The 114387-nt window shown below is 40.5% G+C and overlaps 3 protein-coding genes across 3 annotated transcripts; 2 read left to right on the top strand and 1 right to left on the bottom strand.

The window, feature by feature from the left end:
- The first annotated feature begins 21530 nt into the window (after positions 1 to 21530).
- Positions 21531 to 68277, top strand: arrb1 (arrestin, beta 1). The gene is made up of 16 exons (XM_041805717.1): positions 21531 to 21618; positions 41535 to 41565; positions 42073 to 42133; positions 42748 to 42792; positions 46942 to 47138; positions 47960 to 48019; positions 52123 to 52190; positions 52515 to 52650; positions 54024 to 54108; positions 54785 to 54857; positions 54976 to 55113; positions 57769 to 57852; positions 59722 to 59745; positions 59876 to 59946; positions 63223 to 63271; positions 67552 to 68277. Exons 1-16 carry the CDS (start codon positions 21599 to 21601, stop codon positions 67661 to 67663), a joined length of 1254 nt encoding a protein of 417 aa, XP_041661651.1. The 5' UTR covers positions 21531 to 21598; the 3' UTR covers positions 67664 to 68277.
- A 9273-nt stretch (positions 68278 to 77550) lies between these two features.
- On the bottom strand, positions 77551 to 78540 carry or55e1 (odorant receptor, family 55, subfamily E, member 1). Its single transcript, XM_041798896.1, has one exon. The coding sequence runs from the start codon at positions 78538 to 78540 to the stop codon at positions 77551 to 77553; it is 990 nt and encodes a 329-aa protein (XP_041654830.1).
- Positions 78541 to 80713: 2173 nt separating this feature from the next.
- Positions 80714 to 109030, top strand: LOC121517249 (NLR family CARD domain-containing protein 3-like). Its single transcript, XM_041798883.1, has 8 exons — positions 80714 to 80774; positions 94157 to 95960; positions 98343 to 98516; positions 98604 to 98777; positions 98860 to 99033; positions 103887 to 104057; positions 104167 to 104213; positions 108492 to 109030. Exons 1-8 carry the CDS (start codon positions 80714 to 80716, stop codon positions 109028 to 109030), a joined length of 3144 nt encoding a protein of 1047 aa, XP_041654817.1.
- The last annotated feature ends 5357 nt before the right edge of the window (positions 109031 to 114387 follow it).

Below are 114387 nucleotides of genomic sequence, written 5' to 3'. Positions count from 1 at the left end.
GAGGGGGGATTTTTCTGATTCTTGGAGGGATTGTGGACAGGCCAGGGACACATATTTTTGTTACAAAAGCCTGAAAAAGGGATTTTTGCGTAATATGTGACCTTTAATAGGATGTGAACTTTGTGTTGAAGTCTTCTAGAGAGCTCAGGGTGACTGGTATATGTTGGAAGCTCAGTGGTGGAGGACTAGAGTCATCTGTGGTTTAGCCTGGTGGTTCCCAGCCTTTTCTCCTTAGGGCCCCCTCTAGTGCCTAAGAACAGCTAAGCTCCCCAGGACCCACTTGGGAAAATTAAATAGCCACAGAGTTCATTTTCAGTAATAATCCAAAAAGTTGTGGAAAGACAAACCTTTAGGCCAGGGATGTTAAACTCAGTCACAACAGGGGCCAGATTTTGACTTTGGGTCAACCTGAGGGCCTAGCAGGGTCAGTGTTTAACCATGAAGTGTCAACCTCGTTTTCACCAGAAATGAATTATGGGGGGGAACTTAGCACTGATTATAAATGATTTTGATATTAAAAAAAATCAACATGATAAGTCTAAAGGCTCAAAACCTGAGATGAAAAAGTAAAACTTATTGGTTCAAAAGGTAAAAACATGACATTTAAAGTCAAAATAATGTATTTAAAGGACAAAAATATGAGTAGAAAGTTGATATCATGATTTTTAATGGTGAAAATATGAGATAATGGTCAAAATCATGAGTTTAAAAGGTCAAATATGGGATAAAATTTAAAATTGTCAGTTTTAAAGGTCAAAATAGCATAAAAGTCAAAGTTAGGAGTTGAAAATGTCAAAATTTTAGATAAATGTCAAAATCATGGGTTTTGAAGTTCAAACTTTTGCTTGAAATTTTAAATTGTTGATCTGAAAGGTCAAAAAATAAGAGAAAAAGTTAAAAATCTGAGATGAAAAGGTCAAAATATGAGATAAAATTCAAAATCACAACTTTTATTGGTCAAAATGTGAGATGAAATAAACAAATATGAGTTTGAAGGATCAAACTTTTACTTAAAATTTAAAATTTTGATTGTAAAAGGTCAAAATATAAGACCAAAAGTTAAAACCATCGCTTTGAGTCATAATTGTAAGATACAACATTGAAAATATGAAATTAAAACAAATTTCTTTTCCACATTCTTGATTTTTTAATCAAATAATTTCTACTCTTTACCATTTATCATTTTTATGACTCGTTGGGGATATTGTAAATCATCATGGTTAAGTCTACATTTTTGTACTGGAGGAAAGCTGCAGACCTCATACTGGTTGGGCCAGTTATAATAAAAATATGATATGATCTGGCGGGCCAGTATAACTGCACCACTGGCCGAATTTGGCCCCTGGGCCATGAGTTTGACACCCCTGCCTTAAGCCTGATTTATGCTTCTGGGTACGCTGTTGACAAGATGCCGTTGTTGACCATTCGAAGTTCTGCGTCGAGGGAACACATCGCTCTGCAATTCCCCACCATGCCGCTAGGGGTGTGTGGCTGTGTGTGTGTGTGTGTGTGTGTGGTTTCAGAGGGGTCACATCTAAATCCTTGTTTATCTTCCAGTCACAGTAAACAATGGCAACTGAGGTGGAGCGGGTGTGTTTGGAGTTGGAGCTCATCAATATGGACAAACAAATTCTTTTTTTTTTTTTTTTGCAAATGTTGAAGCGCAGGCGACAAGGAAGATGTTTGTGGAGGTGGTCTGTACGACTACTAAATGAGTCAAGGCTGACCAGAAAAAGCAACTGCCCAAAACGACGTTTTGAGCAGACCAATCAAAGCCCTTGTGGTCTGCGTCGCTGCAATGCATAGTTAGGATTTTTTGGGGGTGTGCACCAGGCTACAGCGTAGGGGTCTGCGTCGATGCAGAGGGCTACGCGTAGCTACGCCGTCGACGCGACGTAGAAGCATAAATCAGGCTTTAGGCTTTTGGTTAAAACTTTAAAAATGTCGTCATCCCTGCAGCTCTCTACAGGTGATCCAGGTATGTCAAACTGGTTAAAGCATTTACCCAACCATCAGTGTAACGTCACCTTCCAATATGACCACGCCCCCATTTGTGCCAAACAAGCCCTCAGATTGTATGATTAGCTAACGCTGGTAATTTAAAGCCATTTTGTTGTGTTTTGTGCCTTAAACGATCAAAAAGCCATCATTTAAGGCCTGTTTTGTTTTTGTCAGATGGTAAAAGAGTGTCAAAGAAGGGTTCTGTGCCTGTTGTCTGAAACTCAAGAGGACTAAAGCGGGCTAATGTTGGACCGGTGCTGTTCTTGATGACTTTAAGCTAGCGATGGCCCTGTGGCAGTAGGAGCTGAAGTCTGTAAACAGCTTTTTTCAGGCGTAAAAACCCAACACACAGATAGTGATGTCGGTTAGTGAGATCTCCAGTCATAAGATGGGACTGGTGTCCAGTTTGACAGAGGGAGCCTGAGCACACCCTCATGTACATCTATGATTTAGTTTATTATAAGTTTATCTGACTGGCTGTTAGATTTTTGCTCCTAATAACCATTTAACTGTACAGTTTTCATACTTTAAGTTTTAAAATCCCTAATGATCCAATCTTTCCCAGTGACTGCCGTTCATTTTTAAGGAATGTTTTCCCCCTGAAGGGGCAGGGCTGGCAATGTTTGGTCGAAGTACCCAGATGGGTTGCTCTTGTCTATGGTGACACCACACTACCCAGACGTTTAGAGCCAGGGTTAAAAAGAGGTAGTGAAAGTGACAAATAGGATCCTGATTTGCCGGTGTGTTTAAAAACCAATGAGAGGATAACAGTGAAGGCCTAAACACTGAACACGTCCTCTAAATCAGGACCGCAGAAGAAGAATGAGGAGAAAAACCTTTTTTCTCTTGGTTGCTTAAGTGTGTCTCCTCTTTGGCTCTGGGCGGTGGATTTTCATTTAAATGGCGTCGCAGTAATCCTCCGCTCGGCCTCGGGGCTTTGAAGAGTGAAGTCAGCAGCTTCAAAGAGAAGAGTCGACAGCTCCAGGCTCTGATGTCTCGTGCAGACGTGAAACCCACTGATGTCCATCCATGTCCATCAGCTGACCCATCACCTTCATATACTGGGGCTCTCCGTCCCTCTTTAGCCTTTTAACATCGCCTTTCTGCCTCAGAGGCGTGATGCCATCACAGCGCCTTCATAATGAATCTACAGCGGTGTGATCCAGGTGGTTCCACACAGCAGCGGTTCATAAGGAAGGTCCGACATGGAGACCAACGTTCCTAAGGCTCATTTATGCTCTAAATAAATGAACTGAACTCAGAGTTCAGCCAGAGAGCTCTGTTAGTCTGTACACTCTCTCAGACTAAATGTTATAATGGCACCGATAAACATGGGGGCAGTACTGAGCAATGAAGCTGACAGTTTAGGCTGGAGAAGCCAATCACAACAAATAAGAAGAATTACATCAGGGACTGTACTGGCACTTTCTATGGAGGTATTTTTTAATCATGTGAGTTGTTAAACTTTCAATGGTGATGGATCCACCCTGCATAGTTTTAGTCCAGAGTGTTGGTTCCTGGTCTGAGAATGGACAGACCAATCAGCATCATTTAAGGAGAACCAGGAGGCAGCTGTGTCCATGGTTTACTTTTATTATAAGCAACCAATCAGTGGCTGCTGGTGGAGAGATCCAAACACAAAGTGGACTCTGGACTAAATCTCTCCCTCTTTTGTCAGTCTCTACAGTTCCACTGTGGTCCGTCCTCACTGTTTAGTAACTCTGCTTTACTTTCCTCGAGATAAACACCAGGTTTGTCTTCAGCAGAGGCGGTGATCCATGTAGAACAGATTCAAACAGGAAGAAGAACGTGCAAATTATTGTCTTCAAAATAAAACCCAGCTTTAACAACATCCCGTCTCATCCTGTGGCAGAAGCTGCCGGTCAGCAGTCAGTTAATACAGTTGTTCCACATCTTCTTTCTTAGGACACCCCTACTCATATCTAAGAAAAGCAAAACCTCCCCCTAACCCACTCACAAAAATTAAACATCCATTTTTATTGTTTTCAGTGACAAAACCCCAACATAACATGCCCTAATTCACGAGATACATGTATAAACCATTTAACTACGATGCATCAGGGCCACTCATAACAAATAAAAAAAGTGTGTATATATATATATATATATATATATATATATATATATATATATACTTCTAAAGTTTTAAATGTACATAAACCAAAATGTAGAATTTCAGAAACTGTAAGGTTTTAGCTTGGTTCCTTGGAAAGTTTTTCTTTACAGTCTGGTACATCTACAGTTTTACAAGCTTTTTAAAATATGACATTTGTGAGTTTCTAATGTCAAATATAAAACTTCTTAAACTTAGAAATTTCAAGTTTTTCTTGTCAATTTCCAACTTTTTAAACTCTGAGATGTTCAGTTTGATTTCTTTTAAATATATAGCATTATAATCTCCATTTTTCCCCCCAAAATTTTGAATTTTTTACACAAAAATGAACAGATTCTCTTTTTTCTTTGAGGTCCACCCTAATATATTATGTTTTTAAATCATGGTTTTAAAAGATATATATACGGTACTGTGCAGAAATTTTAGGCATGTTTGTGCCGAAATTTGAGGCTGAAGTAAGGTGTGTAATGACGAGTGTATGCCCACCTGAGGGCCCCATCGGGCAGGAAGGAGGATTGACAAAACCCAGGTCATGCTCTGGATGTCTTTGTACATTACCAAGGGCATGGGAAAATAATCTGATTAAAACAAAACAAAAACCACAGCTATAGGGTGGAGTTATGGGTAGATGTGGCGCTTAAACATAGCCTAGGGTACTGTTAGGGCGGGTAGGAGGGTTGCCACAACCCCCTGGTTGTCGTGTGTATGTTCTAATAACCTGAAACCTGTTGGTGGTTGCTGGGCATATTACCAGGGGTGCAAAGGCCCGGACTAAAAAAATGCTGTTAAGCTCAACCTTGGCTGCTGAGTGACACATGTACATGTCAAATGTGTCAACGCTGACTCTGGGCCTGGGGTTGTGGAACATCAGGACCTGTGAAGAACCATTAGCGCTGTACATGCCTAAAACTTCTGCACAGTACTTTATGTACATCTAACTTTGACAACCTCAGAGCAGACAGGGTCCCACGCCCCTCCCAAGATCTTTGGCTGCCCCCAGGGGTGCCTGGACCCCAGGTTGGGAACCACTGGGTTAGTGGGTCACTGGGCTCAGAGAAGATGAGACTAGCTGCTGTCTACATGTTTCTCCGTTGGTCAGAGCTTTGGCTGTGCACTCTGAAGGCAGTGCTGGCGGAGTATGTGGGATTTGAGGGTCACTGATGTCTTTGACACTCATATTTCTGTTTTAATATAAGGAATGTTTGATTTTATTTTGAAATTACAGAAATTTAAACGTTTGGTTGAAGGGAACGTTTGACACCAACTCTCCACCTGTTTATGTGTTCTTTCAATGTTTTATTTGACAACTTTAGGTTTTGGACTGCTCGTGACTTTTTTACCTTCAGGGATCTTTAAAGGAAATGAGGGAAGAAACTTGAAAATGTTGAGTTTGTATCTTTAGCCTAAAAGTCGATTAAAACCAGATAGAATATAGAGACAGAATTAAACATATCTGATTGGCTAGCATCACTCTGCTCAGGGTTTAGATAGATTTAACGTTTCCTCTCAGTTTTTAGTTATTTATAAGTGAAAGCTCTTTTCCACCCATGTTTAACAGATATGCTCCAGTTTGGACTTGAAATGGAATAAAATAATTCAAGAGATCAGACAAAATAAACATGTTTGAAAAGGGTGCCACTGCATTCAGACATTTGATTAACTTCCTTATGCAGAGACAGAAGGGGAATTTGATCATTTTTATAAGCTATAAGTAAGACCGTTAACATTTGTCTTTGAAAACCAGCTTTGTTATCCTGAGTTTAGGAGGTACAGCTGCCACCAAAATCATTCAACCCTCACTGTAAATCAGGTTTACTGTCAAACAAAAGGAGCAGAAACAGCTCAACACAGCCAATGCTTCAAGTGTTTCCCCCTAATCCAGCTAAAAATGCAGCTTATAAAGACGTCTCCAGTCTCAGAATGATTTAACCCCTTCATGTCAGCATCTTTGGTCCTTAGTAGAGACCTTCTGCTCCAATGACCTGCTGCATAGAGATGCATATCCAGACTCCAGCTTCTGGCAGCATTCCTGAGGAATCTGAGCCCATTCCTTGTGTGCAAACCTCCAGTTCAGTCACATTCTTGGGTCTGCATGCTGCAACCGCCTTCTTCAAATCCACCAGAGATTTTCTCTGGGGTTTAGGTCAGGAGACTGTGATGGCAATGCTAGAGTCTTCCAGATCATCTTCTGCAGCCAAGCCTTGGTGGAGTCTGAGGTCTGCTTGGGATCATGGTCCCGTTGGAAGGTCCAGTGATGCCCAAGCTTCAGTTTCCTCACAGACAGCATGACGTTTCCTCCTAGGATTTCCTGGTCCTTCAGTAAATCAATCTGTCCTACCACGCTGCAGGTTTCCAGTGTCAGAGGATGCAGAGCAGCATCAGCGAGCATCAGCGAGCCACTGCCACACTGAACCATGGGCTCAGTGTTCTTCTCAGCATCTTCGTCATTCTTCTTCTTTCAGACAGACCGCTGATCCATCAGGACAAAAAGTTTCAGTTTAGTTTCATGGCTCCACAGAACAGAATCCCTAAACCTCTGTGGCTTTTTTGTATGACTGTGAGCAGACTGGAGATGACTTTGCTTTTGGGTCAGTAGTGGTGAAGGTCTAGGAGTTCTGGCTATGATCAGTACTCCTTACTGGACTCACTGAAACCTCAGTCCCTGTTACCACCATGGAGGTCTTCTGCAGTCACTCGAGGGTTTTTCTCAGATATCTGGTAGCAGCCATTGCTGGCTTCCTGTTTCTGCCCCGTCCAGGTAGTGGAACCACAGTTCCTTGAACTCTGAACTCTGCTTCCAGCAGTGTCTCTAGAACATTCAGGGCCTTTGCTATCTTTCTGGATCCTTGGTTGTGAAGGCTAATGATCTCTTCTCTGAACTTTCTGGAGTGTTCCTTTGATTCTGCCATATTTCTAACATGCAATCAAACTAACATTCAGCAAACTCTCACAGTTCAGGGATTTCAGATTCCAGCTCAAACAGACCTGCTGACACTCTGGTTCACATATCTAAGCTGCTGTGAGGATTCTGTTCAGAGGTAGAATCATTCTGAGACTGCAGAAGTCTTTAGAAGCTGCATTTTCAGTTGAATCAAGGAAACCACTAGAAGCATTTGCTGTGTTGAGCTATTTCAGTTCCTTTTCTTTGATCTGTTCTGTACAAGCAGCTGACAGTCTGTAAATGTTCCAATAAACCTGATTAACAGTAGGGGTTGAATAATTTTGATAGTAACTGTAAATAAGATCAAATCTGGAGAAAATAACAGAAATGTACTCGTTATCATAGCAAACTTAAATGGAAAATATGGATGTATGTTCGCTTAAGGCTACCATACATCACATTTTTACACCTTTTTTTCCCCCCATGCAGGTACTGGGGACCCACTTTTGGGTCTAGACCCACCAGTTGAGAACCACTACTCTTCAGTGTTCAAACTACCAACAAATCTTTATGTTGGTTTCACTTTCCTCCAGACTGATCCCCACATTTATTTTTGAATGAATCAGTGACATCTCAGTAGACCAGGGAGGGAAATTACATTTGTTTTTGGAAACCAGGCGTAAGCCTTGATTAGGGTTTTATGCAGGGTTGCCAGGTCTGTGTGGCAAAACCAGCCCAGTGGTCGATCAGAATAGCCCAAAATAAGCCCAATGCTGACATTCAAAGTAAGCCAGTTAAACCTCTGCCACACCACCTATATATCGTGCACAGGCATGCTTCTCCTCTGCTGGTTGATTTAGTTGTATTTTAGTGTAAATAAAATGGTTTGTTCTGCTATGGAAATTAAATAATCATAAACAAGACATAAAAATGGGTCTGCTCAACCCGCAAACAAAAAACTCTACCTGTGGCAGTATGTAAAAAGTAGTCTAATTCTAGAGGAAAACCACAGACCTGGCAACCCTGTTTTTTTGTTTGTTTTTGTTTTTTACCTCATTACATGATGGTGCTTGTTAAAATAAAGTGATTGGCTGGTAGGGTTTGAATCCACCAGTCACAGTGACAGGAAGGAGAAAAAGTTAATGTCCAACCCTCGGTAGAGCCGCTGGTATTCATTAAAATCATTAAAGCAGACATCTCTGAAGGTAGAGTCCTGTTCATGTTTGCTCCTGCCATGAAGTCTGAAGAGTTGGTCTCTGAGCTTTTAGACTCACTGTTTTTCTAACTTTGTATTTTCTAAGTTCGTGTTTTTCTAACTTTGTATTTTTCTAACTTTGTATTTGTCTGATGTAATATTTGCCTGATGTTATATTTGTCTGATGCGCCCTAGACGGCAGAGGATGGCGTGTTTTGATATGTCGCTGCTCTAACTGATGAACAAACGTGTTTAAATAAACATTTTCTGACGTCTGTCCTTCACGTGTCCTCTCGTCTCTGTCTTAATTGCTGACGTGATGATCTTAATCACAGCTTTCTATGAAATCTAGTTTTAGTTTTAAAAATAGGAGGTGATGAAGAGGCTGCAGGCTGTTTCACACCGAGGTCATTAACGGGGAAACAGGAAGCAGCTGTGTCCGACTGACTCGCAGAAACTTCATCAAAATAAATGTTATCCAAACAAACCCCGTGTTAGTTCCACACGGTGGGCTCTGAAAGACTAAAGAAAGATAGTTGTAAAAAAGGAACACATCATCTGCATAATAGTTGAGTTTGAATTAGCTCAGAGTGAAACTGTCTCACTGCCATTCAATGGCTTGAGAATTTTTAACTTCTCAATCCATTTTTGATACGTTGAATGAATATAGCTCAAATTTGCCAGAGGATATTCATTTTTTAAAATTTATCTTAAAGTGAAAAAGAAATCATTATGTAATATTGTTACAGCTGATTTTAGGAAGCTGACATTTTTTTGTCATTAGGACCATTAGTGGGTTTTTTTTAAATATAATTTGACCCTATAGAGAAAATAATGATGCATCAGAATTATAGTAGCTTCCAATCATTGACCCATCTCAGGGTCTGATAATAATAATAATCAAATACTCCTTGAAATGTTTTTTTATGGATTTTTTAGTTTGTATAGGAGTTATGTAAACATTCTGGCCTTTAAAGGGTTAAAACCCTCCAAATATTATTTAAATTTCATATGTACAGTTGAAATTAGAAGTTTACATACACTATATAAAAAGGCACATAAACTTTTTTTCTCACCGTCTAACATTAAATCAGATTAAACTTTTCCTATTTTTGGTCAATTAGGATTACCAAAATTATTTCTATTTGCTAAATGCCAGAATAATGAGAAAAATCATTTTTTAGACAATTTTTTTTTTATTTTCTTCAAAGTCAGAAGTTTACATACACTAAGATTACTATGCCTTTAAACAATTTGGGAAAGCCCAGATGACGATGTCATGTCTTTGGAAGCCTCTGATAGGTTTATTGACAACATTTGAGTTAATTAGAAGCACACCTGTGGATGTATTTTAAGGCACACCTGAAACACACTGCTTCTTTGTGTAACATCATGGGAAAATCAAAAGAAATCAGCCAAGATATCAGGAAGAGAATTGTGGACTTGCACAAGTCTGGTTCATCCTTGGGCGCAATTTCCAGATGCCAGATGCCACGTTCATCTGTTCAAACAATTATACGCAGGTATAAACACCATGGGAATGTCCAGCCATCATACCGCTCAGGAAGGAGACGGGTTCTGTGTCCCAGAGATGAATGTGCTTTGGTCCGAAAAGTGCATCTCAACCCAAGAACAAAAGCAAAAGACCTTGTGAAGATGCTGGCTGAAGCTGGTAAGAGAATTACATTTGAAGAAAAAAGGGGGAAGCTTGCAAGCCCAAGAACACCATCCCAACTGTGACACATGGAGGTGGTAGCATCATGTTGTGGGGTTGTTTTGCTGCAGGAGGGACTGGTGTACTTCACAAAATAGATGGCATCATGAGGAAAGAACATTATGTGGAAATACTGAAGCAACACCTCAAGACATCAGCCAGGAAGTTAAAGCTTGGGCGCAAATGGGTTTTCCAAATGGACAATGACCCTAAGCATACAGCCAAACTGGTTACAAAGTGGCTTAAGGATAACAAAGTCAGTGTTTTGGAGTGGCCATCACAAAGCCCTGATCTCAATCCCATTGAAAATTTATGGGCAGAGCTGAAAAGGCATGTGTGAGCAAGGCGGCCTACAAACTTGGCTCAGTTACACCAGTTCTGCCAGGAGGAATGGGCCAAAATTCCTGCAAACTATTGTGAGAAGCTTGTGGAAGCATATCCAAAACGTTTGACCCAAGTCATACAGTTTAAAGGCAATGCTACCAAATACTAATGAAATGTATGTAAACTTCTGACCCTCAAGAAAATAATAAAAAATTGTCTAAATAATGATTTCTCTCATTATTCTGACATTTAGCAAATAGAAGTAATTTTGGTAATCCTAATTGACCAGAAACAGGAAAAGTTTAATCTGATTTAATGGCAGACGGTGAGAATAAAAAGTTTATGTGCCTTTTTATATAGTGTATGTAAACTTCTGGTTTCAACTGTATATTCAGGCTGAAGTAGTTTTAAAAGACAAAAAATCTGAATATATATTATTTTACATTTTTTCTAATACAAACACATTTATTTATTTATCATGAAGAACACTGAATTAATCTTCCAGTTCACTGCAGACCTGGTCTCTTATCCTACCTTGAAACTTTTCAAACAGGAGAGACTCAGTACAAGTTCAATAATGATTTAATTTACAGGTGTTTGGTAGATGGGCTCCACTGTAATGTCTTTTTAAACATTAGGGGCAGTGATGTAGGATCAGATATCCCGTATGGAGTCTAGACACTGGTGGTGGTGGAAGGATAAGATGAGGGATGCAGGAGAAGAAGTTGGACCTGGACACAGATGAGACAAATTGGAAGTGGCTGGGGTGGAGGAGGGTTGTAGTGGTTGCACTACAACTACTGACTGAAGGAGAGGAGAACGGAATAAAACTATGACAGCAGCAAGATGATTGGATCGGGACGGGTCAAGGCAGAAAGGGATGGTTCAGAGCTTAAGTGAGTATACACCCATACCATCGGATTACCAGAGCAGGAAACAGAAGCAAGCGAGTAATTATTATTGAAAAGAACTGACTTACTAGCTAACTGATTGACTAACTAGCTAACTGACTGACTACCTAGCTAACTAACTAGCTCACAAACTAACTGACTAACTAGCTAACTGACTAGCTAACTGACTGACTGACTAACAAGCTAATTAATTAGCTAACTCACTAACTAACTGACTGACTAAAAAGCGAGATGACTAACTAGCTAACTAACTAACTGACTACCTAACTAACGGACCAACTAACTAACTAACTGACTACCTAACTAGCTAACTGACTGACTGACTAGCTGCCTAACTAACTAACTGACTGACTAGCTACCTAACTAACTAATTAACTAACTAACTGACTGACTAACTAACAAGCTAGCTGCTTAACTAGCTAACTAACTGACCAACTAGCTAACTGACTACCTAACTAACTGACCAGCTAACTAATTGTTTAACTAACTACAGACTACCTGACTGACTAGGTAACTAACCACCTCACTAACTGACTGACTGTCTTACTAACTAGTGAACTAACTAACTTACTAACTAACTGACTGACTGACTAACTAACTGACAAACTGATTAATTGACGAAGTTACTATCTGACCTACTGACTAACCAACTAAGTGACAAACTGACTGACTGACTGACTGACTGACTAACTAACTAACTAACTAACTAACTGACTACCTAACTAGTTGACCAACTAAATAACTACCTGGCTGACTAACCGACAAACATTTTACCAACTAACTAGCTAGCTAGCTATCTGACTGACTGACTAACTACCTAACTGACTAACTAATTAACTAACTAACTGACTGACTTACAAATTAACTACCTACCTACCTAACTAACTACCTAACTGACTAACTAACTAACTAACTATTATAGAACGAGCTAACTAACTGACTACCTAACGAACTGACGAACAAACTAACTGACTACCTAACTAGCTAACTGACTGACTGACTACCTAACTGACTGACTGACTAACTAACTAACTGACTAACTACCTAACTAACTTACTGACTAACTGATTAACTAACTAACTGACTGACTAGCTAACTGACTAACTAACTGACTGACTGACTAATGAACTGACTAACTTGTTGACTAACTGACTGACTAACCGATTAATTGACCAAGTTACTATCTGACCTACTGACTAACCAACTAACTGACGAACTGACTGACTGACTGACTAACTATCTAACTGACTAACTAACTGACTAACTAACTAACTAACTACCTGTCTGACTAACTTACTTACTAGCTGACTGACTTACAAATTAACTACCTAACTACTTAACTAACTATTGACTAACTAGCTAACTGATTAACTGACTACCTAACTAACTGACCAACTAACTAACTAACTGACTGACTGACTACCTGACAAACTAGCTAACTCACACACTAACTTACTAACTAACTAGCTGACTCATTAAGTAACTAACTAACTGAATGACTGACTGACTGACTAACTAGCTAACTGACTTCCTAACTGACTGACTAACTAGCTAGCTAACTAACTATCTAACTAACTGACAACTAACTAACTACTCACTAGCTAGCTAGCTAACTGACGACTGACTGACTAGCCAAATGACTCACTAACTGACAACCTAACTGACTACCTAATTAACTGACTAATTAGCTAACTGACTGACTAACTAGCTGACTACCTGACTAAGTGGCCAACTAACTAACTACTTAACTACTGACTAACTAACTGCTAGCTAGCTAACTGACTTACTTATTAACTAGCTAACTGAATGACAAAAAGACTACCTAACTATCTAACTGACTAACTAACTGAGTGACTAACTGACTACCTGACGAACTAGCTAACTCACACACTAACTTACTGACCAACTAACTAGCTGACTAATTAAGTAACTAACTGACTGACTGACTGATTGATTGACTGAGTTACTAGCTAACTGACTTCCTAACTGACAAACTAGCTAACTGACTAACTAACTAACTGACTAACTAGCTACCCAACTAACTAACAAACTAACTAATTAACTACTGATTAACTGGCTAGCTAGCTATCTGACTTACTTGTTAACTAGCTAACTGAATAACAAACTGACTGACTGACTGACTGACTAACTAACTAACTAACTGACTACCTAACTGACTAACTAACTAACTGACTGACTAGCTAACTGACTAACTAACTGACTAACTAAATAACTGACTAGCTAACTGACTAGCTAACTGACTAACTGACTGACTGACTAACTAACTAACTAACTGACTACCTAACTAACTAACTAACTGACTGACTACCTAACTAACTAACTGACTGACTAGCTACCTAACTAACTAATTAACTAACTAACTGACTGACTAACTAACTGACTGACTAACTAACAAGCTAGCTGGCTAACTAGCTAACTAACTGACCAACTAGCTAACTGACTACCTAACCAACAGACCAGCTAACTAATTGTTTAACTAACTTCAGACTACCTGACTACCTAACTAACTAACCACCTCACTAACTGACTGACTGTCTTACTAACTAGTGAACTAACTAACTTACTAACTAACTGACTGACTGACTAATGAACTGACTAACTTACTGACTAACTAACTGACAAACTGATTAATTGACGAAGTTACTATCTGACCTACTGACTAACCAACTAAGTGACAAACTGACTGACTGGCTGACTGACTAACTGACTGACTGACTAACTAACTAACTAACTAACTAACTAACTGACTACCTAACTAGTTGACCAACTAAATAACTAACTGGCTGACTAACCGACAAACATTTTACCAACTAACTAGCTAGCTAGCTATCTGACTGACTGACTTACAAATTAACTAACTACCTACCTACCTAACTAACTACCTAACTGACTAACTAACTATTATAGAACGAGCTAACTAACTGACTAACTAACTAACTGACTACCTAACTAACTGACCAACAAACTTACTGACTACCTAACTAGCTAATTGACTGACTGACTATCTAACTGACTGACTGACTAACTAACTAACTGACTAACTACCTAACTAACTTACTGACTAACTGATTAACTAACTAACTGACTGACTAGCTAACTGACTAACTAACTGACTAACTGACTAATGAACTGACTAACTTGTTGACTAACTGACTGACTAACCAATTAATTGACCAAGTTACTATCTGACCTACTGACTAACCAACTAACTGATGAACTGACTGACTGACTGACTAACTGACTGACTGACTAACTAACTAACTGATTACCTAACTAGTTGACCAACTAAATAACTAGCTGGCTAGTTAACTAACTCTCTTACTAACTAACTAGCTAGCTAGCTGTCTGACTGACTGACTAACTATCTAACTGACTAACTAACTAACTACCTGTCTGACTAACTTATTTACTAGCTGACTGACTTACAAATTAACTACCTAACTACTTAACTAACTATTGACTAACTAGCTAACTGATTAACTGACTACCTAACTAACTGACCAACTAACTAACTAACTGACTTACTTACTACCTGACTACCTAGCTAACTAACTAACTGACTGACTAACTAACTGACTGACTGACTACCTGACAAACTAGCTAACTCACACACTAACTTACTGACTAACTAGCTGACTCATTAAGTAACTAACTAACTGAATGACTGATTGACTGACTGACTAACTAGCTAATTGACTTCCTAACTGACTGACTAACTAGCTAGCTAACTAACTATCTAACTAACCACTAACTAGCTAGCTAGCTAACTGACGACTGACTGACTAGCCAACTGACTCACTAACTGACAACCTAACTGACTACCTAATTAACTGACTAATTAGCTAACTGACTGACTAACTAGCTGACTACCTGACTAAGTAGCCAACTAACTAACTACTTAACTACTGACTATCTAACTGGCTAGCTAGCTAACTGACTTACTTATTAACTAGCTAACTGAATGACAAAAAGACTACCTAACTATCTAACTGACTAACTAACTGAGTGACTAACTGACTACCTGACGAACTAGCTAACTCACACACTAACTTACTGACCAACTAACTAGCTGACTAATTAAGTATCTAACTAACTGACTGATTGATTGACTGAGTTACTAGCTAACTGACTTCCTAACTGACAAACTAGCTAACTGACTAACTAACTAACTGACTAACTAGCTAGCCAACTAACTGACAAACTAACTAATTAACTACTGATTAACTGGCTAGCTAGCTATCTGACTTACTTGTTAACTAGCTAACTGAATAACAAACTGACTAACTGACTGACTGACTAACAAACTAACTAACTAACTAACTAACTGACTACCTAACTGACTAACTAACTAACTGACTGACTAACTAACTGACTAACTAAATAACTGACTAGCTAACTGTCTAGCTAACTGACTAACTGACTGACTGACTAACTAACTAACTAACTGACTACCTAACTAACTGACTGACTAGCTAACTGACTAACTAACTGACTGACTAAATAACTGACTGACTAGCTAACTGACTACCTAACTGACTGACTGACTGACTAACTAACTAACTGACTACCTAACTGACCAACTACCTGACTAACTGGCTAACTGACTAACTAACTAGCTAACTGACTAACTAACTTACTGACTAACTAACTAACTGATTGGCTGACTGACTGACTCACTAACTTACTAACAAACTCATTGACTACCTAACTGACTGACCAACTAACTATCTAACTGACTACCTAACTGACTAACTAACTAACTGACTGACTAGCTAACTGACTACCTAACTACTGACTAACTGACTAACTAACTAGCTAACTAACTGACTGACTAACTAGCTAACTGACTAACTCACTAGCCAACTGTCTAACTGACTGACTAGCTAACTGACTACCTAACTAACTACTGACTAACTAGCGAGCTTGCTAGCTAACTAACTGACTGACTAACTAGCTAACTGACTAACTAACTAGCTAACTGTCTAACTAACTAACTGACTAACTAACTAACTGACTACCTGACTAGCTAACTGACTACCTAATTAACTGACTAACTACCTAACTGACTGACCACCTAACTGACTAACTAGCTGACTGACTAACTACCTAACTGACTGACTAGCTAACTGACTACCTAACTGACTAACTAGCTGACTGACTAACTAACTTACTTACTAACCTACTAACTGACTAACTAACAGACTGATTGGCTGACTGACTGACTGACTAACTAACTAACTAACAAACTAACTGACTACCCAACTGACTGACCAACTAACTATCTAACTGACTAACTAACTAACTAATTAACTAACTAACTAACTACTGACTATCTAACTAACTAACTAACTACTGACTACCTAGCTAGCTAGCTAGCTAACTTACTGACTAACTAACGGACTGACTAACTAACAAAGTAGCTGGCGAAATAGCTAACTAACTGGCTAACTAGCTAACTGACTACCTAACTAACTGACCAGCTAACTAACTGTTTAACTAACTAACTACAGACTACCTGACTACCTAACTAACTAACCACCTCACTTACTGACTTACTGACTATCTTACTAACTAGTTAACTAACTAACTGACTAACTGACTGACTGACTAATGAACTGACTAACTTACTGACTAACTGACTGACTAACTGATTGATTAACAAAGTTACTATCTGACCTACTGACTAACCAACTAACTGACGAACTGACTGACTGACTAACTAAATGACTACCTAACTAGTTGACCAACTAACTAACTAGCTAGCTAGCTGTCTGACTGACTAACTATCTAACTGACTAACTAACTGACTAACTGACAACCTGACAAACTAGCTAACTCTCACACTAACTTACTGACTAACTAACTAGCTGACTAATTAAGTAACTAATAAACTGACTGACTGACTGATTAATTGACTGACTGACTATCTAGCGAACTGACTTCCTAACTGACTAACTAGCTAACTGACTGACTGACTAACTAACTAACTAACTAACTGACTACCTAACTGACTAACTACCTGACTAACTAGCTAACTGACTAACTAACTAGCTAACTGACTAACTAACTTACTGACAACCTAACTAACTGATTGGCTGACTGACTGACTGACTGACTAACTTACTAACAAACTCATTGACTACCTAACTGACTGACTAACTATCTAACTGACTACCTAACTAGTTGACCAACTAACTAACTAGCTAGCTAGCTGTCTGACTGACTGACTATCTAACTGACTAACCAGCTAACTAACTAACCACTGTCTGACTAACTTACTTACTAGCTGACTGACTTACAAATTAACTAACTACCTAACTACTTAACTAACTATTGCCTAACTAGCTAACTGATTAACTGACTGACTGACTAAATAACTAACTGACTTACTTACTACCTGACTACATAGCTAACTAACTAGCTAACTGACTAACTAACTGACTGACTAACTGACTACCTGACAAACTAGCTAACTCTCACACTAACTTACTGACTAACTAACTAGCTGACTAATTAAGTAACTAATTAACTGACTGACTGACTGATTGATTGACTGACTGACTATCTAGCGAACTGACTTCCTAACTGACTAACTAGCTAACTGACTAACTGACTGACTGACTAACTAACTAACTGACTACCTAACTGACTAACTACCTGACTAACTAGCTAACTGACTAACTAACTAGCTAACTGACTAACTAACTTACTGACTACCTAACTAACTGATTGGCTGACTGACTGACTGACTGACTAACTTACTAACAAACTCATTGACTACCTAACTGACTGACCAACTAACTATCTAACTGACTACCTAACTGACTAACTAACTAACTGACTGACTAGCTAACTGACTACCTAACTAACTACTGACTAACTAGCGAGCTTGCTAACTAACTAACTGACTGACTAACTAGCTAACTGACTACCTAACTAGCTAACTGTCTAACTGACTGACTAGCTAACTGACTACCTAGCTAACTGTCTAACTAACTAACTAACTGACTGACTACCTGACTAGCTAACTGACTACCTAATTAACTGACTAACTACCTAACTGACTGACCACCTAACTGACTTACTAGCTGACTGACTAACTACCTAACTGACTGACTAGCTAACTGACTACCTAACTGACTAACTAGCTGACTGACTAACTAACTTACTTACTAACCTACTAACTGAGTAACTAACAGACTGATTGGCTGACTGACTGACTGACTGACTGACTTACTAACTAACTAACAAACTAACTGACTACCCAACTGACTGACCAACTAACTATCTAACTGACTAACTAACTAACTAACTAACTTACTAACTAACTAACTAATTAACTAACTAACTACTGACTATCTAACTAACTAGCTAACTGCTGACTAACTAGCTAGCTAGCTAGCTAACTTACTGACTAACTAACTGACTGACTAACTAACAAGCTAGCTGGCTAACTAGCTAACTAACTGACTAACTAGCTAACTGACTACCTAACTAACTGACCAGCTAACTAACTGTTTAACTAACTAACTACAGACTACCTGACTACCTAACTAACCACCTCACTTACTGACTATCTTACTAATTAGTTAACTAACTAGTCACTGACTAATTAACTGACTAACTTACTGACTAACTGACTGACTAACTGATTTATTGACGAAGTTACTACCTGACCTACTGACTAACTAACTAGCTAGCTAGCTGTCTGACTGACTGACTATCTAACTGACTAACTAACTGACTAACTAGCTAACTAACTAACCACTGTCTGACTAACTTACTTACTAGCTGACTGACTTACAAATTAACTAACTACCTAACTACTTAACTAACTATTGCCTAACTAGCTAACTGATTAACTGACTGACTGACTAAATAACTGACTTACTTACTACCTGACTACTTAGCTAACTAACTAGCTAACTGACTAACTAACTGACTGACTAACTGACTACCTGACAAACTAGCTAACTCTCACTCTAACTTACTGACTAACTAACTAGCTGACTAATTAAGTAACTAATTAACTGACTGACTGACTGATTGATTGACTGACTGACTAACTAGCGAACTGACTTCCTAACTGACTAACTAGCTAACTGACTAACTAACTGACTGACTAACTAGCTAGCTAACTAACTAACTAACTGACAAACTAACTAACAACTAACTAGCTAGCTAGCTAACTGAAGACTGACTGACTAGCCAACTGACTCACTAACTGACTACCTAACTGACTACCTAATTAACTGACTAATTAGCTAACTGACTGACTAACTAACTGACTACCTGACTAAGTAGCCAACTAACTAACTAACTAACTAACTAATTAACTACTGACTAACTAACTGGCTAGCTAGCTAACTGACTTACTTATTAGCTAGCTAACTGAATAACAAAAAGACTACCTAACTAACTAACTAGCTAACTGACCAACTAACTGACTGACTAACTGACCTCCTGACAAACTAGCTAACTCACACACTAACTCACTGACTAACTAACTAGCTGACTAATTAATGAACTAACTAACTAACTGACTGACTGATTAACTGACTGAGTTACTAGCTAACTGACTTCCTAAATGACTAACTAGCTAACTGACTGACTAGCTAGCCAACTAACTAACGAACTAACTAATTAACTACTGATAAACTGGCTAGCTAGCAAACTGACTTACTTGTTAACTAGCTAACTGAATAACAAACTGACTAACTGACTGACTGACTAACTAACTAACTAACTAACTAACTGACTGACTAACTAACTGACTAACTAACTAACTGACTGACTAGCTAACTGACTGACTGACTAACTGACTAACTAAATAACTGACTGACCACCTAACTGACTAACTTGCTGACTGACTAACTGACTGACTTACTAACTAACTGACTACCTGACTAACGAGCTAACTGACTAACTAACTGACTAACTAGCTAACTGACTAACTAACTGACTGATTGGCTGACTGACTGACTGACTAACTTACTAACAAACTAATTGACTTCCTAACTACCTAACTGACTGACCAACTATCTAACTGACTACCTAGCTGACTAACTAACTGACTGACTAGCTAACTGACTCACTAACTAACTAACTACTGACTAACTAGCGTGCCTGCTAGCTAACTAACTAACTGACTGACTAACTAGCTAACTGACTACCCAACTGACTAACTGAATGACTAGCTAACTGACTACCTAACTGACTAACTAGCTAACTGTCTAACTAACTAACTAACTGACTGACTGACTAACTGACTACCTGACTAGCTAACTGACTACCTAATTAACTGACTAACTACCTAACTGACTGACTACCTAACTGACTAACTAGCTGATTGACTAACTACCTAACTGACTGACTACCTAACTGACTACCTAACTGACTAACTAGCTGACTGACTAACTAACTAACTGACTAACTTACTAACTGACTAACTTACAGACTGATTGGCTGACTGACTGACTGACTAACTAACTTACTAAGTAACTTACTAACTGACTACCCAACTGACTGACCAACTAACTGACTAACTAACTAACTAACTACTGACTATCTAACTAACTACTGACTAACTAGCTAGCTAGCTAGCTAGCTAGCTGACTGACTAACTAGCTGACTGACTAACTAACTGACTAACTAGCTAACTGACTAACTAACTAACTGACTGACTAACTAACTGACTACCTGACGAACTAGCAAACTGACTAACTGACTGACTAGCTGACTGGCTGACTGACTATCTAACTAACTGACTGACTGACTATCTAACTAACTGACTGACTGACTACCTAACTGACTGACTGACTGACTAACTAACTAACTAGCTAACCTACTTACTTTCAGACTGACTGACTGACTTTCTGATTTACTAACTAATTCCCTAAGTGTCTTGACAGTATAACAGGATCAAATCTTTAACCAAAATAATCATTCTGGTTTTAAAATCTCATTTGTGATTCTGGAGAGTTTAACGTTAATTATGGATTGAGTCTAATGTAAACATGAAGATGATGAATTAGTGATGTTGCTGTAATAATGAACTGATGGATGGATGGAGCAATGATGGAGGTCGGAGTCCAGCCATGAGTCTGTTGTTAATGTCACTCTAAAATTATCCTATCCTCGGGGTGTTTTCAGGTTTTCACACATTTTACGGCTAATGAGACCGACAGGGAAGGAGGGGAAGCGTGTTGGATCCAGACCTCAGGAGGTTTTTTCTTCTTGCTGAGGAGAATCTGACGGCATGACGACCACTTCCTGAGAAAGAGAGAGCAAGAGAGAGAGAGAGAGAGAGAGAGAGAGACATCCTCCCCTCAGTTTCCACGGTGACGGCATCCCTCCATCCTCCTCCTCCTCCATCATCTCTGTGTCCGGCTGCTGTTGGCTCGTTGCTGCTGTCAGGATGGGAGATAAAGGAACCAGGTAGGAGCTTTGTGTCTTTATGGTGCCGCTGATGATCCTCAGAGAGGCTGTGCATGCACACAGGAGGCAGTCTGTGTCAGCGTCAGTGTGAGTGTGTCTGTGAGTGTGTAGTGAGTGTGTCTGTGTGGTCTCTGACAGTGGAGCCGAGCGCTGTGTTGTTGGAACGTTACATAACGTCCTGTCAGAACCCCGGCTGGCTGACGTCTGTGTGAGCAGAACCCTGCTGCTTGTATTTCTCACTTACGTCTTCATTCAGAGATAGACGGGGCAGATGGCGGTGCAGTGATGCGCCGTCTCTTTAAGGGTTGGTGACATCACTATTTTAATGTAATAAGATTGGTTAATGAGCTCTGGGGACAAGTCCACGGTTCATCCTGATGCTGATTTGTCTTTAAAGTCAGAACCTGTGTCTAAAACTGCAACTGTGAACTGTCTCTGTACTAAAGGTGAGCTGTTTTGAGTTTGTTTAGATCAGCGGTGTCCAAACTTTTTCACTAAGGGCCTCATACAGAAAATACCAGCATGACGGGGCCCCTTTGATGGCTTACCTCTTTAGTGTATTATAATTAGTCTGACCAGTTTAATGAAGATCTGATTAAAGGAGAAAACAGCCTAGAGCACAACTTTACATTTATGACTGACAACAGCCTATCATTGGCTAGGAGTTTGGGGTGGCTCTGGTTGGCCCCTGCTTCCCGTGGCTACGCCCCTGGTCAGGATGAACTGATGTAAAGAAGTGGGAGCTTAGCTGGAGAAAAGAGCTCTCACTTTACTGATAGATCGTTGTTCCAACCCTCAGCTGTGGTCATGGACTCTGGTAGCGACCCAAAGAATGAGAGCGGTTTGAACTGAAATTCCTCAGCAGGGCTTCTGGGCTCAGCCTCATGTTACCTTCATCCATCACCTGTTCCACATATCTAGGGGAGTTTCCTTAACCATTGTTTTTAAACTTGCTCAAATAACGTACTTCAAATCCGATGTATCAGAGTGCCTTTAAAACACAAGGGGGAGGGGCTTCCTTCTCCAACATCTTGCATTTCAGTCAGTTGTCAACAAAGATGGCTGAGCTTGACCACATTGAGAGGATTTTTGCTTTTTATCTGCTGTGGCAAACAGACAAAAAAAGGTTTTCACAATATACCCAGCAGTCCGACCTCCTCACTCCCTTTCCTCCAGGCCAGCTCCTCTTTATTCATGTTCCGTAGAACAGGCATGTAGCCTGGGATAGCCATGTCACCAGAGGATCTATTTCACATACGTCCGATAGATAATAATAATAATAATAATATCTTGAATTTATATAGCGCCTTTCAAGAAACCCAAAGACGCTTTACAGGAACACAGATACATGGACAAACTATGTGAGGGGTAGGATGAGTGTAAAAGGTGGTTTAGTGAAGACTGTAGGCTGTGGTGAACAGGTGGTGCTTGGATGGATGGATGGCTGGATGGATTGATGGATGGATGCATGGATGCATGAATGGACGTTACCCTGCTGTTTGTTTGCACCATTCTTGGTCTGCAGAGGCCTTACAGCACAGCTCCATGTTCTAATAAAGGCCAGATTAGTTTATGATTTCATAATTGTCTGCTGGCTGATTAAAAGTGATGCATCTGGATGCCAAGCTGTAGTTTGGACACCCTGGTTTCCATCAGCACATGTATCCAGTGACTGGGGAGAATCCGGACACCGCTGTAATCAAAAATCCTTTTCCTGATAAAACCTTGTTATCATGATTCTGATTTTCTTGCTATAGGTACATGACCTCAAAACTCAAACTTTCTCTTCTCAAAACCCACCAGCTGCCTCAGGTCCAGGTAGAAGAAGAAGACAGGAAGAGGAAGACTTCCTGTTTCCATCCAGGCGTGGATGTTGGTCAGGGCGTTACTACTGACTGTTTATGTTGGTCCGCTCTGAAACATGTAGAGTAGAGCTCTCTCTCTATCTGTGTTGTCTCTATGATCAGTTTCAGTCTCAGCTCCATTCTTCCTCCCCCTCAGACTAAAACCCTGAGCTCGGTGGATGTGCATCTGAAGCAGTTTCATTCATTTATGTCCTCCTACTTAGGAGGACTTCTTGTTCTTCTTTGAACCATGGAGGTGTATTTACTCACAAAACTGAAGAACCCAGATTAAACTCTTAATTCTACATGCACTGAGTAATCTGATCATTGACCCAAAGCATGGTGTTAGTCTGAGTTTTAGATCCAATTTTGGCCTTAAAGAATATAAATCTATAAAAAATATTCATGTCATGCAGAGACAGACCAGCATCATGTTGGCATCATGGCCCATTTTTCCCAACACCAATCACATACCTGCCATGCCCCAACCATGTACCTGCCATGTTCTCGCCATGTCCCTACCATGTCCCTACCATATCCCTGCCATGTCCCTACCATGTCCCTGTCATGTCCTTGCCATGTCCCTACCATATCCCTGCCATGTTCTTGCCATGTCATGTCCCTACCATATCCCTGCCATGTCTCTGCCATGTCTCTATCATATCCCTACATGTCCCTACCATATCCCTGCCATATCCCTACCATATCCTTACCATGTCCCTACCATGTCCCTGCCATGTCCTTGCCATGTCCCTTTCATGTCCCTGTCATGTTACTGTCATGTCCCTACCATATCCCTGCCATATCCCTGCCATGTCCCTACCATATCCCTACCATGTCCCTACCATATCCCTGCTATGTCCCTGCCATGTCCCTACCATGTCCCTGCCGTGTCCCTACCATGTCCCTGCCATGTCCTTGCCATGTCCCTCTTTGTCCCTGTCATGTCAACATTCTGGAGCGGGGGGAAAATGTTGTTTCAATCCTGTCCCAAAAACTTGGACCAAGTCTTGACTTGTTTACCTTTGTTGGTTTGTGTCTTTGGGGTGTATGAAGCTTCAGTGACCTCTGACATCAGTGTTAAAGAACAAAATTTGGGGTGGGGATACTGGCTGTGATGATTCTCCATGTCTACAGAGTAGAAAGATGGAAAAGTTCTGAAATCGGTTCTTCATTGTCCAAGAATTTCCATGAAAATAATCAGCTCAGCCAAAGGACTCAAATACTTTAACACCCAGAATGCACTGGGCTCATTGCCTTCCAAGGCCACTCCCAGGTTGTTTCCTATTTGCTGGCTCTGCAGGTGGGTGGTTGAATGTAAACCAAACGTGTTGACCTTTCAAGGCGGGAGAAGTAGCCCAGAGTCTGTTTATTCTAACCAGAGGCCTGGGACTGATGTAGATCTGATTTAGGATCAGTGAAAGCTACAAGATTCTGATCTCATTAATGTTCCTAAGCCTGTGTTTTATGGTTCTGGAGGATTTCTTTTTTGTACCATAATTGCTTCAATTATATTTAGGAAAAACCTCACTGCTGACAGGAAAACGAGCTTAGTAGGCGGGCCGTTAGCTTGATCCAACATTTGGTTGAGACCGCGATTTCAATATGGAAGCCTCTGCGGATTGGCTTCAAAAGTAGTTTGAGTCCGCCTATTGTAATCACGCCACACAGGGTTTGTCCAATTCTTTCTACAGTCTTTGGTTAACGCATAATAAAAACACAGATAAAGCATCCTGAAAGGAAATACTTTATTTATTAAACTACAGTGGACTGGAGCTCATTTAAAGAGGAGAGATGAAACAGAAATGAAAAGATGATGGAAACGCTGCGGACAGGGAACATTCTTCCCTGTGCTCTGTGATATTTATCAGTCAATCATTACTTTTTGTGAACTTGATCAGAGATGATTATTGTGCTTCTGAGCAGCCCTAAAATAACAGAATAAGACATGGAGAACAGACAGACAGTTTCAGTGTTTGGACGCAGTGTTCTGCTGCTGGTCCTGGTCTAAACATTACTCGATGTCTAAAACTAAACTCCACTTTGCACATTTAACCCCAACAGCACAGGGAGCAAAGTCCTCCCTGTTGTTCAACTGTAACATTTTGCTCTTCATTCCCATGCTGTTGTCCGTTAGTCCTAATCATGGCACTTATCAGCAGCTCTGTGTCTGTGTCTTTAAAAAACTATTTTTACCCACCTCGCTCTCTGCTGTGTTTGATCCTCATGGTCAGCAGGCAATCTCAGCGTGTACTGATGTAGCCCCGCCCTTCTCCAGACTCCACCCTCCGTGGGCTGGCACAGAGAAAATGTAGAAGAGCAGGCTGTAGTCTAACAGACGTCTACAGACATCTGAGCCAGTCTGGAGATTTGGAGGGTTCGTGAGAGGAGAGTTCTCCTTACAGTTTAAAGTGAAAGCAGTACCACACTGGTCATTGAGCATACACATTTACTATCGATGCTCTGCTGGTTTAAAATCAGTGGATTTGTCCTTTAAAATCAAGGATGGAATGTTTTTAATGCTTTAAAGGTTGTCGTCATCTTTACAGACAGAATGTTGGTGAAGCTGGGGATGTTGGGGACTTTGCCAAATAGTTTCTTAGCCATAGTTGTCAACTTTGGAAAAGTGGGTGGAGCAGACCAGGGGAGGAGGGCTCCCCCTGTTTGTCAGGAGGCTGAAGACCCACCTCAGCTCCACCTTAGCTCCACCTCTTTCACAGTTTGTGTCTCTGGAGCAGCAGTGACCTCTGTGGTCCATGATAGGCCTTTCAGACTGGCAGGGCTCCATGCCGGTTCCAGTTCATCATCAGTGGGTGTATCCCATTCTAGTTTGTGAAGAAGAGCAGAAAATGTAGAAAAAGTGGTCTGTTGGGGAGGCAAAATGTTTGATCGGGCATCAACAGGATTTCAGGTGAAGCTGGAGAGTACAACGAGTAGGGGCAAGTTATATGCTGAACTTGTGGAGGAGAAGGCTGGCTTCACCTGAACACCAGACCAGTTAATTAATTAATTAATTAATTAACTCAAGAAACTGAAGAAGGAATACCGGGACAGCAGGAAAGACTTGGGCCGAAGTGGAGCTGGATGTGGTGATACATGTCTATCATGTCCTCCTACTTTGGTTCTGCTTAAACTGGAGTGAACACGGGCTGGTTCACCAGGAAGCACCAAGGTTCTGAGACTCCAGAACCGAACTAGAGCCAGAACCGTGTGTGTCTGAAAACACCTCTCTGTTCATCAACATAGAGGGAGAGACACTGGCTGGCTGCGTGTGTGGGTGTGTGTGTGTGTTATCAAAGTTTTTCTCTAAATTTCAGCTGTTAGTGAGTCAGTTTCCACGTCAATAGAAATGTCAGAGGGAAGCTAAACACAGCACGATTATGCTTCTGCTTTGTGCTTTTCAAAATAAAAGCCTTCTTTAGCATTTCTGTGGAGAAGCTACTCTCGAATGCTTTTATTCTGAATGTCTCTGGCTCAGTTCTACAATGATTTAGGTCATATCTGGAGAGATTCACTGAGGTAAAACTGATGGAGAAAGTCAGGACTGCAACAGCACGAAGCAGCCATCACGTAGCATACGTTCGGTCTGAATGCTGTGACAGCTGACGTGAGTGGTGCTGAAAATAGTCTTTTCCATGATGCATGGTGATGCAGACGTGAACGATTCTGCATCGAGGCAGAGACAGCTCATGATCATTGCAGACAGACCCTAAGCCTGATGGAAGAGAGTTCCAAAGAGTCTGAGTGATGACCTTAAACATGTTTAAGGTCTGGAGGGTGGAACAGCCAACAGACCCTGATCAGAGGACCAAAGATTCCTGCTGGGGTTGACCAGAGGACCGAGGATTCCTGCTGGGGTTGATCAGAGGACTGAAGAGTCCTACTGGGACTCCAAGGCTAAGGTTCAGAGAGGTAGGTGCCTGTCCATGCAGGGCATCACAGGTAAAAACAGGAATGTTGAAATAGATTCTGGAACGTTTGGGAGGTCAGTGGAGAGAGAACAGATTCAGAGTTATGTGTGACCTTCCTAAAGACTTGGTCAGTAATCTGGCTGCAGCGTTTTGAGCTAATACTGGATGACTGAAGCATGTTTTACTGAGACAGATGAAAGGTGAGTGACAGTGGTCCAAACAGAAGAAATGGACAAACAGAGGTGGAAAAGTCCCAGACTGTTATACTCCAGTAAAAGTACAGTTATTCTGGTACAAATGTACTTTAATAGAAGTAAAAGTACTGCTCTATAAATATATACTCAAGTAGAAGTAAACACTAAGTCATTCAAAATTTACTCAGAGTACTGAGTATCTACTTTTGATGTCCACAGGGCTTTCAGAGTGAATGACCGGTCTTTAGTGTTCAATAACAACAAGAAAGTGGAGCAGCAGGCAGCACTGAAGGACCCTCGCACCCCAGCACATATTAGGTTGTCAAGACTCATCAGCCAAGGCTGAAAGGTGTGTGAAGGTAGAATGTTCAAAGGGGTATGAAAGGACTAAATCAAAACTCAGAGGATGAACTCATCAGTTAGCAAAAGGGGGCGCTGTGCTGTAGTGATGATTGATGCATACATGTATTCAGAGTCAAAGAGTGGTCATCCCTGTTAAGTTTGGTGATGACCGACATAAGCACTGTAGAGTTAAGTAGAATCAAAATAGTTGAAACACTTCCAAAGAAATTGGAAGATAGGTTTTCCAACTTTCAGCCCCATTCACAGCCCCGCCCTATAATGAAAACTCACAGTTTGCACAACTTGGAGACAATCTGATGAACTCTGTAGGTGGACACCCTTCAGATGTGACAGCAGTGATGCTGCTAAAAACAGCCTAAATATGACCTTTACCTGTTTGTGGTGTGTTTCCTGTACATATTAGAGGATGGTCTCAGGGAACTTTATTTTGTCTAGATCTGATACATATGTGAGCTGATTTTCATGCATGTTGCTCTTATGTCCCCTATGCCACAATGTGTAATTGACCTACACGATTCCACCACAAAAACTTACCCTTGAGAACAATTTTCTGGAAGGTTTTTGTCAGTTTTTGTCAAATGGAAACTTTAAAGGTCGAAATGGCTTAAATGTGACCAAAATTAAAAGTTAAGTTTTTTTTTTTAAGATTTACTTTTGGGCATTTTTGTGCCTTTATTAGATAGAGGAGGACAGTGGATAGATTCGGAAACAGGGTCAAGAGTGGGGGAGAGACATGCGGTAAGGGGCCTCAGGCCAGATTCGAACCTGGGCCACCCGCGCACATGGGGAGCGCCTTTAACCACTAGGCCACCTGCTCCCCAAATCAAAAGGTTTTTGATCTAAAGACAAAGACTGAGACTAAAATTAAAAACAGCTGTCAGAATGAACACTGCTGGAGTGTTTATGGAGCAGTAGTCTGATGTTTGAAAAAGTTGGAGCACGTGCTGATTCGGCACTCAGCCGTGTCAACCTTGGCACCGTAGTCCTGACCTGTCACCAATAGAAAACATTTAGAGCATCACTACAGAAGACCCAGCTCTGCTGAGTGGCTAGAATCCTACATCAGACAAAAATGGGACAACATTCCTCTCCCTAAACTCCTGTCATCTGGTCTCCTCACCTCCCAGACATTGACAGACTGTGTTAAAAGAAGAGGGGATGCTACAAAATGGTAAACATGACCTTGTCCCTACTTTTTTGAGACACCATCAAATCTAAAATGAGCTAATATTTCCTGAAATGGTAAAATGTCTCAGTGTAACATCTGATCTGTTGTTCCTGTTTTGTAGTGGATAATATGGGTTTACACAATTTAACAATCACTGACTTCTGTTGTTAGCTACGATTCACACAGCGACCCAACTTTTTAGGGACTGGGGTTATAACCCCAGCTTTCAGAGCTGATAACAGAACCTGTAGGGGTCCTGCAGGTCTCAGTGTCAGTGATGTGTACAGATGAGGTCAGTGTGTGGTGTGAGGTGAGCGCGGCGTCCGTCCGATGATTCGTTCAGAAACTGAGAGTGTCCTCCCTCCGTGTTCAGCCTGAGCTGATGCTGCAATCACAGCCGTGAGTGTGTTTGGGCTGAATGATGCCAGTGTGTCACCTCAGAGGAATATGAATGAGCTCGGTGTGATCCGTCCCACATACAGAGCAGCTTCTCTAAATAAAACGCCACGTTTCCTGTCTGATGCTGTTTCCTCCTGCAGGTCATCCCCGCTTCTCTCATGATTAATATTCCTTACACAATCATCCAGTTCACATGTGACACACCAAACCTCCCTGTTTCTCTATATCCCCTGTTGGTCAGCGTGAAAACAGAAACAAAAAAAGGTTTTCTTCATGTCTCCTCAGAAAAAGGCGTTTCTGGTCAGTATGGTTGTTTCATGCTCCACCATAGAGGTGACTGAGGTGTTAATGTTCGACTGCCTTAGTTATGATGCTGACAATCAAAAACAGACAAAAATAAAGACTAGGTTTTGTTAAGGAGACTAGACAGGGATTAAAACGTTGGTGCTGGACCGTTGGATTTTCCAAGTCCATGATATTTCACCCCTCTGTATACAAGGTATAGTAGTGCTTTACTGCTGACATGATTGTGTTTATTCTATTAGTTCTAACCAATCAGAGACAGCTGTATGTAAGAGCTGAGGACCTCAGGATGAAGCTGACCTCAACCTCTGTTCATCTATAATGACCTTGAATGAACTTTGACCCTGCTGGGCTGAAACAGCTGAGGACTGGTTGGCACCTTAGCACCACCAGCAACGTCCGACCTACCTGACCTACCTTCACCCTGCCGCCATCATGTGACGTGCAGCTCGTCTAAAGCTGCAGCGTCAGGAGTACTACCCTGCATGGATCTTTAGGTGTTTCTATGCTTTGTAGTTTAAGGGCATGGGGATGCAAACCCTGCACCCTGAGCAGCATTAATTTTGTTGACTAATTATTTTTGTTATAGTTTTCGTTAATAGCCTTTTTTCCCCTTACGAAAATGAGACAGTAACTAAAAAAAGCAAGTGCACATGGACAAAAACCAAAATGAAATTAATTGACACTTTAGTCAACAAATAAAAACAAGATGAAAATGTTTGACAGTGACTCTATCCAATCAGACCTAATTTCGTCATGTAGAAAGTAGGGGCAAGTTAGGCATATATCCAATCACAGCTACTTTGGCTGTGTGGAAAGGTGGGATGAGATACGGGGCAGATCCTATCACAACTGCTTTTGCTGCGTGGTGGCGGGGTAAGTTGGGGAGAGATCCAATCAGTCGACTAAATTTACTGTAAATTTCGTTGACTAAAATGTGGGAAGTTTCGTCAACTAAAACTAGACTAAAACCAAAACAGTTTAGATGACTAAATTATGACTAAAAATAAATTAAAAAGTGCTGTCAAAATTAACTCATTGAGTGCCATTGACGTATATATACGTCAAAGTGGTTTTATCGGTGGCTGGCACCAGGGGGCTCTCTCACGCTCCTTGTGAGTAATTTTGGGGCTTCTGGGATATGTAGTTGGAACACGGAAGAGATGCTAAATCAAAGTGACTGAGATCAGAGCAGGAAGTGGAGATGCCGGGATGGAGGTAATCTAAGCTAAAAGTTCTAAAATATTCAGTACTGGCACAAAATGCCCCCCCAAAAAACTGAGTGAGTCAAGTGGCCAGCTTCGCCAGCGGATGCTGGAAGAAACTTTAAACTTTTACATGAGAAATCGGTTACTCACTGAAACCGACAGCGAATCCAGGGATCAGCATGTTCATTCATCTGCCTCGGCCGGCCAAGAGGCTAAAGAATGCCGCCAGGTCTCCCCCGTGTGTCGGAGGAAAAAGGCAGCCGCAGTCTAGCTGGATGCACACAGCGACGACACTTCAGAGACTGACTTTTCCGACCCAGACTCGGAGGAATGGCTGCTGAGTGAGCGGATCTTGTTCTCCGTCCCAGAGCGATGGAGGTAAGTCACTGTTAGGAAACCATTGATTATTTAGCCAAATTTATCGAATGAAACCATCACTCGTGCTCTTGTGATTTCAGAAGCAGACTTGAGAGAAGAGCAAGCCCCATGCAGTTCTACAACACCATCTGATGGCAGAAAAAGAGGCAAGAACAAAAAAATTCTATATTATAGATTATATATCATATAAATAATATATATAACATATTATATATTATATTTACTTCTATAATTTACAGGTAGTGCCAGGGGACACACAAGCAGGAGAGGACCTGGGCATATCGGGGGGGTTCTGTGACAGCTGTCCAGTTGTATTGTGCTGTATTTTGTATTTATTTTACAATGAAATAATATTCGTGTAGAAAAATCCCTGTTCCCTTCAAGGACTGCAGCTCCCAGCATCCCTTGCAGGTCACATGACACTCTTCACCTCACTTCTGTGGTAAAAGGGCAAGATGGCAGCAGCTCATCCAGGCTGAGTTCACACCCATATTTTCTGACTTATTCCAATGCTAATAGCTGTTAGCTTGGTGGCTAATGCTAACAGCACATGTTCTGGGTATTAGTGTTGATGTTATCCTAAGCTAAACTAATAGCTTATGTGTATTACTATGCTGTGTATTACCTTCATTTGCCTTAACGTCATATTTAGTTGCCCTTTAACCTGGCTGGTTGTTCTTGAATCATTACTGACTGCTATTTAGTAAATGCAGAGACCCCTGCTTGACGTTTTGGCTGGGAATTAATGCTGTTAACTATTTGTTTATGCTAAAAGGACAGTGCTAATGTTATCGGGTGGCATTTATTTCTATTATCAAAGCCCCATCTAGTGGTGTAATTTGGTACTGCAGCTAAATAATTAATACTACTCTGTTCAGTCAAGCTTAGGTTAGTAAGCTTATTACAGCTAATAGAATTGAATGACTGCACTGTCATTTGTGTTCTGTTTATGGATATTTGTATATTTGCTAATGTTATATCATGCTCTGTGATTACAGAACCACACCCACACAAATACAAGTCTCCATAGTCTTATGTTACCTCATTCATCCTCACCTACTTGCTCCAACCTATTTCAACCACTCTGAAGTCTACTGTACCATCCTGGTGATTACAGAATTAAAGAACTAGTTACGTTACTCTCTGGACTAGCGTGTATTCCTTCAGACAGAGGAAGAACTCAGTTTTTTGCACTGACCTACCAGCTATCAGACGCAACCTGTGCTTTACAATTCATAATACAATTTTCAGATGTCTTTTATGTCATTAAAGGCAAAATTCTAACATTCTAATCACTGTTTTGCTTGACAGACTCTCTTTCACCAAAATGCATTTTTCTCCGCTTAATAGAAAAAAAGTGGTCTTTTTTTTGGTGAAACTAGCCTCTATTCAACTATCTCTATTCATACTACAACTATTCTGTGGGTCTTGAAAGAAGAATCAAAATGGCCAAAAATGCTGGCACAAGCCACTTTCTATTTTATAAAAGGGCTGGCACTCAATGAGTTAACACTGACCCCGAGGCTCCAAAGGCAAGGAAAGCTGTCCCCCTTGTCAGCTGCATTAGTAACTATCGTACCCAGCGGTGCTGCAACGGATCCTTGTTTGTTTGTCGTTGGGCTGATGGAGCTGTGGATTGTGTCTGATGTGTTTGTATTTGAATCACCAAAACCAGAACTTTCCAGTGACTTATGGCATCGTACATAATCGTGGCAGTTTTGTAAATAATGGTGAAAATGAGCAGAGAGCATGTATGAAGTAACACCTCTGTTAACCAAAGAAAGGTGAGGTTTCAGCCAGATCCTTGAGGAGTTTTTTCAAGTCAACAGAAAATTCAAGTCACATCCCGTATGAAGAAACACTCCAAACACCTTCTCTGGCCCTGGAGCTTTTATTGTGAAATACTGCTAAACCAACATGAACAAATGTATTTGACTGAATAGTGTGCTGATCATTTCTTTAATTTGGTCTAAATCAGACATGTAGGTTAGGGATGAACATCTGTTTCAGGTTGTAAATCATCGTCCTCTTGAATAAAACATGATGTCAGACTTCAGAATAATCCACTGGCGTATTTCACTTTTGCTTCCTTTCAATCCTAAGATGAAGTGGTTTCAGAGTTAGATTTCCTCTGTAAACTGTGAAATGAATCAATATTCTATTTAATTTCCTGTCTCCTCCTCGTGGGGGTGGAAAACCCAGCTGCCAGTGTGTACATGAGGTGACACTGTGACATGGTAGAAAACGTTAGCCGTCTCTGTGGTCGTCATGCTGCAGCGCTAACGTGACTTTTGTGTGTCAGCGCTGAGGCTCTGCAGCAGTCCTGGTGTCGGGGGAGTCTTCAGGCAGTGAGCTGACACAACAGTCACGTATTGATCGGTCAGTTAGTGTTGTTTCTCTGTGGGAGAGTCCGAATCAATCGGAGGAGCAGAGCTTCATTCACAGAGAGGATTGACACATTTTATTTTATTTAACCTTTATTTAAGCAGGAAAACCTCTGGGAGATAAAAACAGCTTTATCAAGAGTCTGGACAAGACAGGGAGAATACCAGTGAGAAGTTAATGATAGCGACAGACTAAACAGAACATAGCCATAAGTTTACAGCCTCCCCTTAAAGACCCTGTAAATTGAAGATGAATCTGTGTTTAGGTTTATTGGTATGACAGGCCGCTGTGTTCTGAACCACCAGATCACATCTGAGTCGTGAAAAACATCTCTAAGTTTATGAAATCAAGCTTTAAAATTTATGAAAAATGAGGGAGTTGATCTGCTCTAGGATAGTGTGGGCGTGTCCAATAAATGAGCTGAAGCCCTGCCCATTCAGGAGAAATAAGATCCCCAGAATTTAGAAAAAAGCTTCTGATGAGAGCTCAGCTGCCTGGCACTGTGTCAGAGCACAGACAGAAGTTGAGGATCATATTTACTGTTTTCTGGTACAAATCTGTTATGATGCTTCAGTGACCCTTAATCCACTGTGGCCGATAGATTTGAGTATTTTACCTAACAGTGAACAAAAACACAGCATTTAACTGCCTGTTGAGTTTCAGTAAAGGCAGTAACATCAGCTAACAAGAGTCTGGACTGAGATGAACTGTGATTTTATATTACCGTAGTGTTAGGGGGGCTGGGTTATTCCCCATCAAGACTGGTGATGTCATAGGCCCACATAGATCTCAGTGCTTTCTCATTTACAGCGACTTATTCCAACATATCGAGTTTAGACACAAAGTTTGGATTTCACTTTAAAGGATCTTCAAGGAGCATAAAGCCTGTTTTATGCTTGAGGCATCCGCGAGGTCGCGAGTGTCTGTACGTTGAATGTGATGTCAAATATTAAGACACACCCCTTCGCGGGTGTCCTGTGCAGCCAATTTTCATCTGGCTGCGCACATCCCTGAAATTTCTACAGATGCGGCTGCGGCAGACGCCAAATAGCTGTTTGAGGAGCTCTTGGTGACAGAAGTCAGAAAATATAAACACCTGTATGATTCTTCTTTGAAAGATCACAGAGACTGCCAGATGATCTAAAATTCCTGGATAGAAATATCAAAAACAGGAAACAGGAAAAAAAAGAAGAATGGTGTCAGAAGTCATGGAAAAATCTGAGAGAAAGATTTGTCAAAGCAAAACAGAAAAAAGGATGAAGTGGTGACCCTGGAGTAGACAGGCGAGTCCCTCCTATAGTGGAAGAACTCTTGTACAAGAATATTGTACTCCCCCTCGTCCTTCCTCTCTTGATTGAGTGGCCGGATGGACCATCTCCTCTCTCTTTTATGCTCTAACAACAGTAAACACTGCAGCTCCTTTTTGTGGTTCTCCATGATGTAAACAACAAATCTTCCTCTATGACTTGCATTAAACACGCTACAGACGTGATTCTTGAAGACACTGCCCCCTAACTTTTTGGAGAATATCAGTTTGCTGTGAAGAGGAAGCCAGCGCTAGGTATAAATGCACCAGAGGTTTCCGCATCATGATTCCGCATTGATTTTTTTTCTGTGCAGCCGTCTGCGTGGAAAGCATAACTGAGCCTTAAGGAATACTGGATCCCTCCCAAATAATAAAATAATAAGATAATAGGATTTCCAGAAATTTTATTTAACAGACATCTTAAACATTTCTGATCATCTCTGCCTCACCTTTAAAGAAACTCTGGGGATTTCTGACGGCTTTTTTTGTTTTAATCATCACCTTCTCTATAAAATCAGCCTGTTACTTTTGGAAACAAACTATTAAACTGCCCCATGTTTTATTTATCCATTTTTTTTTTTTTTTTTTTTTTTTTTTTTTTAGCATTTTGCCTTTATTACGAGAGGACAGGACAGTGGTTAATGTAAGGAATCATGGAAAGAGAGCAGGAAAGACGTGGGAAAGGAGCCACAGTTTGGATTGCCACTGTTATGCTTGAAAGACCGGCCTCAAAACACGAAGAATTCACCAGGGATGAGTATTGAAACATATCTGATACCTACCAGACTGAATTACAACACGGATTACAGATTACCACCCAATGAAAGACAAATCATGCATGAAGGAATCTGTGTGACTTACAGTCATGGATGAAAATACTGGCACCCCTGGAATTTTTCCAGAAAATACACCATTTCTCTCAGAAATTGTTCCAGTCAACAAATGTTTTTGGTATACATGTGTTTATTGCCTTTATGTGCATTGGAACAACACAACAAATCTGAAGAAAAAAGCCAAGATTGACATTATTTTAAACAAAACTCAGAAAATAGGCCAGACAAAATTATTGGCACCCTCCACTTAATATTTGGTTGCACACCCTTGGGAAAAAATAACTGAAACCAATCTGTTCCTATAACCATCAGCAAGCTTCTTACACCTCTCAACTGGAATTTTGGACCACTCTTCTTTTGCAAACTGCTCCCGGTCTCAGATTTGAAGGCTGTTTCTTGCAACAGCAGTTTTGAGATCTCTCCATAGGTGTTCAATGGGATTTAGATCTGGGCTCATTGCTGGCCACTTCAGAACTCTCCAGCGCTTTGTCTCCAACTAATTCTTGGTGCTTTTTGAGGTATGTTTGGAGTCATTGTTCTGCTGGAACACCCATGACCTCTTACCCAGACCCAGCTTTCTGACACTAGGCCCTACATTGTAGCCCAAAATCTTTTGATAGTCTCCAGATTTCATGATTCCTTGCACACAGTCAAGGCACCCAGTGCCAGAGGCAGCAAAACAACCCCAAAACATCCTTGAACCTCCGCCATGTTTGACTGTAGGTACTGTGTTCTTTTCTTTGTAGGCCTCATTCTGTTTTCTGTAAACAGTAGAATGACGTGCTTTTCCAAAAAGCTCTACCTTAGTCTCATCTGTCCACTAAATGTTCTCCCAGAAGGATTGAGGCTTACTCAGGTACATTTTTGCACACTCCAGTCTGGCTTTTTTATGTCTCTTTGTCAGCAGTGGGGTTCTCCTCGGTCTCCTGCCATAGCGCTTCATCTCATTCAGATGACCATGTATGGTCCCAGCTGACACTTTTGCACCCTGAGTCTGCAGGACAGCCTGAATTTGTGTGGAAGTTGACTGAGGATGTTTATCCACCATTCCAACTATCCTGCGTTGCATTCTTTTGTCAATTTTTCTCTTCCGTCCACGTCCAGGGAGATTAGCCACAGCTCCATGGTTATAAACTTCTTGATTATATTACGCACAGTGGACAACAATTTCAAGATCTCTGGAGATGGTCTTGTAATCTTGAGATTGTTCATATTTTTCCACAATTTAGCTTCCTAAGTCCTCAGACAATTCTGGGCTCTTCTTTCTCTTCTCCATGCTTGGTGTGACACACACAGGCGCACAACACAAAGGTTGAGTCAACTTTTAGACATTCGAACTGGCTTCAGGTGTGATTTCTAGATTGCCAGCGCCTGTTACTGCCACAGGTGAGTTTAAATGAGCATCACATGCTGGAAATAAAATGATTTATCCACGGTTTTAAAAGGGTGCCAATAATTTTGTCTGGCCCATTTTTTTAGTTTTGTGTAAAATTATGTCAATTTTGCCTTTTTTCTTCAGATTTTTTTGTTGTTCCAATGCACATAAAGGAAATAAACATGTGTGCACTAAAACATTTGTAATTGGAACAATTTCTGGGAGAAATGGTGTATTTTCTGGAAAAATTCCAGGGGTGCCAATATTTTCGTCCATCACTACTACTACTTCTACTAATCATTTATAATACTTTTACAAGACAGAGTAATTCTCCCGCTCACTGTCAACACAAGTTTTTTCAGGAACTGCTTTGAATAATGACTCATATTCAGCCAATTTAAAAAGACACATGGACTTTTTTGTTGTAAAAATGTAATTATTTTGAAGTCTTGATGTCACATTTAGTGTTAAATGACCTGCTTTTTATCATAAATACAATGAAAATATACTATCAGATATGTATATTTTGCCATATTTAGTCATTATAGCATGACCAAAAAAAATCTAAGATCAGAGATGCTTTCAGAAAGTTAGAGGATGAGGATTAGAGGATGGACTTAAGTGACCCTGACCTTTGACCTGCTTCTTAAACCATCTTTTTGGAGATGTTATGCTTACCAGGGATGAATGGACAGCCACTGGTTTAGCAAGGAACGTGTCAGACTTAGGTCATGTGGACTCTGGAGAGCAGGTTTTGGTCTGCTCCGGTCTGTGGCTGTGTTGTTGAGTCCTTGTGCCTGTTTGTTCTTCTCTGATAAATCTTTAATCATGTTTGCATGTTCTTCCTCCTCCTCTCTCTCTGTTGTTGGACTAACGATGCTGAGTGCTCTCATCATGAGGCGTTCAGGGCCCTTTTAACAACAGCTTTAAAATGGGGCTAAAACTGTGCTATCCTACAGGATCAACTTTAGTATCTATTCTATAAAGCTCTCTTTAAACATTAGATACTGAGGAGATAATCCCCTCAGACATTCCTCTGTGAGCTCTGCTCCTGTTGTCTTCAATCACTCGATGTTTTAACTCTGATTTGGGACCTGGGATCTCACAGCGCTCACATTTAATTGGACTAATTGCTCAGAGATGATGGCGAGCAGCTAATTGGCTGCTGAGCGAGCTCCCACGAGTCCCGGCGGTTTCTGGTAATATGGCGCCTTGATGCTGCTGATTGATGAAGGTCCATTCAGGAGGAAGCTGAAAGCTAATGGAGCCACAGCGGCTAATTTATGACAACATTAACACAGGAGGGGGGGTTTAATAATGCCAGAGAGCATTAGACAGAGGCTCAGAGACAGGAAGCTGCGGCTGCTGCTGCTGCTGAGGATGATGATGAGGATGATGATGATGAGGGTGGTGATGATAGTGAGGACTGGGTCTTTTCCAACACGGCATGTTTTCACCAAAAATAGCTGGTTCAGGTCGATCCAAACATCAGACGGTCATATCATTTTGAACGTCTCCATTATTTCATAAACGTAGTCGTCTGCTGTCGGTGGTGTGGCTTTGACACCGCGGCTGTCTCACCAGAACAGCGTAGAGATTTACAAAACTAGTTCACACATCAGCCTTCGGCTAAAAAGGAGCCAGTTAAACAGTTTAGTACTGTTCCAAACCAGGAGGGCTTCTTGGACCTGGGAACATTGGGGGCTGAGCCCAACTGACCGTTGCAACATTATTAGCATTAAAGTGTCATTTACTGGGGGAAACTGGCTCAATTATATAGTTTTAATTATGAAAAACAATAGATGTTACTTAAAAGTTAAAATTGAGTCAATTTCTCCTATCTGGATAATTGGATTTTATGCCTGTATGCAATTATTTGTGTATATCGTAAATATAGAATGAAAACATAATAAAAAAGTTTTATATTCCCAAGTAAAACCATGGAAATGCAAAGACATCAGATAAGTCGCTCAAATATATGGTAGTTAAGCATTCAAAGTAAATTAACAAACCAAATTTTGCAACATTTATAACAAGTAGCCTAATCTTAATCTACAATCACACTGATCAGTCTCTACATGAATAACTGCATACATGAATTACAGCAGTCTTTGCATTAAGTTTACTTACGCTATGATTTTATTTGCTTTGTGTTTGTTTATTTAGTTGAGCTCTAATTGCACCAACACTATAATTACATCTATATTTTATTACAGCACAACACAGTGTGTACCTGCTGTTCTTTTTTTTATGCCTTTGTCTGGTCACTTTAAATGTTGCTGAATCTTCATGTACTTCTAATGAGATAAATCAGCTGTAATTGAATCATTTAATGTTATGGGCTTGTGCTTTCTGTATCTCACCTTAATTGTGGCTGAGCTGTGTATTTAAACCAATGACTTCGAAAGTAGTAAAACATGCAAAGTTAGGTTATTTGTACTGTATTAACTTATTACATATTTTAAAAAATATGGATTGCTAGACAAAATTGTATTGTTTTCTTACTGAAGTAGTATACTGTTATTTTTATAAGATCAGATAAAAAAGATGAAGCAAAAAAGGACAGCCAAGTGTACTTTGCAGGTTTAAAATGATAGGCTGCTGGTAGCAGATCAGTGAGATCACTGCACTCACAACCAAAATATGCAAAGGTGCCAGAAAAAAAAGACGTTAGACTTGTGTAATAAAGATCCAAGTGTGCAGACAGATACTCTTTCTTACACAGGTTTAAAATTAAAAATACGGTTGAACAAAAGTAAAACTGTTGTTTTAATGCAAATGTGTACGACACAGGAAAAGAGCAAAGCTAATGGTTTAGTTAACAGTTTAGCTCACTTAATGGTCGAAGTATCATGCACTGTCATAATTGATCTGCATATGTTCACATAATTTTGGAGACATACGGGATTTAAATGACTTTGTTTACCTGTTTCATGTGGTGGCTCAGATCCTTGACGCCTGGCCACCACAACCGCAGAAATGTCTCCCTTTTTCCTTGCAAAAAAAAAAAAGGTCTGATGTCGTCCGTGTTTCCGTCATTCTGATGACTCAGAACCGCTCAGAACACTATAGTTCGAATTTTACCTTCTTTACCTGGCTGTCAGCCAGTAAAACATGGAGGATTCCCTGCTTCCATACAACTCCTCTCTGAATGGTCATGGCGTCGTGCCTGTGTTGCATTCACTGAAGCCGGGAAATTACATAACTACCTTCTCCTTTAGTGTCATAGGGCGGCTCCATTAATGTACACTTCTCTTTCATTCCTTCTAAGGTTAAAAAACACCCGGGGCTAAATAAGACATGTTTGGGGCTAGAGCCCAAAATGCCCAGGCCAGGTGACGCCACTGTTCCAAACAGCTGAGCAGGCCTAGCCACAGGATTGGCTGTGCCCCTGATAAACCCAGAGCATGTTTCCTCCCAGCTGTGATTTATTGATACCAATGAATATGTGTTGGATTAGCAGCGTTGGTGCTAGCATCCTGGCTGACAGTTACTTCATTTTGGAGCTAAAGAGTGTACCAAACTTATTCTTGCCGCTTTTTAAACCTTTCCATCACTTTTCCTATGTTTGCCTTTCTTTATCCATTTTGTCAACTTTTGCCTATTTTCTTTTCACAATCATGTCACTATTTTTCATTTCAATTTGTCTCAGTTGCTTTGCCTTTGTTCTCTGGCACCCTGATGTTAATGCAGATCATGAGTTGGTTATGACGTTGAACATTATTTAATGAATGGTTTTGTCAGTGTACACATCCACTTTGTTAGCATTAGCTAAAAAAAAGTTTATTCTGTTTGCAGATAAAAGGTGTACATTTTGAAAAATTCTATAAGCATAAATAAATAAAATTCATTTTTGTTTCTTTGATCAGAGTGATTATTATTCAAGTTAAATATTCTATACAGTACATGAGGATGGCAGGACAGCCATAAACATAACTCTGGTCTGAGCTATCACTAGGATGAGGAATAATAAACTTATTATTAATATCACACTTACACTTATCTTTAACTCTATATCCTCATCTATAAACTGATCCAGTGTGATCTGCAGGATAAATCCGAAAGAACATCATCCGCAAAGAGAGGTAGCTGAAGGGACTCCGCCCTCCTCCACAGCTCTGCCTTTAAGCTCCTGTCCTCTCCAACATTATATCTCAGAGATGGAGCAATTATTACTTAGTGTCGAACAGCTGTAGCATGAATAAACAGATGAACAGACTCACTGACACCTTTGTTTCTCTGTCTGCAGAGTGTTTAAGAAAGCCAGTCCCAATGGAAAGGTGAGTCCAGCCTTCTTTATGTCCTACCTGTTCAGAAACTAAATGGATTTATTAAACCTGATTCTGGAGACAGATGTTTGCACCTAAAATAGAAAATGCACAACGACATGTTTAAGTTTTGATAGATGCAATACAGCAATGCAATGCAATACAGCAATGCAATACAGACGCCCCACAGAAATGATGGTTATCAAGGATCATGGATCTGTCTGATGGCTCTTTAATGTGCAGATTCAAAGATTTCCTCCAGTTATCTGCTTCGTCTGCAGCTTCAAAGTGTTTCTAAGGGCTGTGATTCTCATCCGTCTTTGTCCTAAACAGAAACCTCTGCTGGGATCTTTTCTGTAATCTTGTCAGACTCTTACACTAACAGTGACGTTGCAGACATTACTGAATGATAAAATAATCAAATATGGTTTTGAATGACAACAGTGACCTTCTCAGGCCACCATGGCTGCTCACTGTGCTCCTACTTGCCTCTGATTGGCTGATCTGTTCCTCCTCCAGCTCACCGTCTACCTTGGGAAGAGAGACTTTGTGGACCACGTGGACCTGGTGGAGCCTGTTGGTGAGATCTAGTTTTACCTGTTAATCTTAGTCTGTCTGCTGTTAAACTCTTAAGTAGTGGCATAGGCGGAGCCAGGGGTGGCCCACAGGGCTTTAGCTCCTAATGGTTTCTCAGTAGCCCTGAATCTTTTAGGTTGTTGTGAACTAGTTTACTGCCGGGTATAATAACGGTACATGCAAAAACAAATAGATGATAAACAACTGAAGCTTGCTGATCACATGAAGATTTTATTCTTGTAGCCAAATGGACTACACTAAACAGTACTACATAACACTTTACTAAATGTAAACTCTTTTTGTCTTTTCATAAACAAAATCCATATCTGTAACCACACCTCTTGCTTTACAAACTTTTACACTTAATTCCTCCATCTTTGATAACTTTAATAACCATTTTGTCCCTTTTGATAAGGAGGAAGGGAAACTTATTGGTCATCAATAAGTTGGTTTCAGAAGGATTGGGACAACTGAAGAATATGTAGAGATCCCTCAGAGTCCCCGGTGTTTGACTCTCCTGGCTCCGCCCCTGTTTAGTGGCTCTGTACCAATAAAAACACTGGTGACGGGAGTAAAACAGTCCTTCTTCTGGCTGTTTATGGATTTTCTCTCTTGTAGATGGCGTCGTCCTGATTGACCCAGAGTACTTGAAGGAGAGGAAAGGTGAGAAGGCATGCACTGTGTGGTAAAGCTTCCTGAGATATCTTTGGTTATGTATCAGTGCAATCGAACAATGATTGATTGATCAGATCAGAGTTTATGCTCGACCTTTTTTGTCCACAGCTAAAATGATGGGTGGTCCTGAAGAATTTTTAGCCATTTAAACAACCAGCAGAGATTTAGATAGCCATATGACCAAGAACCTGCATTTAAGAGCAATAGAACATAAAAAGCTCAGACACTGGAACACAGCGCAAATGTTTGGAGTCCATGACAGCAGAAACTGAGCCTGACAGTAAACCTGGGATCTGCTTACTCTATTATTACAGCCTGTTAGACTCACATTACTCATGACAGAGCATAGAAATGACTGAGACAGACATTCTTTGATGTGTCTTTGTTTGAGCTGTTTAAACAGACAGAATGAAAGCTGTGAGCTTTTCCTTACGCACCTGCAGTCAGCTGTACAGGAAACACCAATGTTTAACAAAAAACCAACAACAGCGCTTAGCTTCACATTAGCACTGTTAGCTCTAAGTTAGCCTGTTAGCACATTAGCTGCTACCATAACTTAGTTACTAACAGCCAAATACCATCCTCCACTGAAAACACAACAAACAAATAACTAAGCAGTTCCCTGTTTACTAGATACCACATTAAAACTCACATTACAAATGAAAAATGGAGTCTTACCATCCGTTGTTCCATATTAGTCCTCATAGACTGATGATCTCGACTGTAACCTCCACTATAACAGTAAGCCAACAATCCTGGTTTATTTGGAGTAGTACCGGGGAAAGACAAAAACATCCCCTGTGGATAGTTCAGCCTAGTCCTTCTCTCATCGATTCATTATTTATTTGGTAACTGGCTTTTTTCAGTCAGACATGTTGGCCTTTAGTATCTTAATCTGCTGGACATCTGACATTGAAACCAGCTAAAAATGCTAAATACCAGCCAACGTAAACTCTGAACTGGATGCTCTGTGCGTTCTTGTTCAGGTCCATCTGCTCTACATGAATTTACCTGTGTTAGCAGTGGCCTATCAAAATTATTTATTCAGTAGCCTTTAAGAGGAAACTACAGATTTGGCAGACCTGATGTTATGGAGAAGGACTGTTAGGCCACCCTGATCACATGATCAGGGAAACAGCTGGGCTCCGTAATCCAGTTCTACATGTAAGGGCCAGGAATTAAATTAATAACACTGCAGACTAGCTTTCAGTGTGGGTTTGAGTTTTGCATTATGTCTTAATGAATATATCAGGATTAAACCAACTGTGAGAATCAGAGTTTGAATGTCAAATAACAGCATCAAGATATTAATGAGATGTAAGACTTGATATTGATGGTTCTGTGCCCTGACTGACCTTAGGGTACTGGTTTTATCTGGGTTGAGGGTCAGTGTCTTTTCTGGCAGATCCATTTCCTGGTTGAAACCAGACTCGAAGATCGGGAGAAACTCCTTCCTTCAATTTTTTTTTTTTTTTTTTTTTTTGTCCAGAACAAAAAACCAAAAAAAACCCAAAACAAAACAAAACAAAACAAAACAAAACAAAACAAAACAAAACAAAACAAAAAACGGATAAATGAGCAGTTATTCCGTTTTTTCATTTTGGTCACAACAACAGATAAACAAATACCATTAAATAAAGACGGGGTCCAATTTCTGTTTTTTCCAATTCCGATATTTTGTTTTCTTCAATTACTGAAATACTTGAGGAAAAGGAAATCATGTGACCTATTGGGTCAGTATTGGAAAGGTCAGTATTTCAAAGTAAAAGACTCCTCCATGTCAAAACAAGAGCCATCCATTGTGTTTTACATTATGACAATATTATTTCATATATATACAGTGCTTAACAAATTTATTAGACCACCATCCAAAGTAAGGTTTGTGCCACAGCTGCCCAAAAAAACAGCATTGGTAAAAATTGATAAAACCAAAATCATTTTTTATGTTTCTGCAATGGTTAATACACCAATATGTGGAAGCTCTTTAACCCAAATTATATTTTCAATGCTAAAATATAATTATTATTGTTATCCATGAATTTTCAAATTTACTGATTTACAAAAAACTGAAAAAATAGTAAAGCACATTAATATTTCTTGATAAATATATCAAATTATAGTTATTTACTTGCATTCCTGAACAGAAAAATTAGTTTTAGTGGTTGAATGTCATGCTTGATTCATTTCTGACTTAAATTTCAAATTTGGGTATTAAAAGGTGAATTTAGTTTGAAATTCCTCATTCCAGTTCAAAATGGTAAAACGTGGAGAGCTGACTGAAAATGAAGGAGTCCACATTAAAGCACTTCATGATGCTGGATGGTCTCTGAGACAAATATGACAGGTGGTCTAATAAATGTTAAGCACTGCATATATTTTTATTTATTTATCAGTTAGAGTTGATGTGAACCTGACACCAAACACATGCTCAGCAAATGCATGCTAAAAGGCCTGCTATGTACGAACCTGAAATGAGAATAAATAAAATTCATTAAAGGTAATAAAATTACAGTCCATTAACCCTTTACCTACTGAGTCTAAAAATGGCGATTTGGACATATATTGTTATTATGGCTGTAAAATAGTCAGGAAACGCCCTAAGTCTGAGAGCTTTGGCACCTTTTCCCAGGAGTACTTGAACTTGACTTTTCAACATCTGGTTAATGATTATTGCACATTATAATGAATTGTCAGCAGTTTAAAAGAAAAACACAAAAACAGATTTGTTTTTCATGGCTTTTATGGGAAGAAATTTTGTTATTGCTCATGAAGTTTTGATTTGACATTTGAGATGTGAACCTATACATGTTTAGAAAATCACCAGTCATTTTTAGAGTCTAGGACTCTGGGTGTGCAAAAGAGAACTATATATGCTCTTCATATACCTTAGTTCAGAAGATGCATCCTCCAAATCCCTGTCCTCCTCTATGAACCGTAGCAGCTGCTTTACCTTTCTTGATGGTCTTCCCGAAATTATAAATGTGTGTAATAAAACACAGACACGCACAAATGCCGCTATCTTACGCTATTTTTAGAAAACAAAACACCACTCTTGCTCGCTCTCCTTTTACTCTCTCCCTTCTCACTCCTCTTCTGTCAAAGCTGCTGTTTTTGACTGTGCTGTTCAACATTACTGTAATATATATACCACACATCATATATTGCCGGAAAGCACAGATTCTCAGCTCTCTGACAGCGTTGGAATTTTTTAAATTGAGCAAACTTTCGAGGAGTTACAGTGTTGAGAATCCGTGTAGCTGTCTCTCCAAACTTCTGGTGTATTGTTATGAATGCCCATGTTTTATGGTTGTGAGTACCATAATGAACCATATATGTTCGCATGCCCACATATCTCAGCTTTCCAATACCGTTGGAATTTTTCAAATCGGACAAATTTTGACAGAGTTATGGTAATAAAACTCCAGACATATTAAACAGATCATCCCCGCTCCCTCCGTAGGTAAAGGGTTAAATTGCCAGTACATTTTACAATTTACAATATTTATCATACATTGTATTAAGAGCATTTTGGCCTTTTATAATACTATTAAACACAATGGATGATTCTTGTTTTGACATGGAGGCTTTTATTTTGAAATTCCCACCTTTCCCAATTGTCACATGATTTTCTTTGCCTCAAGAATTTCATTAAATGAAAAAAAAAATAGATCCCTGTTTTTGTTGTTGTTTTTTAAATGTTATTCATTTTTCCATTTTTGTGACTGACATGAAAAAACAGAAAGATGGCTTTAATTTCCATTTTATCCAGTTTTGATCAAAAACAAAAAAACGGAATAACGAGAGTTTCTCCTGATTTTTGAGTCTGGTTTCAGCCAGGAAATGGATCTGCCAGAAAACACACTGAGTGTTGAGACTGAGAGAATTCTGAGACATCCAGTTAGAAAGAGAAGAGAGGCTGTCCGAGAGGACAGGGAGATTAAGGAGATTAGGTTTCGATGAGAATACAGAAGTGTCCTGCGGTGTCACAGGTGGACTGGATTAAGTCACTCAGATGTACAGTGAAAATGTGACCAGACCCAGAATCTACCCTTGTGGGACTAAAATTGTTCATGTTAACACTCAGACTTCTGTCACTCATGTATCAGGATGTGTTCTTGAGTTTTTCCTTCATTTCAGTGTTCGTGACTCTGACCTGTGCGTTCCGGTATGGCCGTGAGGATTTGGACGTCCTGGGGTTGACATTTCGTAAAGATCTGTTCGTGGCAAACATTCAGGCGTTCCCTCCGCTGCCCGAGGAAAAGAAGAGTCTGACACGCCTCCAAGAACGGCTGATGAAAAAACTGGGAGAGCACGCCCATCCGTTTACCTTTGAGGTAGTGATGCTGCAGTAGACTGTAGTTTCTCTTTCTCACTTATTCATCCTGTTATAGAAGAAGATTTTATAAACTCATCCTGTTACAGCAGGAGATTTTATAAACTCATCCTGTTACAGCAGGAGATTTTATAAACTCATCCTGTTACAGCAGTAGATTTTATAAACTCATCCTGTTACAGCAGGAGATTTTATAAACTCATCCTTTCAGCGATGAACTCCTCAACCAGGGATGGAAGAACTCTTCAGCTCCACTCAGTCATTTAACCACTAAAAGTTCACCGAAGAACATGCATGTGCAGCCACATCCATCCTTCTTTGTTCAGAGGGGCATTTTTACCTGGAAGAGGCCCATTAAACTATATTTTGTTCATTTATTCCTTCTGCTCAGAGATGATAAAACAACCTGCTCGTTCTCTGACTGCCCCTCAGCTCTGAGCTCCATAAAGAGCAGGCTGTTAAACCAGTCCAGTCAGAGATAATGAAGGTATTAAAGCCACTATGATGATGTATAACTCCTTATGTTTCTTATTTACTCCGTGAAAAGACGGCAGAAAACATTGTTATACTCTGGTCTACCTGTTCTACACAGGTGAGGAAGTAGAGACGATCCAAGCGTGGAGGCAGTGAGGTCAACTTTCTTTAGAGTTAAATCTTACTCAGCTGTGTACCCCAACAGAAATAAAACCTCAGTGTCATGTGTCTGAAACACAAACGGTGATAAGGACAGAGTTGGATCTCACACACAACATGCAGGCTGTTTTAATAATGAACAGAAATATAGATTAGACCACTTTTACATTGTCCCTCTCTGGTTTTCAGATTCCTCTGAACCTGCCGTGCTCCGTCACCCTGCAGCCGGGCCCAGAGGACACCGGGAAGGTGAGCCCTCACCTGTTCTCAGAGTTAGCCCTCCATCCAGACCATTCCTTCTACGCCTCTAACATCTAAACACCTCTCTTAGTCTCCTCATCCTGCAGACCGCCTCTGGAGGCTTAGCCTCAGCCTTGATAGGTTCAAAGAACCACTAGTTGTGTGACTGAATGAATTTTTTCACATTTAAAAAAGAAAAACCCAGATTCCAAAATAGTTGGGATGCAGTGGATAATGTGAATAAAAGGATAAAAACTGTAACTTTGTCACATTCCTCTGTAGTTCCTCAACAGTTCGGGGTTCTGTTGTCACTCTCATAGATTTTTCACTGTGTTTAGAAATTTTTTTCTCTCAGATTTTCAGATGAACTCGCCCAATGACAGCTGGGTTAGGCTTCAGCCCCCCGCAACCCCAAACGTGGTAAACGGTGTAGAAATTAGATGTCTGGACGGAGAGCAGGTGTAAGAGTTTCTTCCTAGGGATGGTTGGTAAATGATGTCCATAGATCACATGGTCACATGTCCTCAGGGCGTGTCTCCATGTGTGCAGGCGACCCAGGTTCAGGTCTGCTTGGTGGTTCTTTTCCCACATATCTTTCCTCCACTCTCCTGTCCCTGTTTCTGATTCCATCCACTGTCCTCCTTTATCTATAGATGCATTAATATATAAAGTACTGTGCAGAAGTTTTAGGCATGTAGAGTGCTAACGGTTCTTCACAGGTCCTGATGTTCCACAACCCCGGGCCCAGAGTCAGTTCCAACACATTTGACATGTACGTGTGTCGCTCAGCTGCCAAGGTCGAGCTTAACAGCATTTCTTTTGTCCGGGCCTTTGCAGCCCTGGTAATACACCCAGCAACCACCAACAGGTTTCAGGTGCTTAGAACATATACACAACAACTGGGGGGTTGTGGCAACCCTCCTACCCGCCCTAACAGGCTGTGTTTAAGCACCACATCTACCCATAACTCCCCCCTAAAGCTGTGTTTTTTGTTTTGTTTTCATCAGATTATTTTCCCATGTCCTTGGTAATGTACAAAGACATCCAGAGCATGATCTGGGTTGTGTCAATCCTCCTTCCCACCCAGTGGGGCCCTCAGGTGGGCGTACTTGCCATTACACACCTTACTTCAGCCTCAAATTTTGGCCCAAACAGGCCTAAAACTTCTGCACAGCACAATATATATATGTACCTTAAACAATTGTCTGGTTTTATTGTGGTTCAGGCTGAGGTTATGGCTGTCACACCGCTCTCTAAAGGTGCAGATTTCCTGGTGTATATGTTGAAATCTACTGTTTTAATATTAATATTTACTGACTAAGGATCATCTTAAAATGCTAGGTTCCTTTAGAGAAAAAGAGGGAGGTTGACTGGCTGCTCAGTATGACTAAGGTGCTTCAATAATAAACCAAAATTGGGTGCTCTTGGAAACCAGGGGGAAAAAAACCTGTCCAGAAAGGAGGAGAAAACCAGGCACTACAAACAAAAAAATGTGCAAATGAGGAAGGAAATACTAAAAAGCCTTTATTGTAATGGCCAAATCATTAAAAAGCCAACATGTTTTAACCAAACTGGTCTTCTTCAGGGCTAACAAATATCAGTGGTGTGGTCACAACTCTATGTAGACTACAGCCAAAGAAGGCAGTCACATAAATCATGGAGAAGAGAAATCAGGTGAGAGTCTTCACACAGGACTCACTGATCAGGCATTGGCCTCTCCCAATACCAGTGATGACCAATTAGAGGCAACCACAGACTCAGAGAAAAAAGACAAAGCAGGTGAGGCCTGTTACAGAGTAATCAGCAACACATGAAGACACAGAATGAACCCAAACAACAATGACAATAGTAAGTAATACAAATCACAAACAATAACTCAAAAACAATAAATCAAACCAACATCTAATGCATAGGTCTGTAAGAAACAGGAAAACACACTAAAATACATTACAAAAAACATGATATGTCAAAATCATCATTCAAACCAGGATGTTGTAAGGCATCCAGCTGATGGATCCAGAAAGCTTCCCTTTGATCGAGCTTCTGGATTCTGTCCCCTCCTCTTACCAAAGGTTTTACATGTTCAATACCTTCAATGTGCAATAAAGAATCGTTGGCATTGTGGGATTCATTAAAGTATCTGGCCATAGGGTTATCTTGATTCCTGATTCCGATGGCATATTTATGCTCAGCCAGACGATCTCTCATGCGTCTTTTTGTACGTCCTATGTAGAAAAAAACCTTCCTCACATGGACAAAACAAACAGTATATGACTAAAGTGGTGCTACAATTAATAAAGTAACTTTGTTTGTAGGTTTTTTTAGTATGGACATCCACAAAACCTTTGGTTTGTGCCACATTATCACAGTGAGGGCAATGCATACATTTAAAAGTACCAGCTGGTTTATTTAACCAAGTTCTTTTCTTGTCTGCTGGAAGATGTGAATGCATTAACCTGTCCCTGAAGGTCGGTGCATGTCAAAAGGACACGATAGGAGGTTAAGGGAAAACTTTGCTCAAAAGGGGATCACTCTGAATAATGGCCCAGTTACTCCTAACAATATGTTTGATCTGTTTAGCATGTGTACTGTAAGTAGTAACAAAAAAGGGGCGAGACTGAGACACTGATTTGCGTCCTGTGTTTTTCTGGAGGAGGGTGTTGCGCTCCAAACACTGTGCTCTGTTAACAGCTTGTTTGATTGTTCTGGGCTGGTAGCCTCTATCAAAAAATCTGCATGACATAGTCTCAGTCTGATTATCAAAATCAGCTTCTTGATCACAAATGCGACGTAGGTGCTGAAATTGGCCATAAGGAATATTATTTTTAAGGTGATGAGGATGTAATGAATCAGCTCTGAATATTGTATTACGTGATGTACTTTTCCTAAAAAGAGTGGTATGTAACTTTCCCTCAGTGTCTTTAAAGATGGTTACATCCAAAAAGTTAATGCTATGATGTGAATATTCAATAGACAATTTAATGTTTTCATTGATAGAATTCAAATATTTATGGAACTGCAATAGTTGTGTCTCATTACCATCAAAAACCAACGAAATGTCATCAATATACCGGCCATACCAGGTGAAACACTTATGAAAGGGATTCACAGGATTCAAAACATGTTCCTTTTCCCACGGACCCATTCTTTATTGCACATTGAAGGTATTGAACATGTAAAACCTTTGGTAAGAGGAGGGGACAGAATCCAGAAGCTCGATCAAAGGGAAGCTTTCTGGATCCATCAGCTGGATGCCTTACAACATCCTGGTTTGAATGATGATTTTGACATATCATGTTTTTTGTAATGTATTTTAGTGTGTTTTCCTGTTTCTTACAGACCTATGCATTAGATGTTGGTTTGATTTATTGTTTTTGAGTTATTGTTTGTGATTTGTATTACTTACTATTGTCATTGTTGTTTGGGTTCATTCTGTGTCTTCATGTGTTGCTGATTACTCTGTAACAGGCCTCACCTGCTTTGTCTTTTTTCTCTGAGTCTGTGGTTGCCTCTAATTGGTCATCACTGGTATTGGGAGAGGCCAATGCCTGATCAGTGAGTCCTGTGTGAAGACTCTCACCTGATTTCTCTTCTCCATGATTCATGTGACTGCCTTCTTTGGTTGTAGTCTACATAGAGTTGTGACCACACTACTAATGTTTGTTAGCCCTGAAGAAGACCGGCTTTTTAATGATTTAGCCATTACAATAAAGGCTTTTTAGTATTTCCTTCCTCATTAGCACATTTTTTTGTTTGTAGTGCCTGGTTTTCTCCTCCTTTTTGGACTCCTTTAGAGAAAAGTTTAAAAATTAGAGCACAAAATCACTGAGTCATGAATTTAAACCTTTCAAAGTGGCCCTGACTGAATAAAAACATGGCCTCTCTGCAGAGTTTAGTCTGGTCTAGGTTGTTCTGGTTGATCACAGATGAAGTTAGAACCATGTTGGTCCACACAGTACCGATCCAAGACAGACAGATCCAAGACCTAGGATGGGTATGCAGAGGGAAACATGGTCAAAGATCTGGCTCCAGTCTGTGTCCTACTAAGAGTCCAGACGTCTTGGGGTAAATTCAGTGGCTAGCATCAACGATGTCCTTCTGTGTGTCTTCAGGCCTGTGGGGTGGACTTTGAGGTGAAAGCTTTCTGTGCAGAAAACGCTGAAGAAAAGATCCACAAAAGGTAAGAGCTGCTCATCTCTAGCAGCCTCATAGAGAACTAGAGAGGCTCTGACTGTGACAGTGATCGGGGGTACCCTTCACTGTGAGACTGCATGGTTAAAGATGGTTAGAATAAACTTAACAACTGTATAAAAACTACTAAATAAAGTAAAGTAAAGTACCCTTAAAAGCTACTCAGTATCTGAGCGAATATAATTAGTAAAAGGGTCAGTACTAGCTGATGTTAAACTGGTGCAGATCTCTAATATTAGCATCCATCATCACAGACCACACAGACGCTCTCAGCCGTCTCCTCAGCAGCATCACTGTGGCGTTGTGTTTGCAGGAACTCGGTACGTTTGGTGATCAGGAAGGTGCAGTATGCTCCAGAGAAACCCGGCCCTCAGCCCACGGCAGAGACCACCAGACAGTTCCTGATGTCAGACAAACCTCTACACCTGGAGGCGTCTCTGGACAAAGAGGTAACAGCCGGGACCAGCCGACACTGCAAAGCAAACAAAGCTGAAGAGAATGAGAGTCTGAGTGAGACACACCTTTACTGATGTTATTAACAACACGTGACTAACATGCTCCTCCTCAGACTCACAGATGAATCTGTGACCACCTCAGCTGAACCCGCATGCATGGTTTACAGTATATCAGGAACCATTTGACCAGGGGTGTCAAACTCAAGGTTCAGGGGCCAAATGCAGCTCGTGGCACAGTTATACACGGCCCACCAGAGCATTTCATATTTTTATTACAACCAACCCTTCCAGTATGAGGTCTGCAGATTTCCTCCAGTACAAAAATGTGAACTAAACCTTTATGATTCACAAAATCCCCGACCAGTCATGAAAATTATAAATAGTAAAGAGTAGAAAATATTTAATTTAAAGTCTGGAACGTGGAAAAGAAATTTTCAATTCATATTTTTGATGTTGTATCTCACAATTATGACTCAAAGTTATGGTTTTAATTTTTTATCTCATATTTTGACTTTTCAGATCAACAATTTTAAATTTTGAGCAATATTTTGACCTTTTAAACTCACAATTTGGACTTTTTTCTCACATTTTGACATTTTCAACTTCTAACTTTGATTTCTATCTTATTTTTACCTTTAAAACTAATGATTAAGAATTGTATCATTGTTTTGACCTTGAAAACTCACAATTTTGAATTTTATCCCATATTTGACCTTTTAAACTCATTATTTTGAATTTATCTCCTATTTCACCATCAGAAATCATGATACCACCTTTTATCTCATATGTTTGCATTTTGAATTCATTATTTAGACTGTAAATGTCATGTTTTTACCTTTTGAATGAATAAGTTTGATCTTTTTCCTGTCAGACTTTAGACTTATCATGTTTACTTTTTTAATAAAAACATTTTTCACCAGTGCTAAGTTCCCCCCATAATTAATTTCTGGTGAAAGCGCAGTTGACATTTTATGGTTAAATATTGACCCTGCTAGGCCCTTGGGTTAGACCCCAAAGTCAGAATCTGGCCCCTGCTGTGATTGAGTTTGACACCCCTGTGTTAGACGGATCTCTATGGAGTAAACTGGGATCAGAAGCTGACCTTTTTTCTGATCCACTAACAAATTCTGGTGTTTTTCTTTACCTTCCAGAACATTTTTAATCCTGGTGCAAGGCGTGGTGTTTATTCAGAGCTTTGATACTACAAATCCACATCACTAAATCCATAATAATATGACTATTTAAGCATTTTTTTGCAATATCAAACTTGCTAGCTGTCCTCCATTTTGACACCTAAAGTAAAAGACTTTCAGTAAACCTGTCGGCCAATCACGAAGCTCCAATCTCCTCTTTTGTTGTTTTCTCAGATCTATTACCACGGAGAGCCAATCAGTGTCAACGTCCACGTCACCAACAACACAAACAAGACGGTGAAGAAGATGAAGATCTCAGGTATGTCAGAGCACCTTTATCACAACCAGAGCTTTCCTAATCCACTCATGGAGCCACCATCGGAGGGACTAAAAAAAGTCCGCAGAGATGATTATTGACCTGTTATAGGTTCTCATATTAACATTTCATATGCTACTGAAACAGAAACTTAGCCTCCAAATTTATGTAGTTAGCATCAACTCAGTCAAAATAATTATGAAAGGAAAAACAGAAATAAAAAAGCCAATAACGGCCCCATCAGCTTCTAAGGGTTCAATGGCTTGGGCTTATGCCAAACACAAAAAATCGAACCTGAAAAACCTGAAAAACTGACTACAGAGGGAAGATTCAACGTCAGAGTGTAAACAAGATTAGAACAGGATAGACAGTGGATGTGCAGTGGTCCCTATTGTAGAGGCAGATTCAGAACTTCAGGAATATATCCCCTAAAGCTGAGTGATGGAGATGAACCATCTCCTCCAGTCGCAGCAGCGTGAGCTGAAACACCACCAGAGCATCGCAAGGCGGCCCGTCACACAGTTGTGAGTTCGGCTGGTCTCATGGGGAATCTTTGGTCTGAAGCAGGGTTTAGCTTTACCTTAACATCTCTGATTCTCCGTGGTTGTCATGGAAACGTGCCCCGTTCTGTAGAGTTGAGGACTGGTTTAGCGCTGATCACTCCTCTGTGTTCCTGCAGTTCGACAGTACGCAGACATCTGCCTCTTCAACACGGCTCAGTACAAATGTCCGGTGGCCACTGAGGAGTCTGAGTGAGTCTTCTGGAACCTTCTTTTGTTTATATGCTATCTCATGATAACCCTCAGACTGGTATAATCCACATCTTTAAATCCTGGGTGTAATCTTAGCAGGGATGTTCTTGTGTTTCAGTGATGTCGTTGCTCCCAGTTCGACTTTCTGTAAAGTCTTCACTCTGACTCCGTTTCTGGCCAACAACCGAGAGAAACGAGGCCTGGCGCTGGACGGGAAACTGAAGCATGAGGACACAAACCTGGCCTCCAGTACTCTGTGAGTCCAGCAGCAGGAGGGCCCCTCCTTAGTCTGTGGGGGAGGGGGGGGGGGGAGTTGAACACGGGGGGAGTTTAGGTTGCACCCCCAGATTTCAGGTTTAAGTCTAGTCTTATGATTTCCTCCAAATAAATGAGGAATGGAGATGGTTTCCTCTTTAGAATTAACTATTTCAGGGAAACCAGTTTTAGTTTTGACTTCCTGCCTCCAAACAGACTGGACCAGACCACAGGGGTTATCTGACTGGTTCATCCAGCAGAGATTTTTTAAATAAATCCAGTAGATTCTCTTTTTGAACTTTAATGAAGGGCTGGCTGTTCCAGACTGGGTCTGTATGAAGCTGTCTGTCTTCATCCCTTTAACCTCAGTAAAGCCCTGAAGTGAAAAGTGGCAGTCTAACCTGTGCATTCATGTAGGGATGTGTTTGTTTCCATCAGGGGTGCTAAATTTAATGTGACAGTTTCAGTGGGTCAGCATCTGTCTCCTTTAGTTTTATTTTTGTGTTGCCATCGAGGGTTAAACCTGGCTAACCTGTTATATTTAGTCACCTATAGTCGCCAAACTTTTCATAAAACCACAAACAATGCAGAGGTATTTGAAGGGGTGGGAGAGGAAATCCATCACATCTCCTTAATCCTTTACCTACTGAGCCGGCACGGGCGCTGTGTTTTACATTTTCAGAGTATTATTACCGTAACTCTGTCAAAGTTTGTCCGATCAGAAAAATTCAAACAGTGTTGGAAAGCTGAGAATTGTGAAACTCCTCGAAAGTCTGCCATTGGCTGACAGACCTGCACAAAGGGTAAACAATATGACGGTTAGCGTTCAAGCTAGCAGTCATAAATGGTCATAATTGGATTAGAATGGATAAAAAGATGTTTAACATCAGGTTTACTGGTGTGGATTTAATCATTAAAGTCCCCAAAAGTCACACGAGTTCCAGGCTCACTGAAAATGCTGCTGCAAGGATTCAAAGGCATCAGTAGCGTCAATGGGACGGAACAGCAGCTAGCTTCAAGAGGACGAACAAGAAGCAACGATCTATGATTCAAAAGTTATTTGACTTTTGATAAACTGTGTCACTTCCTGTAGTGTATGACAGCGCCGGTCTGGAAGGCGTTTTAACAATCAAATTCAGAGAAAAATTGTCACACAGCCTCCATTCTTTGCTGTTGCAGTGGTTCCTTTGGTTCTTCTTCAAGGAGAATTGATTTCTGGTTTATAGCGTTAATGTTTAACATGGCAAAACAAAGCAAAACATAAAGCTAAACCAAACGGTATCTGATCGGTGCACAAACCCATGTACTCGCTGATACCAATACCTACATTTAAAGCAGAATCAGACGCAGTTCTGATACTGGTATCTGATACTGGTATCAGAACTGGAACAACTCTACCTAAAACTAAGCTATGACCTGGCCCAGTCCATCGCAACGAATGCCTTAATACACAGAACTACACAAACACCTAGAGTAACTAATAAAACTATAAGAGGCACAGTGGACATGAACATGAATGAAGCTATGTCTCAAATGTCAAAAGTCAGGACTGCCTGTGAAGAGCCTGCAGGTGCCGTCTTCCGATTTGCTGATTTGTTTTCTGCTGCAATCAGACTTTTCCAGCAGCAGCCCAGGTGAAATAAATCAGGCCTGAAGGGTGCACCCAGACCACACACACACAGACACAAACCCCCACACACCCCCCCATACACACACAGACACTCCAAAGGAAACATCAGTCACACAGGAGAGGAGCTGCAACTGTGGCTGTAACAGTACATTTTAACCCTCTGAGGTCGGCCCATACGCTGCTGTGTTTTCTCTCTGTTTTTCTGAATATCTTTGTCATTTTATGTCACAGAAATGTGGTTCGAACCCTTCTGTGAACAGGAGATTCTCATCTTTCACTTCCGCCCTCACCTGCCATCTCACTTGATTCGCAGTTGGAGTTACAGGGCTAATAAGAGAGCAATGGGCACATGCTGTCACCTCTCACTGTGCATCATTGGTTGAATCCTTTGCCCATCAACCTTTCCCAACCAACTGACACTCTGGAATCCCCAAGACCTGCCCTATCACGGTTTTTGTGATATGAAACACTTTGGTATTGTGTTATTTACAAGAACCTTAAAAAGGTGAATTAATAAATCATGTAAAAATTGAGGAAATATCCCGAGAAGCGTGGACACAAAACATTCAGAGTGTTTTTTTCTTTCAAACAAAACAAAAGCAGCCTTTTCAGGCTCTTATTTTTCAGTTCATAAATTTTATGTTCTTCACTCTCCTGATTTAAATCAGTTCAGATTCTTTAAAGAACACAAACTTTCAAACAAGGATCTCTTCATTCAACTGTCCCAGGACACAGCATGCACCCCTCAGTTAAACCCACTAAAGTCATCTACCATTCTATCAGCTCCAGCAATGATTCTCAGTGTGTGACATTAGGGGATGTGAAATCTTAACTTGATAACAAGCACTCCAAAATCATCAGTGAATGAAACGGCAATCATGTACCCAGTCTGAAACAGCCCTACAAACCCAGCAACGTCTGATGAAATTGTACAGAAAGGTAAACTCTAAAAGCCTGATCCCTTCCTGTGGATTTCACAGTTTAGTTTGTTCTGGGGTGACTGACTGCACTCTTCTGTCTCTGCAGGTTGAGAGAAGGAGCCAATAAGGAGATTTTAGGCATCATTGTGTCTTACAAAGTCAAAGTGAAGCTGGTCGTGTCCCGAGGCGGGTCAGTGCTCTTTAAATTCAACATCATTACAACTTTGTCAAGCTTTACAGTGAACCATAGAGCTTAATTATATTTTCTATTGCCTAAATTATGGTTTCTATTACCTAAATTATGGTTTCTATAAGCTAAATTATTTATTAAATTAGCTAAATTATGTTTTAAATTGGTTAAATTAGGTTTTATATTGTGTATGTCTTTGTGAAAAAGTAATTGCTCCCCCTTGTTAAATCATAAGTTAACTGTGATTAGCCCCAGTTCTTGGAAAGCTGAGTCCAGTTTCACTGGCCACACCCAGGCCTGATTACCACCAGATTAGCTGAATGAAGAAATCCCTTAAATAGAAGCTGTCAGACAAAGTGAATTAGGCTACAAGATCTCAGAAAGAAACACATCATGCCACCATCCAAAGAAATTCAAGAACAAATGAGAAACAAAGTGACTGAAATCTATCAGTCTTGAAAAGGTTACAAAGACATTTCCAAGGCTTTGGGACTCCAGCAAACCACGGTCAGAGCCATTATCCACAAATGGAGAAAACTGTGAACAGTGGTGAACCTTCCCAGGAGTGGTCGGCCAACCAAAATGACTCCGAGAGTGCAAAGACGACTCATCCAGGAGGTCAAAAAAAGAACCCAGCACCACATCCAAAGACCTGCAGGCCTCAGTGACTCAGTTAAAGTCAGAGTTCCAAGGCCAAAACCACTGCTGACAAAAAGAACACAAAGGCTCGTCTCACATTTGCCAAGAAACATCCTGATGATCCCCAAGACTTTTGGAGAAATATTCTGTGGACTGACCAGACAAAAGTTGAACTTTCTGGAAGGTGTGTGGCCCGTTACATCTGGAGTAAAAATAACACAGCATTTGATAAAAAGAACATCATGCCAACAGTCAAACATGGTGGTGTCAGTGTGATGGTCTGGGGCAGCTCTGCTGCTTCAGGACCTGGACCACTTGCTGTGATTGATGGAACCATGAATTCTGCTGTCTACCAGAAAATCCTGTAGGCCAACGTCCGGCCATCAGTTCATGACCTCAAGGTCAAGAGCTCTTGGGTTATGCAGCAGGACAGTGACCCAAAAAATACCAGCAAGTCCACCTCTGAATGGCTCAGAATAAACAAAATGAAGGTTTTGGAGTGGCCAAGTCAAAGTCCAGACTTAAATCCAACTGAGATGCTGTGGTATGACCTTAAATGGGCAGTTCATGCTGGAAAACTCTCCAATATGGCTGAGTTAGAACAATTCTGTGAAGAAGAGTGGGACAACATTCCTCCACGGCGATGAGAAAGACTCATCACCAGTTAACACAAACGCTTGATTTCAGTTCTTGCTGCCAAGGGTGGAACAACCAGTTATTAGGTTCAGGGGAAATTACTTTTTCACACAGGGACAGATAGGTTTGGATTTTTTCCCCCTTAAGAAATTAAATAGTCATTCAGAAACTGCATTTTCTACTTACTGGGGTTGTCTTTGTGAGATATTAAAATTGGTTTGATGATGCGAAACATTCAAGTGCGATAAATATGCAAAAACATCAGGAATCAGAGAGGGGGGAAATACTTCCTCACAGCACCATAGCACCTGTTTCATTCTGCCAGCATGACTCCATGATTATTACTGTCTGTAACATCAAGCCTGGCTCTAGAGTCCAAGCAGTAGTCTGTATGAAATTTGTGATGAAATTAAAGCAATCGTCATTAAACAGTCCTGATTCTCCTTATCTGTACACATGCAGCAGTAAATCCCTCAGAATTGGAGCGCTGGAGTTTATAAGCTGTGTTACATTAATAAGCTCATCAGCAGAGACGAGTAGAAGTGCTCTGCTGCTGCTCAAACTCTCAAACTGATTCATGTTTATTGATTTCAGGCTCCTGGGAGACTTGGCAGCAAGGTAAGCCTTCATACTCAGCCATCAATAAACACAATGATAAAACCACACACGGACACATGAATGGGCGTCTTTAATAAAGCTGCTGTGGTGCCATCGTGGCCTCTTAAACCTCCAATCTGTTTCTCTCCAGTGACGTCTCTGTGGAGCTGCCTTTCACATTAATGCACCCAAAGCCGCTGGAGGAATCCCTCTACAGAGACGGTTAGTCATGTGCACAAAACTCTGATTTCCCAGCAGGCTGTGAATGCCTCAGTTCTTCTACACAGATAGAAGAACCAGCATGGCCTTCAAAAGGAAGCTGTGGTCATTTAGAGCAGTGGTTCCTAAATTGATGCCTTCCATTAAAAAAAGAAGCCCAACAAAGTTTCTAATGGCATATTCCCTTTTAAAAAACTAGATTTACATGAATGAAATCTGAGTCGAGTGTCGACTGGTTGTTTTAAATGGTGTCTGCTGTCTGCCACAGTCCAAAATGAGGAAGTAGACATGTGCAGCTCTTGAACTAACCTCAGCCATAAAGGCTAGCGCGGCTGAAGCCTTCAGTTTGATTCTTTCCCCCTTTTTTTAATGAAGAAATCTTGCCAGGGAACTGCTGCTTTTCTACAGCTACATTCAAGCTGATGGCTACCAGATTACGGTACAACTCAGCCCCTCCATCACAGAGGCAGGCTGGCAGAAGAGCAAAAACGTCATCTCTGCGAAGAGACGCTTCAGTGTGGCTCTTAGTCTTGTTTGATAAGGGAATGTCACCCTGTTCTGATAAAACCTGCTGCTAAGCTAAAGCTCTATCTGAGCTAACAGTAACACTGCTGGCAGCCATTGCTATCTGCACCGTGCAGCAGACCCCAACTGTAGCTGCAGCCTTGTCTCTTTTTACTGTTCTGGTACAAATGTTGCAGACTGGAGCTTTCCAGGATGGATCTGCCTGATGACAGACATGGAATCTGGACAATCTGTCAGCTTTGCAAGGTCTTGACAAGGCCTATTCTAATGACAATTTATCACAGAAGGAAAATAAGAGTGCAATTTAAAAAACATTAAATTTATTTTGACAGCATGGTGGTGATGTACAGGTACATCCAAAAAATTAGAATATCATGAAAAAGTTCAATATTTAATAATATTATTTTTATATAAATGTGAATCTAATGGGGTGGCATGGCGGCGCAGTGGTCAGCGCTGTTGCCTCACAGCAAGAAGGTTGCTGGTTCGCTTCCCAAACAGGGCCCTTCTGTGTGGAGTTTGCATGTTCTCCCCGTGCACGTGTGGGTTCTCTCCAGGTACTCTGACTTCCTCCCACCACCAAAAACATGTTCATTAGGTTAACTGATCACTCTAAATTGGCAGTGTGAATGTGAGTGTGCCTGGTTGTCTGTCTCTATATGTCTGCCCTGCGATTGACTGGCGACCAGTCCAGGGTTTACCCTGCCTCTCGCCCAATGACAGCTGGGATAGGCTCCAGCCCCCTCCCGACGCGGAACGGAACAAGGGGTATAGAAAATGGATGGATGGATGTGAATCTAATTTTGACGGCGTCAGAGCAGACAGGGACCTACACCCCTCCTGGGTTTTCTGGCGCCCCCAGCAGGGGTGTGCGGACCCCAGGTTGGCAAACATGTCACATCTCGTAAACGTGAAGATTTTGGTAAATTTGACGTCTGATTCTGTCAGTAACATGATAGAGGGGTGCCAGTGCTCATGTGATCCCAGATCTAACCATAAATCCAGACACTTACTTTAATGTTAAACAAACATTAGTGATGGAAAAACTTTCTGAATTTGAAACTCAGTTTCTGTTCTCTAAACAGAGATATGACACTGTTTACATGTTTTGTTTTGTTTTGTTATTAAAGAATCTCTACATGTTTACAAATACAGTTTTAAGTGAAATTTTACAGACTAATCTGTGAATATTTAATGTGAAAACATCATTTTCAGTCCTTAATTAGTAAACTAAACCTAGCTGTTTATAGCTACAGCACTGTGCAGAACTTTGAAGCATGTTTGGGTCAAAGTTGAGGCTGAGGTGAGATGTAGATGTGGTCAGTAAGTCTGCCTGTAGGCAGAGGGAGGGAAAAACATTTGTTGAAAAAAAAAAAGTCCACACTTTAAAGGTGGAGTAAGGGGTGATGTGGCCTAGAGCAGTGGTTCTCAACCTTTTCAGACCACAACCCCAAAATAAAGGTGCCAGAGACCGGGGACCCCCACTGTACCTGAAGGTGGTTGAACACTGCCATGAACATTCTAGAATAGTCATGTGCAGACAAGGCTGTCCATAGAAGGGGGATAAAGGGGAAGGTTTCTGGGACCCAGCCAAAATGGGGGCCCATGGGGGTCGGCAAAATCATGGTTCACTGGGAAGTTAAGCTGTGAAAACCATATTTTATATTTGACCTAAATAGTAACCACTCATGTCAAAGCAACATCTATCTCTTCATTTGTGTAGTAAATAACCTTCTTAAAATGAAAATGACTTTTATTAAAAACCTATTTAAAATGGGTTAAAAATTGCTTGAATTAGTTAATAGGCAAAAATGGTGGAAAAGGTGTTGAAATAGGATTTTTTAAGAACATAAATGGTTTAAAAGTGGCAAAAATTTGATAAAAGTGGCAAAAAAATAACCAGAATTTATTAAATTGGCAAAAACAGGCACAAAAAGTGGTAAAAGGGGATTAAAAAGTGGTTGAAATGGCTTTAAAGTGCAAAAAATTTGTGAAAATTAGGTGGACTTGGATGAAAAATTTATATAAACTGGCAAAGATATGAAAACTGTGGTTAAAATGGGTAAAAAGGGGTGTAAAAAGTGGTTAATAGTGGCAATAATGAGGCAACAATAAGCAGAGAGTGGCAAGGATTGATTTAGTAGGGACAAAAACAGGCAGAAAAAGAGATGGAAAGGATTTAAAATTGACACACATGGGTTTAAAGTGGCAAAAATGATCTAAAATTGGCAAAATTTGTGTTTAAAAAAGGGTTAAAATTTGGTAAAACTGGTGTGAAGTGGCAACAGTGTAATTTGAAAATATTCTTAGTTTTTTTAAGGCATCTGGTGGCCCCCTCTTAGTGTCTCGTGACCCCAAATGGGGTCCTGATCCCAAGGTTGAGAACCAGTGGCCTAGGGTACCGTCTGGACGGGTGGTAGGGTTGCCACAGACACTATGGGTGCTGTGGTTGTCCATGGGCCCAAAACCACCGTCTCTGGACGTATTACCAGGGTTGACGAGACCCAGACAAAAGGGACGCCATCGAAATTGACTCTGGCCTCCTCCCCTCCCTCCCCAGCCCAGGGTTGTGGCACACTGGGCTCCCTGATGAATCCTTAGCGCCCTGCATGCCTTAAAAGTATGCACTCGACTGTATATACCTGTTATAATACTGCTAATTTTCATCATTTATACATTTATATGTTCTCTGCCTTAACTCTCTCTCTCTCTCTCTCTCTCTCTCTCTCTCTCTCTCTCTCTCTCTCTCTGCAGCGGCAGACGAAGCTCCAGTCGACACAAACCTGATCGAGTTTGACACAAAGTAAGCAGCCACCCATCCGTCTCTCCGTCTGTCTTCCTCTCTTCCTGTGTCTGATCTGATTGGCTGAACTCTGGTTTACGGCCTCGTCAATACTCTGAGAGGTTTTCCTGCTGAAACCTGATCAGTGATGGCTCATCTCCCGAGTCTCACTTTAATGCATCCTAATGCTGCAGCAGGAAATGGAAACTCACATCAGCTCTGGGCGTTACTGCTCGCCGTTTCATGCCTCATAACAGAATGGATCGTCTCTGTTTGAAAAGGAAGTGTAAAAGATTTCTGTTCACAGCCGAGGGGAAATAAATGTTCATTTTCCTCTTTCAGCTTTAAATGAAACAGAAATCAGAAACTTAAAGAACAAACTCAAACTGCCTCATGTTTGAGAAACCTTAGGATCCAAGCCTGTAGCCAAGGGTGCTCTGGAGGGCTGGAAAGACCCTCCTCCCCCTAAAGCACAGGTCATCAACTACATTTATAGACACTGAAGCGGCCGGACTTCCCAAAAACAGAATTTAACTCAATATTTTCGCCCAATTAACACAATCATTCAATTCTTATTTTTCCTTAAAAAATGTAAATAATTTCTGCCCTGAGCTGTAACTGCCACTAGGGAGTGATTGTGACATTTGCATATTTCTGGGGATGGCACACTGTCCATCACCTGGTTTGATGCTAAAATGCTGTGTTGTGATTGGTGAAGAAATGGGTGGGAAATGGGTCTATTGTTGTGGTTCTCAGGCAGGAAAAACTGAACTCTCAAAGCGCCTGAAGTGGAAGAACAGACCAATGAGAGTTATCATCACATCCACTAATAACCGGCCGATGGATGGATTTCTGTTAAATGGATCAAACATTCAACAAACATTTCATAGTCCATAGGGAGTTTTTGAAATAACATACCCAAAATACCAAAACATATTTTTCCTTTGTTCACGTTCTGATTTCAAGAATCTTCTGGGGGCAGGATGGGAAGCTATGACGGGCCTGATGTGGCCCCCGGGCCACCAGATGATGACCACTAAAGGCCCAGAATTTAATTCTTTTAACAATGGTTCATTATTTTACAACAGTCAGTCAAAATAAAACAGCTAAACTAAAGACAAGCCCTCATCCTGTCAATAAGACCACTTTTCTGAGTCTTCACCCGATCATTACCTAAAGAACTCCTGTGAATCACAGAGCAAAAAACTAAAATAAAGTTTTGAAAATGAGGGTAGAAACTAGAGAAGGTCCACTTTTGGAAAAACAGCTGGGACTGTTATTTGGATTCAGGGGTCTGATTGGACTGTAAACATGTGACTAGTTTTCATGGGACTAGACTAGTCCCCTAACCCTTCCTGGAGCCATAACCCAGTCCCACCAGGACGTACAACATTTTCAGTGAATTTCAATATTATACCCCATTTTTGGTGCTGAAAGACCTAAATCTGTTGTGACTATTCATCGTTCAGTGTGACAGCACTCTAAAGGTCTTTACACACTGGGTCCGTTATTTTCGGATTCATTTTTTCAGATCTGTAATCCGAAGAAACGTCACACGCTCGGACATTGCACACTGGGTCCAATGCGTTTTTATTTGCCTTCTTTGCGAAAATTCGTAGAAGGTGAAAAACAGTTTCGTACTGTGAGCCTGTATCTCCGTGACTCCTTTAAAATCCCACTGTATCCATCCTGACAGAGAGCTTCATTCAGCCCCCATTCATGTGTCATAGCACTGAGCCATGTTGGAGAGATGGAGAGCAACTTTTTAATTCTGTGTCTGTTATGAGCTGTGAGTAAGCTACAAACGTATGCCTTTATCTGTTATATTTCCATATCTGATATCCACATTACACACCTGCAAACTACGGTGTTTTAAGTGAGGTTTCGGAAGTGGGAGAGAGGGAGGAGTTGTGCAGGAGTGAGTGAGTGAGAGAGAATAAAGTAACAGGCGCTGATCTGAATCATTAATTACCCATATATCTGTTATATTTCCATGGTGATATCCACTTAATAAACTAGAAAAGCACTCGAAGAGCGCAGACCTCCGTCATTAGCCCTATCTCCTAATAGTGAAGAATCCTTTAAAAAATTCCTGGATCCGTCCCCATGTGCCCCCCAACACAGCATTTGCAGATTACTCCCTCCCCAATGGGGTGGAAACACAATGAGGCAAAGCATTGGCCTTGTGACGGGTGGACTGTCATGGTGGAAGCATTGCCTGCTGGTGCCAACAAATGCACTGACAGTCTCACCCATGGTCTCACTGGACAACTGGAAGTCATGGCAGAGGGTGAATATTTCTCTATTCCCAGTATTGTGAGTATTCTCGCTACAACTCGCTGTCTTTCTCTCTGTTATGCTCCGACTCGTCTCCTCGACCAGGCGTGCGTCTTTCAAACTCCATAAACTCCAAAACTTTGAATAGAAACACACCCAAAAATGCTGCTTGGATTGAAGTTACTTATGTCTGCCATCTCCTGGTGTAAAGTCGTAACAGCACAGACCTCCGCCATTAGCCCTATCTCCCAATAGTACAGAATCCTTAAAAAAATTCCTTGATCCAGACGGTGGTCCAGATCACTACCAAAATCTAATCACTTCTTCCTTATGCCATTTCTGACATTTCCTGACAATTTCATCAAAAGCCATCCACAACTTTTTGAGTGATGTTGCAAACAAACTTACAAACAAACAAACCCACCTGATCACACAACCTCCTTGGCAGAGGTAATAAGCAGAATTTGGTGTTTAAGTGAGGTTTAAGGCAAGAGAGAGGGAGAGAGGGGGAGGAGGGGTCCAATGGGGGTGATCAAGCGAGGAGGACCCAGCGGGCACTGTTTTGAATCATCAGTCACCCAATGAAATGACTTGGACTGATGCAAAATTTCACATAAAATCGAGCCTGTTTCGAAAAAAAAAAGGGAAAAAATGACAGACAAAAATTTTGGCGCCATTGTGTAACCTTGATTAGAACAACATGAACTTGATTTTCTTTTTTACTGGCAAAAAATTCGGACGAAGTGATTGGACCCAGTGTGCAATGGCCTTTAGACTGAACATGCCTGCATGCAAATATCTCCTCATAGCACCAACAGAGGTCAGAGGTCAGAGCTACACTCCCCTCCAACAGTACTTCTTTATTTCTGCTGCAGACTGAAAACTTTTGGGTTTGACATCAAACAATGAATCTGAGCTTTGATTTCCAGGTATCTAGGAGAGTGTGTTTGATATTTATGTGTTCAGTAGCCTCCCCTCCCATTGAACACGTAAAGTTTAGGTCTGCACAGAAAAGCCAAAGCGAGCAGACAGTGTTGATTGAAGGACCAGGTGTGGACTGATTTTAGACATGAACAACCACAGGCCGGTCTCAGATAACCCTCAGAGCTGAGATGGGCTGGACCACTCTGATACCAAACTTTAAAGACCCTGTAAAGTAGAAATCAATCTGTATTTAGGCTTGTTGTATGACAGCTCACTGTGTTATGAACCCCTGAATCCAATTTCAGCCAACTAAAACATCTCAAAGTTATAAAATTAAGCTTCAAAATCATGAAAAATGAGGCAGTAAAGTCTGCTCCGGGATGGTGTGGGCGTGTCTGTTGAATGAGCTGAAGCCACGCCCACTCAAGAGAAATACAATCTCCTCAGATTTAAAAAATGTTACAGTCTGAATGTTGACTTTATGATCAGAACAAAACTGCCTGGCTCAGTGCTGGAGAAGAGACAAAGTCTGTTTTCTGTCTCAAATCTCTGTTCTGAAGCTTTAAATGATCCATAGACCACTGTGGCCGATAGATTTTTGTAAATTTACCTCACAACAAAAAAACAGCATTTAACTGACTGTTAACTTTCAATAAAGGCAGTGACATCAGCTAACAACAGACTGGACTGAGATGAACTGCTCTGTGATTTTAGATTTTAGTGTTAGAGGGGTGGGGTCATTCACCACTGTGGGCTTGTGACATCATGAGCCCACATATTAGCCCCGCCCACATTAAACCCAGCCAGGAAAGAAGTGAAAACTTTTAACTGTCCAAATCCAGAATTCGTTTTTTTTTTTAAGAATTAATTTTGGGCCTTTTCATGCCTTTATTTAATAGAGGAAGAACAGTGGATCGACTTGGAAACGGGGAAGAGAATCGGGGGAGACATGCGGCAAAGGGCCACAGGCTGGATTCAAACCCAGGCCGCCTGGGTTCATGGGTAGCGCCTTAAACCACTTGACCATCTGCGCTCCCATTGATTGGCCTGTTCATCTAAAAAAAAATGACACTGACTCACCTCTTCTTCTTTTCCATCAGTGATGATGACATCATCTTCGAAGACTTTGCACGCCAGCGGCTGATTGGTGCAAAGGACGATAAGGATGAAGATGAGGAGCCGGTGGACTCGCCCAAACTGGACGACAGATAAAGACCTTGAGCGTCACCATTGCACCACTGCTGTTGATGTTTAGCCACTATTGTATTGTGGAGCTAACAGAGGTCACCTTTAGGTAAAACCACAGTCTGGACACCCTTAAAACGGCAGGCGGTGCCGTGTTTGTGTTCTCGTTCATGTTCTTCCTCTCTCTGCTTCTTGCCGGGTGTAAAAAGCTAGAGTACTGCAGCCTAGGACTCAGTCGTGTTTTCAGACGAAGCAGATCTCCCCTCTTCCACCAACCGGCCGCAGACCTGGTCTGGTGGACGCCGCGTCATAACGGGGTTCTGGTAGCATGCCTCCAATGTCACCTTGTTCTACATGTTTCCATTAGGGACCTGACAGGTCGAGTCGAGGTTGTTTTTGATGTGTCGTATCAGACAAACACCAACACTGCCAGCTTTGGTTGATGTGGACCGGTCCAGCACTTGAGCCACAACATGGACTCCCGCTGACCCTCATTAACCATGTGAATACAAGGCTGCAGAGCATGAAGAAACGCCAGAACCAGAGTCAACCACAGGACTTCACTTGGCAGGACCTGAACCTGTTTGAGAGCCACCAATCAGCCTGACAAACTGGGGACCGTGTGTGCATGACATACTTTAAAGAAGCTGTTCATATCACATATTATAAACATGTGGATTTTACCTTTTTTCAATGCTAATTATTTTTAATCAACAGTATTAAGACTTATTTTCTTTCTTTGAGTCATAGTTTCACCTTATCTCCACACAGTCCTGCACGTTCCTCATTTAAACTCAGTGGGTGAAGACTAAAATATGTCTGTAGCTCTGAAAAGTGCACGCCATGAAAACAAGGATGTTTAAATCTGGACTTCATTTCAAACAGGAAAAGCAGATCTGATAAATCCTTCAAAACAATAAGCCAAAAACAACAAAAAAGCAGGTCAGAGAAGACAAAAGAACCCCATCATCAGCATAAAGCAGGAGCTATGGGGATTTGGTTTAGGCCTGACCAATCTGAGCCTTGAGATCCAGTCCATAAATGTTAACCAGAACCCCCAGCCCCACCTCTGTTCCAAGGCCAAGACTGAATCACCATAGTTCCAGCTCTGTCTGAGGTTCCACTGTTAACCACAGCCTCTTTTCAGGTTCTCTCTGGTCTCTCTGGCCCTCCTTCAAAATCAACCCTGGTCAGAGATAGACCTCTACATGAATCAAAGAGGTCAGACAGCCAAAGACGTTCCAGAACCTTCAACATCTCAGGGCATATCTAATCTACATCAGGATGCCCTGCAAATAAGGAGCTCCTGAATTACCCAGCAGCCTCTGCCAAAAATGGACTGAGGGCCTCCTCTGGATCTTTAGAGTCTTCTTCCACATCCAAGGACGGGTTCATTTGTTCAGAAGTTCCTTAAAATGTTCTTCAAGCTTTCTAAGACACCTTCTGTCCAGACCAGGAGTTGTTCTCCACTGAAGAAAGCTCCTACTGAGGTCTAGGTCCTCCTGAGTCTTTAGGGGCCGGGACCATAGCCAGATTTTATAGCCCTGGCCGAGTTTATTTTTATTCTAAACCGATGCAGTCCGGCGCCCTGAGCACTCAGCACCCTGGGAGGAACAGTGCCGCCAGCTTCAGCTGTTTTTGCTGTTGTTGCATTTATAGCACTCTCAGCTTGGCTCATCAGTGTCACTTCTCCCTCACCTGTCAATCAAAATCAAGAAGGGGTGGGCCCTCTAACAATAGCAGAAGAGAAACTGATCTGGCTCATCTGTTTTCAAGGGTAGTTTTCAGGTGAGCAGCTGCTGCCTGTGTCAGGACAGGATTCCTTGAAATAGGGAAATATGAAGCACAAAGAGCTATTTTAAAATGTTACAGATTCTACCGAGGAAAGCAGGATTTATTTATTGTAATGTAGCAACTGTAAGCAGTGGTAAGATGCGCTCTTAAATGAGGTTATCAACGCTGCCATCCCAGAAAAATCTGGCTATGGACACAGGCCCTAAAAGGTTTGCCAAAACTTCCCTGATGCGAGACAAAAGTTATTTCCAAGAACGTAGCCTACCCTTCTAACAATCAGCCTTGATATTTGTGACCAAAGCTGGTAAAAACTCCTGCAAGTTGTCCGAGGTCATTTTTGAGTTTTATACACCATTTGAAAGCGTAGATTCCAAGCTTTCTAATGGTGTATCATACTCCTTAATCTGAGCATATTTTAAAAAGTTATGCTCATTTGAATGTTAACTTCTAGTTTGTTTGTTCTGAGAAAACCAGTTTCAAAGTTTCAGGACTTCTCCTACCTTCAGGCAGGCCAGGTAATGGGCATGACCAATAGAGCCATATTTACATAAAGTCCACCCAAACCAAGCTTCTGGATCGGACTGGTGATGCTCATCAAAATATTCCCATAGGAAATCCGCCTTTATCAAACTTTCACTGTCGAATGATCCTGAAGTCGTCCCAAGTCTGTTGATAATGCTTGCTGCTTCTTCTTCGTCTCTTCTACTTTTCTTCGCTGCAGGGTGCATCTTGAGGCTTGTTGATAAAGGTGATAACTAGAAACAGTTGTAGTTACTTGCCGACTGGGGTTGGAGTTTGAGCCATGCGGTGTTTGTTATTGTCCATCTCAATGGGCGAAACTGGGGACAATGGCAGGCTAATGGCCAATTATCACCCAGTAGTTTCGCTTTCCCCTCCCCTCAATCTCCCCACAGAAACTACGAAAAGAGGGCATTTTTAAACACAAAATTAACACTTTTAAATATCACATTTGTGTTACTTTTTTCATCAAATGAGTAGTTTGAATGTCGGACTTGCATAAAATGAGAAAAAACGAAAAATGATCATTTTGAAGAAAACGACTTTGTATCCATTTTTCTCAACCACCAGAATGCCGACTTGCAGGTACTTTATCTGGCTTTGGTCAGTTTTTATTATAGACGTGGATGATAGATCAGACAGACCTGCATGCTGTCGGCATGGCGACTTCAGGGACTGTCTGAGAATTTACACAGGAAAAATCAGCTCTTGAATCTGCTCTCACTATGTAAGTGTATGCATCATAATTTAACCAGTGGGGGTGCTAATTAAGCCGAGGACGTGGCAACTCAGAAATCCGGTCAGATAGGCTCCGCCCAGCTTTAGACAAAAGTACAGCTACATGATGCAGCCTCTCCTCTTGTTGATATTATCTTTTTTTTTTTTTTTTTAAATAAGAAAATAAGAAAACATTCCTCCCTGTGACTTTTAAACATCTCACCCTGGACAAAACTGTGAGTTAAACAAAAGTAAAGAAGGGCCCCTCTCTCTGCTGATTTAATGCTATAAAGAGAAACCAACAGATGTGCAGAACAAGGAAACCCCTAAAATGATAGAGATGTATTTCTGGTTAAATAATATAGAAATTGCAACATCAGTGAGGTCATTTCAAAAACTGTTTTTTATTTTGTGAAATTTGAGCAGACATTAGAGGATTATTTCAGTAATACAGATTTTATTTGCAAATTGAATAAAAAGCAGTGATAAAGGTCCAGGTGGTGTGTGAGTCTGCTTGTTTGATTATATCGGGACTGGTAACCTGATAAAAGAATTTTATTTTTTCTCTGCGTCTATTTAAAAAACCTCTAGATATCTTTACATGTTACTTTTTTAGACTGACTTTTATTTTGACAGGGCAGGAGGAAGTCTGTACATTCAGTTGCATCTTTAATAAAAGAACACTTGTGTCAACCTGAGGATGTAATTGAGGGTTTTTATTGTTTCTGAAGTAAACTCTCAGAAAGTGGCATATTTTCAACTCTACATTTGAAGCTTTTAAGAAGACCCTGAGGTTCACCAGTTTTCTTATCTGGGGATTTTACTCAGGACCAGTTGAGGGTGCTCATAAGCACATTTAAAATCTTTTATACCCTGGAAATCTTAAGAGGAGCTGTGTTTCCCTTGACTTTGTACCTCTATGTTATAAAGGTGTATAAGTGCATGCTTTTCTAGAATCGGTTTTAATTTTATTCATGTAATGTTTTCTTTTATCTAAACCAGGGGTGTCAAACTCATATTGAGTCCAGGGCCAAATTTTCCTCAATGAGAAGTCCTGAGGGCCGGACTATTTAGGCCAGGATTGTGAAAGTCAATCACGGATTCTGAATTTAGGCCTTACCTAAGAGCCTAACAAGGTCAACATTTAAACGTAAACTGTCAACCTCATTTTAACCCTTAGTAAAATGTGAAAAAATATAAATAACACTGATAATAAATCATTCTGAGATGAAAAAAGTAAAAATGATAAGTTTAAAAGCCCAAAGTCTGAGATAAAAAGTCAAATTTATTAGTTCAAAAGGTCAAAACACAAAATTTTAAGGCAAAATAATGTTTTTAAAATGTAAATAAATGAGAAAGAAAGTCAAAGTCAAGGCACACGTTTAAAAGGTAAACATGACTTCGAATTTTGAATTGTGAATCTTAAACATCAAAATATGAAAAAGTCAAAATCATAATTTTAAGTCAAAATTGTGAGATGCAAAATTGAAAATATGAAATGACAACATTTATTTCTTTTCTCACCTTCCTGACTTTTTATCTAACTTCTTTTACCCTTAACTTTTTCAGATTTTTATAATTTACCAAGGAGTTTTACATGTTTACTGGAGGAAATCTGCTGACCTCATACTGATGGGGCACCTATAACAGAAAGATCGTATGATCTTGCAGGCCAGATACAACTGTACCACGGGCCGGATTTGGCCCGCAGGCCTTGAGTTTGACACCTGTGATATAAACATTAATTGTTAAATTATCAACAGAAAGAATCACTTTGGTCAGTGTGCAGGTGCAGGACACTGCAGTTCCTCTCATGGCCACTAGACACTGTCTGCAAAAGCAGCAGAAGCCCCATCCACTTTCATGTTAAATGTCAGATTCTACAGCAGAAATAAACCTGTTTACAGCCTGGTTTAGAGAAAAACTTTGGTCTGAATAGATCATGCCTTTATGGACACAGAAGAAGGATACAAGTTCTGCATAGTTAGGGGCGTGGCTGACAGGACTACAGGCCAGCACGTTGTAGCTGTTTGTCAGGAGGATTAAGCCCCGCCTTAGCTCCGCCCCCTAGTCTGTTCTGCTGTTGTGCTTTGGAGCATATGGCTTCTGTGCTGCCTTTAATATAAAGTCAGTAATTTGAAAAATTTCTACTAAAAAAAGGTTAGAAAGGAATCATAATAAGTTCAAGTTTAAAAGTTTGGAAGCAAATCATTTGCATTGGTCATGTTTCTGTGCTGCCATCTAGTGGTCATTGTCAGTTTGGTTTCGCTTTTAGTCAGCCATGACTTCTTACACTTTTCTCATGGAGACCATTTTTAGTTTTGTGTTTCAATAATTATAAAATCATTATGATGTAAGAAGAAATACGGAAGTTTTTAATGTTTATGTTTTGCATGTGCTTTGCTAGCTAATGCTAACTTGACAAGCTAACTGACCATTGCTGCTTTTTTTGACTAGCTTGCAGATTTGTGTTGACCTAGCCGTATTTTCATGCCGTGCTTATTTGAGACTTAATGTACACATATGTTGAGCTTTGAACTTATTCATTTTTTATTTTCTGTGATCTTGCAGTTAAAAAAAAATCATAAAGGAACACTTCAGTAAAACCAAGAAAAGTTGAGCCTTGTGTGTTATTGGAGACCTTTGAAGTGTTATCTGTCTAACTCTGTACACTGATACGTGCTGACATGGCAGTACAGCTTCACCAAAACCTGACGCTTCTCAGACGTTGTCCACTTCTCCATGTTTGTGATATTCATGAACGCTCCAGCAACACTGGTACTGTATGAAAAATTACATTAGACTGGTCCTTTTTGGCCTGTGGCCTCAAAAAGCAGAACATGATGATGAAGACGATGATGAATAGTATAACATGAATGATTTGTTTCATTGCACATGTTCTGCATGTCAAAGCTGCATGATATTGTTACCAGCTATGTGGTTGCGTGTCTCTACTTTCTACTCTCTGATTGGTTGGTTGACCGTGGGCATCTGACATCAGCATGGTGAATAATGCCATATTGCTGTTGATATACTCCTACCTACAGCAGCAACTCAAATAAAGCTGGAGTTCACTTTCAGAGTTTCTTCATCAGACGAAAACTTCATCGTCATAGACAGGAACGAAGACAGCACGTAACCCTGTAACCATGGCAACGCTGATTCTGGATAGAAGGGGTGGTGTGATTAGTGGAAGCTCCACTGTTTTCATGGAACATCACACACCTTCGTATACTGCTGTGAAGTTTCTCTACCCTCAGGTGGCGCTGTATCCTCTGTCTTTCATCCTCTCAGGAAACAGTTGGGAAGTTTCCGTGATTTTATTTTTTTTTCCAGTTGGCCCCTAATAACATCGTCTCCTCTTCTCTCCATGTGCTTCCGTGGCTTGGCTCATTTTATTGTGGTGCTGGATTTTCTTTTTCTGGTACTGATGCTGTAATTTCCTGTCATTGATACCATGGTTTGAACCTTTCAAAATAACAGGCACCAACCGGACCGTGGTTCAGTCTGGTCTGGACCCAGACCACCACTTTTAGTCAGCCCATGTTGCTGCTGTTTGGTCTGGACCAAGTGAGCGTTCACACCGGTCATTTAGGTGAACTGAAACGTCTGAAAGTCCACCATTTTTTGAATGGTTCAGTGACGTGGTTCATGTCATTATTGAACTCTTATGTAGATTCCAATGTAATGTTGATAAAGAGCGCTCAGAGCTGAGTGTAATGTAGTATCACAGTAGATGTAAATCCTGCTCTAAAAACCTATTGATTAGCATTAGCATTAGCATTTAAATAAATCCAAACAAACAGTTAAAGTCTCCACTGTGCTCCATTTACATCACATTATCATATTCATGTTAGTTATGATTAGGCATGCTGACTCATTGTGTTAATAACCTAATTACACAACTGCTATACATAGATGAAGCTGACTTTATTTATTCTAAACTTGAAAAGTAGGTTTTTAGTTTAAACATTCTTATATGAATCTACAGTGCTGTGAAAAAGAATTTTCCTCCTTGATTTCTCATTTTTACACATAAATGTCTCAGATCATCAAAGTAATTTTAATATTAGAAAAAAACATGCCAGATAGACTCTATCACATATCTATTGCATGGATATTTTTCATTCATCTGGGAAAACTTGCTATCAAGTGGTTTAGGAAGGGCAGGACTTAATAAAAAAATTCTCGGTAGGTGATTGGACGAACATTCTGTCCGGCACAGTCATCACGGGCCAATGACATAGTCGCATGCATGCACAGTTCTGCAACAAACCTACCAGTAAACGCTACTGTAGTTCAGGAAATGTGGATTATGATGTGGATTAAATGCCACAGACATCAGGAGAAAAGTGAAAACATCTCCACCAAGAGGAGCTCACAGTGTGGCTCTGCTCTTGTTTTAATAAACAAATGTGGTCCAGTTCTGATTAAGCTGCAGCTATACCAATGCTACAGCCAAGCTAACCGCTCCACCAGCTCCAATTCTATATACAGACCAGAGATGGGCACCCGAGTCCGTGACTTGGACTCAAGTCGCACACATCAGTGACTTGAGGCTTGACTTGGACTCATGCGCAAAAGACTCGAAATTTGACTCGGACTCGTGATTTGGGACTTGTGCACAATCTTCATTTTGTAATTTTTCCATCATGATCTCTTGTCCTCCTGTTATTTTTTGCCCCTTTCCTCCCCTTACGTACGACGGTTTGTGCGCCTTTTACACAGCACCAACAGCCGCTCTCCTCTCTTCCTCATCTTCGTTCATGCTGCATATGACACACAACCGCCACGCTCACGCACACATCTACTCTAAAACGCACGCTAAAATATTGGTAGACCGCAGACTTCAGACTTCTGTCTGTTGAGGGAAAAAGTTTCAGTATACCTAAACTCTTTTCTCTCGCATTAAAGCACCTCTGTCCACGGAGGATCAGCATCAGGGCTGTGTGTGTGTGTGTGGGTGTGTGTGTGTGTGTGCATGATCCAGTTGTGTGTGTCTCTGTGTCGCCCGCATGAGCCATGGGTGTACGCAATGTTAAAATATGATTTGGTTAATATTCCCTTGGTATCATATGTTTATGTGGAACAATTCAATGTTAGAATCTCTGCATCCCAGCTTATTGATAATGACTGGACATAAAAGACGACAGGAACATTAAAACTTTAAATACGGTTCATGGCGGCAGAAACAGAGACAGATGGATAAGAGGCTGTAACAGATAAATGAGTAACTAAGGAGTCCAGGAGATTTCAGCTGAATGAAGTCAAATTAAGCTTGATTTTACATATTTAAAGAAATTTACACCATAAATGATGACAGAAGGTGTGAAGTTTCTTAAGAAGAATAGAGGGAGAAATACTCAGCATACTCTGTTGAAGATCTGAGTGAGAATTAGAAATGATCATTTAGTTTTTATTTTATTTCAGAATAAACAGTTCATTAACAATTAGTGTTTTTGTGTTAGTATAAAATGACTACCATTAGAGAGAAATATATCTGACAAATAAGAACATTTAATCTCTAATGTCTCAGTGTCTGTCTCTGTCAGTGAAGTCTGACTCATGTGTCTGCAGTGTTTCATATGTACACAGAGAGGAGCTTTATTAAGAGGAGAGCTGATACTGATCATGTTGATGAGGGATCATGTAGCAGAGGTACATATGATATATAGAACATACATTCACAACAACAGAATTGTGGCTAGTGAAACACTGAGTGGCTATTAGCCATTAGTCACATTGGACGGTGTGAAAACAAGTTAATGTCAAGCCCTGTAAGTGTACACATGCGCACACCACGGCGAGCTGGCCACAGACAATACCCCACCCTGCTGATGGTGATAACAAAGTACAGAATTTAGATTCTTTAGATAGAACGATGCAGTAGTCTAAGCAGACTGGACGCCAGAGGCAGATCATAGAACACTCATTACAACCATCGGAGACTTGAGACTTGACCTGGACTTGTGGCCAAAGACTTGAGACCTGACTTGGACTCGTGACCAAAGACTTGAGACTTGACTTGGACTTGCAAAAAATGACTTGTGTGCATCTCTGATACAGGCCCAAACTACATGGTTCCATCAATTACAGCAAGCAGTCCAGGTCCTGGTCCAGACCATCACACTACCACCACCATCCACAGAATATTTTCCCAGAAGTCTTGGGGCTCATCAGGATATTTTTAGTCAAATGTGAGACAAGCCTTTGCGTTCTTTTTGGTCAGCAGTGGTTTTGGTTGTGGAACTCTCCCATGATGCCGTTGTTGTCCAGTCTCTTTTTGATTGTTGAATTCATGAACTCTGACCTCAACTGAGTCAGTGAGGCCTGCAGGTCTTTAGATGCTGTTCTGGGTTCTTCTGGTACGTCTTGGATGAGTCATCCATGCACTCTATGGTAGGCCGGCCACTCCTGAGAAGGTTCATCACTGTTCCCACTTTTCTCCGTTTGTGGATAATGGCTCTCAGCGTGGTTGGCTGGAGTTCCAAAGTTTTAGAAATGTCTCTGCAACCCTTTCAGACTGATAGATGTCAGAGACTTTGTTTCTCATCTGTTCTTGAATTTGAAGACATTGGAATTAACTCTTGAAACTGAACATCTTATGTTGAATTAATATTAAATAGTTTGGTTGACTGAATAGACTAAATATATTAATTACTGAATGAATAAATAATAAATAAGTAAATTAATTAAAGTTTTGTCAATACTGATAACCAAATATTCTATTCTTCATAGACAACATTCATTTGATTGAGCCACCTTACAACTAGAGTACACTAGAGTCTACAGCAAACAGTCAAAAACTAAACTTCATAAAGTTTCATTGAAATAAAAAAAATTGAATTTCTTCTGTTTGAGGAAAGTATCAGAGAAGAAAACCTTCATGCTGTAACTGCAGGAGAAACCTTCACTGTCATCCTTTTCTTTGCTCTGAGTTTGAAAATCCTCAAAAAACCATTCCGTATTTCTTTGGTCCGGACGCCGTAGATGACGGGATTGACGGTGGCGGGGAACAGGATGTACATGAGCCCCATGAACGTGTTGACGTCCGTTGGTATGGGAATCTTCAGAATGCGAGAGAGGAACGTGACAGTCCCCACTAGGTAGAAACACATCATGACGATCAGGTGAGTGCCACATGTGTGAAAGGCCCTCCAGCGGTCCTCCCCGGCAGCCGCCGCCCTCAGGACGACGCTCAGAATCTTCATGTAGGAGAAGAAGATTAGAGGGATGTCAATGCCCACAAAGCAGATGATCACAGCCAGGCCCGCCGCACTGTTTTTCTCTGTGCTACCGCATGCGAGGCTTACCAGTGCCATGTGGTCACAATAGCCGTGTTGGATGGTGTTGGAACCACAGAAGTGCAGTGAGCCCGCCAGCCCCACTAGCGTGGTCATAATGGAGCCGCTGCGGACCAGAGTAAAGAGCAGCAGCTTCACAAACATGGACGTGTCAATGATTTTGGCGTAGCGCAGCGGCAGGCAGACAGCCACGTAACGATCCAACGCCATCGCCAACAGCAGCGTGGATTCCAGTGAAGACAGGAAGTGGGTAAAGAACATCTGAGTCAAGCAGCCAGCCAATGAGATCTGGTCCAAGTTGAAGAGGAGGCTGAGCAGCATGTTGGGGATGATGGTGGTCACCACAAGGATGTCGACGATGCAGAGTGTGCAGATGAGCAGGTACATGGGGCTGTGCAGACTCTCCACGCTGTGGATCACGTACACCAGCAGAGAGTTTCCCAGCAGCACCAGCAGGTAGGACACGCAGAACGGCAGCGCCAGCAGCTGGCGGTGTTGGTGCAACTCAGGAAATCCTCTAAACACAAAGGTGCTGTGGGAGAAGTTCCTGGCCAGAGACGGCTCCGACATGGCGCCAGAGTCACCTGAGCGGACATCAGACAGAAACAATCGCACACAGATGTCAGTATGATGGAGTACAAGAGCTGCAGACTTCAACATACAGCTTAAGGATGGGTTCTTTTTATCATCCAGCAGGGAGAAGATGGAAGTCTTTAGTAAAAGAAGCTCTGAGGTGATGGCTGTTCATGGCTGTGGTACTTTGTTGGAGAACAAAAGGCTTCATCCTGTTTATAAACAGTCAGGCAGGAGTGTCTGCCAGTCAAGGACTGGACAAATATTCCTAGTTTCCAACCTTGTCTAACAGGGAGTCTGTGCTATAACCAAGGTCACCCATAGAGGGTATAAAGAGGAGAGTTCATTTTTTGAGAGGGGTCTGGATGCAGACTGCTACAGTGAGACTGCCAGAACAGCAGGGACATAATTTTCTGCTAATATAATATTCTAATTTTTAGATTTTTAAAAAATTCAACCTTGTAAAAAAAAGTCTCACAGTTACATTCATGAAATAATCACATTACAAACACCACAGAGGAAGCAGCATTTCATAAATCCAACAGTAAAAGGGTCAGAGGTCTAATCTGGGATTAAATTACGTACAGAGTTTATTAAGAATTAGTTATGCAAACGGTGGCTAGCTAAGCTTTGTTGGCTTTAGCTAAAGGTAACATAGCCACACAAGCTATATAGTAAATGTTACTACGTAAACCAATGTAGCCTCAATAGCTTTAGCCAAGGCTAATGGAGCTAAAGAGAGCCACTGCTCACACAACTATTTCTAAGATGGTTCTAGCTTCTGCAAATATGGCTAACTTTAGCAATATTAGCAACATACTTACAACACCTTTGTAGCTTACTTAGCTAACACAGCTTTTTAAAGCTTTAACCTAAGCAGCATTACCTGTGTAGCTACATTACAGCTATTTTATCTAGTTAGCTTATGTAGCTTACCCAGCTTCTTACCCACCTACATAGCTTATATAGCTGACATAGCTTCATTAGCTTAAACTTAAGCAATGTTAGCTACATAACAATGTTCTCTATGTGGCTTATATAGCTTTATTAGCTTTACTTTAACAACATTTGCTACTTAATTATGTATCTTATGTGGCTTATATAGCTTTGTTAGCTTTAACTCTAGCAATGTTAGCTTCATAATGATGTTACCTATGTCGCTTACAAACCTTTGTAAGCTTTAACTTTAGCAACTTTAGCTATTTAACTGTGTAACCTATGTGGCTTACGTAGCTTTGTTAGCTTTAACTCTAGCAATGTTAGCTTCATAATGATGTTACCTATGTCGCTTACATACCTTTGTAAATTTTAACTTTAGCTATATAACTATGTAACCCTATGCAGCTAATGTAGCTTTGTTAGCTTTAACTCTAGCAACTTGAGCTTCATAGTGATGTAACTTATATGGCTTGTTTAACTTATTAGCTTTAACTTTAGCAATGTTAGCTACATAACTATGTTACCTATGTAGCTTATGTAACTTTGTTAGCTTTAACTCTAGCAACACTAGCTTTCTAACAATGTTGCCTTTCTGGCAAAATAGCATTGTTAGCTTGTACGAGCTGGAGCAACAATGAGAAAAAGAATCCAAAACTATGAAAGTGATGAAAAACTGTCTGAATCTGGGAATGTGAAGTAACATTTTCAATGTTTTAAACAGATAGAAATGGACCCCAAATGTGATTTATTTTTGTGTTTTCCAACAGTGGTGAGCTCCTTCAAGCCATTTCACAGGAAGCTTAAAAAAGTTCCAGACTACTGTAGAGTCTAAAATAACCAACAAGCCTGATAACGTTAGCTACATAGAAAGAGTTAAAACATTTCTAAGCAATTTGAATGGTTGGTACCAGTGTTTATTTTGGCAGCCATTTTTAATCTCAGTCTTTACACAAAATGCATTTTAGTTTTAGTCACATTTTAGTCATTTCTACCCTTTTTATTTTTAGTCTAGTTTTAGTCAATGAAAACTCAAAGCATTTTAGTCTAGTTTTAGTCATTAAAAGTCCTCACATTTTAGTCTTTACTTTTAGTACAAGTGTAGCAGATGATAAGGTTGCAACCTGTGAATTTCACCAAAACACTCATTTCTGGTCCTATTTTATGTTCAGTCTTTTTCTCCCCTCTCCTGCCGGTGTTATTGGAGCCTCAGTGTGCGTGTGAATGCGTAGCGATGTCGGTACATGCACGCGCAGCACCCGCTCTGATCAAAGCTTTTACCAGCATGGTCAGAGGTAGGTCAATTCTCAAAAAGTCAACCGATAAACTGTTCTACAAGTTGTTATTTGTCACTTACTTACCTAAGGCAGCTGCACTTTTATGTTGTTTTTAGAGCTGCTTAAAATAGGTTTAAATGCATATAAATGCTTATATTGTTCAGATGTTATTTCAATGTTTGCCAAATAAGGAATGCTCTGATAAAAAGGTTTTCCAGCATGGCCAGAGAGAGAGATGTGTGCTACAGCCAGAATCACACTGAGGATTTCTGTATTTTTCTCCTAGATCACTCTTGTTATAACGTAGATATCCACCGAGAATAATTACTTCCGTAGGACAAATTCAGCTCCTACAGCCTTGAACTTCTCGTGGATTTTCTCATAAATCTCGGCGCTGCATTTTACGGCACATATAAACACAAAAATGCCTTGTCTGATTATAACGAAATCCTGTTAAGACTGTTTGATTTTCCAGGGACAAATTTTTATCCTAAAGCCTTTGATTTCTCATGGATTTTCTCCAAAAGTGCAGCGCTTCCAGCTTTTAGGGCAGCAAAAGAATGACAGCCTTTTCAGAACAGTATTTCTACCTTCCCTTTTTCAATTTCATCTGCTTCTTGGAAGTGATTAACTATCTTTTTCAACTAAACACGAAGGCTTCAAGCCTGTCTCCTCCATCAGCTGTACATTGATATGTAGCCGGTGGAGGAGGAGACAGGGGAGTCACATTACAATGCAATAACTTTATTTATCCCCAAAGGGAAATTCAGTAAGTTATTAAAACTTAAAGAAAAAAGATTAAGTCTAAATAATTTCTGCGAAGCAGACATATAGGAAAATAGAAATATAATTCTGAAAAAGGCTCCAGCTGCACTCATGTGCAGCACCACACTTTATGAGAAAATCCACGAGAAATAAAAGGCTGTAGGAGCTGCATTTGTCCTTGGGGAAAGAATTATTCTCAGCGGATATCTAAGTTATAACAAGAGTGATCTAGCAAAGCATTTTTTTGTTAATATGAGCCGTGAAATTTCTCTGCCTCACTACGATGGAGATGACGTGATTATCATGATGATTGATAAAAAAGGTCAAAGTAATCATTTCCAAAATTAATAGCATGACTTTACCTAAAGAAACTGGCACCGATAGCCCTCTAAACGAGAATAATGTGTCCCCTTTTCTAAATCCAGCTGTCTGTGACATGACAAGCAGTAAACTACATCAGACAGCTTGGCTCAAGCTGCCACGGCTGGGTTCAGAGTGCTGTGACACTCATGCTTGACAGCTGATTGCAGCCGTAGTGCGCATGTGCGTTTTCAGAAAGTGTCGTTTTCCCTGTTTACACAGAGACAGAGATGGGGGCGTTTTGAAAACTTCCACTCTGGAGCCCATGTCCAGAAAGTTTCGTTTTCAGGCACCAAACGGCCGTTGCTGTGCAAACGGACAGCCAAAACGTTACAAAACTTTTGCGTTTTCACTCAAAAACCTTGTCATGTAAATGGGGCCTAAATCTGGTACCAAATCATGGTAGTGAGTTCTCTGCTCTCTGCTGAACCTGGGGTCCCTGCTTTCTACAGCTGAGAGGCAGAATAGATACAGGTGGATTGTTTTGTGACAGATTTACCCACAGTGGAGAAATATCACAGATTTTGAATGTCAGACGAAAATTACATTACATTTTAGTCTAGTTTTAATCATCTTGATGAAAACTAAACTTAGTCTTTGTTAGTTTTAGTCATCACAGATCTGTTTTTGTTAGTCTTAGTCTAATTTGTGTCATTGAAAAAAGGCTGTCGACAAACATTTTTAGTCAGAGTATTAATCGACGAAATTAACACTGGTTGGTGCTGCCGAGTGTTGCTTTTGTCAGGTGAATGCTTATTAATAACCTGACTTTTCTCATTGTTTCTCTACACTCAGAAAGAAGAATGAAAGTGTTTTAAACTCATGTTGATGTGGATCACATCAGAAATCAGCAGCGAGAGTTAGAAAGTTTGACTTTAGAGAGGACCAGAGCTGCATCAGTCGTATGATGCCTGACATCATGAACAGAAGGTCTGTCGTAGCATCTTTACTCTCAGATGGTGCTGCTGCTAGAAACAGAAACATATTCTGAAAGAATGTCTTTTAAATATTTGTTCTTCACACAGGACCAATTAAACCATCATGGTTATATTCTAATACCCCATTCTGTTTTTATTATCGTCTTTTTATGCATTTCCTTTAAGTTGATCTTCAGCACTTTAAATACATAAATGACATGAAGACAGAATTGATGTTTTTTAATGTGTCATCACTTACTTTTACTTCAGTCCAGCCATGCAGACAGTCTGATGTGCTCTCCTGTTGGTCTGGACACAAGAGAGAAAAGCCCTGAAGAGCCAGACTCAAGTCTCAAATATAACAATATAACATTTTACTGAAACTTGACTGGTTAGAAAAAATAAATAAGGTGGAAAACTAAATAAAGAAGCGTGAACGCTTAAAGCTTTCTATGGATGATGGATATGGTGACTTTTAAGATTTACAAAAATTATAAACTAATGATTGGTATTTTATCATTCTATATACTTAAGAAATACTATTAAAAACCAGGCTGTTCAGTTTATTTATTGACTTGTGCAATCAAGTCTCATTAGTGTGGAGCTGTGCTACAACATGAAGCAATAAATATATTTAAAAAATAATATTCATTTTATTTCTCAAGTTATAAGTTTATCATTTATTTGCACTCTACCTTTAATGTAAACAAAAAAAGCAGCTTTAGATGTTAATAGGGTAAAAGATGGGGGAAAGAAACAAAACAAAACCAGACTGAAGCAAAAAAGCACAAATATTTCACAATAAAAAGAAATAAATGCTGATGCACTTTCTTTTAAAATTCAAAATGGCATTATACATTATCTCTTCTACAGTGGAGTAGACTATCCTAAAAGGCATTTTAACTGTTTAAAGGAAATGACAAAGCTTTTTCTGTTTTTTCTTCCTCCCAAAAATGTAATAAATGAGACTAAGAGTTGAAGTCAATGAAGGATAAATATGGAGAGGCTGGTAAAGCTGATTTTCTTACAAGAACACTGCATATTACCCTGAGCAGAGGATCTCTGAGGCAGTGAAGGACCATAAAGGCTGGTCCTGAAGAATAGACGGTCTGTTAAAAACTCAACCCTAGAACAGCAGAGAGCTGCCAACATGACTCTGGTCTGCTCAACAGTCCTGACCGTTACAGGTTAGGTTTTATTACCAATGTAACAGGGCTAAAAACTGAGGGAGCTCTGCTAATGGTTATTAACACTGGTCTATTATAATAGAGTATAGTCTTTATTATGATATTGATGATTAACACTGGTCTATTATAATAAAGTATAGTCTATTATAATATTAATGATTAACACTGGTCTACTATAATAGATTATAGTCTTTATTATAATATTAATGATTAACACTGTTTAAAAGGCCACAACAGTGTTCTAGACCTGCCCTCTTTGTCTTGAGATAACTCTGAGAATCACTGTTTCATCATTTTTATGTTTAACATTAAGAGCAAATCAATCAATAAAAACACAAATGAAGCGTCATGTCAGAAATTAAAAAAACCATATCAAAAAAATACAATCGGGGCACTCAGATGGTCGAGTGGTTTAAGGTGCTACCCATGTACGCGGGCGGCCTCGGTTCAAATCCAGCCAGTGGCCTTTTACTGCATGTCTCTCTCCACTCTCTTCTCTGTTTCCGAGTCTATCCACTGTTCTTCCTCTATCTAATAAAGGCATGAAAAGGCCCAAAAATAAATCTTAAAAAAAAAATACAATCAAACATTTCAAACATTGGAATCAAACATTACTAAGAACACAATCAGTTTTTGGTCAATGATATAAAATACACAAATATTGAATGTGCCTACCTGCTCAGATTGATCGTTGCTAGAAAGAACTCTGCCTCCTCTGGCTTTATCTTATACCTGAAGTCCAAATGTCCCACAGGAGGACTGACCCTAAACGCAGCATTACGTAACTAGCTGAAACCAGTTTGGACCAATTTAAATGTCCCTGAGCCAATTAGAGAAGTAGACTGAAGACTCTCCAGAGTCTAATCAACCTGTTGACTTTTCTCTTTTTAAAATCTCTAATTATCTGTTTTTTAGGTTCTAATGATCCATTCATCCATTTTCTTCCGCTTATCCGGGGTCAGGTCGCGGTAGCAACAGGCTAAGCTTCCTTCGCCGCCAGTGTCCACCAGCAGGTCCTAGGGTTGCCACCAGCGGAGGATTTGAACATGGACCACTCGGCCTCCATGTCCCCAACCTCCCCCGGGCTTCTGAAGGTTTCTGAAGAGACAGCAGACATTTACGTAGAGTTGACTTTACAACAGTTGTGTTCACATCTCCCATACCATGGCTGAATAATAACTATACCGTGAAGTATACCCAAGACCACCTCTAACAGTGGACTCAGGAAGGGTGCTAAGTAGAGATGTGAGGGTATTGTTAATTTTGAGGTGACTAAGGCGTCTTAGTATTGTTGTAGACATGTGACCATTTCAAACAGTAGGTCTTCGTGTCGGTTTTAGCAGAGCAGAGCAAAATGGATGAAATGGAGAACAGAGTGACTGAGTTCCTGTGTTCCTATGTTCCTGTGTATTATTGTTTTTATGGTACCTGTGATGCCTGTGCTTTACTGGTCAGTGTTTGATCATGTTTTCTGTTCTTGAACTGTTGCGTTTTGTTGATTTTTCTGAGTATCATTGTTCTGATGTCTGTCTTTTTGCTTTGTTCTTATTGCTAACCATGTCAAAGCACTTTGTAAACCCTTGATTTTAAAAGTGCTCTATAAATGAAGTTATTATTATTGTTATTATTATTATTATTATTACTACTACTTTTATCATTATTACCTCTGCCAAGGAGGTTATGTGATCAGCAGGGTTGGTTTGTTTGTTAGTTTGTTTGTTAGCAACATAACTCAAAAAGTTAGGACGGATTTTGATGAAATTTTCAGGAAATGTCAGCAATGGCATAAGGAAGAACTGATTAGATTTTGGGAGTGATCCGGACCACCGTCTGGATCCAGGAATTTTTTACAGGATTCTTTACTATTGGGAGATAGGGCTATTGGTGGAGGTCTGCGCTGTTACCACTTTACACCAGGAGATGGCGGACATCAGTCACTTCAATCCCAGCAGCATTTTTGGGTGTGTTTCTATTCAAAGTTTTGGAGTTTAAAGAGTTTGAAAGACACGTGCCCGGTCGAGGAGACGAGTCAGTGCGTAACAGAGAGAAAGACAGCGAACTGTAGCGAAAAATCTCACAATGCTGGGAGGAATAGAGGAATATTCACCCTCTGCCATGACTTCCAGTCATCCAGTGAGACCATGGGTGAGACTGTCAGTGCATCTTTTGGCACCGGCAGGCAATGCTTCCACCATGACACCCGTAGCGAAACCAATACCTAACCTCACTGTGTTTCCACCCCACTGGGGAGGGAGTACTTGGCAAATGCTGTGGTGGGGGGACACATCGGGGCGAATCCAACAATTTTTTAAAGGATTCTTCTCTATTAGGAGATAGGGCTAATGGCGGAGGTCTGTGCTCTCCGAGTGCTTTTCTAGTTATTATTTTGATACTGCTACATCCCTAATGCACAAGTGTGGTGCATTTATGTTCACAGTGATAAAATGAACTGGACTCCTGGGTCGGGTGCTCTCAGATCTTGGCTTTGGTTCTTTAAAAACATGAATATTAACCCATTTAAGCCTGAAAACACAAACTATAGCCAGGAAATTCAGATTTTTACCTCTGCCAAGGAGGTCATGGGATCGGGAGGGTTTGTTAGATTGTTAGCAACGTAACTCAAACAGATATGGACAGATTTTGATGAAATTTTCAGGAAATGTCAGAAATGGCATGAGGAATAACTGATTAGATTTTGGGAGTGATCCGGATCACTGTCTGGATCCAGGAATATTTTACAGGATTCTTTACTATTGGGAGATAGGGCTAATGGTGGAGGTCTGCGCTCTCTGAGTGATTTTCTAGTTTGGAACTGAAATCTTTATTTCACTTCCTACTGAAATCCAAAAAACCCCCCAAATTTCCATAAAATTTAACATATGTATTTTTTCTGTCTCATTTGATATGTGAGGTGTTTTTGGTAACTCATAATCCACTTGAGGGCATTTTTCTTTTTATCATTTTTCAGATTGTATTCAGAAGTTTTTTTTCAGTAATTTATGACCATATTGATTGATTGATTGAACCAGCTTTAAGGGGTTAACCACAACCAACCTTTAACTTTATCTGTAGTCTGCTTAAAAGATGAAGTATTTTGGAAAATGCACTAATGAAGTGGTACAGGATGTCCTGCTGCCTCATTACTGATACAGTAAATTAGTCTCAGATTTTCCTCTGAGGCTCAAACTGTAAATCCAATTATTCTTCAGCATGGTCCACAAGGGTTCTCACACTCTCGCAGTATTTGTTATTGTTGTTTCTGCAAGCTAATTGGCTCCCTGATCCAAACAGAGTTTAGTTTCCTGTGAGGAACATGCTGGGATTAATCATGGGTTTAATCTGTTGGCTCACACTGCTGGGACTAACTGAGCTGCTGTGAGGAGGCTTCTGTGGCTGCAGGGTTAATAAGTTAATACAGTCTCTAAAGCCCTTATTCTGACGGCCCTGTAGCGTTTAATTATAATGTTTAATAGAAGCACAGTCTGATGTAAGTTAGAGCACGGCACTGAGGGGCTGACATGAAAAAGCTTAGTAAAATGTACTCATGATAGCATGTTTGTACAATACAGTAAAGAATACAGTATTTTATGCTTAAATTACAAATATTTAACATGAATAAAATGTGTGAACCTGAAACACCAGATAGACTGTTTCATGTGTTTACTGCATGGATGTATTTCAGCGTCATTTAGGAAAGCTCCCATAGAAAGCATTTGGGAAGGTCAGGACTTTTCAAAAATTTTCAGGAGAAATGTTCTGTCACATTCATGACGGGCCAATCACAGTGACAGGAAAAAACAAGGTTGTGTGAATGTGCTTCTCCTGAGCTGACAGGCCACCGCTGCCATGGATTGTTAAAGGCAAAGCCTCTCTGTGAATAAAACCAATGCCAAGGCCGCTCACCCTCTCTGCCAAAACCAGCGTTAAGCGTTGCTTTCTCCCCTGTTTTAATAGAGAAATGTTGTTCAGTTCTGACAATACTGCTGCGGCTAAGTTTAAGCTAATCCTCCTCTCGCAGACATGGTACCACCACTCACACAACAACTAACCCTTTACCCCTGTAACTCTCACAAACTCGTGCTGAAGCAGATCGGCAGAAGAGCAAAAACACCAGCTTTTAGTGTTTTTATTCTTTATTTCATACAGAAACATAGTGAAAATAATGCTACACTAAAGCCACATCCAAGCTAGTAATCACACAGGAGGCAGCCTTTGCTACCGTCTTTTAGTACAACTAAACCCCGCCCACAGCTACCCCCTCGCCCTCCTCAGTGATGCTGATTGGTCTTAACAGTGCTCAGTTCGGCACCAAGTGACAACCTCCGGTCCTGAAAAATGAAGCAAATACGGAAGTGCAAAAAATTGCTATACCGCAAGAGTCCACTTGAGGCTGGAACAGCAGAAGTCCCGTCTGGACACACGTTAAACAGCCGGTTTTGACACTAGAGATAAACTGGTTTACAGCCTGGTTGAAAACACCAAACGTGTCTCATTAGCTAGTGTCTTATTGTGCTCCCACTGTATGGGGGGTGAGTTTTTTTGTACCACGATCGTTTGGATTATATTTAGGACGAAAGCTGGTTGGCGTGTCTCATTTGATTGACGGATAGCTCGGCAGGCAGAGGCTCTGTCTCTGTTTCTATGCTATCTAGCAGGCTGACAGGAAGTCACGCTTAGTGGACGGGCTGTTAGGTTGATCCACAATTCGGTTGAGACCGTAATTTCAATATGGAAGCCTCAACGGATTGGCTTCAAGAGCTGTTTGAGTCTGCCTATTGTAAGCAGACGACTGACGTCACACTGGGTTTGTCCAATTCTTTCTACAGTCTATGTTCGGCACCAGTGTTGTGGATTGGAGCTTTTAAAGATGGATTTGTCTGATGATAGAGATGGAGTCTGGCAAATCCATCTGCTTTGCAGGGTTAAAAAGTGTGGGCTTAAGCAGGAAAGCATCATAAACCCATCAGCTGTTTATCAGCCTTTATTTATTAGGCTAATCAGCATTCATAGGTAACTTTTTCTGTAAAAAGGTAAATTGATTATGAAGATTTACCTTATTTCCCAGAGGTAGCTGTGGAATGGCTCAGTGTGTGCCCATGATTCTTTGTGGCAGCCACACACAGATGCATGCAAAATAATTTATAACACACTATTTCTTTGGTCTAAAATTAAAGTTCTTGTTTATGAGACTCAGTCTAAAGTTTGTGCAGCGTGCCCACCACTTAAAACAGCACAAAGTTTGATACATAACGACCTCAACGGCAGCTGTGGCCCTCTGTGACTGACATGGTCACACACCTCCAGCTGCCTTGCATACCCGACGCGCTTTCACGAAACTACAGTGTCGAACTCAGTGACTGAGCCCACAAGCTACAAGAGGAAAGTTTTTTAAATAAATATAATAACCTCCATGATGGGCCATGCGTGCAAAATAGAAAAGATCTGTGCATCTGTCTGTGTGACTGTGCTGGAATGAAAGGGCATCCACACTGATCACCCAGTCAATATGACAGACAGCTTTCAAAATTTACATCATCCTTTAAAAAAATTCATTGATGACGAAGAATTTTTCAGTTAAGAGCTTTGGGTGGTAATGGAAAGAATGAGATCGGGAAAGCAGGTGAAGTGAGATTCCAAAGGAGGGTGTCTGGTTTCAGCCTTAGGCCGACCACACACCAGACGACTTTTTAATTCCTGAATGATTTTAAAATAGTTGGAGACCACAGACATCAGGACAACTTCAAATATTATTTCATCCTTAATCCTCTGAACGCACACACCAGACAACTCTGATTGAGATCACTGGAGACCACACACCTGCCAACCTGTCAGCAACCTTAGGTGATCAGGTGACTTAAGACAGAAACATACAACCACAGATGTCCATTGATACCGCCTTGCTGTCCACCCAAAACAGGCCTGCTGGCATGTATTCCAGATGCAGCAAAAATCCTAAAAAAGGAAAGAATCAGGATGAAATTCTGGCTGAATGAAGCTACAGTTGTGTTTATGGTTGTGAGCAGTGAAAGTACGTATGATCTGGCTGGTGACGCTATCCTGTCTGCTCGCTCTCATTGGTTGGTGTGGGCAGCACTACGCCCTAGAATCGTAAATATCAAACATGTTTGATAGTCACAATTCGGGATATCGGAAGCTACAGTGGGATTTGTAGCAGTAAAATAATTGTGATGACACCACACACCTAAAGATTCAGACAAATAATTGCTTGCGATAGGCTTCACTCGGGATGCGCCCCCATGATCGTTGGGGGAGGAAAATTATGCCTCAAATCATGCTTAAAATCCTGTAGTGTGTGGCCGGCCTTAGCGATTGTGTGAGAAGTTCAGATATCCAGAGAGATCATGGAGAAGAGCTGTTACTCCCTCATATCTATAAAGGAGGCATCTGAGGTGATTCGGAGGTCCTCCAGGCTCTAACAGGGAGGGGAGCCCAGGAGTTGACCTAAGGATTATGTATCTGGGAACACCTGGAGTTCCCTCAGGAGGAGATAAAAAATGTCTGTGTCATCTTTCTGAGCCTGCTGTCATTGTTGGCCCTGAATGAAAGAAATGTACTCATGTTAAATCTGAATATTATAGCTTAGAACCCATTTAAAACTTAATTTAAAGGTTGCATATTAGAGCTTTCCGGTCTTGTGAATTTCTTCTACTGGTTGAGGTGTAAACATGAGAAAAATCTCTGCTGCTTCTGATCAGAAAAAACTTTTATTTATTTTATTAGAAAAAAAAAAGCTAGACTCTTTCAGTGAGAAGAGGAGGCTGGGACGTCTATCTGTCGATATGCTGTTGAACAGGTTGTGGCATTTCTTGGTATCTGTTGTTTTTAACCTCGACTCTGTCCTGTTGTGGCTCAGATCTGTTCTCCGTGTTGAAGGTAAGAGACTTTAACCACTTATTAATCAGCAGCTCTGGCTGCAGTAGAGGGAAAAAGAACACAGTTACTCTGTTATTATGCAGACCACCTATCTGTGTGATAGGTGTGGTGGACTCCTGATAGATAGATAGATAGATAGATAGATAGATAGATAGATAGATAGATAGATAGATAGATAGATAGATACTTTATAAATCCAAGAGTGGGCAATGAAAACATGTTGCTGGGGAACCTCATGAAACTGAATGAACAAAAAAAGAGACAGTGATGTTTGGTGGATGGCATGAAGAAATCTGTATAAAAAAGAGTACACCTTTATGATGGATTTGTATGGGGCGCTCTTTGTAAAAAGTTGTTGTAATTTTTAAACACGTGTATTTTCCACATTTAGCTCTTTTTCTGCACATACAGATTTTTCATATATAAGAGGCATAATTAATAGGAAAATAATAATTTTCAGGTGAGAAAATTGCAGGTAAAACTTACTAATCTAAATCTAAATCTAAAAAATAAAAGTAAATCTAAATAATAAATCTAAAAATAAATACTAAATGTTCATCTAAATACTAAATGTAAAGCTAAATAATAAATCTAAATCTATATAATAAATCTAAATCTTAATAATAAAATAAATTAAAATAAGTAAATCTAAATATTAAATCTATATATAAAAACTAAATGTAAATCTTAAAACTAAATGGGTATCTAAATAATAAATCTAAATCTATATAGCAAATCTAAATCTTGAGGCTGTGCGCCTGTTCAAGCAACATTCAAGGGGCGTGGAATGACATGATTTGCATATTTCCTAAATATTTAGCTTTACACTCATCGAGACATTTAGATTTAGATTTAGATTTTACATTTAGATTTAGATTTATTTTTTAGGTTTAGATTTATTATTTTGGTTTAAATTAAGCATTTAGATTTAGATTTAGTACAAAAAAATATTAACTATCCATTGACCAGACATTTTAAATGAAAAACAACAGCCACCCTTCTATCCTGGAGGTGTAGACAGTGATAATATCCCAGATTTGATACATCTAGGTAACAGAATCCCACAGCTCAGCCAGCAGGAAACTTTAGGAGCTTTAAAAAGACTAACTCATTACCCAGGCCTTCCTACAGAAACAAAATTGATATACTGCTGTTTCATTTTGAAAAAGTTTTCCAACATTTCAAGAAATATCCGCGTAAGCACGGTACCACTGAAAACGTCTGAAAACGCTGTAGTGCATATGCCAAGCCTGTACGTGGCGCTGTGTTGCTGCCATGGAAATGCACCAAAAGAGAAGTAGATCACATAAAATTGACACAAACTTTCTTCTAGTTGCCCTTCAGGTTGTTCTCCACATTGGATTTAAGAACATCTGGTGTATGTGTTTCGTGGTGGTGGTAAAGGAGCATCAGATTTTGCTGTAAAAGCCACAACAAGCTCAGTAGCTTCTGCAGCACGAACACAACCCTGTAATCCACCACTGTTGTTTTGGTCGGACCCACGCAGGTGACTTAAGAGAGCTATGCTATGTGTGACGTAATAGTTTCAATAGCCTTTTGAGGCAGTCACTGCAATCAAACGATTTCTGTAACTTTCAGTGAGACTTCTGCACCTCTCAGCAGGTATTTTGGCCCACTCCTCATGAGCAAACTGCTCCAGTTGTCTCAGGTTTGAAGGGTGCCTTCTCCAGATGCCATGTTTCAGCTCCTTCCACAGATGTTCAATAGGATTTAAATCAGGGCTCATAGAAGTCCACTTCAGAATAGTCCAATGGTTTGCCCTTAGCCATTCTTGGGTGTTTTTAGCTGTGTGTTTTGGGTCATTATCCTGTTGCAAGACCCATGACCTGCGACTGAGACCAAGCTTTCTGACACTGGGCAGCACATTTCTCTCTAGAATACCTTGATAGTCTTGAGATTTCATTGTACCCTGCACAGACACCCTGTGCCAGATGCAGCAAAGCAGCCCCAGAACATAACAGAGCTTCCTCCATGTTTCACAGTAGGGACAGTGTTCTTTTCTCGGTATGCTTCATTTTTGTGTCTGTGAACACAGAGCTGATGTGCCTTGCCAAAAAGTTGCAGTTTTGTCTCGTCTGTCCATAGGACATTCTCGCAGAAGCTTTGTGGCTTGTCAGCATACAGTGTGGCAAATTCCAGTCTCGCTTTTTTATGATTTGTTTTCAACAGTGGTGTCCTCCTTGGTCGTCTTTCATGAAGTCCACTTTGGCTCAAACAACGACGGATGGTGCGATCTGACACTGATGTACCTTGACCTTGGAGTTCACCTCTAATGTCTTTGGAGGTTGTTCTGGGCTCTTTTGTTGCCATTTGTATTATCCGTCTCTTCGATTTGTCATCAATTTTCTTCCTGCGGCCACGTCCAGGGAGGTTGGCTACAGTCCTGTGGATCTTAAATTTCTGAATAATATGTGCAACTGTAGTCACAGGAACATCAAGCTGCTTGAAGATGTCTTATAGCCTTTACCTTTAACATGCTTGTCTATAATTTTCTTTCTAATCTCCTGAGACAACTCTCTCCTTCACTTCCTCTGGTTCATGTTTAGTGTGGTACACACCATGTCACCAAACAGCACAGTGACTACTTGTCACCCTTTAAATAGGCCGACTGACTGATTACAAGTTTGTAGACACCTGTGATGCTAATTAGAGGACACACCTTGGTTGAACATGTCCCTATGGTCACATTATTTTCAATCTTTTCTAGGGGTACCATCATTTTTGCCCAGGCCTGTTTCATGAGTTTTTTTTTTTTTTTATAATTCTGTTGAACCACAGTTCAAAAGCAATGTCTGATTTTCATTGGTTAATTTTCAATGAATTTTTATTTATTATCACTTTTGTCAGATTCAGGTGATTTCTGTGACCATTGTGGGTTTTTCTTTCATTAACAGAGGGGTACCAACAATTGTTTCCACGTGTGTATATGGGTTTCACTTTCAGAAAAGAGTGACAAAAACTATTGAACTTTTTCATGATATTCTAATTTTTTGAGATGCCTGTACATTAAATGTCCTTAAACTGGATACCGTCTCCCACTCACACTCTCTTTGTTAGTATTCTTAACAAATGGTCTTGTTATACTAGTTTTTATTAAATATATTTCTTGTCCTGTTCCAGCAGCTAGAGGAGCTGCATGGGCTGGCTGACTGTCTGCTGAGCAGGAAGAACAATCCAGTGGATTTAAGACAAACATTTTTGTTACTGTAAACTTTCAATGGGAATCACTCATTGACATAATTTTTCATCTATGCAGAAACAGATGCTTCAGTGTGCCGACAGAAACTGAAGTCTCACCTGAAGGAGAAATTCCAGTGTGTGTTTGAGGGGATTGCTAAAGCGGGAGACCCAACCCTTCTGAATCAGATCTACACAGAGCTCTACATCACAGAGGGAGGGACTGGAGAGGTCAACGATGAACACGAGGTCAGACAGATCGAAACAACATCCAGGAAAGCACACAGAGCAGAAACTACCATCAGACAGGAAGACATCTTTAAAGGCTCACCTGGAAGAGATGAACCAATCAGAAGAGTGATGACAAAGGGAGTGGCTGGCATTGGGAAAACAGTCTTAACACAGAAGTTCAGTCTGGACTGGGCTGAAGGCAAAGCCAACCAGGACATCCAGTTCACATTTCCATTCTCTTTCAGAGAGCTGAATGTGCTGAAAGAGAAAAAGTTGAGCTTGGTGGAACTTGTTCATGATTTCTTCACTGAAACCAAAGAAGCAGGACTCTGCAGGTTTGAAGAGTTCCAGGTGGTCTTCATCTTTGACGGTCTGGATGAGCGTCGACTTCCTCTGGACTTCCACAACAATGGGATCTTGACTGATGTTAGCCAGTCCACCTCAGTGGATGTGCTGCTGACAAACCTCATCAGGGGGAACCTGCTTCCATCTGCTCGCCTCTGGATAACCACACGACCTGCAGCAGCCAATCAGATCCCCCCTGAGTGTGTTGACATGGTGACAGAGGTCAGAGGGTTCACTGACCCTCAGAAGGAGGAGTACTTCAGGAAGAGATTCAGAGATGAGGAGCAGGCCAGCAGAATCATCTCCCACATCAAGACATCCCGAAGCCTCCACATCATGTGCCACATCCCAGTCTTCTGCTGGATCACTGCTACAGTTCTGGAGGATCTGCAGAAGACCAGAGATGGAGGAGAGCTGCCCAAGACCCTGACTGAGATGTACATCCACTTCCTGGTGGTTCAGACCAAAGTGAAGAACATCAAGTATGATGGAGGAGCTGAGACTGATCCACACTGGAGTCCAGAGAGCAGGAAGATGATTGAGTCTCTGGGAAAACTGGCTTTTGAGCAGCTGCAGAAAGGGAACCTGATCTTCTATGAAGCAGACCTGAAAGAGTGTGGCATGGATATCAGAGCAGCCTCAGTGTACTCAGGAGTGTTCACACAGATCTTCAGAGAGGAGAGAGGACTGTACCAGGACACGGTGTTCTGCTTCATCCATCTGAAAGTTCAGGAGTTTCTGGCTGCTCTTCATGTCCATCAGACATTCTTCAGCTCTGGAGTTAATCTGATGGCAGAGGAACAAACAACGTTCCAGGTGTCTAAATTTTTTAAAGACAAACAGAAGCTCAAACACTTCTTCCGTACTGCTGTGGACCAGGCCTTAGAGAGTCCAAACGGACACCTGGACTTGTTCCTCCGTTTTCTCCTTGGTCTTTCACGAGAGACCAATCAGAACCACATCAGGGGTCTGCTGACCCAGAGAGCAAGTGGCTCAAAGATGAAAAAGAAAACAGTGAAGTATATCAAGAAGAAGATCAGTGAGGATCTGTCAGCAGAGAAAAGCATCAATCTGTTCCACTGTCTGAATAAACTGAATGATGGTTCTCTAGTGAAGGAGATCCAAAAGTCACTGACATCAGGATGTGTCTCAACAGATAAACTGTCTCCTGCTCAGTGGTCAGCTGTGGTCTTCATCTTACTGTCATCAGAAGAAGATCTGGACGTGTTTGACCTGAAGAAATACTCTGCTTCAGAGGAGGCTCTTCTGAGGCTGCTGCCAGTGAACAAAGCCTCCAACAAAGCTCTGTAGGTGTAGACTCAATGATCAGCTTAAACGGGATATTTGGGGTTTTTGAAGTTAAGGTTGTATGAGTAATAGAAGTTATAATAGCCACAAGTAGGGATGGGTACCTTTCACATTTGAATTGGTACGGTACTGATTCCCGGTACCGTAACACAATGGTACCAGTTCACAGGAACATCTTCTATCATGAACTGCATGTACGGCACATCTTCTTTCGTCGTGCGTTTTTTTTCAACACCACTAGCAAGTCAGCTTTCTTTTATAAAAGCAGAGCCTGCTCCACACTCATCAATCAATCATGTGGCCGTCCACGCAGAAGTGTAACCGAGCTTTAATCTGGAAAAAAAAAAAAAAAAAAAAAAAAAACCTTCACGCACCAGAACCTTGCACACTGAGTCCATTACATTCTATTTGTATTCACAGCAAAAATTCATAGAAAGTGGCAAATTGTTTCATTCTGCGATGAAAATAAGCAGTGAGGACGAGCCTGTGGCTCTGTCACTCCTTCAAAATCACTCTGAATCCATCCTGACAGAGCGCTTCATACAGCACCAGCTGGGCCGAGTTGGAGAGATGTAGAGCAACTTTTAGGACGCACTCACATCAGGCAGTACCTCACACTAGGCAATACGTACCATGCCTTAATCCAGTGTCTGTTAGGTGACTGAGAGAAAAAACATATCCCTTTATCTTCTATACTAGTATTTCTATGGTTGACATTGTTACGGGCTAAACCTGGGTGAATAAACAATGTCGAAAACCTAAAGCCCTAACATCCAGAAAAGAGAAAGAAAAGAGGAAAGAAAACAGGACTGGTTTTCAGTATGGGAAAACAGGCTGGGTTAGCTCACCTGCACGCCGTGGTCATCTGGCCTAGTTCGTTGTTCAAGCATTGCGTGGTTCGGTGAGCCAAAGCTTTCTTTCAGTTCAGTTTCAGTTTGGTTGGGATGTAACTCAAAAACAATGACAGGTTTCATTCAAGTCTGTGGGGTTTGGGTTGCTGGAGAGTCCGAGTTGGTGTCTTCTTCTCTCAGTGGCAGCGTTCCCCACTACCTGAGTCTTCTGATGTCATTTAAAGGTGACACAGTTGCAGTTTCGCGGGCACTGCTGTCATGGTGCATTCAAGACTGTCGTACATTCCAACATAGTTTAACCCAATGTTTATTTCCCACATGAAAACCAGTCCAAAAAAATTTACAAAGAAAAAGAAAGGAAAGGAAGAGGGACTCTCTCATGCTTATTCCTGACATCCACATGATAAACAGGCAAATCAAGGTGTTTAAAGCAAGGATTTGGTACAAGAGAGGGAGAGAGGGAGGGGGCGAGCAGGAAGCAGCAGGAACTGATCTGGATCATCAGTCATCACACTGCTTCCTCGGATTAGAAGTTTTGCCATGGTAAACCTTAACTTCATGTCACAAATATTGCAGCGTAATCTGCATCGTATTTTGAAAAGCTGAGCGCTACCTTCGACCTTCTATCAGCCATGCTTGTTTTGTTGTTTCAGGAAGCTACTACCAACGTCATTACTCTTGTAAACTGACAACTCTTCTGCTTTCTCCAGTCACAAGGATGCATTAAGGTACCAAAACATGGTACCATTTGATTTTACGTGAATCGATATTGGGAGAACTGACGGAATTTGGTAAGTACCTATTCAAGAACCAAATTCAGTACCCATCCCTAGCCACAAGACAGTTTTTAGAAATTAGTCTGTGTTTCCACTTTAAGGAGAGTGAACTCAAATTAACAGCAAGGAAACTAAGCTATACAGAGTTACTGTCGAGTACAGTTGCTCCGTGTAATTTAGCAAATATCAATGTTTACAATAACAATTTAGCCAAATGAACTAATACTGATGTCAGTGTTTTTCATGTAGATTCCTTTGGTGTAAGACTCTGACACCGCAACATTTCTTTTATTTCTGACAATGGAAATATGTCAAAGTTTGTCTAAAAGAGAACCTTCTCTGTCTGATAAAATGTTAGCTCTCAATCAACAGTTACGTTTGCTCAATCAATCGGTCAAGAACTTTATTTGTCCCCATTAGGGGCGATTAAGTGTGCAAAAATATGGGGAGCATAAGAAACATAAAGGCCACATAAAACACGCAAGAGTAAATAAAAACATGTAACAGCACAATGTGACACATTTAAGCACAAAGTAACGTAAAAGAAGAGACAAATTTAAAATCCATCAAGCAAATTGATCAAGATGAGCATCAGATACTGACATTGGTACCGCCACATTCTCTGATGGACTGATGTTTTTGTATCAGCTGTTACTGATGTTAGACATATACATCGATAGATCTCTACTTTTATTTTTATTTTTAACCATGCAAACATACAAAAACACTTTATGTCACTTCTGATTTTCTTTAGACTGGTTGGTTGTTACCTATCCGAGAGAAGCTGTGCAGCTCTGTCCTCAGTCCTCAGCTCCCAGTCCTCTAGTCTGGGAGACCTGGACTTGAGTAACAACAACCTGAAGGACTCAGGAGTGAAGCTGCTGTCTGATTGCTTAGGGAGTCTATATTGTAGACTACAAACTCTTAGGTAAGTAATGAACAAGTTAATAGAGTTCTCTCATTAAATTTCAGCTCACTCTGATTTTTTATTTTGGCTCACTGGAAACCATTTTAGCTTGAGTGGTTGTAACCTGTCAGAGAGAAGCTGTGAAGCTCTGTCCTCAGTCCTCAGCTCCCAGTCCTCTAGACTGAGAGACCTGGACCTGAGTCACAACCACCTGCAGGATTTAGGAGTAAAACTTCTTTCTGATGGACTCAAGAGTCAGCACTGCCACCTGGAAACTCTCAGGTAAGTTTGGGATTATATAATCAAACATCATCTAAGTTCTTAATCATTACTATATTTTTACCTGACTGAACATCACTTTAAGGTTAAGTGGCTGTAACCTGTCAGAGAGAAGCTGCAGAGCTCTGTCCTCAGTCCTCAGCTCCCAGTCCTCTAGTCTGAGAGACCTGGACCTGAGTAACAACGACCTGCATGATTCAGGAGTGAAGCGTCTGTGTACTGCAATAAAAATTCTGCACTGCTCACTGGAAACTCTCAGGTCAGTGTGAAACTGGTTGAATATAATTATCATGTGATCTTATTTAAAAGGATGTTTTGGAATTTTTGAAGTCAGACTGCATAAGGTACTCGGCAGTAATAGAGCCTCTAGCCTCCAGTGATTTCACTGAGATTTCTTTTATACAAGACGTGTTTAGGGAAGCTGTATAGTACCTAGGCCTGTGCGATATATCGGTTTTAACGATAAATCGTTTTTTTTTTTTTGTTAGGAAGAATTAGAAAATAAAAATCTAGATTTTTTGATATTCCTCTGCACTCCTCTTTCTCTCCCCCTGGGGCTCCCGTAGTTTAGACCCTCCCCCTCCTTCACCACAGAGACGCGCAAACAACAGCACGGCTACCGGCGCAAATGCTGAATTTCGTCTCATTAGAACTGTATATTTTCGTCAGCTGTTTGGACCTGGTTCAGGTTTGCAGCTTCGGACCATGAACACACCACAGCACGCTGCAATATTTGTTTAAAGCTGACAACTAAAGGAAGCAGCACGACAAACGTGTGCCAACATCTCAAAGACATGAAGTCGAGTGGCGAAAGTGTGTCTCACTACAGAATTGACAAAAGCTCTACATCCATCAAACACACACTCAAAGCAGCCAATAGCACTGAAATCTAGTGGTGGTCACTTGGAAGTAAACCAGTATCAAGTAACCAGTAAATAATAAGGACCATGTTCGCTTTGCAGAGCGAATGTATCGGTCTGTTTAGGGCTTAACACAAGTTGGGCCGCCTCGGGTTTGTTTTTTGCTCAGCGCTGCAGTGATTCCGCAAACACAACACTTTGAAATGTGTTGAATCTCCTGACTCACTTAATAAATCCATATTCAGTGTTTGAAAACGAGCTGTGGCAGTAAATGACACAGAGATGTATGAAGAGATGCAGCTGTAAACTCTGCACTTTGCAGAAAGTCGCCGGTACCGCTGCAGAAACTTAGTTGAACAATGATAAAAACGCCACTTCCAAAAATTCCTTCACGATAAAAGTCTGTAGCTGTTGATATTTATTTAGGGCTTTTATTGTGAAAGCCCCCAATAGGAAATAAGGTGTAGTCAATCGTCGCTTGACTCACCTCAGCATTACAGAAGTGAAACCTAAAACTATAGAAGCAGTAACACAACATTGAACATACAGAAACAATAATAATTAAAAAAAAATCATTTTTCATGTTATGCTCAGATATGAATTCTGTATGCCATCACAGGTTTCTGCAAATAAATGCAGCCAGTCTGTGTTGATGTAAACTCTCCTTGCAGTAAAAAGGTGCATATTTGAGACCAAATTACAGCTTGCTCTTACCCAAGAGGAAAATCCAGTTGGTATTTGTTACATTTAGCCTAATTCACAAAATCAAAGAAAAACATGCTTTTACTTTTTTTTGGTCATTTATATGTGTTTTTTAAACAAGGATAAGAAAAAATCGTTTAAAATTGTAGATCGAGGGGAGCAGGTGGCCTAGTGGTTAAAGGCGCTCCCCATGTACGCGGGCGGCCCGGGTTCGAATCCGGCGTGAGGCCCTTCACCGCATGTCTCTCTCCCCCACTCTTGACCCTGTTTCCGACTCTATCCACTGTCCTCCTCTATCTAATAAAGGCACAAAAATAATAAATCTTTAAAATTGTAAATCGAATTTATTGAAAGAAAATGGGGGATTAGATTTTTTTGGCCATATTGCCCAGGCCTAATAGTTCCACAGACGTATAGCTGCTCTGCATTTTTAAAGACCCTTTAAAGTGATAATAAATCTGTATTTAGGTTTGTTGTGTGACAGGCCACTGTGTTATGAACCAATCAGGTCAAATTTCAGTCAGATAAAACATCTCTAAATTTATCAAACTAAGATTCAAAAACATGGAAAATAAGGCAGTAAAATCTGCTGTAGGATGGTGTGGGTGTGTTGGTTGAATGAGCTGAAGCCATGTTTTGTTTACAAGAAATACAATCCTCTTAAATTAAAAAAAAAAAAAAAAAAAAAGAAAGAAAAGAAAAAATAATACTACAACCTGACTGGAGAAAAGCACTCACGCTATTAGCCCGCCCCTTGACCTTACTTTAAGTTCCAATGCTCTGTGCAAGAGCAGAGACAAAGTCTGTTTTCTGGTACAAATCTCTCTGTTATGATGCTTTAAATCAAAGGTTTTCAATCTGTTTTTGCCCAAGGCACACCTTCACACAACTTCGCTCTGTGTGAGGCATAGTCTAATCCAGTTTAAGATTCTGCACAGATTGCATCTCACCAGAGTTAAACTGTCTAGGTTTTATGCAAATACAGATCCTACATGTATAAGATGTCACCAAAAGCCTGCAAGGACTGGACATATGTTTTATAAATGCTCATCTCTACACTCATTTTGAAGCAGCATTTTTGATGCTTTCTCAAGCATCTTCCAGTTAACAGTTAAACCCAATCCACTAATTGCTATATTTGGTGTGCCAGATGAGGACATAAACATTACCATCCCTCAGGCTAACTTTGTGGCATTTACCTCACTCCAGGCTTGGAGGCTTATTCTGCGCAACTGGAAGTTGGAAAAGCCCACATCATTTATATCTTGGGTAAAAGAAATGCTATCTGTAATTCCACTGGAAAAGCTTAGATACAATAGATATAAATCCAGAAAGAAATGTATTAATACCTGGTCTCCATTTCTGGAATTCACTAACACTCTTTCTTTTCCTCCTACTGTATGAATACTTTATCTTCTCTTTTTGTATTATGATCTATTAATACTTGTGTGAGCCTATATGAGCCTATGCACAAACTTTGATCGACGTACAGTCGCTAGAAAAAGTATGTGAACCCTTTGAGATTTCTTGGATTTCTGCATGAATTGGTCATCAAATGTGTTCCCATCTTCATCTAACTGACAACAATAGACAAACACAGTCTGCTTAAACTAATACTGCACAAAAAAATGAAATGTTTTCATGTTTTTAATGAACAAAACATAAACATTCACAGTGCAGGGTGTAAAAAGTATGTGAACCCCTAGGCTAATGACTTCTCCAAGAGCTAATTGGAGCCAGGAGTCAGCCAACCTGGAGTCCAATCAATGTGATGAGATTGGATGTGTTGGTTAAAGCTGCCCTGCCCTATAAAAAAACACACACCAGTTTTGAATTTGCTGTTCTCAAGAAGCATTGCCTGATGTAAACCATGCCTGGCACAGAATAGCTCTCAGAAGACCTAAGATCAAAAATTGTTGACTTGCATGAAGCTGGAAAGGGTTACAAAAGTATCTCTGACAGTCTTGATGTTCATGTGTCCACGGTAAGACGGACTGTTTACAAATGGAGAAAGTTCAGCACTGTTGCTACTCTCCCTAGGCGTGGTTGTCCTGTAAAGATGACTGCAAGAGCACAGTGCAGAATGCTCAATGAGGTGAAGAAGAATCCTAGAGTGTCAGCTAAAGACTTACAGAAGTCTCTGGCACATACTAACATTTGTGTTGACAAATCTACAATAAGTAAAACATTAAACAAGAATGGAGTTCATGGGAAGACACCACGGAGGAAGCCACTGCTGTCCAAAAAACACATTGCTGCACGTTTGAAGTTTACAAAAGAGCACCTGGATGTTCCACAGCACTACTGGCAAAATATTCTGTCCATAGATGAAACCAAAATGGAGTTGTTTGGAAGGAACACACAACGCTATGTGTGGAGAAAAAAAGGCACAGCACACCAACATCAAAACCTCATCCCAACTGTGAAATATGGTGGAGGGGCCATCATGGTTTGCTGCCTCAGGGCCTGGACAGATTGCTGTCATTGATGGTAAAATGAATTCCCAATTTTATCGAGACATTTTACAGGAAAATTTAAGACCATCTGTCCGCCAACTGAAGCTCAACAGAGGATGGGTGATGCAACAGGACAACGACCCAAAGCACAGAAGTAAATCAACAACAGAATGGCTTCAACAGAAGAAAATACGCCTTCTGGAGCGGCCCAGTCAGAGTCCTGACCTCAACTCAATTGAGATGCTGTGGCATGACCTCAAGAGAGCAATGCACACCAGACATTGAATAATATTGCTGAACTGAAACAGTTTTTTAAAGAGGAATGGTCCAAAATTACTCCTGACTGTTGTGCAGGTCTGATCTGCAACTACAGGAAACATTTGGTTGAGGTTATTGCTGCAAGAGGAGGGTCAGCCAGTCATTAGCCTAGGGGTTCACATACTTTTTCCACCCTGCACTGTGAATGTTTACATGTTTTGTTCAATAAAAACATGAAAACATATCATTTTTTGTGCAGTATTAGTTTAAGCAGACTGTGTTTGTCTATTGTTGTCAATTAGATGAAGATGGGAACACATTTGATGACAAATTTATGCGACTCTTTTTCTAGCAACTGTATGTTTCCCATTCTCAGCATATTGCTTTGGTGCTGCACATCTAGGTTTCCACTTTAATGTGTTATATTGAATGGTCAATCAATAGTACCTTATGCAAATAGTTGCCCCTCCTCTTGTAAGAGGCATGCATTTTTGGATATAATAATTCTCAAACACATGCTTAGTATTATTTGCTTGTCACTTTTTTATATTTTTATACCTTGTTTATTTACTTTTGTATTATTGTTATTCGTTTGTTATTGTCATTTATTATATCTAATTTAAGTATGTATTATTTTCTTCTCTTGTTTTTGTCAGGTGTTACGATGTAGGGTAGGGGAGTGTTCCTTGTTTGTATTTATTTTCTCCTGCATCATGTTTCTTTATAAAATGTGAAAAACTATAAATAAAGTTGAAAAAAAAAAGAAATGTAAGATTCCTGCCAATGAAGCTTATTTAAATCAGACTGGTGTTCTAACTCTCTCTGTCTCTCTGTAGTCTGTCAGGCTGTCTGATCTCAGAAGACGGTTGTGCGTCTCTGGCCTCAGCTCTGAGCTCTTCCTCCTCCCTGAGAGAGCTGGACCTGAGCTACAATCATCCAGGAGAAGGAGGAGAGAAGCTGCTGTCTTCTCGACTGATGGATCCAGACTACAGACTGGAGACACTGAGGTACAGACAGACGCTCTTTTTCCACTTTGTACCAATCAAATCTGTTCTTATTTCATGATGGGGTAAAGGTTAGTTGCATGATGTAGGTTCTGGTGTTTTTTTCTTCCAGGTTACATCAAGGTGGATTTCAAAGACTGAAACCTGGTCCGAGGAAATGTGAGTTTGATTCACAAATTAATGCTAATTTAGAAACCCAGTCTTCATCTATGGGCTTCTGAATCCACACTTATTTCCCCCAGAGGGTAGCATATGGGCTTGAACGGAGGGAACAGCCAACTTATGTACCTGCAAGAAACAAGGGACGTTGGCATCTGAGGGAGCAAAGGAAGGGTGACAAATCAGAGATGGTCTTGTACATGCTTTATAAGCATACTTCACCCAAGAAAGTATAGAGGTCTCGGACTATGGACTGAGAGAGGTGACAAAGCTGTGCACCTTCTGTTTCCTGAATTGTCCACTCTGTGTGGTCTTGGTCTGCAGATCCTTAAGAAAAATTAGTATGCATTTCCAGCTCAGAAATGACTCTCCAAATCCAGGAAGTAAACAGGGGTCCCCGTCTAGAGACAGTTTCAATAGGCAATACATTGAGACGAAATACCCCCTGGACAAGGATGCCCAGCTGATGGTACCATTCCTCCAGTGTCTGTTGAACACTAACTAGGTCCTGGCGGCCAATTTCTGTTATTTTCTGCTCAGGAGAATCTGGAGGAGGATAAGGCACAGGGCAGAATTTATCCTCAGAAGATGCATGTTGTGACAGCACAGCCTGACCCATCAGAGGTATACGCAAGCACAATGAGCTGACAAGTTGGGTCAGTTTGAATCAGAACAGGGACCATGCAAAGGAAAAGTGCAGAGAAGGGCCCACTGTCTGAAATCACAAGAGGATCATTTGTTACTTTAACCAGTGCAATCTCACTGCTGCGGTGGGCTCTAAATCCTTTCGTTGCCCTGTCTCTTCTTTTTTGTGTTGGTGCCATCAAATTTTAAATTTAAGGTGTATAACTGCCTCCATGACAGTTTATTCTGGGAATTTTGGACGGGATTTTAGGGCTATAAATGCATGGAAATAAATGATTATATTGTTCCAAATACAGTCATTTGAAAAAATGCGGACACCCCATTAAATATTCAGTTTGTTATTAAGAAATGTTCCCATATTGATGTCTACTCTTTTTTTTTGTTAATCTCTGTAAAAGAAAGCAATCTAATCGCAGGTAAACAACAAAAACTAACCTTGTTTTACTCATTAAACAAAAGATATTGACTAAAATGCATTTTCTAACTGAGGGAAAAGTTAGGACATTCTACCACCTAATGGCTAGGGTTACCCCCTTTGGCTGAAATAACATCAGTGAGACTTCTTGTAGCCATCTTCTAGTCTCTGACATCGGTCTGAGGAAAGTTTGACCCACTCGTCAACACAGAATTCTTTCAGCTGTTAGATTTTTTAGGGGTTTCTTGTATGTACAGTCCATTTCAAGTCACTCCACAGCTTCTCAATGGGATCAAGATCTGGGCTTTGACTTGGCCACTCCATGAATCTCCTTTTCTTAGTTTTCAGCCAGTCCTTGGTGGATTTACTGGTACGTTTATGGTCATGTTGTCATGTTCCTTAAGCACTCTCTGATAGACAGTAGATTTCATGGTGGATTCTATAAAAGTGAGCTGACCAGGTCCTGCTGCAACATAGCCTTACCAAACTGTGACTCCACCTCCATGCTTCACATTTTGTAAGATGTCCTTTTCCTGGAAGTCTGTGTTTGGTTTATGCCAAACATGTCCTCTGTTCTGGTGTCCAGATAATTCAATTTCAGACTCGTCTGTCCAAAGAACATTATTTCACAAGTCCTGGTCTTTGTCTAATTTCTCTCTGGCAAACTTCAGCCTAGCCTTCATGTTTCTCTCAGAGAGCAAAGATTCTCCTTGCACATCTCCCATGCAAGTTAAACTTGTGCAGTCTCTTTCTGACTGTAGAGCAGGGGTATCACACTTAATCACAGCAGGGGCCGGATTCTGGATTCAGGACTAACCTGAGGGCCTAACAGGGTCACCTTTTAAACCATAAACTCGGCCTTGTTTCACTGGTAATAAAATATGAAAAAAAAAAACCTTAGTCAAAAAGACAGGTTTAAAGGCTCACAATCTTAGAAAAGTAAATTCTTTGGTTCAAAAATGTCAAAACATGAAATTAAAATTGGAAAATAATGTTTTTTTAATGGCAAATATGTTTGAAAAAAGTCAAAATCCTGAGTTTGAGTGCTATTTGTGAGATGCTGAATCAAAAATGTGACATTAAAACACAAAATAATTTCTTTTCCCAAATTCCTGAATTTTTATCTAAATATTTTTACTCCTTACTTTTTCAGATTTTGTAACTTAACAAGGAAATTTTAAATCATCAAGGATAAGTTGACATTTTTATATATAGGAAATCTGCAGACCTCATACTGATGGGCCAGGTATAGTAAATATGAGATCATCTTGCTGCTGGATTTAACTGTTCCACAGGCCAGATTTGGCCCCGGGCTTTGAGTTTGACACCTGTGCTGTAGAGGTATGCACATCAACAGTAGCAAGAGTCTGCTGTAGAGCCTGAGATGACATTTCAAGGTTTTGGAGACTTCTTTAACCCTTAGAGCTCATAGCTATTTTTTCACCATCATGTCTCGTCTGGACTTTTTTCTTAAAAAGCTTGTAAATCTAAATGTTGCCCTCAACAAATATGGCGCTACCCACCAGAGAAAGCCAAAGGAAAATATGGATGGAATCTTTAAAGACCCTGAAAAGTCACCGAAGTTGAGGGCTCGCTAGAATGGCATCTTTAAGGGCTACGGAGACATCGAGGGTAGCAAACAAACGGCAAAATGGTCAGCTTTCAGAGGAAAAAAGAGTGTCTATGACGTATGGTTCAAAAGTTATTAACCCTGGGAGACCCCGGGAAGTCAGCCAATTTCTGGGCTCACTAGAAAATGTTCTGTAAGAGCTACGAATGCATGAAGAACATATATAGAAAAGCACAACACAGAGCTTTCACAGGAAAAAAACAAGTTATTGCCTATGACTTACGGTTCAAAGGTTACCAAGCAATTTAGAAAGGGGTGTGCGAGCTCTAAGGGTTAAGCATCTTACAATCTGCTCCAAGGGTGAACTTGCGTGGACCACTAGACGTGGGCATGTTGGCAGTTGTTTTGAATGTCCTCCACTTGTAGCCTATTTTTCGGACAGTGGAATGGCTCATTTCAAGTTCTTTTGAGAGCTTTTTTTAACCCATACCAGACTCATAAACTGCTCTGCTGTTCTTTCTGAGGGCCTCAGACAGCTCTTTTCATCTCACCATGGTGTTCACTCTCACTTCAACACTCACCAAACTAAATGTGTGAGGTTTAAATAGGGCAAGCCTCCTTCAAAATGCTTAGTAATATTGTTCTAGTCATGTGCACCTGATGCTGTAAACCTGTGTCTGAAGAGCGAATACATGGGGGGTGTCCTAATTTATTCCCCACCAGAAATTGCATTTTTTTTAGAATGGCATTTAACAGAAAATTTTGAAGTCTTTTCTTCAGTTTTAATTGTTGAGCCATATAACTGGAATCTACCAGTAATGTTAAAATTGATATTAAATATCCATATGTCCAAAAATAATTAAAAACACACACAGACCTACATAGGGTGCCCTATTTTTTTTCACATGACCATATTTTTTCAAGGATTATTTTTGGGGCATTTTGCCTGCCTTTGATAGAACAGCTGAAGAGAGACAGGAAATATGAGAGAGGGCTACGCAGGAACCCATACTGTTCCAAACATTTTTAATAATGAAGTAGGTCTGCACCTCATGGTCATCATCACCTCCCTTTGTACAAAATCCCAGTTGTAATTCCTTTAACAAATAAATCAGCATGGAGATAAATAAATGTGTAGAGAGGTGAAGATGCGTGTGAAAAACTTGGTGAAACAGTGAAAAAGCATGATAAGATCAACCATAATGAATAACAAACAGCAGGATTACATCTCCCCTCTCTTTCCTCTGCTGTGGCTTCAATCCTGTTCGACTCTTAGTAAACTGTTTCAGACACTGTCACAAGATTATCAAATAAGGCTGCACTTTGTGCAGTGTGCAAGTTTTTTTGCATACTGGCTGTTAAAAAAAAACATTGTAGTACTATGCCAGCAGGAGGCTCTTTTCAAGGACTCAGGAAGACAGCTGCAGTTATAGTGTGTGCTACAGCAACCTCCTGACTCCTCCGGTGTTGCCAGCTAAGAGACGCTCTATTTCTTCATGATTTAAGATTGTCCAATCACCCACCGCTACAACAATTTCATACTGTACAGTAAATATAAGTTTGATTGATTCTCAGTAACTGTCAGTAAAGTTGTTTCTGAATGAACAGCTCATAACTGTCAGCTGTGTTGTTTTATTTTCTCCATCAGACGCCTGTGAGCTGGACCTGCGCATACACCCAGACAGCAAAATAAACCTCAGACTGTCCGACAACAACAGGAAGGTGACATTTACGCGAGGATATAGAGCAGCACCTAATCATCTAGACGATTATGACCTGTGGACTCAGGTGCTGTGCCGGACTGGTCTAACCGGTCGCTGTTACTGGGAGGTAGAGTGGAGGGGAGATGTTTATGTATCATTGAGTTACAGAGGAACCAAACAGCCAGGAATCAGAGCTCATTGTTATTTTGGGTTCAATGCTCAGTCCTGGTGTCTGATCTGCTCTGACAAGGGTTACTCTGTCAGGCACCGTAACAGAAGAACAAACATCCCCTCGTCCTCAGTCTCTCACAGAGTATCAGTGTATGTGGACTGTCCTGCTGGCTATCTGTCCTTCTACAAAGTCTCCTCTGACACACTGATCCACCTCCACACCTTCAACACCACATTCACTGAACCTCTCTATCCTGAGTTTGGGCTCTGGACTCATGGTGGCTCAGTGTCTCTGTGTGGTGGCCCCGTTTAAGAAACACTGCTGACTGAAGATCAACTGGCTTTGTTACTCCATGAAGCTGATCTGTCTCAAACTTTTGACTAGTTCTGATTTCATCTCTTTGATTTAAAACATTTGATCACTTTTATCTAGACCAGTGGTTTTCAGAGTGAGAGGCGGGCCTCCCCTGGGGGGGCGCCACAGAGCTTCAGGGGAGGCGCAGAACCATAAACCTGAAAAAAGGTGATTTGCTTGGCGAACCTCTGCTGTGCATGGAGCTAAATGGATAAACTTATAGTTACTACAGAGACTATGCTATAGAGAAGCGTTTCTCAACCAAAGAGCAAAATTGTTGAAAAAAACCTTTGCAAAAGCCACAATCTAAGAGGTGAAAAGTGGCAAAAACAGCTTGAAGTAGCAATAGAAATAGGTTAAAGGTGGCAAAATGGTTAAAAAGCAGCAAGAAATGGGTGTGAAGGGGTGAAAAGGGGGAGAAAAAGAGGAAAAATGGTCAGAAAGTAGCAGAAATGGGTGAGAAGTGACAAAACATGAGTGGAAAGTGACTAAAACGGGCAAAAAGCAGTCAAGAATAGCAAAAATGGGCAAAAAAGAGGAAACAAGTGGTATGTAATGGCAAAAGGTAGTTTAAATGGGCAAAAAGTGGCAAAAAAAATTGTGAAAGAGGGCAAAATGGGTAAAAACAGCAAAAAGAAGAGGCAAAAATTGTGAAAAAGGAAACAAGTGGTATTTAATGGCATAAGGTAGCCTAAATGGACAAGACGTTGCAAAAAATGGCAAAGAAAGGGGGAAAATGGCATAAAAGTGGCAAAAAGTGGGAAAAATTGGGAAAAAGTGGCAAAAAGACATCGCAAAATGAGCAAAAAAACTGGGGAAAAAAGAATATTTCATGATGAAAGGTGGCTTTACTGGGCAAAAATGTGAAAAAGGGCAAAAATGGGATAAAAGTGGAAAAAATGGGGAAAAGTGGCAAAAAGAAGTTGCGAAATGGTCCCAAAAATATAAAAAAGGGGACTTTAATGGCATTATAACCTAATAAGAGGGAAAGGTAGATGTTTAGGACATTTGCAAACCAAAATATCCAAAAAATATTAATGTTAAAAATGTTTAAAGATTAGACAGAAATGTTTGAAATGTTTTTTATTTATTTATTTTTTCAATTTCAATTTCTTTTTGTGCTTGGGAGTCCACTGAATGAATAATTTCTTTTTAGGAGAGGCTCACTCTCCCACACTTTGAAAACCCCTGATCTATACCATCCAGCAATCTGTGACATTTTAAAATAAAGAACTATTTCCATTCATTTGTATAAATATTCTACATTTTGAATGATGCTGTTATGTTCTAGCATCATCTAGCATTTCTTGTTGTCAGTAGGAAATTGTTGTGACACAGCAAACTCCTTTTGCAGACTATATGGAGCCTCAGCACCCTATCCTTAAAGGTGCAGTGTGTAAAACTGAATATCAACATCTAGAAGTGGGTTCTAGATTGCATTTCTAAGCTGGAAACTGTGGCAACCAGTTGAATTTAATGTGTATCTGTAATGTGAATTCCTCTATGTTACCATGGAAACATGTAAAAATCCAAGACGGCGGCATCCATGGAGGGGACCTTCCCTATGTATGAACTGAAGGTTTAACTCTGAGTTGTTTTTTTTCAAAATAGCTATTTTTGAATTTAGATGACTAAACACATATTTAGATAGACCGTCTTAGAAATGTTTCGCTTTATTTTACCAAGTTTGTTCAGCTAAATGCTACTAGGCTAAATATTACACACTGCACCTTTAACTTCAATATTTCCTCTTTTACATAATATTGTAAAACCAAAACCCAACCAAAGAACAAGTTGAAATGAAAATTCCAGATGCAAAATGGTAAATGAAAAAGCCATGGTAGGGATTTTTTTCTTTAACTTGGAGCTCTTTTTTTTAGAGATATTTTATTTTACCATTTTTTCCCTCCTGATACGATTCTGATACCAAGGGGTTGGGTATCAGCCCGTACCGATCACTGATCAGATACCAGCGTGAACTTTTTGAACTGACTGTTCAGACTAGCAAATTATTTTAGGCCAATATTTGACTCAACAAATAGAATCATAACGTACATCATCTCTGTGAGCCTAAAGTTGTTTTCTACTGATTATTGAGTTTTACTGCTAAATATTAAAATAACAATAATACAGGGGGCTGCAGCACAGGCTCTCTGTCTCTCTCCATTATGCTCTATTCAGGCAGGATCACATAATTACGGAACAGCCTGCCATTGGCTGACAGACCCTCACAAAGGGTAAACAATATGGCGGTTAGCTTTTCGCGTTAGCATTCGAGCTAGCAGTAATAAACGATCGTAATTTGATTAAAAGCATAAAAAAGATGTTCAATGGTGCGTTTACTGGTGTGGATCATGAAGTCCCCAAAAGTCACACGAGTTCCAGGCTCACTGAAAATGCTGCTGTAAGGGATTCAAAGGCATCAATAGCGTCAATGGGACGACACAACGGCTAGCTTCAAGAGGAAAGACAAAGAAAGAGGCAACAATTTAAGATTCAAAAGTAATTTAACTTTTGATAAACTGTGTCACTGCTTGTGGTATACAACAGCGCCGGTCTGGAAGGCGTTTTAACGATCACATTCAGGGAATAATTGAAGCACAAACCATCAGCTAACAAGGCGGACAGCTACACAACTTTAATCAGGGATAACTAATATCTTAAACTGCTTTAAAAAACTTTGTAGGACTAACTTCCTGTTGATATGTTTGAAAATGTTCCTCTACTTACCAATAAATGGATCTATCATTCCTTTGTCCTGATGTCTCCTCTGTGTAAACCTGCTGCTGTGAACCACACCACGGAAAAGTAGCTGTGAAACAATGGCAGAGCGGGATGTCATTCCCCTGTCTCCATAGCAACTCCCACCATTCACGCAACTTCATAAACGTCTGATATCTGATTTTAGCCACATTCACTCACTGGAAAAGCAGAGCAGAGGCAAGCTTCTGGGTAAATGAAAAGACATAAAAAGACAATAAAGACATAAAAAAACCCAAGCATTACTTTAAAATGTCCTGGCTTTATCATTAAATATATTAATATGTTTGTAAAATATCAACCTAATTTATTGTGTATAATCACCGTGAACGGTCCGTTCTCCCAGGCTCCCTGAACCACCCCCGGCTCCGTGTATTTGCTGGAAAAAAAAATCACTGTGTTGTTTAATTAAAGAGGGAGTCTGGGACTGGAAACCTTCTGATGTGGTGTTTGAGATTTTACTCAATGCATAGGTAAGTGATGTGTGATTTCTCTAAAGCTCCACAGAGTCTAAAATGAACTTGAACAAACACGTCGAGTTTTCTCTTCTCAATGAGCTCAAACGGAGCTAACTGAACTTTATGCTAGCTGGAGTCAGCAGAGTCAGAGAGGTTTAAAACAAACCGAGCTAACACTGTTGATTAGTGCTGATATTTTCATCAGAGAGGATCAGTGAGAACATTTACAGGGTTAGGACATGTTTAAACACCTTTAACATGATCCACTGTGGATCAGAGTTGGTGTCTGATGGATTTTTAACTTCAAGATAAAAAACATAAAATTCTAACAGTTACATCTTCTGGTGAACTAAATAGGGCTGGAGATAAGGACCATATCTCAGTTATTTTATAACTGAATGGCAAAAACCAATATATTTTTACATCTTTATGATCTTTGAATAAATCACAAATGGTTAAGAGAGTACAAACAATTAACCGTGATATGATTCTAGTAAAATCAAACCATATTGAAACTTCTGATACCATGATAATGAAAATAGAAAACACTCAAAATGGTTTAATTTTTCATTTTTAATCATCAAAAATGCAGAAACACTTCTCAATTTCAATAAACCGTGCAAAAACATTGTCAGCTCATCATGAATGTGAGTCTATGACAGCATCTTTTCACATCTAAAATATTCATAACTGATGAAAGATCAAGCATTCCAATATAAAAAGCTTCATTTTTAATGATCTAGTACCCTTGATCATAAATCCACGTCTATGTTGGTGACAACACAAACAGATGTAAAATGAAAGGACATTTCATCAACTTGTGAATGTTTTAATGGTGGATAGACCTCCTGTTGTCATAGACTTACATTCATTTTTAGCCGTGGCTACACCCCTCCTAGATGGAGACCTCGTAGATGCATGTCAGAAGAACCAAAGCAGCGTCTAAGTGTATTTATCTTTGGCCCACAGCTAACTCACTGACTTTATAGAGACTTTTTACCTCATATTTACTTCAACAAACCCCCTAAGAATGATGGGAGCTGTAGTCCAGAGCAGGTTCACCCTCCAAACTGAGGTTAAACAAAGAATATTGTAGTGGTGATTTTCATGAAAGTATTTAAATGTCACTTCAGTAGTAGGAGCCAATCTGTAGCTTATTTCTGATGTCCACAAATAAATCCCATTGCCCACGGATCCATTGACTTCATTCTCTGTTTACACCGGAGGAGTGATTCTTTCACCATCAACCAAAGTATTTACCAAATATATCAGGGCTGTGAATCTCTCCTTTTCAGGAGGATTTGATTTAAATCTCTATTCAAAGGCTACGATCAGATTTACGGAGCATTCATTCAAATATGGAACCATTCAGTCTGATTGGATTGGATTGTGAATTGATTATTTATCCCAATAACTTTCTTTTTTCCTCCTTAAAACTGATAAAAGGAGGAAAACAAGATCATTTAAATCTAGTCATAGTGTCTTTGAGGTTTTTTTTTTTTACTACAGAGACCAAATCTTCAAATGATCTGACTTTAGTATTTTACCAACATAAACCAAAATCAGAATCCTTCAGTGAAATGGACCATTATTAAAGTAGCTTCTACAAATATTGATGAAAAATATAAAACCATGGCGTGAACAGTAGTGTATTTATGAATGATACAGAATATCTTTGCTGCCTTTGATCACACAAACACTTTTATTTCTTCTCAACAAAGATGTTTTGGGGTTGTTTTGCTGCCTCTGGCACTGGGTGCTTTGACTGTGTGCAAGGAATCATGAAATCTGGAGACTTGCAAAAGATTTTGGGCCGCAATGTAGGGGCTAGTGTCAGAAAGCTGGGTCTGTGTCAGAGGTCATGGGTGTTCCAGCAGAACAATGACCCCAAACATACCTCAGAAAGCACCAAGAAATGGTTGGAGACAAAGCTGGAGAGTTCTGAAGTGGCCAGCAATGAGTCCGGATCTAAATCCCACTGAAGACCTTTGGAGAGATCTCAGAACTGCTGTTGCAAGAAGGCACCCTTCAAATCTGAGAGACCTGGAGCAGTTTGCAAAAGAAGAATGGTCCAAAAATTCCAGTTGAGAGGTGTAA

This window comes from Cheilinus undulatus, linkage group 2, assembly GCF_018320785.1.
Source record: "Cheilinus undulatus linkage group 2, ASM1832078v1, whole genome shotgun sequence".
NCBI classification, from domain to species: Eukaryota; Metazoa; Chordata; class Actinopteri; order Labriformes; family Labridae; genus Cheilinus; species Cheilinus undulatus.
This window is presented reverse-complemented; position numbering and strand designations above follow the sequence as displayed.

Coding starts and splice junctions, on each gene's coding strand:
- LOC121517249 (XM_041798883.1), top strand. CDS start 80,714: ATGTCGGTACATGCACGCGCAGCACCCGCTCTGATCAAAGCTTTTACC. Junction 99,034..103,886: donor TGCTCACTGGAAACTCTCAG/GTCAGTGTGAAA, acceptor GTCTCTCTGTAG/TCTGTCAGGCTGTCTGATCT. Junction 104,058..104,166: donor TACAGACTGGAGACACTGAG/GTACAGACAGAC, acceptor TTTTTCTTCCAG/GTTACATCAAGGTGGATTTC.
- arrb1 (XM_041805717.1), top strand. CDS start 21,599: ATGGGAGATAAAGGAACCAG. Junction 42,134..42,747: donor GGACCTGGTGGAGCCTGTTG/GTGAGATCTAGT, acceptor TCTCTCTTGTAG/ATGGCGTCGTCCTGATTGAC. Junction 54,109..54,784: donor GAAGAAGATGAAGATCTCAG/GTATGTCAGAGC, acceptor GTGTTCCTGCAG/TTCGACAGTACGCAGACATC.
- or55e1 (XM_041798896.1), bottom strand. CDS start 78,540: ATGTCGGAGCCGTCTCTGGCCAGGAACTTCTCCCACAGCACCTTTGTG.